Below are 119434 nucleotides of genomic sequence, written 5' to 3'. Positions count from 1 at the left end.
CCTTTGGCTTCCTTCTCTTCTCCGACCTCGTTCCCCTCCTTGCCGTCACTGCCTTCATGAAGAGCCGTTTTCAGAAATCGAAATTACATTGCAGCCGGTTTCTGAGTCTTAAAACCAACTCAGAACCCAGTTCAAATGACAATTCTAAAAGATAGCATTTGCAGCACTGCGATCCTAGGCCAAAAGTCAGCACATTCCTTCCAAATAGGTCCAGTAATGGCAGATCCTTTCATTTCACCCTTAGGATTCACAATGACACCAGCATTATCTTCGAAATACATAAAAACGCCATCCTTTCGGCGCCATGGCTTGCGTTGACAGAGACCATGTCTTCTACGCAAGCATCATGAACTTGTTCCCGGCGGAACCTCCGCGTCCTCGCTTCGACATCGTGAATCCTCTGCTCTCCAAAAACTAAAGATTAAAAATTATTACATTTTCTCCCTAAACCAAATACTCACTCTCCGATATTCTCTGCAAAGATTAACCACCCCATTCTCTGCAAAACCAAATACTCACTCTCCGATATTCCCGACTTCCGCCCAACGGCGAAGCTCACCAAGAACTGACGTCCACGCGCATCATCATAACCATTGTCGCCTCCTCCAAGCTCCCGTTCAAACACGATGACCACATGTCAGCTCCTCCGCTTGATACGCAGGTCCAAGCTCACCCCACTCTGCCATTATGTTCTCCGATCTCGTGCCAAGCTTCAGCTACGTCGTTCACTGTGACTCCACAAACGGAATCGACTTTCAGGTGTCGAGGTCCAATGAAGCCGTGACTCCAATGATCCAATATCGAAAGTGCAGATGACTGTACCTGCGTTTCCGGAAGAAGAAGCAAAGAAGGAGAAAGAAAATGGCGATTTCTTCTCCGAGCTTCTCTCAATTTCCTGAATCTGCCCCTGCGGCCCAGTATTATTTTCGTTGAGAGATAGAGGTCTAATGTGTTTTGGCAGTGATACCAAATGTTTCAAATTTGAAGCAACTAATTGCAACCAGATTATTGACCTTCACCGTATGCATGAGATTCGAATTTTAAAGCGAGTTTGGAAGCACGCGATTCAAATTTTAAAGCTAGTTTGTGTAAAGAGTGAAAGCCGTCGATGAGTATTGACGTACCTGCGAAGAAGAAATCCTGAAATTTCCTTTGGAAGTCGCGAAACACAAGCTTCAAATGGCGACGCAGGCCGCCATAGACGGTGCGATGAAGCACCGGTGAAGAAATCGTCAAGCTGAAAGAGAAAATGGAGTGAAATGACTAAACTACCCTTATTATTTGACCAATTTAATTTTTCCGGTGAGATTTGGCCGGTAATTTGGCCGGCATGACCAAAATTGATAGAAATTACATAGTCAAGGTACTAAATTATCATTTTTGAAAGTCAAGTGTTGCAATTAAAACAACCCTAATAGTCAGTGGACCAAAATTGAAATTTTCTCTATTCAAAAATTAAGAGTTGAAACGAATTCAAAGATAAAATTCAAATATAAATTTATTACTTAAAAATGAATGCAACATATTGTCAAGTGTCAACTATATATTAATCCAAAATTATATAAATTTTGGGGTTTTTTCTATCACCAGTTCACCACTCATTTAGAATGAGAACTAGGATGTTATAACATTACATAATAATTGGTAAACACTTTTTTTTTTTTTTAATTTAAGCTAAGAAAATAAAAATGTTAAATATTGTAAAGAACAAATTCAAAGTTTAAAAAGATATGTGCCAGACTGCCAGTATAGAAAGGTTCTGTATGTTCCATTCCTGCCTGAAATTCTTCCACTTTAATTTATTACTTATTAAATCTTCTATACACACTCCATTAGTTGATAATTAAATTCCTAATAGCATCCCCTATAGAAAGAAACACACACGCACGTGTTTAATTTCTTAAGACATAAAATTCCATTTTACTTCTTCAAATTTATAATTTATTATGAGTGCGTATCACAATTCAATTACAATTTCGATCTCAAATTAATAAATTTATCAATATATAGTTATAATAGCTCGTTTACTAACCTATACTATACTATATATAGTGAGCTAATAAAATTAGGTCTATAATGTGAACTAAAATATGTTCGTTCAATTATTTGATGAAATGAAGGATTCAGATTATTTTAATTTTAGTATTTTATTTATTTATTTTTCTACTTTCCCCTCTGTTATATAATTTATTTTTCCTAAATACACTTGCACTCCGCTAGCGTAAATTTTAGTAAGGGAATATTCCGTTAACTATTTATTATTCTTAACTTACTCATTGATTTTCATAAGGAATGTCCTAGCTAGGTTTGAACCACATCTCAATCAAAGTTGGCATAATTGTTGAACATATAATATATGAATATGTTAAGAGTGTATTAAAATAACTAGTTACCACGCGCGCATTGCGCGAATAGTCTAATGCCCAACGTGTATTTTTAAATTAGTGTTTCAGAATTTATCAACGTATCATTCCCTATTCTGACATATATCAATGCAAGATTATCAATTTTTTCATAAAAAAAATATTTCAAGAATGCATAAATATGACATGTGGCAAAAATGTTGGATTAACTGGTGCAATAGCAATTTTAGAATGAAGCACACTCACCGGATAATACCCTAAGCATAATTTTTGCAACACAAAACCCTATTAATTGGTGATCCATACTTTCTCTTGTTGCCATTTTCGCCAGAAATGAATTCTTGATTTGATCTAGTCCCTTGATGTGCTTCACTATAATTTTAGTGCCTTAACGCAATGCATCTTCAAAAACATAACCAAATCCTCATTCCCCAAAAAGACAATGATAATATGCATAGTTTTTCATATGTGTTGAATATATACTTTAAATTAGGTGTACCGTATCATCAATGCCCAATGCGTGATTCTAATTAATTGACCAAAGTTCATGTTAAATTTTATATTGTATTTTTTAATACACTCTAACATATTCATAGTATATGTTTAACAATTATGTCAATTTTGATTGGGACTAGGTTCGAACCTAAAACATTCGTTATGAAAATAAATTAGTAAGTTAAGAATAATAAATAGTTAACGCAATATTGCGTTACTAAAATTTACACTGACGGAATACAAGAGTATTTAAGAAAAAGTAAATGATATAATAGAAGGTAATTAAAATAGGAAAAATAATAAAAATATTAAAATCAAAATAATATGAACCATTCATTTCAACAAACAATTATGCCAATATTTTTAGTTTCCGTTAGGGGTATAACTTTATTGGCTCTTATTATTATGTTTGTAGATACAATATAAAATTTAGGAAAAATTACACTTTTTGTCCCTAAGTTATAGAATAATTGTAGAATTCGTCCTTAAGTGTTGGTCTTGTTCACTCGTTTCGAGGCTATCATTGTTGTGGCATTTCTCATCCATTTACTAACAAAACGTTATGGATGAAAAGTAAGCACGAGAAGTTAACTTACGGATGAAAAGTGAGCACGAGAAGTTAGCTTAGGTAGGAAAAGTGCAACGCCAATGATAGCTTAGAGACAAAAAGTGAACAAGACCAACACTTAGGGACGAATTCTACAATTATCCTTCCTATAATTTACAAAAATGCATTTTTCTCTAAAATTTAACATGAACTTTGGTCAATTAATTAGCCAGACTATATACATAAAATTCAAAGTTGAGCATCAAAGATTACAAATAAACCATGAAAATTATTTTCTTGCATTTAAAAAAAAAAAAAACAAATCTATGTTAAGTTTTTTTTTTTTTTTTTTTTTTTTTTTTTTTTTTTTTTTTCGTTTAATTAATCTTCTTTTGATTATTTAGAACAAGACTCAATATTTAATTATGTTTTTGCATTATTGGGATTGATTTAGGTCATTATTATGTTATTAATACTTTTTTTTTGTATTTCTATAATTGTACAATTATAAATTACTTTACAAATATTGTACTGTTAATTTTTTATCGGATAAAATTGTTGTTAGTGGGGCGGGTTGGGGAGGGATTTTTAGGGTAACAAAGCATATATATATATATATATATATATATATATATATATATATATATATATATATATATATATATATATATATATATATATATATATATATATATATATATATATACATACATATATATATATAAATGATATATTTGAATAGTGTTTGATCACGACATTAGAATATATGACATCACTCTACAAACCAACTCATGATATACTATTTCAAATGCTATTGTCAAACCTGCACGACCTAATTACAAAGTTGTTGATAAGAAATATATAGTCTATACTCTATACACCACACTTATAAACACTCTCAATAAAACAAGAACATTTTAAGACTCTCTATGTTAGTATTAAATGCTTATCACTATACCAAAAGTTAAAGTCAGTAGCAAAAATACAATTTCATTTCAATAGATCATGTTAGACTCGTTCATTCAAATCTCCGTCCCAAATGTCCATACTTTACAATTATTATATGATTAAAATAATTTTTTTGAGTACTACTACCACCCTCTGCTGCTTTTGGGCTCAAACTCATGACCTTCTATTTGGAAAAAGTACTTCATGCTACTAGACCACAATCTTGATTAAAATAGCTTTAACGAACAATAATACAATATAATTAGAATGCATTGCACCTGATCGATGGGTGTATGACCACTTTTAATTAGGTGCTTATTCTGGGGATTGATTCATGCCTGTTTCGGTGATTAATTAAAAAACTACTTAACTTTTCTACTTTAACAAAAAATAATAATCACCTTTTTTTTTTTTAAATTTTTTTTAATACTTTTTTGAAATGGTTTTTCAACTAATTAAGGCACACTAACATTCTTTGTCATATAGCACATGTTAAAAAGGTGGCCACTTAAAACATTATTTTATTTCTCAAACCACGACCCATATATCTTTGGTTTTTTTTTTTTTTTTTTTAAAAAAACAATAAATATATGTACTATTAAAATATTGTAATTGTGTATCTTTTTAGGGGTGGTGGACTTGGTTTGACCGTGTTTGAAAGAATAACTTTGTAAAGTAATTTTAACTTTTTTCACACCCAAAAAATAAAAAATAAAAATCGAGCTTTATGAATATACCTTCATAATTCTCTACAAACATATAATATAATTCATTAATTTCGCTCTGCCTATCTTCTAAGTTGGGGTTATATAACTTTAATTTTCCCCATCACTTTAAACAACTAATTAAGTACAATCATGAAGTGAACTTCATTTAATATTAGGACGGTATATATGTAGTAGGACTTAGACCTGATTCAGTGACTTTGATATCTTAAGTTTAACTCTCACGATTAGTCAAACTTTGCTAGTTTATTTCATCGAGATTTAATGAGTTGAGTGCCTGCGTTTTAAATCAAATCTTATAAAGTCTTTGTTGGAGCATGATTTGTTTATATATAATACAATTATATGGGAAAGGAGTCTTGTTCTCTCTAATCAAGCTAAATTAGGGGTTGGATAGATTTATTTTTATTATGGATTGGAAAGAGATGAAGCTAGCTTCTAGCATGTAATATATGTTAACACACATATTTTAACACACAAGGTTAAGACACAAGATCATATATTCATATACCTATTAATTATTTACATATATTAAATCTCAAAAATAACACGTAACAGATATTATATTCTGCTTACAAATATACTTTAATTAAGTAAAATAAAATACTAACATATAAGATAATATATATTTTTTTAAATTTATATTCATAAAATCTCAATGATCATACATAATAAATATTATTTTGCTTATAAACTAATATATATACAGAACCTCTTACCAAAGACCTCTAGTTTTTGCATATCCTTTTTGTTGTTTCTGCTGTTGCTAATCTCATTCGACTTAGCTTTTAAAAAAAAAAAAAACACGAAAAATATATAGTCTTTAACTTGCAGAAAATTGGTTTAATTTATATTAATTTAATCTTAGCTACAACATTGCTTTATTCCGCAGGAATATAATGTTGCAGTGTACGTTCCAAAGGATTATGTTAATCACAACAATTATAATGTGCACATGTGAAAATTTGAAGACTACTATATATACGGAATATAATACTTTTAAAAAATGAATAAATTATATAAACCATAGATTGTTTAATAATATTTCTGGGAGTTTTACGTGTCTGGAGAACCACAACTTGACTGAATGGACACACGTGCTGAAATTGCTTCACTTTTCTGTGCTTAATGCTCTTGTATGTATATATTATATGCATACATGATCCTTAATCTAGGAAACGTGTTTGGTGTAAACCTAAACCACTTATCGCAATTAGCAATAAAATATATTGTTTTCACATTATTAGTACTCTGATCTCTGTGTGTGTGTGTGTGTATATATATACACTGCCTTAGCTTAATTAATTTGCTTCTTCCAATAAGTCCGATGATTCTTACATACATTTGATCGAGAGTGAGTTCGAGGTTGTGTTCGTTCTGTTGAATTGAAGCTTAGATTCAACTTCGACAAGTCTGTAGTGAGTTCTCTGAATCTTCTTAATCACTTAACTTAATTGTTTGGTTATATATATATATACATTTTGTTTGTTATACTAATTACTTCTTGATCATATTTTTCGATCTGATTTCATATTTCTTTTGTTTGAGATATTGAAATATTTAATTATGCTTTGAACTTTACTTAGATATGTCCACAATTACATTCGAGAGTAAATATACTGAGGGTGTTTGGTAAATATATAGATGTTAGCTGATTGGGTTAATTAATGAGTTTGACTAGTTAATAGCATTAGCTGATTGTATAAAAGTGTTTGGTAAATTAGCGGTTAGCTGATAGCTGATTGTATGCAAAATTACGTTCTTAAAAAGTTTATCAAAAAGCTACTTTGAGCAGCTTTTTGAATTTTAGCATTTTGGATTAATAAGTTATTACAAAATGTTAATTAACTAAGCTACATAAGTTGTAATATATTTGTAAGTTCTTGTTAATCGGTAGAGTACAAGTAATAGAAAAATTAAGTGAACTCTTTATTTTACGGGAAAGTTCATAATAATAGCAATTCAAAAATTTACACAAGAATCTTGAGAGGGTAAACCGACTTAACTGAGAAGTTAATAGGCAATTCCAAATTAGAAATTGAAAATTTACTATTCGACCAACTTTAACATGACATCAGTTGAAACACTAAAAAAGAAATTCAACAGTAAAATCTATACAACTAGGTAGTGGTAGTAGTAAAAGTATAGCCTCACTTAATTGAATGACAGAAAAGGCAAAGTACAGTAATCTGAGCTCTAAAGTTGAAACTAATCAATATTATTAGGATCTACTTTTTTCTTTTTTTTTTTCTTTTTTTTTTTTTTTTTTTTTTTTGCTTACCTTTCATAATTAACCTATAAATAAAATATACTGAACAAAATGATTGGTTTGATCCTTTCTTTAATCTGTTTTTTGATCTTCTTTGCATTAATATTAATCAATAGAAAAGCTAGCTAGTGTGAAGACATATAATGGGCGTTAACTTTTTATCAATTGGATAAATATATTAATCTAGCTAATTATAATTTTTATTGACACCTAAATAGTATTAGTTTTCCTTAAACAGTAATATTGAGGTACATACATGCTGATTTTTTAATGTGAAAATAGATTATTATTATTATTATTATTATTATTATTATTATTATTATTATTATTATTATTATTATTATTATTATTATTATTATTATTATTATTATTATTATTATTATTATTTGTGGGAGAGATATATGGCTTAAAAATTAACCACCAAATCTTCACTATGGATTGAAGCCAATATAAATATATTTGTACCTCTAATTAAATTAATAATTATATGTCAATATAATATTTTTTTGAACATATTTAATAAATATTAAAGAGTAGGTATGTACCAAATAAGATTAGTTTTTGTATTTGCATGTATATATAATGTAATCGCAATCATATCTAAGAGATTATATTCATCTCTTTAGAACCAAATTGCATAATATGGTGAGATTACATTGTCACCCATACCAAGCCCATGCTCTTCACCCGACAAATTATGTTGTGTACTATGGTCCACTTTACATAATGGACCTTAATCCTGCAAAATAATATTTAAATTATATATTTGTAAATAATGTCACATAACATATTAACTATAATAGGTACATAACATTTAAATTATATACTTTAATTAAAGTTCTTACTCCAATCGTCCGTTCATAAATAAATGACATCATTTATCCTTTCAATTAATTTTTTTTTTGTTTATTAACAAAAACTTTTTATAAATTAAATATATCTCATATATTTAATAATATAAAAACAATATATTAATCACATCATTTAAATTTTATAAAAATGTTCTTTTTAGTCATTTTACATTTTTCATCTTATCAAAAAAACTAATTTTACCAAACACTTTTAAGCATAATCAGCTAGTTAACAACTATTCAGTTTAATTTTCAGCTTTTAACTTATAACTTTTTAACTAGGTTTGTCAAACATAGCCATGTGAGAACTAGTAGTTTCGGTGAGAAAGCGTTGGCTAATCTCGTTTGTCCATTTAAAATAATAAAGGATTGAAAATTAATAATTAAAAAAAACACGATAATATTTTTATAATTACGACAATTCGTTTGGAAACACTTGTCGTGGATAACTGATGACGATGTACTTAATATCTATTATAGTGCATTCATGTGTGTGCACTATTTGGTATCTATCTGCATATATATACCATCAAACATTTTCAAATACACTATTATAATTACAAAAATGTCATTACGCTTCTTGTCATTTTTTCTTAATGTTAAGTCATTAATCATCTTAGATAGACATTTGAAGTTAGTATGCACATTCTCAAGGCGCTAGTAGTTATCATTTTAACTTGATTCTATATATATATATATATATATATATATATATATATATATATATATATATATATATATATATATATATATATATAATTAATTAATTAATTAATTAATTAATTAATTAATTAATTAATTAATCAATAATATATTTTAACACTCCATGTGTGATCATTGCAATCCATAGCTAGATATGAAGATGCTAATCAAGAAAAACATTCTTTAACCGAAATTTAAGGGATTTTAAGGATCGTAAAATAATTGATCGGAAAGTGATGAGTATGTGCATATAATTTAATAATTGCATTGACATTGACCACTTTGTTTATACATATGATCGTCACTAAAATTTTATTTTCCTATCTCTGGCTGCTAACACTTTTTTTTTTTTTTTTTTTTCTTTCTAAAATTTATAAATACTGCAATATATTAAATTTTTAGTAGATAGTGAGAATGTATATAATGGTGTTATTGTTGCATTATTTGAAGTTTTGAACTAAACATATTTCAATGCAATATATATAGTTAATCTATTAATTAATTAATTTCTTGTTAAGCATCAAGATTTCACATGATTTGTTACGATTTAGTAATAATAACTGCAACATAAACTATATAATTAAATCATAAGTTTATAAAATATAAATTTAACAGAATCTAGTAGCATCTTATTGCTTATGCTCCAGATTTCACCCCAGCTCATCACATGCATGAGCAGCTACTAGAATCAAGGTTTTGTAATACATTATATATATATTTATATTTATTGGACGGCCAACTTGAAAAGCATAATATATATAAAATAATAAATGTAATTTAAAATTTTAGCTAGTTTGCTGAGATGAAACTAACTGTATTTTAGAAATTTTAAAATAAATATTTTTTTTAAAATATGTAAACAATTAATATTAATCATATTTAAAGAACATATTTAGAAGATCAGATGTAGTAATCAGTGTCTCATTCTCTAAAAGTTATATTTTGAGCTAAAAACTTGGACTTTCTAGTTTGTTCTCTAAGTTATATTAGATTTTTAGTTAAAATGAAACATATTTAAGTCTATATTGATGGATAAACTACACATTTTATTTATATTTTATATATAGATTAGGTGCTCAACAACACAACAGCTAGCGAAGTTAATTATTTTTATTTAAAAAAAAATCACTTAATCATGCATTAAAAGAACTGGTAAATTAAAAGATTTAAAGAAAGGTCTGGGAAATAGGGTCGCATTTAAGAGAGGGTATTGGGTGCCCCAACAAGCAAAGCCAACTTATTGTTGAAGAGGATCACAAATGGATCTTACCTCAACAAAAGGAATAAAAGTTGTTTTGCCAATATTGTATCGAATCATATCATCATTATAAAAAATACAATAAAAAACTTATATAAATTGATATAAAATAAAATAAAGTTTAAGGTGATTTTGTGTTTTGGGTTGAGTATGAATAAAATTTTAACACACGATATCATATTCAAACTGAATTTATATTAAGATATATCAAAATTTTAAATATATATCCGAACCGATAACTATTCGGGTTCATCTAAAATTTAAAATTCGATTCGAGTTTCGCGTGTTTGTTCGGATGATCCGAATTACACTCACCCTAGTGATAAGGATGTTATAAGGACAAAAAAAATGCAGAAGTGCAACTTACAAATTCCAACTTGAATCCAAGAAAAACAATTCCTTAAAAAAGAAACTTTATGATTTGGGATGCTTGTCTTTAAGCCAGTCCAAAATCATATTTAGCATAGCTGTGTAAGTACCAAAAATAAAAGGTATTTAGTGCAAGTTTTCTTTTGTCCTTTATGAAAATGATATGTTTTTTTTTTTTTTTTTTTTTTTTTTTTTTTTTTTTTTTTTTTTTTGTGGGGTGAAAATTCATTGGCATTATTTCATGATATCTTGTTGCATCATTATTAGAAAAGGGTTGAAAAGACTCCTCACTTGAACACTTTATTGTGAATTGAGATGCAATATTAATATTTGTGTAATAAACATAAATGTTTATAGTATATTTCAGGTGATAGTGCAGAATATATTGACTATCAGTTTCTAGAATATAATTTTCTTTAGGGGACAAATAAATCAGCTGGCTAGTACTACAAATTGCTTTAATTTAATTTATAAAAAATTTCAAATCATATATAATTTTTTTGAGTACTACTAACTCTGTTACAATGTATTATATGTTCATAGCTACTACTTTCTCAACTTACTGAAACTGAGGCTCAAACCCATGACCTCCCATTTGAGAGAGACACTTCATACCACTAGACCACGTAGGCACAAATCATATATATAATCAATCAAAAAAAAAAAAAAAAACAAGAAAAAGAGATTTGGGAAAAGAAGAAAAGAAAGAGCACTAGAAAGGGGGCCATAGGACAATAATATAATATATGGGTCATTGTCATGTATATGCAATTCCTTGAAAATCTCATATATAAAGTGTTATCATGGATTGGTCATACTGAAAGCAGCAATCACCAAAAACCTAAAAACATACCCCACAAAATGATACAAACACTTCTATTTAAGAACCCAATTTTTCCCTTTGGTTTCATTCCAAGCTAATTAAGTAACTTCCTCTCTTGTGCAGTTGTTTAGAGTGGCAAAAACTAAGTGTTTTCTTGGCTAGCTGGGAATATAATGAGTTCTTCATTATCCCAGAACAAAATGGAAGGAGAAGAAGGGAAAAAGGGGAAGAGTTCGATAATTGTTATCTTTAGATATGCAGATTGGATCGACATTTTTCTAATGTGTTTAGGCACTTTGGGGGCCATTGGAGATGGAATGTCTACAAACTGTTTGCTGCTCTATGTTAGCCATCTTTTTAACACCTTGGGTTATGGCAGTAATAACTCTCAGTCTCAGATAAGCAATGGCAATTTGATGAGGGAAGTAGAGAAGGTTAGTATTTATTTATTTTTCTCCAAATTTTACTTTAAAACTCTATGTATATAAATTTCCCCTATTTCTCCAAATCAAATTAGTTTTTTCTGACTTTTCTTTTTTTGGGTTTCAGTGTAGTCTATACTTTGTGCTACTGGGATTGGCAGTCATGGTTATGGGATTCATGGGTATATTTCTTCCTTCCTTCCTTCAACATTTTTAACTTTCTTTAATGGGAAAATCATCTTCTTTAATTAATTTCTTGAATTTCTTCCTAATAAATGGCTGGAAGAGAGAGAGAATAGTGGATTAATTGCTTCATGTTATGTCATTACAAAACCCTAGAAGTAGTGTATCTCCTAGTGTATGGGCATGTGAGACAAGCAGGAAACATAGTATATGTATATATATATGTACAATGTACTAATTAACTATATCTTTGCTTTTAGTATTTTAAAATAATGATTCTAAAGAATAGTATATTTTTTGCATAAATGATTTTAAATTTGCAGAAGGGTATTGCTGGAGTAAAACCAGTGAAAGACAAGTGTTGAAAATTAGATACAAATATTTGGAGGCAATATTGAGGCAAGAAGTTGGCTTCTTTGATTCTCAAGAAGCAACTACTTCTGAAATCACCAACAGCATTTCCAAAGACACTTCTCTCATCCAAGAAGTCCTTAGTGAAAAGGTGCTCAGCTCTCCTATTCATTTATATATATATATATACACACACACACATATAGCATCTAGTATCGCACTACAATAAAACTAATCTGGAATTGATCCAGTGGGACCTATAAAATTTGACTCATGCTCGAAAAAAAAAAAAGTTAGGTCAGAAGTCTGATCTTTAACATGATGTATCCCTTATGGTTACGTTAAAACGAAGATAAAATGCATGTCATCCCAAGAAAAAGAAATTCAGGCATGCATATATACTGATCGTCTCAACTAAAACTTTAACATGATAGTTGGGTTGTACGTTCAACACGCCCCTTCACGTTACCTGGACCATAGTCCGGGGTTAAATTAGTTCTGATACTCAATTGAAGTATGTGCTCCATTATATTTCTACTAAAAGTCTAAGCTGATAGTTGGATTGGACATTTATGTTTATATATTATATATATATGCTCAACTTTAACAATGATTATATTGCAGGTACCCATATTTTTGATGCACACATCAGTGTTCCTCTCAGGGCTTGGATTTTCAACATATTTCTCATGGAGGCTATCTCTAGTAGCATATCCCACAATAGTTATCTTGATAATCCCTGGCTTAATCTATGGAAAATACCTTCTGTACCTATCCAAGAAGTCATTCAAGGAGTACAGCAAAGCAAATGGCATTGTAGGCCAGGCTCTCAGCTCCATCAAGACCATATACTCATTCACTGCTGAAAGGAGCATTCTTGAGAGGTATTCTTCCATTCTTGACCGCACCATTAAGCTCGGGATGAAGATCGGGATCGCGAAAGGCCTCGCTGTTGGAAGCACCGGCCTTTCGTTCGCTATTTGGGCTTTTCTTGCTTGGTATGGCAGCCGTTTGATCATGCATAAGGGAGAGAGTGGAGGAAGGATTTATGCAGCTGGAATTTCCTATGTCTTGGGTGGACTGTAAGTCTAGCTTCCTTTTTTCGTTCGTTTTGATCATTCTTTGCATTCCAGAATTGAATTCTGTGATCTAATAATCCCAGAACTGGTGTATGTTGTGTGCAGATCATTAGGAATGGCACTGCCTGAGGTGAAATACTTCACAGAAGCCTCAGTTGCAGCCTCGAGAATATTCTCGAGGATAGACCGTGTTCCAAAGATAGACGGTGAGGACAAAAGTGGGATGGTACTGGACACGATTCGCGGGGAGCTGGAGTTCAAGAATGTGAAATTTGCATACCCTTCTCGCCCCGAGAGCCTAGTCCTTAAGGACTTGAATCTAAAGGTTGAAGCTGGGAAGACGGTGGCGCTTGTTGGAGCCAGTGGGAGTGGGAAATCCACCGCCATTGCGTTGCTGCAGAGGTTCTATGATGCAAACAGCGGGAGCATATGCATTGATGGGGTGGAGATAAACGCGTTGCAGGTGAAATGGCTGAGAGGGCAGATGGGATTGGTGAGCCAAGAACACGCGCTTTTTGGGACATCCATAAGGGAGAATATCATGTTGGGAAAGCTGGGAGGCTCCATGGAGGAAGTGGTGGCTGCTGCCATGACAGCAAATGCTCATGATTTCATTAGGCAACTCCCTCAAGGATATGAAACTAAGGTCACCACCATTTTCTTCATCTCATCGATTCTGTTTCTTCGATCTGATCTGATCGAAAAATTTCATGTGATTTTGGCACTGCAGGTTGGGGAAAGAGGAGCACTGTTATCTGGAGGGCAAAAGCAACGGATCGCGATTGCTAGAGCAATAATCAAGAACCCTGTCATTCTTCTTCTTGATGAAGCCACTAGTGCCCTTGATTCTGAATCAGAAAAGCTGGTCCAAGATGCACTAGACCAAGCCTCAGCTGGAAGAACAACACTGGTACTGCAAAAGATTGAATCCAACCAATTAGCTAGTGTAACCCATGGCCTTATGAACCCATATGTTCTCTCTTATTTGATGACTTTAACACTCCCCTCAAGTGGACAACCGGGCCATTCTTAACAACTTCAAATGATCCAATTAGTTGGTACTAGATCATATATATATATTACCCATTTTCTTGAATTTGATCAGGTGGTGGCACACAAGCTCTCAACGATACGAAACGCGGATTTGATTGCTGTTGTGAGTGGTGGGTGCATAATTGAGCAAGGCTCCCACAGTGAGCTAATGGAGAAGAATGGGCATTATGCACAAATGGCAAAGCTCCAGAGGCAATTCAGCTGTGCTGATCAAGATCAGAGTTTCGCCCCGTCTTCGAATGCAGGTAGACAAAGCACAGAAAAATCAAGCCCTGCAGTTTTAGCATCATCCCCTTTGCTCATCGAGACCGCCCAGAAAGTGCCAACTGATCATCATCATCAACCATCCCCCTCCTTTTCGAGGCTCCTCGGGCTAAACCTAACCGAGTGGAAACAAGGCCTGATAGGCAGCATTTCAGCTATTGCATTCGGGGCAGTGCAGCCTACATATGCATTAACCATAGGAGGGATGATTTCGGCCTTTTTCTCCCCGAGCCACGAGGAAATGCAAGCCAGGATCCAGAAATTCTGCCTCGTTTTCGCCCTTCTCTGCCTTCTCTCCATCACTCTCAACCTCTGCCAGCACTACTGCTTTGCCTACATGGGGGAGCACCTCACGAGACGGATCCGTTTGAGAATGCTGGAGAAAATCTTGACATTCGAAACAGCATGGTTCGACGAGGAACACAACTCGAGTGGAGCCTTGTGTGCCCGGCTCAGCAACGAGGCAGCCATGGTTAAATCCCTGGTAGCGGACAGACTCTCCCTGCTAGTCCAGGCTGCATCATCGGTCACAATCGCCATGGTAATGGGGCTAGTCGTAGCATGGAAGCTAGCACTCGTCATGATAGCCGTGCAGCCCCTCACAATCCTTTGCTTCTACACCCGAAAAGTCCTGCTCTCCACCATCACAACCAAGTTTGTGAAGGCTCAAAACAGCAGCACACAGATCGCAGTGGAGGCGGTGTATAACCACAGGATTGTGACGTCGTTCGGGAGCATAAACAAGGTGCTTGACATCTTCGATAATGCTCAGGATGAGCCGAGGAAAGAGGCACAGAAGAAATCTTGGTTGGCTGGAATTGGGATTGGATCAGCTCAAGGTCTGACCTTTATGTGTTGGGCATTGGATTTCTGGTATGGTGGGAAGCTAGTGAGCAATGGAGAGATTTCATCTGGAGATGTTTTCAAGACCTTCTTTATATTGGTCAGCACAGGGAAAGTCATAGCTGATGCTGGAAGTATGACTTCTGATTTAGCTAAAGGATCAGCCGCTGTGGCCTCCATTTTCGCCATTCTTGACAGACCATCCATAATTACTAGCCCCTACAATGTAAGTACACTATCATCAACATCCAAGTTTTAATTTCTCATTTCTTTTCTGGGTGACTGCCACTATCCGAGGGTGTGTTCCTTGCCGACTAGCACTATCCGAGGGTGTGTTCCTTGTGGACCTAGTCGGCAATGGATCATAAGTAAGGATTTAGTAGTCTAGGTTACACATAGTTGGTCGGCTCAAACTAAAGTGATCAATAGACCGTTCCTATTGGGAATCAAATTTGTAATTTTATAGTTACCAAGTCAACAGCTTTACCATTACGACTCTAGCCGGCAAAGGACCAACTTAGGTTACACATAGCCGGCTCAAATCAAGACTTGTAATCTTGTGATTACCAAGTCAATAATCTGACCGCTATCCGGAGTGGCCCTAACTACAAGGAGGTATATAAACTAGCCTAAATTGTACATAGTTGACCAGTTCAGATCAAGGAGACGAATAGACCCCTCGTATTGATTACTAAACTAATAGCTTGACCAACTTGTCCCTATAATTTCTCATTTCTTCCTCGTTTTGGCTCATCAGGGAAAGGTTGACAATGGTGGAACAAACCTGGAAAAGCTATCAGGGAAGATAGAGATCAAGAAAGTGAATTTCGCATATCCAAGCCGGCCTGAGACGCCAATACTGCGAGAGTTTTGTCTGGAAGTGAAAGCAGGTTCGAGCATTGGCCTGGTGGGGAAAAGTGGGAGCGGAAAGTCCACCATTGTTGCTTTGATCGAGAGATTTTACGACGTGGATGGAGGGTCTATCAGAGTAGATGGGGTGGACGTCAGGTCCTTCGATATTGGGTGGTATAGACGACAAATGGCACTGGTCAGCCAGGAGCCGGTCATATATTCCGGCACAATCAGGGACAACATATTGTTCGGAAAGCTTGATGCTTCAGAAAATGAGATTATTGAAGCTGCCAAGGCTGCAAATGCACACCAATTCATCTCGTAAGTATTTCTATATTCACACTAAATTAGTTACTAATGCAACTAACATATAACTCAATAAACAAGTTACTAATGTAACTGATATTATAAAAATCAGTATCGTAAAAATCGGCTTAGGCGGCCGCCTAGGCGCTAGGCGTCCTTAGGCTGAGCCGATTTCAACCCTGGGCAATTTTTAGTTGGCTGGCCGACTAGGCGCTGAGTTGGGCACCTAACTTTGCTTAGTTGGCATCCAACTAGGTTGAGTCGGCGCCCAACTCAACCGAGTGGTATTTTTTGCTTGCTCGGTTGCTCCTCTTCTATATTTCTCCAGGCTCCATGTATTCAACTAACCATCTAACATATGTAGTGACCAATTTGTGGGATTATAATAGTCTAACAACTCACAACCCTGAGTGAAAAAAGTAGAGGCGATATACTCAAATTACTCGACCGCCTAGGAGGTGCCTAGGCTCTCTAAGCGCCCCTGATGCTTGACTAGCACCTAGCACCTTCTGCAACATTGATAGGCAGACATCATATAACTCAGTAAATGATCGAGTTACTAATGCAACACATGTAGTACAGACTATAGAGCATATTATAACTCAATAAACGAGTTACTAATGCAATTGATGTAATACAGATCGTTGAAAAAGGGATACGACACCGAATGCGGTGAAAGAGGGGTTCAACTCTCGGGCGGGCAAAAGCAAAGAATTGCCATTGCTAGAGCAATCATCAGGAACCCAACCATATTGCTCTTGGACGAAGCCACAAGTGCACTAGACGTGGAATCAGAGCAAGTAGTGCAAGAAGCTTTAGACGGGATAATGATCGGGCGGACGACAATGGTGGTGGCGCACAGGCTTAACACCATCAAGAACCTGGACTCCATCGCCCTGGTTTCAGAGGGAAAGGTTGTGGAACATGGAACTTATTCCCAGCTCAAGAACAAGCGTGGCCAGTTTTTCAACCTTGTCAACCTTCAAAATAATTAGGATTTTTGCACCAATTCAAGTTCCATGCCTACCTCTACAATAATGTCGTCTTATAATGTAAAATTTCTTAACCTTATATTATTACTATTATATAATGTAGGAAATCAATCTTATAAATATGAAAAAATGTCAAATGCCAGTGCATGCTATAAAACACAAACTTCCTCTCTTCTGCTACAGAAATATAAGGTACACAAACTTCCTCTTCTTTCTGCTGGAGGAATATCGGGCAAGTATTTATAACATAAAAGTTCTAAATTCAAAAGGGAATGTATTCCCGGTTAGGGTCACAATGCGGAGTTTACAAGCCATTTCTTTTACTCCTCGCTGCTGCTATCGTCGCCAAAGTCTAGGCAGTCATCGATCACAGTAGGAGGGCCTTGCCTCCTCAACTGAAAAAGAATAAACGTGTTGAAAAAAGGTTAAAACACAACCATAAAATGGATATATAGTTATGAACAAACAATAGATGTTGTTCGGTGAAAACCCTGAAGTAATTCTTGAGTTGGCGCTTCAGGTACTTCATCTCTGAATTCGCCTCCTCCAAACAGGCCAAGCATCTAATCCATTGATGAATGTAACACAGTCAATTTCACAGTGAGTGGATAAATCCATCTAAGCATATAAGTATATTTATTTCAATTCAGCATATATGACAACCCCATTCCCATCCAAAGAAAAAGGAACAAAAGACTTGAATTTTACCCAGCAAAGTCCAATGCAGAGCTACATTCAATGCAGCGGCCTATCTGTGTCAGCACTTTAACAGCACTAGCACTGCACGGTACATGAACGAGGCCCGTGGCATAAAATTGGCAGTATAATATACCGAACAATTGTTAATGGGTAGAATGGAAATGAAAATACCTTTTAGTGTTGGATCTGAACTCATGAAGGTACAGTTCAATTGATTCAACATCAAAAGGAGGGCCATGCATGAGTAGCACATATAAGCATCTCAAACATTAAGAAAATGAGAAACCATGACAGAAAATTGGCAGTGTCTAAAGTAGTAATCTTACCGCTCTAGTTTAAGAATCCCCACAAGCCTCTCTGCCTCAAGGAAATAAGTGCAGTAAAAGTCCTCCAGAAAGCCAGGGAGCCCTACATCTATTTCCTCAGTTCGGATGAATTTCTCATTAAGCAGTTGCTGCACGGAGACCAATCATCATTAGACGAAAAATAGCTGCATTGCTTTAAGAGTCCCACGTTGAAAATATAAGAGATAACATATGCTTTAGACTAACTAATTGATAGGATTTAAAATTTGTAGTGTGATTTGACCCATATACAATGTAGCCCAATTAAATGACCTTGGTCCACTCTTAGAATTCCTTTCAGGGGAAAGGAATTTCAGGTACAATCGTTATACCCTACACCACGGCGCACATAGCACTGTGCGCCGCGCGCATCTCAAAACGACGTCGTTTTGGGAGGCGCGGTAGGAAGTTGCTGGGATTATGTGTATTTGTTCACACAGTTATGTGTATTGGTTCATACAGTTATGTACATTTTTTATACAATTATGTACATTCTTTTTATACAATTATGTACATCCGAATCAGAAAATTTGTGTGTATTATGTTAATAGTTGATGTGTATTATGTTAAAAGTTTATGTTTATTATGTATTATGTTAGATTATGTGTATTATCTTTTAAAAAGAGTATGTATATTTTGTTATATAATTATGTACATTCATGTATACAGTTATGTGTATTCTAGTATAACATTATGTACATTCTTGAACAACGGGTTTTTTCTTAAAGAAAAAACTACTGCCATTCAGTGGGGCGGAAAATTTCAAAAAAAAAAAAAAATTAAAACGACGTCGTTTTGCATCTGGGCGCATAGTGTAACGCGCGCCGTGGTGTAGGATATAAATTGCCTTTCAGGTATGGTTTGACCCATTTTATAGCCCAGTTGAGTGAACTTCTCAAATTATGCTGTGCAACCGAATGCACCATGCGCATGGTGCATACGATGCAAAACGACGTCGTTTTGGTTAAAAAACGCGCGTCCCACTTAAAAAAGAAATCAAGTTCGATTCCCGGCAATAGCATTTTTATATATCCATAAATTCATAACTATATATCCACAGTGAATGAATGAAGTAAAAATCCACAATGAATGAACTAAATATCCCCAATGAATGAACTAAATATCCACAATGATTGAACTAAATATCCACAATGAATAAACTAAATATCCATAAATTCATAACTATATATCCATAAATTCATAACTATATATCCACAGTGAATGAATGAAGTAAATATCTACAATGAATGAACTAAATATCCACAATGAATGAATTAAATATCCAGAAATTCATAACTATATATCCAGAAATTTATAACTATATATCCAGAAATTCATAACTATATATCCACAATAATGCTATTGCCGAGAATCGAACCTGATTTTTTTTTCTTTAAGTGGGACGCGCGTTTTTAGTCAAAACGACGTCGTTTTGCATCGTATGCACCATGCGCATGGTGCATTCGGTTGCACAGCATAACTATTGAACTTGAGTGAACTTGATCCCATCTTAGAATATAATACATTGGAACAAAGTTAACCATGGACAAAAAATAAATTAGTGAATGACTTGTGCACTTTGCGTGAAAATATAACTGCAACAGGAAACAAAGTGCTGCAAACAAGGAAATTTTGTAACAAAAATTACACATAATAAAATCTCTCAATGAATAAATATTTAAAACAAACCTGGTCGAATAAGGATTGTCGCAGGTTAGCTATCTCCTGAGCATGCTCGTCTGCCATCCTAGTAAGAAAATGAATTGTGCCTTAGCATTGCACTTAAGGTGTGTTTGGAATCCTGGAAAATGAGTTCTGGAAATCATTTTCCAAGTTTCCAGTGTTTGGATGTGCCTGGAAAATCAAGTCAACGGAAATCGTTTTCCATTGACTTTGGAAAATAGGCTTGTTTTGGAGGAAAATGACTTCCCCTTTTTTTGGGGGAAGTCATTTTCCAACTTTTACACCAACATCACACCACCACCAACATCATCAACACCATACCACCATCACCACCACTATACCCCCGCCACCATCACACCACCACCACAACCACCACCAACACAGCAACCACTACCACCACCACCACCACCACCCTACCACCGCCACCATCGCCGCCGCCACCGCCACCACACCACCACCTTCACACCACCGCCGCCGCCACCACCACCACTATACCACCGTCGCCGCCACCACTACCACCATACCACCGCCACCGCCATCACCACCATACCACCACAACCACCGCCACCATATCACCGCAACCACCACCACCACCACACCACCGCCATCACACCGCCACCGTCGTCACCGCCACCACCACCACCATACCACCGCAACCACCGCCACCGCCACCACCACCATACCACCGCAACCACCGTCGCCGCCACCACCACCACCACCGCAACCACACGACCACTGCCACCACCGTCATACTACCACCACCATCACACCAACACCACTAACGCCGTCGCCGCCACCACCAGCATACTACCGCAACCACCGTCGCCCCTGCCACCACCATACCACCGCAACCACCACCGTCGCCACCACCACCATACCACCGCCACCACACCACCACCGTCATACCACCACCAATTATTATTATTATTATTATTATTATTATTATTATTATATAACGAATAACACCACTACCACTACACCACCACCACCACCATAATATTTTGATATATTATTAGTTTTTTTTTTTTTTTTGAAAAACTTAGCTATTTTTTATTATATTTAAAATTAATATTATATTATTATATATTATTATACATGTTGTAATATTCTAAATAAAATAATTAAAATGTTTAATTATACAATTCTACTCATTTTCCAGAAAATGAACCAAACACAGAAAAACAGTTTTCCATAATGCAACCAAACACTAGAAAGGAAAATGTTTTCCGGAAAATGACTCATTTTCCAGAAAACATTTTCCAGAAGTCATTTTCCTGCTTTCCAAACGGACCCTTAGAGAAAACAAGAAATGAGGACTGTATGAAATAATATTGCATTATTTAGACTAGAGTTATGACACAATCTGGATTAGATTTGGCCAAAAAATGACAAACCAATCACCGCAGATTTGTGAAATAAATGAGGGAAACCTAAAAATGAGAAATTTCATATGCATTTTTTTGGATCGACAGGGAGGGGGATACCCCGAAGGGAAGCTAGTTCCGTTCACTACGATGCCAGGTCGCACGCAGGCGATCATTGCCAATGATTTCCTCCATACCAGATGGATTTCTCGTTAGCTCACGCCATTCCACGTCCATGTTGGCGCCCATGCTGGCGAGAGCATCTGCACACTTGTTCTGTTCGCGTACGATCTTTCGGATTGAAACCTTCCAGTTTTCTTTAAGCCAATGTCGAATGTTCTCAACATGATCACATATAGGTCCTCTTAGCTCTGAATCACCCAAAATCCAATTAATGACTTTCTCAGCATCTGATTGGATTTCAATGTCTCTAATGCCAGACCTCCAAGCCCAGCTAAGGCCTTTCGATATGGCTCAAAATTTCATATGCATTGACTGTCACAGAACATGTGATAACTAAATGTGAAATAGTACGTACTGAACAAAACACCACTTTATATAGACTAAGAGTGATTACTCAATCCAATTGAGATAAGTCAAACATTAAGAAACCAGCTGTGAGTTACAGCCCATCTCAACATATAGCAAATTTGTAAAATAAATGAGTTACTGAGCAGAACATAGAACATAGAGTGATGACTTGATGCAACATAGTATTGCTTCATACAGATTACAGACTTGAGTGATGACTCAATCCAGTTCAAATTTAGTAAAAAAAAATAAAAATAAAAGAGAAATGAATGAGTCACCAACAACGTCAACACATGGCAGATATGCAAAATTAATGAAGAAAATCTGGAAATGCAAAAAAATTTATAACATTTTGAATGTCACATATTTTGTAACACCCGTACCCATGCACGCAAGAGATTAGGGATATAACAAAACAGGAAGAAATGGAAATAGAAATACATGCCGACTATCAAGAGGCGGAAAATGGCTGCCAATTTAGGGAACTCAACAAAGTTTCCTACTATTGTGAAATAATATTCAAGAAGATCAGTTTATATAGGCGGGGATAACTCAATCCAATTCAAGTCCTTCCCAAATTAAGAAATATGTGGGCCAACGTACAATATCGACGCAGCAGATTACAAAATTAAAGTGGAAGATCCGAAAATAAACTGTAATAATTTATCGATTGAAATGAAGAAAAATCTAAATTGAGAAATATGTGGGCCAACTATATCGACATAGCAGATTACAAAATTAATGCGGAAATAAATTTTAATAATTTATCGATTAAAATAAAGAAAATCTAAATTGAAAAATATGTGGACCAACTATATCGACGTAGATTACAAAATTAATGTGGAAGATCCGAAAATAAATTTTAATAATTTATCGAGTAAAATGAAGAAAATCTGGAAATGCAAAAGATTTTTAAAATTTTGAATGTCACATTATTTGTAACACACGGACCCTGCACGCAAGGCTCACGCACAGAATGCAAAACTTTGTTGTATTGAACATAAAATCATTCTACAACAAGTCAGGGGATGGCTCGATCAAGTTCACATCTGAATAAAAAGTGAGAAATAAAAGTCTAGTCACCTGATTTGTAAAACAAAAGTGGAAGAAATAGAAATAAAAATACGTGTTGACTATCAAGAGGCGAAAAATGACTGCCAATTTAGGGAACGCAACAAAGTTAGCTGCTATTGTGAAATAATATTCAAGAAGAAAGATCAGTTTATATAGACAGGGGATGACTCAATACAATTCAAGTCATTTCCAAATTGAGAAATACGTGGGCCAACTATATCGATGCAGCAGATTACAAAATTAATGTGGAAGATCTGAAAATAAACTTTAATAATATATCAATTAAAATAAGGAAAATCTAAATTGAGAAATATGTGGGCCAACTATATCGACGTAAGAGATCAAAATATTAATTTGGAAGATCCGAAACTAAATTTTAATAATTTATCGATTAAAATAAAGAAAATCTAAATTGAGAATTATTTGAGCCAACTATATCGACGCAGCAGATTACAAAATTAATGTGGAAGATCATAAAATAAATTTTAATAATTTATCGATTAAAATGAAGAAAATCTAAATTGAGAAATATGTGGACCAACTATATCGACGTAGCAGATTACAAAATTAATGTGGAAGATCCGAAAATAAATTTTAATAATTTATTGATTCAAATGAAGAAAATCAAAATTGAGAAATATGTGGACCAACTATATCGACGTAGCAGATTACAAAATTAATGTGGAAGATCCGAAAATAAATTTTAATAATTTATCGATTAAAATAAATAAAATCTAAATTGAGAAATATGTGGACCAACTATATCGACGTAGCAGATTACAAAATTAATGTGGAAGATCCAAAAATAAATTTTAATAATTTATCGATTAAAATAAATAAAAAATCTAAATTGAAAAACATGTGGACCAACTATATCGACGTAGATTACAAAATTAATGTGGGAGATCCGAAAAGAAATTTTAATAATTTATCGATTAAAATGAAAAAAATGTGAAAATGCAGAAGATTTTTAATTTTGAATTTCACATAGTTTGTAACACAAGACCTTGCACGCAAGGCCGTCGCACATAATGCAAAACTTTGTTGTATTGAACAGAAAATCATTTTATAACAAGTGAGGGGATGGCTCGATCAAGTTCAGGTCTGATAAAAAAAATGAGAAATAAAAGTCTAGTCACCTGATTTATAAAACAAAAGAGAAAGAAATGGAAATAGAAATACGTGTTGACGATGAAAAGGCGGAAAATGACTGCCAATTTTGGAAACTCAACCAAGTTTGCTACTATTGTGAAATAATATTCAAGAAGAAAATCTGTTTATAAAGACGGGGGATGACTCAATCCAATTCAAGTCCTTTCCAAATTGAGATATACGTAGGCCAACTATATCGACGTAGCAGATTACAAAATTAGTGTGAAAGATCTGAAAATAAATTTTAATAATTTATTGATTCAAATGAAGAAAATCTAAATTGAGAAATATGTGGACCAACTATATCCACGTAGCAGATTACAAAATTAATGTGGAAGATCAGAAAATAAATTTTAATAATTTATTGATTCAAATGAAGAAAATCTAAATTGAGAAATATGTGGACCAACTATATCGACGCAGCAGATTACAAAATTAATGTCGAAGATCAGAAAATAAATTTTAATAATTTATCGATTAAAATGAAGAAAATCTAAATTGAGAAATATGTGGACCAACTATATCGACGTAGCAGATTACAAAATTAATGTGGAAGATCCGAAAATAAATTTTAATAATTTATTGATTCAAATGAAGAAAATCTAATATGAGAAATATGTGGACCAACTGTATCGACGTAGCAGATTACAAAATTAATGTGGAAGATCCGAAAATAAATTTTAACAATTTATCGAATAAAATTAAAAAAAAATCTGGAAATACAAAAGATTTATAACGTTTTGAATGTCACAGAGTTTGTAACACACGGACCTTGCACGCAAGGCCCACGCACAGAATGCAAAACTTTGTTGTAATGAACAGAAAATCAATTTATAACAAGTGAGAGGGATGGCTCGATCCAGTTCAACTCCGATAAAAAAAATTGAGAATTAAATTTCTAGTCACCTTATTTGTAAAACAAAAGATGAAGAAATGAAAATAGAAATACGTGTTGACTATCAAGTGGTGGAAAATAGCTTCCAATTTAGGGAATTCTACAAAGTTTGTTGCGATTGTAAAATAATATTAAAAAAGGAGATCAGTTTATATAGACCGGAGATGACTCAATTCAATTCAAGTCCTTTCCACATTGAGAAATATGTGGACCAACTATATCGAAACAACAGATTAGAAAATTAATGTGGAAGATCCGAATATAAATTTTAATAATTTATCGATTAAAATGAAGAAAATCTAAATTGAGAAATATGTGGACCAACTATATCGACGTAGGAGATTATAAAATTAATGTGGAAGATCCGAAAATAAATTTTATTAATTTATCGATTAAAATGAAAAAAAAATCTAGAAATGCAAAAGATTTATAACGTTTTCAATGTCATATAGTTTGTATTTTGTAATACCCGGACCCTGCACGCAAGGCCCACGCACAGAATTTAAAACTTTGTTGTATTGAACCGAAAATCATTTTAAAACAACTGAGTGGGATGTCTCGATCCAGTTCATGTCTGATAAAAAAATGAGAAATAAAGGTCTTTTCACCCGATTTGTAAAACAAAAGAGGAAGAAATGGAAATAGAAATACTTGTTGACTATCAAGCAAGAGGCGAAAAATGATAGCCAATTTAGGGAACTCAACAAAGTTTGCTGCTATTGAGAAATAATATTCAAGAAGAGGATAAGTTTATATAGACTGGGGATGACTCAATCAAATTCAAGTCCTTTCCAAATTGAGAAATATGTGGGCCAACTATATCGACGCAGCAGATTACAAAATTATTGTGCAATTACCAAAAATAAACTTTAATAATTTATCGATTAAAATGAAGAAAATCTAAATTGAGAAATATGTGGGCCAACGATATCGACGTAGCAGAATACAAAATTAATGTAGAAGATCCGAAAATAAATTTTAATAATTTATCGATTAAAATGAAGAAAATCTAAATTTAGAAATATGTGGACCATCTATATTGACTTAGCAGATTACAAAATTAAAGTGGGAGATTCGAAAATAAATTTTAATAATTTATCGATTAAAATGAAGAAAATCTAAATTGAAAAATATGTGGACCAACTATATCGGCGTATATTACAAAATTAATTTGGAAGATCCGAAAATAAATTTTAATAATTTATCGATCAAAATGAAGAAAATGAGGGAATGCAAAAGATTTTTAACATTTTGAATGTCACATAGATTGTAACATACGGACTATGCACGCAAGGCCCACGCACATAATGCAAAACTTTGTTGTATTGAACAGAAAATCATTTTATAACAAGTGAGGGGATGGCTCGATCAAGTTCAGGTCTAATAAAAAAAAGAGAAATAAAAGTCTAGTCACCTGATTTGTAAAACAAAAGAGGAAGAAATGGAAATAGAAATACGTGTTGACTATCAAAAGGCGGAAAATGACTGGCAATTTAGGAAACTCAACAAAGTTTGCTGCTATACTGTGAAATAATATTCAAGAAGAAGAACAGTTTATATAGACGGGGGATGACTCAATCCAATTCAAGTCCTTTCGAAATTGAAAAATACGTGGGCCAAAAATATCGACGCATCAGATTACAAAATTAATGTGGAAGATCCAAAACTAAATTTTAATAATTTATTGATTCAAATGAAGAAAATCTAAATTGAGAAATATGTGGACCAACTATATCGACGTAGCAGATTACAAAATTAATGTGGAAGATCCAAAAATAAATTTTAATAATTTATCGATTAAAACAAAGAAAATCTAAATTGAGAAATATGTGGACCAACTATATCGACGTAGCAGATTACAAAATTAATGTGGAAGATCCGAAAATAAATTTTAATAATTTATCGATTAAAATGAAGAAAATGTGGAAATGCAAAAGATTTTTAACATTTTGAATTTCACATAGTTTGTAACACACGGACCTTGCACGCAAGGCCCACGCACATAATGCAAAACTTTGTTTTATTGAACAGAAAATCATTTTATAACAAGTGAGGGGATGGCTCGATCAAGTTCACGTCTGATAAAAAAAAATGAGAAATAAAAGTCTAGTCACCAGATTTGTAAAACAAATGAGGAAGAAATGGAAATAGAAATACGTGTTGACTATCAAAAGGCGGAAAATGACTGTCAATTCAGGAAACTCAACCAAGTTTGCTGCTATTGTGTAATAATATTCAAGAAGAAGATCAGTTTTTAAAGACGGGGATGAATCAATCCAATTCAAGTCCTCTCCAAATTGAGATATACGTGGGCCATCTATATCGACGCTGCAGATTACAAAATTAATGTGGAATATATGAAAATAAACTTTAATAATATATCGATAAAATAAAGAAAATCTTAATTGAGAAATATGTGGGCCAACTATATTGACATAGCAGATTACAAAATTAATGTGAAAGATTCGAAATTAAATTTTAATAACTTATCGATTAAAATGAAGAAAATCTAAATTGAGAAATATGTGGGCCAACTATATCGACACAGTAGATTACAAAATTAATGTGGAAGATCAGAAAATAAATTTTTATAATTTATCGATTAAAATGAAGAAAATCTTTGTTGAGAAATATGTGGACCAACTATATCGACGTAGTAAATTACAAAATTAATGTGGAAGATCCTAAAATAAATTTTAATAATTTATTGATTCAAATGAAGAAAATCTAATTTTAGAAATATGTGGACCAACTATATCAACGTAGCAGATTACAAAATTAATGTTCAAGATCCGAAAATAAATTTTAATAATATATTGATTCAAATGAAGAAAATCTAAATTGAGAAATATGTGGACCAACTATATCAACGTAGCAGATTACAAAATAAATGTGGAAGATCCGAAAATAAGTTTTAATAATTAATCGATTAAAATGAAGAAAATCTAAATTGAGAAATATGTGGGCCAACTATATAGACGCAGCAGATTACAAAATTAATGTGGAAGATCCGAAAATAAATTTTAATAATTTATCGATTAAAAAGAAGAAAATCTAAATTGAGAAATATGTGGACCAACTATATCAACGTAGCAGATTATAAAATTAATGTGGAAGATCCGAAAATAAATTTTAATAATTTATTGATTCTAATGAAGAAAGTCAAATTTGAGAAATATGTGGACCAACTATATCGACGTAGCAGATTACAAAATTCATGTGGAAGATCCGAAAATAAATTTTAATAATTTATTGATTCAAATGAAGAAAATCTAAATTGAGAAATATGTGGACAAACTATATCGACGCAGCAGATTACAAAATTAATGTCGAAGATCAGAAAATAAATTTTAATAATTTATCGATTAAAATGAAGAAAATCTAAATTGAGAAATATGTGGACCAACTATATCAACGTAGCAGATTACAAAATTAATGTGGAAGATCCGAAAATAAATTTTAATAATTTATCGATTAAAATGAAGAAAATGTGGAAATGCAAAAGATTTTTAACATTTTGAATTTCGCATATAGTTTGTAACACATGGACCTTGCACGCAAGGCTCACGCACATAATGCAAAACTTTGTTTTATTGAACAGAAAATCATTTTATAACAAGTGAGGGGATGGCTCGATCAAGTTCACGTCTGATAAAAAAAAATGAGAAATAAAAGTCTAGTCACCAGATTTGTAAAACAAATGAGGAAGAAATGGAAATAGAAATACGTTTTGACTATCAAAAGGCGGAAAAAGACTGCCAATTCAGGAAACTCAACCAAGTTTGCTGCTATTGTGTAATAATATTCAAGAAGAAGATCAGTTTTTAAAGACGGGGATGAATTAATCCAATTCAAGTCCTCTCCAAATTGAGATATACGTGGGCCAACTATATCGACGCTGCAGATTACAAAATTAATGTGGAATATATGAAAATAAACTTTAATAATATATCGATAAAATAAAGAAAATCTTAATTGAGAAATATGTGGGCCAACTATATTGACATAGCAGATTACAAAATTAATGTGAAACATCCGAAATTAAATTTTAATAACTTATCGATTAAAATGAAGAAAATCTAAATTGAGAAATATGTGGGCCAACTATATCGACACAGTAGATTACAAAATTAATGTGGAAGATTAGAAAATAAATTTTTATAATTTATCGATTTAAATGAAGAAAATCTTTGTTGAGAAATATGTGGACCAACTATATCGACATAGTAAATTACAAAATTAATGTGGAAGATCCTAAAATAAATTTTAATAATTTATTGATTCAAATGAAGAAAATCTAATTTGAGAAATATGTGGATCATCTATATCGACGTAGGAAATTACAAAATTAAGGTTGAAGATCCGAAAATTAATTTTAATAATTTATTGATTCAAATGAAGAAAATCTAAATTGAGAAATATGTGGACAAACTATATCAACGTAGCAGATTACAAAATTAATGTGGAAGATCCGAAAATAAGTTTTAATAATTTATCGATTAAAACAAAGAAAATCTAAATTGAGAAATATGTGGACCAACTATATCGACGTAGCAGATTACAAAATTAATGTGGAAGATCCGAAAATAAATTTTAATAATTTATCGATTAAAATGAAGAAAATGTGGAAATGCAAAAGATTTTTAACATTTTGAATTTCACATAGTTTGTAACACACGGACCTTGCACGCAAGGCCCACGCACATAATGCAAAACTTTGTTTTATTGAACAGAAAATCATTTTATAACAAGTGAGGGGATGGCTCGATCAAGTTCACGTCTGATAAAAAAAAATGAGAAATAAAAGTCTAGTCACCAGATTTGTAAAACAAATGAGGAAGAAATGGAAATAGAAATACGTGTTGACTATCAAAAGGCGGAAAATGACTGTCAATTCAGGAAACTCAACCAAGTTTGCTGCTATTGTGTAATAATATTCAAGAAGAAGATCAGTTTTTAAAGACGGGGATGAATCAATCCAATTCAAGTCCTCTCCAAATTGAGATATACGTGGGCCAACTATATCGACGCTGCAGATTACAAAATTAATATGGAATATATGAAAATAAACTTTAATAATATATCGATAAAATAAAGAAAATCTTAATTCAGAAATATGTGGGCCAACTATATTGACATAGCAGATTACAAAATTAATGTGAAAGATCCGAAATTAAATTTTAATAACTTATCGATTAAAATGAAGAAAATCTAAATTGAGAAATATGTGGGCCAACTATATCGACACAGTAGATTACAAAATTAATGTGGAAGATCAGAAAATAAATTTTTATAATTTATCGATTAAAATGAAGAAAATCTTTGTTGAGAAATATGTGGACCAACTATATCGACGTAGCAGATTACAAAATTAATGTGGAAGATCCTAAAATAAATTTTAATAATTTATTGATTCAAATGAAGAAAATCTAATTTGAGAAATATGTGGACAAACTATATCAACGTAGCAGATTACAAAATTAATGTTGAAGATTCGAAAATAAATTTTAATAATTTATTGATTCAAATCAAGAAAATCTAAATTGATAAATATGTGGACCAACTATATCAACGTATCAGATTACAAAATTAATGTGGAAGATCCGAAAATAAGTTTTAATAATTAATCGATTAAAATGAAGAAAATCTAAATTGAGATATACGTTGGCCAACTATATCAACTCAGTAGATTACAAAATTAATGTGGAAGATATGAAAACAAACTTTAATAATATATCGATTAAAATAAAGAAAATCTAAATTGAGAAATATGTGGTCCAAATATATCAACGTAGCGGATTACAAAAATTAATGTGGAAGATCCGAAACTAAATTTTAATAATATAATTAATCGATTAAAATGAATAAAATCTAAATTGAAAAATATGTGGACCAACTATATCGACGTAGCAGATTACAAAATTAATGTGGAAGATCTGAAAATAAATTTTAATAATTTATCGATTAAAATGAAGAAAATCTAAATTGTGAAATACGTGGACCAACAATATCGACGTAGCAGATTACAAAATTAGTGTTAAAGATCTGAAAATAAATTTTAATAATTTATTGATTAAAGTGAAGAAAATCTAAATTGAGAAATATGTGGACCAACTATATCGACGTAGCAGATTACAAAATTAGTGTGAAAGATCTGAAAATACATTTTAATAATATAATGATTCAAATGATGAAAATCTAAATTGAGAAATACGTGGACCAACAATATCGACGTTGCAGATTACAAAATTAATGTGGAAGATGAGAAAATAAATTTTAATAATTTATCGATTAAAATGAAGAAAATCTAAATTGACAAATACGTGGACCAACTATATGGACGTAGCATATTACAAAATTAGTGTGAATGATCTGAAAATAAATTTTAATAATTTATTGTTTCAAATGAAGAAAATCTAAATTGAGAAATATTTTTGACCAACTATATCGACGTAACAGATTACAAAATTAATGTGGAAGATGAGAAAATAAATTTTAATAATTTATCGATTAAAATGAAGAAAATCTAAATTGAGAAATCTGTGGACGAACTATATCGACGTAGCAGATTACAAAATTAGTGTGAAAGATCTGAAAATAAATTTTAATAATTTATTGATTCAAATGAAGAAAATCTAAATTGAGAAATATGTGGACCAACTATATCGACGTAGCAGATTACCAAATTAATGTTGAAGATCAAAAAATAAATTTTAATAATTTATTGATTCAAATGAAGAAAATCTTAATTGTGAAATATAGGACCAACTATATCAATGTAGCAGATTACAAAATTAATGTGGAAGATCCGAAAATAAGTTTTAATAATTTATCGATTAAAATAAAGAAAATCTAAATTGAAAAATATGTGGACCAACTATATCGACGTATATTACAAAATTAATGTGAAAGATCCGAAAAATAAATTTTAATAATTTATCGATCAAAATGAAGAAGATGAGGAAATGCAAAAGATTTTTAACATTTTTAATGTCACATAGTTTGTAACACACGGACCCTGCACGCAAGGACCACGCACTTAATGCAAAACTTCGTTGTATTGAACAGAAAATCATTTTATAACAAGTGAGGGGATGGCTCGATCAAGTTCAGGTCTGATAAAAAAATGAGAAATAAAAGTCTAGTCACCAGATTTGTAAAACAAAAGAGGAAGAAATGGAAATAGAAATACGTGTTGACTATCAAAAGGCGGAAAATGACTGCCAATTTAGGAAACTCAACAAAGTTTGCTGCTATTGTGAAATAATATTCAAGAAGAAGATTAGTTTATATAGACGGGGAATGACTCAATCCAATTCAAGTCCTTTCCAAATTGAGATATACGTGCGCCAACTATATCGACGCAGTAGATTACAAAATTAATGTGGAAGATATGAAAACAAAATTGAATAATATATCGATTAAAATAAAGAAAATCTAAATTGAGAAATATGTGGGCCAACTATATCAACATAGCAGATTATAAAATTAATTTGGAAGATCAGAAACTAAATTTTAATAATTAATCGATTCAAATGAATAAAATCTAAATTGAAAAATATGTGGACTCGGAGCACAGGCATGGGGGAGGTGGATATTGAGACCGATTCGCAGCTTTGTTATCATGCTATGGATTCAGCACCTTTTAGTTCTGCGTTTGGTCTGCTAATACAAGATGTAAAACAGGTAGCTTCTTCAATAGGGGGGATTACCTTTTGTTATGCTACGAGATCTGCGAACCGTGCAGCCCATGCTTTAGCAAGGGAGGCCGTTTCAGAGTCAGGTCCCGGTGAGTGGTTAGATGTACCGCCACATTATCTTGTTGATGTTCTTGCTTCAGATTTAATAAATTGAGTTCTGTTCTTCAAAAAATATGTGGACCAACTATATCGACGTAGCAGATTACAAAATTAATGTGGAAGATTAGAAAATAAATTTTAATAATTTATCGATTAAAAGGAAGAAAATCTAAATTGATAAATATGTGGACCAACTATATCGACGTAGCAGATTACAAAATTAATGTGGAAGATGAGAAAATAAATTTTAATAATTTATCGATTAAAATGAAGAAAATCTAAATTGAGAAATATGTGGACCAACTATATCGACGTAGCATATTACAAAATTATTGTGAAAGATCTGAAAATAAATTTTAATAATTTATTTATTCAAATGAAGAAAATCTAAATTGAGAAATATGTGGACCAACTATATCGACGTAGCAGATTACAAAATTAATGTGGAAGATGAGAAAATAAATTTTAATAATTTATCGATTAAAATGAAGAAAATCTAAATTGGGAAATATGTGGACCAACTATATCGACGTAGCAAATTACAAAATTAGTGTGAAAGATCTGAAAATAAATTTTAATAATTTATTGATTCAAATGAAGAAAATCTAAATTGAGAAATATGTTGACCAACTATATCGACGTAGCAGATTACAAAATTAATGTGGAAGATCAGAAAATAAATTTAAATAATTTATTGATTCAAATGAAGAAAATCTAAATTGAGAAATATGTGGACCAACTATATCGACGTAGCAAATTACAAAATTAATGTGGATGATCAGAAAATAAATTTTAATAATTTATCGATTAAAATGAAGAAAATCTAAATTGAGAAATATGTGGACCAACTGTATCGACGTAGCTGATTACAAAATTAATGTGGAAGATCCGAAAATAAATTTTAACAATTTATCGAATAAAATTAAAAAAATCTAGAAATACAAAAGATTTATAACGTTTTGAATATCACATAGTTTGTAACACCCGGACCCTGCACGTAAGGCCCACACACAGAATGCAAAACTTTGTTGTGATGAACAGAAAATCAATTTATAACAAGTGTGAGGGATAACTCGATCTAGTTCAGGTCTGATAAAAAAAAATGAGAAATAAATTTCTAGTCACCGGATTTGTAAAACAAAAGAGGAAGAAATAAAAAGAGAAAACGTGATGACTATCAAGAGGTTCAACAAAGTTTGCTGCTATTGTAAAATAATATTCAAGAAGATGATAAGTTTATATAGAAGGGGGATGATTCAATCCAATCCGGGTCATTTTCAAATTGAGAAATATGTTGGCCAACTATATGGACACAACATATTACAAAATTAATGTGGAAGATCCGAATGTAAATTTTTATAATTTCTCGATAAAAATGAAGAAAATCTAAATTGAGAAATATGTGGACCAACTATATCGACGTAGGAGATTATAAAATTAATGTGGAAGATCCGAAAATAAATTTTATTAATTTATCGATTAAAATGAAAAAAAAAATCTGGAAATGCAAAAGATTTATAACGTTTTCAATGTCATATAGTTTGTAATACCCGGACCCTGCACGCAAGGCCCACGCACAGAATGCAAAACTTTGTTGTTTTGAACCGAAAATCATTTTATAACAAGTGAGTGGGATGTCTCGATCCAGTTCAGGTCTGATAAAAAAAATGAGAAATAAAGGTCTTTTCACCCGATTTGTAAAACAAAAGAGGAAGAAATGGAAATAGAAGTACTTGTTGACTATCAAGCAAGAGGCGAAAAATGACAGCCAATTTAGGGAACTCAACAAAGTTCGCTGCTATTGAGAAATAATATTCAAGAGGATAAGTTTATATAGACTGGGGATGACTCAATCCAATTCAAGTCCTTTCCAAATTGAGAAATATGTGGGCCAACTATATCGACACAGCGGATTACAAAATTATTGGGCAAGTACCAAAAATAAACTTTAATAATTTATCGATTAAAATGAAGAAAATCTAAATTGAGAAATATGTGGGCCAACTATATCGACGTAGCAGATTACAAAATTAATGTGGAAGATCCGAAAATAAATTTTAATAATTTATCAATTAAAATGAAGAAAATCTAAATTTAGAAATATGTGGACCATCTATATCGACGTAGCAGATTACAAAATTAATGTGGAAGATCCGAAAATAATTTTTAATAATTTATCGATTAAAATGAAGAAAATTTTGAAATGCAAAAGATTTATAACATTTTGAATGTCACATAGTTTGTAACACACGGACCCTGCATGCAAGACCCACGCACAGAATGCAAAACTTTGTTGTATTGAACAGAAAATAATTTTATAACAAGTGAGAGGGATGGCTCGATCCAGTTCAACTCTGATAAAAAAAATTGAGAATTAAATGTCTAGTCACCTGATTTGTAAAACAAAAGAGGATGAAATGAAAATAGAAATACGTGTTGACTATCAAGTGGTGGAAAATAGCTTCCAATTTAGGCAACTCAACAAAGTTTGCTGCTATTGTGAAATAATATTCAAAAAGGACATCAGTTTATATAGACCGGAGATGACTCAATTCAATTCAAGTCCTTTCCAAATTGAGAAATATGTGGGCCAACTATATCTACGTAACATATTACAAAATTAATGTAGAAGATCCGAAAATAAATTTTAATAATTTATCGATTAAAATGAGAAAATCTGGAAATGCTAAAGATTTATTACGTTTTGAATGTCACATAGTTTGTAACACCGGACCCTGCACGCAAGACCCATGCACAGAATGCAAAACTTTTTTGGCTGCTGATATTCGAACCGACCAAAGCTAAGAAAACAATAACAAATAAATACTAAGTTTTATCAAATAATATGGTCAATCAATTTGGGTATAAATGTGTATCATTTGTACACTTACAATCTCCCCATTTGACAATTATTTGGCAAAACTAAGGACAAATATTCTTATGGCAGAGATTATATAATCAACCAATTTATTAATAAAGCCTTTACACATAATACAGGAAAAGAAAATAGACCAATCAAGACGAAGAGCTGCAATGGAAATACCATTTCTCCACACCCAAGATAAATAGAGGTAATCCAACCAACGCAGAATAGATATGTCATAACAAAATAGATAATCCGTAATATAATAGAAACTATCCAAACATATGCGAGAATATCCAGTAGACCGTATCAAGATAATATCCAGACCAAAAATCAGAGATTATTACTACAAAAACTAGAAGCTCCCCCTTAATTTATTCTCCCCCTTGTTGCCAAAAAATTGACAACGGTGAACATCAGTGGGCTGACGAAGCGTCAAAAGAGATGGTAGCATCATTAGAGGCAATGGAGTCTTCATCAGAAGCTTCAGTAGCATTAGCTGGATCAGAATCGGCAGTATCTGAGGCAGAGACTTAGGGGTGTAAATGAGTCGAGCAGCTCGCGAGCTGCTTGCGAGCGGCTCGGTCAAAGCTCGGCTCGAGCTCGGTCAAAATCGAGCTCGAGCCGAGCTCGAACAGCTTGTTTAGTAATCGAGCTCGAGTCGAGCCTAGATATTCTAGGCTCGTGACTCGTCGAGCCGCTCACGAGCCATATAATATATATATATATATATATATATATATATATATATATATATATATATATATATATATATATATATATATATATAATACATAATACTCCGTGTAATATAATATAATATAATATAATATAATTATAATATATAAAAATACAAATTAGAAATTAAAATTTTAAACTCAAAATCCCTAAAAGATTTCTATTAATTATGTATGGGTAAAACAAAGTAGTTTGAATTTTAAATCAAAAGTATTAAATAGGTCAAATTCAATGTCAAAATCGAGCTCGAGCAGCCCGAAAATTACCAAGCTCGAGCATCAGTTTTCGAGCTCGAGCCGAGCCTCCATTAACGCGCACGAGCTCGAGCCTACCTAGGTTCGAGCTCGGCTCGGCTCGTTTACACCCCTACAGAGGCTGGGTTTGTACGGGAAGCTATAATCTCAGCGTGCAATTTCTCCAAGTGAGCTATTTCACGACGACATTGAAGAAGAATCTTCTGAAGACCAGCATCTGATTCTTGTTGAGCAGCAATAGATTTGTGCATTTGATATAACGAGGATTGAACAGAATCAGCAAACTGCCAGTGAGAAATGAGAGATGGAGGCTCGACAGGAACTCGAGCAGACGTAGCTGGATGGACATTGGAATCAGAGGAAGCAGGAGATACAAGAGTTGTGGCAGACGACACCGTGTCAGCAAAGGTAAGGAGAAGTTCAGCTCTATCATCGTAATGAAAACTCTGGGACAGTCTAGGATCAAAATGATAGACACCATTATTTGCAAAGACCTTCTCAGAATCATACGGCTTAAAGCCTTGTTTCTTTTACACACCAGCCTTGGAAACGGAATATGCACCTTAGCTTCCTTCTTCTTTGTAAATGACATAATATGAGATAAGATAATTGATCCTAAGTCAACATCAATTCGATTTTGAACCATGTAAAGAAGTAGTGTCATTTTGTTCGAAACAAGATTTTTATTGACAACTGGAAGCCAATTTGTGGCAGCAATACAGAGCAAAACAGAGTATACTGTAGTTAACTTCTGAGATTGAGCACATCCTTTTGGCCACTTAACAATGTGATTGTGAGTTAAAGTAAGCAAATTGAGATCCAGATCAGAGGCATCATCAATATCAGATCGGCCCAAGTATGCATTGATTTCTTTGGGGCCAAAATCACACCACTTGTGACGAATGAGGACTTGATGGTAATGAGAAGAATCCCTGGTAGAAGATTCGGTTGACAGATTCGTGTAAAATTCAACAGTTAATTTATGAGAAATTTAATTGTTGTCGGTATTGACATGTAGAACAGGACTCTATCTTTATTCTCGTCCGATTAATCAGTTCGTCAAAAGATCTATCAGACTATACTATGGAGTGAATGATTTAATCAATTCAATGATTATTCAATTCTTTCTTCAACACAGTGAACTCCATTTGTTAGAACAGCTTCCATTGAGTCTCTGCACCTATCCTTTTTTTCTGAACTTTTGTTTGTTTTCGGAAAACAGGATTTGGCTCAGGATTGCCCATTTTTTTAATTCCAGGGTTTCTCTGAATTTGAAAGTTATCACTTAGTAAGTTTCCATACCAAGGCTCAATCCAATTAAGTCCGTAGCGTCTACCGATTTCGCCATATCCCCCTTTCTTTTTGTTTTGAGATGAAGATCTCATTGCGATGTTTCATTCCTTCTTTTCTTTCGAAGGACCAATTTTCTGAATAGACTGGAGAAGATTTTGGTCATGTAGAAGGGACAAAATATTGCAATTCGAAAGAAGATCATCCTCATCAATTGATTTTTCAAGCAACAGCTCTCTTTTAGAATGCACTTTCCATAGATTCATAAGGTCATCATTCAGAAGAATAGGCTTGAAGGACTTAGATTTTGAGCCCTTAGAGCTTTTCTGGGCGGAAGCTAGAACAGACGGAGGAACAGAGGAAGCCCAGGACCGAGTTATTCTGGCAGGAACAGAAAAGCCACTCTTTTTGTGATGTTTGGTTTTAGACACAAAAATCACATCATCAGATTCATCAAGTTTGCGCTTAGTCGAAGCAGCTTTAGAACCAGAAACCTTTTCTTTCCCTTTACGGGAAGATTTCTCCACTGGAACCTGTATGATAGGTACAGAAACAGCAGAAGCAAGGCATGCAACAGGTTGAGGGGAAACCAGATCAGATGGAGGAATAGGAACAGACACTTCTGGACTAGAGACATTCAGAGTGGGTACATTGATATACTGAGCTACATTGCGAGTTGAAAACTCAGTAGGAACAGCTTTTGTGACCTCAGATCAGACACAGAAACTAAATTTTGTATATCAGAAACTCGCACACCTGAGACAGGTTCATTCACAATCTGTTGAGACTCAGGAATAGATTGACCGGACGGAATTGCTACTGGAACAAGGTCAGACTCGCAAACAATGACAGATGCAGAGGTTTTATGAGTAGATGATGTAAACGTGGGAATTTGGCCAGTATAGATGATGGTGGACAGGGGAGAAACATGCATACCTTCAGACATATTAGGCAAATTCAAAGGAACAGATAAAGGCGCAGAAGACACATTAGAACTACCAAATTGAGCAGGCATATGAACTGAGAAATTTAATTTCCTAGACGCGGGTACGGAGGTAGTACCCTCTAAAGATTCAGAGAAAGAAGATACCAATGCCTGAGATTGATGTTTTGCCCTATGGAGAGATGCAGGAACTTTGGCTTCATGAACATCCTCCTTCCTTAACAAATAAATACTAAGTTTTGTCAAATAATATGGCCAATATGTTTGGGTATAAATGTGTATCATTTGTACACTTACAGTGACCTACAAGTTTTTTTATTTTTATTTGTATGCTAGGCTTGCGAGCCCCTTTGTTTATTTTAACCTGTGTGCCTTTCATCATATGTTTGGCCTGCGTACCTTTATTTGTGATAACATATTTGACAATTTTACTTAGTGATAGCTTGCTTGGCCTGTGCACCTCTTGTGCTAGAGACTGTGTGCTTTCGTTTTTTAGGAATTGTTCCATAAATAGTCATTATGTTATTGATTTTTTGGTTGATTTGGAGAGTTTTATGGGATTTGGCACCTTTTAGCATGTTTGGAGTGGACCTGTGGGCGTCTTTATTGTGTTGGGTTTTTCAACAGGGTTGCATTTTGGGACATTTCATATGATACTTTTGGGTTGTTTATCAAAGGCATTTTGGGAAAAGTAGGAGTGGAAAGTCCACCATTGTTGCTCTGATCGAGAGACTTTACGGTGTGGATGAAGGGTTAATTAGAGTGGACAGAGTGGACGTCAGGTCATTCGATATCGGGTGGTATAGACGAGAAATGACACCGATAAGCCAAGAGCCGGTGATATATTTCGGCACAATCAAAGACAACATATTGTTCGGAAATCTTTATGCTTCGGAAAATGAGATTGTTGAAGCTACTAAGGCTGCAAATGTACACGAATTCATCTCGTAAGTATTTCAATATTCACACAAAACCAGTTACTAATGCAACTCATGTTATACCGAGCATATAACTCAGTAAACGAGTTATTACTAATGTAGTACATACTACAGAGCATAATATAACCCAATAAACAAGTTACTAATGCAACTGATGTTATACGAACACAACATATAACTCAGTAAACGAGTTACTAATGCAACTCATGTAGTACAGACTACAGAGCATATTATAACTCAGTAAATGAGTTACTAATACAACGTAACTGATGTAGTACAGACTAAAAAGCATGCAATGTTATAATCCAGTAAACGACGAGTTACTAATGCAATTGATGTAATACTACAAATCGTTGAAAAAGGGATACGACACCAAATGTGGTGAAAGCGGGGTTCAACTCTCGGGCGGGCAAAAGCAAAGAATTACCATTGCTAGAGCAATAATCAGGAATCCAACCATATTGCTCTTGGACGAAGCCACAAGTGCACTAGACGTGGAATCAGAGCAAGTAGTGCAAGAGGCATTAGACGGGATAATGATCAGGCGAACGACAGTGGTGGTGGCGCAAATGCTTAATTCCATCAAGAACTTGGATTCCATTGCCCTAGTTTCAGAGGGAAAGGTTGTGGAACATGGAACTTATTCCCAGCTCAAGAACAAGCGTGGCCAATTTTTCAACCTTGTCAACCTTCAAAATAATACGGATTTTTGCACAAATTCAAGTTCCATGCATTCAAAAAAAAAGTTCCATGCCTACCTGTACAAGTACAATAATGTCTTATAATGTAAAATTTCTTTAACGCCCAGTAAAATGTGGATTAAAAACCTTATATTAGTACTATTATATAATGCAGGAAATCTTATAAATAGGAAAAAATGCCAAATGCCAAATGCCAGTGCATGCTATATAAAACACAAACTTTCCCTTCTCTTGCTAGAGAAATATAAGTAAGGTAAGTATTTAAAACATATCAATTCCAAATTCGAAAGGAGATGTATTGAATTTTTGAAACAGGAACATAACAGTCATAACAGAGTTTCAGAGTGCATCAACAAACAACAAACAACAAACAACAAACAAAAGGGGCAACACTCCCCTTTTGTTTTTTCTTCCTAAAGAAAACACAAACTAAACACAGTCCCCATGCACTTTCTGACTTTCACAAGCAAGCCACTTCTTTTACTCCTCGCTGCTGCTTTCGTCACCAAAGTCTGGGCAGTCGTCGATCACAGTAGGAGGGCCTTGCCTTATCAACTGAAAAAGAATAAATGTGTTGAAAAAAGGTTAAACACAACCAAAAAATGGATATATAGTTATGAGTAATGCTAGAGGTCCCTAATATTTTCCCCCTCCAATCAATCTCTCATGACGTGGCAGCATATAATTGGTAGCTAAATGAATGGATGCCACATCAGGATGGAAAATATTGGAGGTGAAATCTAGGAGGGGAAGAAAGCATTTTCCTATAGTTATGCACAAACAAGAGATGTTGTTTAGTGAGAACCCTGAAGTAATTCTTGAGTTGGCGCTTCAGGTACTTCATCTCTGTACTCGCCTCCTCCAAACAAGCCAAGCATCTAATCCATTGATGAATGTAACACAGTCAATTTCACAGTGAGTGGATAAATCCATCTAAGCATACGAGTATATTTATTTCAATTCACCATATATGACAACCCCACTCCCATCCAAAGAAAAAGGAACAAAAGACTTGAAATATTACCCAGCAAAGTCCAATGCAGAGCTACATTCAATGCAGCGGCCTATCTGTGTCAGCACTTTAACAGCACCAGCACTGCACAGTACATGCACGAGGCCCGTGGCATAAAATTGGCAATATAATATACCGAGCAATCAATCATGAAGTAATTGTTAACGGGTAGAATGGAAATGAAAATACCTTTTAGTGTTGGATCTGAACTCATGAAGGTACAGTTCAATTGATTCAACATCGAACGGAGGGCCATGCCTGAGTAGCACATATAAGCATCTCAAACATTAAGAAAATGAGAAACCATGACAGAAAATTGGCAGCGTCTAAAGTAGTAATCTTACAGCTCTAGTTTAAGAGTCACCACAAGCCTCTCTGCCTCCCGGAAATAAGTGCAGTAAAAATCCTCCAGAAAGCCAGGGAGCCCTATATCTATTTCCTCAGTTCGGAAGAATTTCTCATTAAGCAGTTGCTGCAGAGACCAATCATCATTAGACCAAAAATAGCTGCATTGCGTTAAGAGTCCCACATTGAAAATATAAGAGATAACATATCGGTTTATAAGGTCATGGTTAGACTAACTAATTGATAGCATTCAATTTTTTAGTGTGATTTGGTCCATGTACATTGTAGACCAATAGAGTGACCTTGGTCCACTCTTAGAATTCCTTTTAGGGGGAAGGAATTTCAAGTGTGGTTTGACCCATTTGTATTATAGCCCAGTTGAGTGAACTTGATCCAATCTTAGAATATAATACATTGCAACAAAGTTAACCATGGAAAAAAAATAAATTAGTAAATGACTTGTGCACTTTGCGTGAAAATATAACTGCAACAGGAAACAAAGTGCTGCAAACAAGGAAATTTTGTAACAAAAATTACACATAATAAAATCTCTCCATGAATAAATGTTTAAAACAAACCTGGTCGAAGAAGGATTGTCGCAGGTTAGCTATCTGCTGAGCATGCTCGTCTGCCATCCTAGTAAGAAAATGAATTGTGCCTTAGCATTGCACTTAGAGAAAACAAGAAATGAGGACGGTATGAAATAGTATTTGCATTATTTAGACTAGAGTTATGACACAATCTAGATTAGATTTGGCCAAAAAATGACAAACCAATCACCGCAGATTTGTGAAATAAATGAGGGAAACCTCAAAATGAGAAATTTAGTATGCATTGAATGACACAGAACTTGTGATAACTGAATGTGAAATAGTATTGAACAAAACACCACTTTATATAGACTGAGAGTGATTACTCAATCCAATTGAGATAAGTCAAAAATTAAGAAACCAGTGAGTTGCAGCCCATCTCAACATGTAGCAAATTTGTAAAATAAATGAGTTACTGAACAGAACATAGAGCATAGAGTGATGACATGATGCAACATAGTATTGCTTCATACAGATTACAGACTTGAGTGATGACTCAATCCAGTTCAAATTTGGTAATAAAAAAAAAAAACAAAAAAAAAGACAAATGAATGAGTCACCAACTGTTAGATATATTAAATATAATGTATTTAATATAATATATATTAAATATAATATAATATATCTATAATATATATTAAATATAATATATCTATATATTATATTTATATATTGAGAAGAGAGAGAGAGAGGAATAGAAGTAAATGTTTATTACTTCACTTGATGATTATGAATAAACAAAAGCCACATATTTATAGTGAAAGAGAAAAGCAACAATGCTAAAGTTTAGGAAGTAATTAGAGGCCATGATTCCATGTACTCCATTTCACGTAGTGCTATGCATGCATCCACGTTCACACACCTCTTTTTATTTTTTAACAAATTAATTGCTAACTACTTGGTTTAATATATTACTAATAATAATAATAGCATTATTATTATTATAACACCAACAACCTCAACACATGGCAGATATGCAAAATTAATGAAGAAAATCTGAAAATGCAAAAGATTTATAACATTTTGAATGTCACAAAATTTGTAACACCCGGACCCTGCACGCAAGACCCACGCACGGAATGCAAAACTTTGTTGTATTGAAAGCAATGTCTAGTCACCTGATTTGTAAAACAAAAGAAGAAGAAATGGAAATAGAAATATGTGTTGACTATCAAGAGGCGGAAAATGGCTGCCAATTTAGGGAACTCAACAAAGTTTTGTGAAATAATATTCAAGAAGATCAGTTTATATAGACGGGGATGACTCAATCGAATTCAAGTCCTTTCCAAATTGAGAAATATGTGGGCCAACTATATCAACGCAGCAGATTACAAAATTAATGTGGAAGATCCAAAAAAAATCTTAATAATTTATTGATTAAAATGAAGAAAATCTAAATTGAGAAATATGTGAGCCAACTATATCGATGCAGCATATTACAAAATTAATGTGGAAGATCCGTAAACAAATTTAAATTTATCGATTAAAATGAAGAAAATCTGGAAATCCAAAAGATTTATAACGTTTTGAACGTCACATAGTTTGTAACCCTGCACGCAAGGCCCACGCACAGGATGCAAAACTTTGTTGTACTGAACAGAAAATCATTTATTTCAAGTGAGGGGGATGACTCCATCCAGTTAAGGTCTGATAAAAATTTAAAAAAAAAAAAAAAAAAAAAAAAAAAAAAAAAGAGAAATAAATGTCTAGTCACCTGATTTGTAAAACAAACGAGGAAGAAATGGAAATAGAAATACGCGTTGACTATCAACAGGCGGAAAATGGCTGCTAATTTAGGAAACTAAACAAAGTTTGCTGCTATTGTGAAATAATATTCAAGAAGATCAGTTTATATAGACCAGGGATGACTCAATCCAATACAAGTCCTTTCCAAATTGAGAAATATGTGGGCCAACTATATCAACGCAGCAGATTACAAAATTAATGTGGAAGATCCGAAAATAAATCTTAATGATTTATTGATTAAAATGAAGAAAATCTAAAAAAATAAATTTTAATGATTTATTGATTAAAATGAAGAAAATCTAAATTGAGAAACATGTGGGGCCACTATATCGACGCAGCAGATTACAAAATTAATGTGGAAGATCCGAAAATAAATTTTAATAATTTATCAATTAAAATAAAGAAAATCTGGAAATGCAAACGATTTATAACGTTTTGAATGTCACATAGTTTGTAACTACCGGACCCTGCACGCAAGGCCCATGCACAGAATGAAAAAACTTTGTTGTATTGAACAAAAAATCATTTTATATCAAGTGAGAGGGATGACTCGATCTAGTTCAGGTCTGATAAAAAAAAATGAGAAATCAATGTCCAGTCACCTTATTTGTAAAACAAAAGAGGAAAAAATGGAAATAGAAATACGTGTTGACTATCAAGAGGCAGGAAATGGCTGCCAATTTAGGGATTAGGGAACTCAAAAAAAGTTTGCTACTATTGTGAAATAATATTCAAAAAGAAGATCAATTTATATAGACCGGAGATGACACAATTCAATTCAGGTCCTTTCCAAATTGAGAAATATGTGGGCCAACTATATCTCGTAGCAGATTACAAAATTAATGTGGAAGATCCAAAAATAAATTTTAATAATTTATCAATTAATGAAGAAAATCTAGAAATGCAAAGATTTATAACATTTTGAATGTCACATAGTTTTTAACACCCAGATCCTGCACGCAAGGCCCATGCACAGAATGCAAAACTTTGTTGTATTGAACGGAAAATAATTTTATATCAAGTGAGAGGGATGACTCGATCTAGTTCAGGTCTGGTAAAAAAAAAAAAAAAAAAAGAAACCAATGTCTAGTCATCTGATTTGTAAAACAAAAGAGGAAGAAATGGAAATAGAAATACGTGTTGACTATCAAGAGGCGGAGAATGACTACCAATTTAGGGAACTCAACAAAGCTTGCTGCTATTGTGAAATAATATTCGAGAAAAAGATCAGTTTATATAGACCGGGGATGACTCAATCCAATTCAAGTCCTTTCCAAATTGAGAAATATGTGGGTCAATTATATCAACGCAGCAGATTACAAAATTAATGTGGAAGATCCGAAAATAAATTTTAATAATAATCGATTAAACTGAAGAAAATCTGGAAATGCAAAAGATTTATAACATTTTGAATGTCACATAGTTTGTAACACCCGGACCCTGCACGCAAGGCCCACGCACAGAATGCAAGACTTTGTTGTATTGAACAGAAAATCATTTTATATCAAGTGAGAGGGATGACTCGATCTAGTTCAGGTCTGATAAAACAAAAAGTGAAATCAATATCTAGTCACCTGACTTGTAAAACAAAAGAGGAAGAAATGGGAATAGAAATACGTGTTGACTATCAAGAGATGGAAAATGGCTGCCAATTTAGGGAACTCAACAAAGTTTGCTGCTATTGTGAAATAATATTCAAGAAGAAGATCAGTTTATATAGACGGGGGATGACTCAATCCAATTCAAGTCCTGTCCAAATTGAGAAATATGTGGGCCACCTATATCGAAGCACGGCAGATTACAAAATCGATGCGGAATATCCGAAAATAAATTTTAATGATTTATCGATTTAAGAACATTGTTGAAATTGAGGGATTGATAGGTCTGGCGGGTGGAGAATAACCACCACTCGCCAGTTAGGCGGAAGCAAAATATGTGAGAACCAAAGACAAAGATAATGGAGAGAATATATTATAGTGAAAGATTACAATAGATTGTCTCTCTTAATGTCTATATTCTATACTCCAATGGACCTCTATATATACTAAACAAGATACTAAATTAGTCTAGGAAACTACTAATAAGAATAGGAAACTAAGACAACTTTCCTAATATTCAACACTCCCCCTCAAGCTGGAACTTCTGGAAGTTCCAAGCTTGGATTAAAACAAGCACTCTACCTTAGGGGTGTAAACAAATCAAATATAAAAAATTCGATTCGTGATTCGAATTCGAATATGTTGATTCGAATTCGAATATTTCGAATACGAATCCGAATTCGAATACTTTTTTCGATTCGAATACGAATACGAATTAGAGTGTATTCGATTCGAATATTATTAGAATATATTCGAATATTTTATGCTATTTAAATATAAATTTTTATTACATTTTATCTTAATTTATTAGAGAATTTTGTAAAAATTTAAGTTAGGCATTTCAAATTCGAATATTCGAGTCGAATCGAATATATTCGAATAAACTGGTCGAACCGAATACGAATCAAAGTTGATATTCGAATATTAAACGAATACGAATACAAATATTCGAATATATAGTCGAATTCGAATCGAATACTGAGATATTTGACTCGATTCGATTCGTTTACACCCCTACTCTACCTCACTCAAAATTACAAATGAAAATTAAATGCAACTAGAGGATAACAATGCGAGATGGCTTCGGAGGGACAATGCAACCCTTGGAAATGAACAGGCCAGGGGCAAAGCTTGTCACGAACATCCTTGGGAATGGAGGCACCAAGGGAAAACACGAACACCATCACAACAACATAAACACTCTAAGATGGATGACTTCAAAAGAGATTGCACTATGTCTGACCCTTCCTTGGGAATGAAGACGAAGGCACCAAGAACGGAGTTGAACACAATCCTTGGGAATAAAGACGAAGACACCAAGGACCCTTGGGAATAAAGACACCAAGGACGAAGCTAAACACGATCTTGGGAATGAACACACCGAGGACGGAATTGAACACGAATCTCGGGAATGAAGATGAACACACCAAGGATAGAGTTAAACATGAACAACCTCCCGATAACACAAGAGAGCGGTAGAGACAAAAAGGGAGCAAATAATAGCAAAGGATGCAATAGAGCCCATAGTAATGAAGACAAAATAGCAAAGGATAAAACACCGATTGTAGATAGTTACACTCCCCTTTACTTGAAACATGGAAATAATCAAAGGTCTTTATAACAGTGCTGAAACTGAAGTCCCATGGGATAAGGCATACCAGAGATAAGGAAACAAACACGGTTATACCAAAACACAAACACCATGGGGAGAAGTTCGGCAACAAATCCAAAAAAACAGAACCTTGAAATTTCACCAAAAAGCCCAAAAATGGCAAGAGATTCTGCCTCAAGGGAGGTTTGACTGACGTTGACCATTGACCGGTGAAGTTGACCGGCGACCGACGGAAGATCGGGAAACACAGGTAGATGCGTCTCCTCGAGACGAATCCAATGGTGGCAACGACGTCTCAAACGGAGATCGGAGCAGAGAGATTTGGCCGGAAAACGATAGCAGATCTCGGCGGCGGTGGTGGCGCGTGGAGGCGCGTGCGGCGGCAGACAGCGACCAAATTTCACTCTGAAGCTCACAACGAGGTTCCTAGTCGGCCTGTGGAGTTGGTTAGGGAGAAAAACCAATAGGCAAGCGACGGAACAAAGAAAACAGTCGCGGCAGTGGTGACCCTCCGATGGTGGCGAACTCCAGTGGTGACAACGGCGGCGGAAGGCTAAGGTTTATATTAGGGTTTTAATATTTGAAGAAAAATAGCCTAGGTAAGTAGGCTCTGATACCACGTTGAAATTGAGGGATTGATAGGTCTGGCCGGTGGAGAATAACCACCACCCGCCAGTTAGGCGGAAGCAAAATATGTGAGAACCAAAGACAAAGATAATGGAGAGAATATATTATAGTGAAAGATTACAATAGATTGTCTCTCTTAATGTCTATATTCTATACTCCAATGGACCTCTATATATACTAAACAAGATACTAAATTAGTCTAGGAAACTACTGCAGGGCGAGTGATTGTTAGATACTGCAGGGCCCCTGCAATGCGGCGGTATTGTGTTGGATTATCAAACGGGTCAAGAGATGGTGTGGCTGGCTGTGTGACTGCTACGGGTGTTGCCAAGGCTTTGCAGTCGCTCATGCCAGCTCGTGCTAAAATATCCTTCATATACGTGCGTTGAGTCAGTATGAGCCCATTGTCGACGGATAAAGTTTCGATTCCCAAAAAGAAGTTCGGCGAGCCGAGGTCCCTAATCTTGAACGTAGTTGATAGCCGTTGTAGCAGAGTGTCAATTAAGGCTGAGTCGTTGACTCGTTGCCCATCATGATGATGTCATCAACATACACCAGTAAGAAAACATGAGAGTCACCGGTTGTGTAGTAGAAGAGAGAGACATCAGTTTTAGACGCCAAGAAGCCAGTTGAGGTTAAAAAGTCGTGCAGTCGCCTGAACCAGGCACGTGGTGCCTGTTTTAGCCCATAGAGACTGTGTTGAAGGTGACAGACATGATCCGGATGTACAGGATCCTCGTAGCCAGGTGGCTGCTTCATATAAACAGTCTCAGCTAGATGGCCATTGAGAAACGCATTGTGTACATCTAGTTGGCGTAGAGTCCACTTTCTAGATACTGCAAGAGAAAACAGGATACGTACCGTAGTCGGTTTGACTACAGGACTGAATGTGTCAAAGAAATTCTTACCAGCTACCTGGTTGAACTCCTTAGCGACTAGACACACTTTATAGCGTTCAACGGAGTCATCGGCTTTGCGTTTGGTGCGAAACACCCATTTACAGCCGATAATATTCATGTGTGGTGTAACCGGTATTAGCTGCCACGTGTTGTTATGCAGCAGAGCGTTGAACTCTTGGTCCATGGCATCCCGCCATTGCGGGTGTCCCACAGCTTGAGAGTAACAGGTGGGGTCCACCGTTGTGTTAAGAGCAAATAATTGCTCGCCGGTACCGCGAGTTTTGCACCGAGTACGCATTATGTGACCTCCGTCTTGATTTGGAGTCGTGTTTGTAGGTGGTGCAGTAGCCGCTGGAGGAGCCTCATGTAGGGCCGATGCATCTGGAGGGTGAACTGCCACTGGACTGGATCCCCAGGGTAACGTAGCAGCAGTATTGCCGTCAACCTGCAAGGATGACTGCGCAGTAAATGGGAACTCGGTCTCATCAAATCGAACATGACGACAGATGAAGAGTTTCCCAGTGTTTAGGTCCATGCAACGATATCCCATAAAATAAACAGGGTAACCTAAGAAGACGCAGGGTGCTGAGCGATACTCCATCTTATGCCGATTATATGGCCTAAGATAAGGGTAACACCTGCACCCGAAGACACGAAAAAAGGTATAATTTGGCTAAGTTTTATGTAGACGATAATATGGACTTTGAAACTGTAGAGCGGAAGATGGTAGGCAATTGATTAGGTGGGTGGCCGTTTCAAAGGCATAATCCCAATATTTTAGAGGAGTTGAGCTCCCAGCCAGTAGGGCTAAGCCGGTTTAGACGATATGTCTATTCCGGCGCTCAACGCGCCCATTTTGTTCGTGTGTATACGCGCACGATTGTCTGTGCGTTATGCCAAGGGATTCAAAAATTTTGTGTAGGCGACGATACTCACCCCCTAAGTCAGACTAGATGGCGTTGATAGAACGCGAAAACCGCCGTTCTACCATTGCCCGAAACAACTCAAACACTTTATAGATGTCTGATTTTAACCTTAAAGGGTAAAACCAGCAAAAACGGGTACAATCATCTACAAATAACACGAAATAACGGAAACCAGAAATTGAAATAACATATGACGGACCCCAAATGTCCGTATAAACCAAGTCTAACATATTTAAACTAGAATTCGAAACCCTATCTAATGGAAATCGGGTCGATTTGCCTAATTGACATGCCGAGCACAACCGCGACGAACTGGCTTTATTGTGAGTGACTGGACACTGTTTGAGAATATTCTGGAGGATTTGACTATGTGGGTGACCCAACCGTTGATGCCAAACCTCTAGCGACGCTTTGGCGGTAAGAAATGCACGATGTGACTGGGGGTCTAACATCTTGTACAAACCGTCCGAAGTGGATCCCTTAAGAAGCACCGCCTGAGTGTTGCAGTCCTTCACAAAAAATAAGTTTTTATGAAATTCAAAAAACACATTATTTTCGTTAGTGAAACGATGAACCGACAGGAGTGGTAACGAAAGTTTTGGCACATGTAAGATTTTAGACATTTTTAACGACTGTGACACGGATGGGATAATAGCATACCCGACACGGGTAACACTCAAACCTGTGTCTTTGCCCACTTTGAGGACATCACCACCAGTATAGACGTCGGAGTGCTGCATCATATGTTCGTCCGGAGTTGCATGAGATGTCGCGCCGGTATCTGAATACCATGCCTCCACCGCCGATCCAGCCGAAGTATCTCCGGGAACCGCCATATTAGCGTGACCGGCCGGACGCTCCTCGTAGCGCTTGAAGCAGTAGTAGATGGCCGTATGGCCATGTGACCGGCAGATTTGGCATCTCGGATTGCCACGGCCTCGCCATCCACCGTTGCCAAAATTTCTGCCACGTCCTTGCCTGCCCCGTCCGCCGTTGCCGGAGTTTCTGCCACCATTGGAGTCGCCTGTGTTGCGGCCTCGACCAGCGAAAAAAGCAGCCGCTGAACCCAATGATCCGGATGACTCGCCGATGGTGAAGTCATCGAAGTATATAAACTCCTGGGCCTGCAGATGATCGAAGAGCTGCAAGATCGTCACCTGTGCGCCGGAGGCCGTGAGAGAGCTAGCCATGGCTCAGAACTCTGGTCGGAGTCCTCTCAGAACGTACAGGATTTGTTCATCGGTGGAAAGGGGTCTGTCAACTTGGAAGAGCGCTTCGACTATGAGTTGAGCTTTGCCGAGATACTCGGTTGGTGAACCAGCTCCTTGTCGCAGCGTTTGGAACTACCCCAGCAAGCTCAGGCATCGGCTGCACGTCGTCGAGGCTAGCGTGGAGGTGATGGATTCCCATACTTCACGGGCGGAATCCCGGTCAACCGCAAGGTGCATCACTTCGTCGGAGAAGGACGAAATGAGCAGAGAAAGGATCGATTGATCCTGTTGAATCCACGCCGTGTACGCCGGGTTCGTGGAGGTGGTGGAGTCGGACGCCGTCGCCGGACTGGGGAGGAGCTGTGACGGTCGCCGGTGGGCATGGGAGTTCAAAGTGGTGGGCTGAGGTGAGAGAGTTGGTGGTCACCGGAGCGGAAACGGTGGTGGTGGTAACCGTACGCTCGGAAGAGTTTGTCGACATCGGAAAGTTTTTCGGGAAAAAGATAAACAGAGAACGACCTATCGCTAACTAATACCAGATGAGAGATAGAATTCAAAATGTTTGATCAGTTACAGAGAGAATACACTTAGGAGTCCTATAGGGAAGCTACCACCTCTCTCCTAAAGTATAGAAAGATAACTGACTAACAATAATAACCACAAATATAAACTATATGCTATAATATTATTATTGCTAACAAACTCAATGGGGAATGCTACTAGCATGGAATAGTTTAGAATAGTACATCTCTTTATATAGACTTAGAGAGTTATGACTATATTGAAATGTAGCAGATTTGCAAAATAGATGAGAAGATCTAGAAATAGAGAAGATTTCTTATGCGATTACTATGAAGAGGTTAAAATGGTTAACAATTTATTGTACTCATGAGGCTTATTATTAGTGTAAAATAGTATTGAACTAAACATGTCACTTCACATTAGAGTTGTCTTGATCTAGTTCACACCTAGTCAAAAACTGCGATATCAACATGTGGATGATTTGCAAAATAATGAGAAAAATCTGGAAATAAAGGTGTGCACCAACTATCTCCAATCCAACTCCCCCACCCGGTCCTCCTCAAAACAATAGAGGTCCGATAAATAGAGTAGTAGGTAGCATGAAAATGAGAAACAGAGATACGAGACATATGGAAATAACAATTTTAAAAAACATAGGCCACAAAGCGTGGGGGAAACGTGCAAATAAAAAAGATATAGCCATATAGGAATATATTTGTAAATATTATTTCCTTTGTTAAGAGAGAACATATGGATTTATAAGGCTATAGGTTAGACTAGCTAATTGGTTGGATTCAACCTTTTAGTGTGGTTTGGCTCATGTGCATATAGCCCAATTGAGTGACCCTAGCCCAATCTTAGTTTATCAGATGCAATCAGAGCCTGTTCATGTTAGACTAGCTAATTAGTTGGATTCAATCTTTTAATGTGGTTTGTCCCATATGCATTATAACCCAGTTAAGTGACCCTAGCTCAATCTTAGTTTATAACATCCTTAAATATGCATAAATATTACTACGTAATTATCTACAACTTCCATAATTTAAAGTAATACACTAATAGATATAGTTGGGCATGCTTGATATCTATGCTCCAACTTGAGGGAGAGTGTTAGGAGGTTGTTAGCAGGTTACTCTCAGCTACTCATTTTGAAATTCAAATGAGTGGCTGAGTCCTACTGGTAGCTTGTATATATAGGAGCCTGTACAGTTTATTCATTTGCAGAGTTTAATACATAGACACTTCACTATAAGTTCTACAATATACACCAAGAAAAAAAATATAGGGGTATAGGGCTCGGAGCAAAGAACAAGAACTAATGTTTCTTTTGAAGTCCTGAATCATATGGAAGACTTTATAAATTGACTTCTGTACAAGCTTGCTTTGAGCAATGTTTACTAGTTTTTTTAGTACAATTTTTTTTTTAGTACAATTTGTTTGATCAAATGTATGTTTTCATTTAAAATATTCCACTATTAACTAAACAAAAAATAAAAAATAATTTTTAAAAAAAAAACATTTTTACATAAGAATAAAAACAAACAAAAATAACATAAATTCACAATTTGGGAGAAATAATTTACATCAAAATTCCTATAACAGAAACAATTTGAGAGAAATATCACTCCACAAATATGCTATATGCCTATAACAGAAATTTGAGACTGCGCATTTTTACTTTCTATAATATATTAGATTGATTTTAGTAGTTGACAGATAAATCTAAATGTATAATTTGCAAAATGAAAGCATTTTGTTGAAGAGCTTTCCATGAAGCACTCCCAATGTGCACCAATAATATGAAAAAGAAATACTAGGACTTATTGAGTTGAGGATGTGAGGATTGAGGAACAAATTAGAGTTTAAAATTTCTTTCCTATTAGATAATTAGACTTTTGCTCTTTATATATTGAGCCCTATATTTTAATTTCAGTGAGGTCAATCCCTAAATTTATATGTATATAATTGACCCCTATAAATGGACCCATCCTTATCTTCCGTTATTATGCTAAACTCAATCCAGTGTGTCATCTACTCCCACAAATCAGACCATGTTGTTATGCTAACTTGTCTGCAAGATTGTTTCATTCCCTTAAAGCTTTAATGGTTTTATCACAAATCAGAACCCTATTGTTATACTAACTAGTGTGCAAATCTAGCTTGTTTCTTTCAGACTTCTTTCTGATATACATAGACTACAAAGGGATTGAACTAATATGAAGTGAAGTTGGGAACTCAGCTAGAGAAGTCTGACCTCTGGAGATGGCAAGAATTCTGAACACCTTTGCTCGCATTGTTCCAGTTAATTGTTCTTTTCTAATCCCTGGCTGTCAAATCTTCAAACTTCATATTCTCTGACAAGTTGTAACATCTATAAAACCTGTAAATGAAATCATAAATTAATTGTACAGATATCTACCTCACATTAACCTTCTAAATATTTGTAGAAAATTACTTGCACCAGTCAGTAAAATGAATCAAAATCAGACACATCTGATAACTGAAATTCAAATTGATGACCTTAATCATACATCAAAGTTTAGCGGCATATCTGAGAGAATGAATGAGGAAGTGATTGTTGAAACATAAAGAAATTAACTACACATCCAATTTGCTTGATACTCTACACCTTTGTGGGGTAAATTTGCAAATTAATGAATTGAAATATAATTTCTAAAGCACAGTTGGGAAAATTATATCAAAATTGACAACAATCCTAGAAGTCATCTTGGTCAATTTTTTAAGTCAATTAACCTGGAAATCATCTTCAACCAGTGCATTGGAGTCTAGTTACAACTTTCTTAATCATTTTCTTCATCTTTTTCATCATCTTCTTCTTCCTTGGCTATTGTTGATGCTTACCTTCTTCATCATCTTCCTTTTTTTACTATGATTTGCTCTTTCTCTCTCTCACCTTGTTCGCCAGCTTTTTCCTTTTTCATCTTTGAATGTAAATTTTTTTTCTTCCTCTTTGTGTTGCGAATGGTATAAATTAGTGGTAGAGCCCATAAAGAGTATAGCACAGTAACATTATAACTCTCCATCAGAGAGACAGAGTTATAATCTCTGTCCACTACTCCACTGGACAGAGAGTTAGTGGATAGAGACTAGAGAGTTATACTCTATCCACTACTAGTCTACTACATTGTACAAAGTTAGTGAACAGAGAAATAGTTCAACTCTCTATGAATTACTCCAAGTTTGTATCCTTCTCTAAAAATCCCAATGATTTTATCACACCAAATAACACACTTAAGGCTCTTGCAACTTCTTGCTTCTTTTTAATGTTGCACAAAAGGTGCTTAGATTGCATTAGCAAAGGGAACTAATATAGTAATATGAAGTATGGAACTCAGATAAATGAAACTGACCTATGGTCATGGCAAAGGCTCCATAATCCATATACCCTAGTATCCTTTCAATTTATGATGTTTTTAACTTGTCTCAGAATTCTTTGACTTTGATCTCTTTTGAAAAAAAATAAAAAATAAAATAAAAAAAGTTAATTGTACGGACCTCTATCCCGCACTAACCGTCTAAAAATTTGTAAGCAATGACTTGTAGTGGGAAATCATATGCACCTGATAAAAGAAACTTTAACTATTTAGTGTTGACCTTTGTTCATGTACCAAAATATAGGCATATTGAGGGGCAACCTCATCTAAGTTGGTCAGTCTATTAACTTGGTGACCACAATGTTACAAGTTCGACTCCTAATAGGAGCAGCCTATTGGCCTTCTTGGTTTGAATCAGTCGGGTAACTTAGACTGGTTTACCTCCTTGAGTTTCTTTGCCGGCTAGGGTCACAAAGTGGGATTCATCTAGTGCACACCCTCGGATAATGGTTGTGGGTTTCTCTCTTCACTCAAAAAAAAAAAAAAAAAAAAAAAAAAAAAAAAAAAAAAAAAAATCTTATTTCAGGGAAAGAAAGTGGAAGATATTGTTGAGAGTTCAAGAAGGAGAACAAGGAATATACTACCAATCCAATTTTCTTGACGCTATACATCTTTTGAGGGCCAATTGGGGAATTCTCCAATTGAAATTTAATTTCTACAGACGCCATTATCAAACCATCTGAGCCAATGATTCTAGTTAATGTGCCTGGATCAACACCTAATTATCTGCTGTCTCAATACTTCTCTACTTACATCTGTCAATAGCTTTATCAGCATACACTTCTGCTACTGCTATTGCATCTGCCTCTCCAAAAAAAAAAAACAATAAAAAAATCCTTCTAAGAGCACTTGAAAGCAACACAACCGTGCAGACGAGCCAAAACTGTCAGGTGAAACCCCCTTTTATTTAAAACTGATTCAGCTAAAACAATAAGAAATTCATTCATTCATTTGAACCATCTCAAATTAATCTTAACTTCTAATAAAGACAAAATTTTGCCATTATTACACCTACACAAGTACACATTTTAACACTGTATATCATTTTGAAACTTTCCAACACTACAAACATCTTCAATAATCATAGCATTTTGATAGAATCTAATTAATTTCGCTCAAGAATTTTTTTCAATTTAAAACCAAACCAAGAGCTTAGAGCTTAGAGCTTAGGACAGATCAGAATATGATAAAATATTGAACACAAATAATATTTTGGAGTCCATATTTTCAACAGCCACGAGCATTATAGAAGTACCTGAGACCTAAGTGCAGCCGTGCGCATTATAGAAGTAAGCACTAAGCAGCATGAATACCAGAAGCACATTTCAACCCTGCAATCATGAACGAGTCAGAACGAAAACTACCGCCGCCATAACTCCACGCTCCAGCACCACCGCTTCCGGAGATTTAACTTGTGGAAGTTAGCTAGAGATCGAGTCAACTCAGTTCACCCCTTGCTCCTCCATTTTTTATTTAAATTAAAAGGGTTATATATATTGGACCTGTTTGGTAAAATAGTTCGCCTATAAGTTAATTTTAGCTTATTTAATCACTATTAACTGTTTGATTTGGTTAAATATCAATATAAATATTTAATTAATTAGCTTTTTATAACTTTAAAAAAGCTAAAATTTAAAAAACTGTTCAAAACAAATTTTTCAATAGTTTTTTAAAAAGAAAAAAGAAATTATACCAAATAGCTATCACCAGTTAATTTATCAAACACTTTTCTACAATAATCTAATGTTATCATCTAGTTATATCCTCTAATTAACCCAATCAACTAACAATTAATAGTTGGGCCATAGAGTATATATAAAAGTTAAAACTGGTTTTTTTTTCTTTTTCTAAATTTTCAAATAATAATAGACAAGTTAGTCCCTTAATTATTATGTAACTTCAATCAAATCATGAATTCATTATATATATATATATATATATATATATATATATATATATATATATATATGTTAAAACCTTCATTAGTTAGCAGTAACTAGTAAGTAATACATTAAAAGAGTAGGGCCAAATGACTGTAGGCACAAGAGATCTATCTACTTTTGAGTATAATCTCAATATTATTGTTGTCGAGTTTTGAATATTGATCTCTTCTATCAAGTATTGTCTACTAAACCACTGAGCTAAGCTCATGCGAACAAAAAAATTTGTTCACTGATTTTATATTGGATGCCTTCCCACATTAAATACAGACATACATAACTATAGGAATATTGCATAGAGTTTAAGAATAGTGATAAGATATACTTCATATGAGTTATATTCTACAACCCATTAAATAATTAAACCTAGAAAAAAAAATGTAAAGATATAGAAAAAAAAAAAACTTTAGTAAATTCAAATTAAACAAAAAAAAAATGTAGAGATCCGTGTAAAAATTCAAAATTTTTGATGGAAATAAAAATTAAGGAAGCAAATTTTGAAATATGCATACATAGATAGAACTAAGGAGATATAAAGAGAGACACAAGAACGGAATAGGGAGGAGGAATACTCTAGTCAAGTTACACAGAAAAATACTTCATTGAAGATTATAACCACAATCACCCAATTTGATTTCTAAAGTTCATCTTCAATTTTGAGGTTAAAAGAAAAACGAATATTACTTACAAGTTGGAGCAGCTTTGATCTCTATCAACCTTCTACTTCTTCCCATTATCGTCGATCTCCAATTACAAAGACAGTAGAATTGATTTGTAGACAAAAGAATTAGGGGTTTTTTTTTTTTTTTATAGAAAATTGGAAAAGTTATCAATTTGGACGCTTAATGACTCGTATAATCAACTTGACTTGTGCTTTGGAGTGAAAAGGCAAAAGAATTTCTAAACTTGCCCTTGAAAAATTTAAGGTATTAAACACACCAATGTTAGGTTTTAAGTGATATATGACATGAGGGATGAAAGTGGCAATCACACAAACAATTTAGGGACTAAATGAGGCTATGATTATAATTAAGGGACCGCGTTGTCAAAATTTATGGACTAAAAATATCATTTTCTCTATATAAAATTAAGATTGATTTTTCAAATATTTTAATTTGTAAACATAATATTAAATTATTAAAACTAATTTTATACGGAATTTAAAAGTGTAAACTAAGTGCATAAAACATTTAAATTTTATAAATTTGACCTCAAATTACTCAATTGTTAATAATTGATGGGGGTGGGGGGGGGGGGGAGTGGACTCTAGCTCTAAGGTCGATTGGGTCAAGGAAGTTAAGGACCGGGTTAATAAATTAGGTCTAATGAATAATCAAAATTCATAAGCATGGTTTGTGGGGTCTAGAGAGGAAGATGAGAAAGTTAAGGGGCAAATTGAGATGAGAAGTAGAGTTAAGGTGTTGAACTACAAATGTCGAAGGGATGGGGTTCGAAGTGGGACAAGGATAGAAGTTTGGGGCTAGCTAAGATGCAATATTGAGGAGATGAGGTATGAAGTGAGATATGGGCTGAAACATAAGGGGTTAGGGTGCAATTATTTTGGAGTCAATGTAGGATTGGACTGGAATTAAGGGGGTAAGGGTGCAAAAAGGCCGGATGGGGTGGTGCATTGGAGCCACACAAGGACACACTATGTGCCCTATAACATACTGTTAAATATGGCGCAATTGGGCTTGGCTAAGAGAGTGATACAGTGGAGGTGTTTATTTCATTGTGACCTACGATTTTTTTTTAATGCTAGGCTTGCGTTCCCCTTTGTTTATTTTAGCATGTGTGCATTTCATATGTTTGAACTGGCATGTGTACCTTTATTTGTGATAGCCTATTTGTCAATTTTACTTGTGTCAACTTGTTTGGCCTATCCACCTTTTGTGCTAGAGATTGTGCGCTTTCGTTTTCTCTGAATTGTCCCATAAAGAGCCATTATGCTAATGATTTTTTGGTTGATTTGGAGAGGTTTATGGGATTTGGTACCTTTTAGCGTGTATTGGAGTGGACATGTGGGCGTCTTCGTTGCGTTGGGTCTTCCAACAGGGTTGCGTTTTGGGACATTTCATATGATAGGTTTAGGTTGTTTATCTGGATCATTTTTTATTTGTTGCTTAAGTATTAATTGACTTTTGTCACACTTAGGTTATTTGTTAAAAAGGGGTTTGTCCCTTTAATTAGTTTTGCAAAACTAGGGGTATTTCCTCCTTGCTTTCTTGTATTCTTTCTTTTGAGGTATTAATAAATGGGGGGAATAAAAAAAACCCTAAACACTAAACCCCTATGTGAACGTTCATGAAATGCCTTCTTAATTCATGAGAGCGTGTAGAAAAAAAAAAAAAATGAGAATTTGACAACAATTGACCTTGTCACATTCATGAGTAATGGGATAATGTATGTTGTAGCTCAGGATGATACATGTACTCAAACTTAAGACGCTTTCATTCAGATGTCACTTTGAACTTGTGAACAATCCTTTAATGACACAAATATAAATGACGACACCAATATTGTAGGTAAAACAATAAAACGCAAGAAATTAATGAAAACTCAAAGACAATAAATTAACAAAACACAGATAATGAGTAACACAATTTGGATCCATTTTATGAACCATTTTCATTGCAGCATTCATCTCCTTGTTGATCATAGTAACTTTAAAATGGATAATTCTCATACCTCATCAAACAATCAACATATGAAAGTTGAGCTCCAATCGAATCATCACAAGTCTCGCTCAAGTAAATTTTTGCACTGCTAAGACAAAGTGCACAATCATTGGCTGATATTGCAATGTTACAAGTGGCGTAGCCATAAGCAATAGCGTTGTTGGAATACGGAGAAACTGTATAGTAGTTGTACTCTGCTTGCGTAGGAGTCACGTTTTGCATGTCTTCGAAAACATAAGCTAGGCTAAGCGCAAAAGGACCATCTTTTGCATAGTGGTTACCATTACAAATCTTATTTATAATGTCGAGATTTGGCTCACCTATCACCAAACAACAAAAATAACTCAAAAAACCTATAACTAACACCAGTGTAACTAAACTATCTCTCATACTGGAAAAAAATGGCATTGCTAATTTTTCTTCTCAATCTAGGTCTCTAATCCTTACTCTTATTCTTGCAATCTTGCCTACTCACTCTTGGATGCATTTGATATTCACCAGTCCATGATTTATATAGGCTACACTTCATTGATTTTCTCACTAAATCATTTTTTAATTATAATTGTATTACACTTTTTAAACTAAGATTCTAAGACTAGTTACATCTTTTGAACTATTTCTTACCTGTCTGTTTGCAACGACATTAGTGTAAGATTTCTTCTTGTACTTTACTATCTTTAATTAACGCAATTTATAATATGGGTTACTATACGTTGGGATGCCGGCCAAAGCTAGGTTACTTTGGAGAACCCAATCCAACTAGAAATATTCTAGAATAAATGGATTTGTGAGTAATCAATGTTTTGGATTTAATTTATAGCTAGATAAATAATGTTCATTAATTAAATATTGTAAACTTGGCACTGTTTTCAAAATTATTCCTTCCGTTCCATTTTATGTGTCTAATTCGGTTAACGAGGTTTGACTGAAATTATTTTTAATAATATTAAATTTAGTATTAGTATAAAAAATTTATATATTTAAAAACTACACAAAAAGTACTACTATTAAATACAAAAAATTAAATTTAAAAATAAGTAGAAAATAATAAATAAATAAATATTAAAAACAAAGAAGAAAGAGTTGATTTGACCAATGAATAGTAAATAGAAGAGATAAAATGCGACAGAGGGAGTATATGCTTTAGCATATACCTATTAAACTAGTTAACAATGTACTTCGTAGTTCGTATTTAACAATGTGTTGAGATTAAATTAAAAAAAAAAAAAACAATTTCAAGAAAATATAGTTTGTATTTTAGTTAATACATTTTGAGTAAGAAGTGTTATTTTTTTCGGAAAAAGAAAAAGAAGTTATTCTACAAGGATATTACTTGTATATGTGTTTTTTTTTATTAAAATTATAAATATCATCTAGCAATATATATATATATATATATATATATATATATATATATATATATATATATATATATATATATATATATATATACACACTACTGGAAATTATTGAATTTCCGACCACCTGAAAGTGATCTTAAATGAAGTTGAAAGCAAAAAGTGGTCGGAAATAGCAACAAGGGTTTTTCCGGATACGAAAAGTGGTCAGAACAAGGCTTTCGACTTGATTTAAGATAACTTTAAGGTGGTCGGAAATTTCAGTATTTCTAGTAGTGATATATATATATATATATATATATATATATATATATATATATATATATATATATATATATATATATATATATATATATATATATATATATATATATATATATATATATATATATATATATATAGAATCGCACTCAGGTGCGAATGCTTCGCCCAGGCGCGAAATAGGAATGAATTCTGTTCATCCACGTGTCCAGATCTAATGGATAAGAAACACTGATTTTTTTAAAAAACGCGGTGGCATTTTTGTAAATAATTGAACATCGAAGTGCAAGTAAAATGTATTACAAGTGCATGTAAAATGTATTATAGGTGCAAGTAAAAATTTACACTGAGCATCAATACTTAGTTGCACCTATAGTTCTAAGTAGTTGCACCTATAGCTCTAAGTAGTTGCACACATAGTTATAAGTAGTTGCACCTAGGTGTATGAATGTTTGCGAGTGGTTTTCAGGGGTATTACTACCCGCTGAACTCAGATCAATGAATGTTAACAAGGCAAAATTACATGCACTTATAGGTGAAAGTAGGTGCACCTATAGTTATAAGTAGTTGCACCTATAGTTATAAATAGTTGCACATATAGTTATAAGCACACCTAGGTGCATGAATGTTTGCGGAAAGTGAATGCTAACAAGGCAAAATTACATGCACTTATAGGTGAAAGTAGGTGCACCAATAGTTATAAGTAGTTGCACCTATAGTTATAAATAGTTGCACATATAGTTATAAGCACACTCAGGTGCATGAATGTTTGCGGAAAGTGAATGCTAACAAGGCAAAATTACATGCACTTATAGGTGAAAGTAGGTGCACTTGTAAGTAATTTTACTTGCACTTCGATGTTCAATTATTTATGAAAATGCCACCGCGTTTTTTTAAGTTATTAGATCTGGACACGTGTCGCGCGCTGATTCGTTCGCATTTCCCTCCTGAGCACTTATTCGCACCTGAGTGCATCTCTCTCTATATATATATATATATATATATATATATATATATATATATATATATATATATATATATATATATTGAAAGGTTCCCGTGCGGTTGAATGCTTCCCGTGCGGTTGATTAATGTGCGTGAGATTTATACTCAATGTGCGTGAGTGTTGTGCTTAATGTGCCTGAGATTTGTACTATGTGCGTGAATGTGTAAAATGCAGCAGAAAATATGGATGTCAGCTTCTTCCCTATCCCCAGTAGCCATTGCCCCCTCCCTGATGATGATGATGCGGAGGCGGGCTATGGTGGTTAAGAATTATGGGAATAATACAACAGAAATCCGCACTTAGCTGGTGTGCAAATTTTGTTGTGCGTGCGTCATCTATATAAACATTCAACTGCACTGAAGGTAGCTGATAATCTAAAATCCATGGCCAAATTGAAGGAAGAAGTAACAAGAAGCTTGGGCGTAATGTGCGTGAGTTTTCTGTTCTGCTTCCTTCTGAGCTCGTAATTCTAAACTACTCACGCACATTAAGCACAAATCTCACGCATATTAAGTACAATACTCAGGCACATTAAGTACAAAACTCACGCATATTAACATTACGCACATTAAGTTCAAATCTCATGCACATTAAACACAACACTCACGCACATTAAGTATAAACCTCACGCACATTAATCCACCGCACAACCGCACGAGAAGCCACAAATGCACCTGATTCCTTCCCTATATATATATATATATATATATATATATATATATATATATATATATATATATATATATATATATATATATATATAATTGTGTTTGCATGTTGTAGGCCTTCTCAGGTGCAGTTATGCGGTAGCTTTAGGTGCGTGGCTTTCCTTCTTAAAGTGCGTGTTTGTGTGCTTAAGGTGCGTCAGTGTTGAAACTTAATGTGCGTGATTTTCCTTCTTAAGGTGAGTTGTTTTCCTTCTTAAGGTGCGTGATTTGTATGCTTAAAGTGCGTCAATTGTTGAAACCTAAGGTGCATGGTTTGTGTTCTAAGGTGTTTTGTTTGTGTGTTTAAGGTGCGTTGTTTGTGTACTTAAAGTGCGTTGGCCTAAAGTTTTAGGTGCGCGCAATTTGTGTTCTTAAGGTGCTTTGTTTGTGTGCTTAAGGTGCGTGGTTTATGTGCTTAAGGTGTTTTGTTCGTGTGCTTAAGGTGCGTGGTTTGTGTACTTAAAGTGCGTCGGCCTAAAGCTTTAGGTGCGCGTGGTTTGTGTTCTTAAGGTGCTTTGTTTGTGTGCTTAAGGTGCATGATTTGTGTGTCTAAAGTGTTTTGTTTGTGTGCTTAAGGTGCCTTAAAAACACAAACCACGCGCACCTAAAGCTTTAGACCGACGCACCTTAAATACACAAACCACACACCTTAAGTACACAAATCACGCACCTTAAGAACACAAACCACACACCTAAGGTTTTAAAATAGCGCAACTTAAGTTTTAACAAAACCCACGCACCTTAAGCATACAAACCACGCACCTTAAGAAGGAAAATCACACATTAAAAAGAAAAACCACGCACCTAAATAACTGCACTACCGCACTTGAGAAGGTCAACCGCACGGGAACCCATTTATATATATATATATATATATATATATATATATATATATATATATATATATATATATATATATATATATAGTTCGACTCCCATGAGAACCACTCCCCACTGATCTAATCTGGACCATTGAAATTAGACAATCCACAGTTATACGTAGGACCAGTTGTACAAAATATTTTATGAACATATATCTATAAATTAAACCCAAAACCTTGATTACTCTCTAATCCATTATTTATTCTAGATTTCTAGTTGGATTGGTTATAGACTTATAGTTCCTCACTCCTTGCCGGCATCCTTATAAATTGCAATCGATTAAATATTCTAAACTGAAAGAAGAAATCTTACACTGCATTCATACATAGCAAACAGACAAGGAAAAGCAGTTCAAAAGATGTAACTATACCTAGTTTGTACTACTCTTTAGATTCTTAGTTCAAAAAAGTTTACAATAACTATAGTTCAATAATTATTTAGTGAGAAAACCAATGAAGTGTAGCCTATATAAATTATGAATGGGCGAAGTTCAAAAACATCTCAGAGTGATTATAAAATATTGCAAGAACAAGAGTGAGAATTATTTTAGAGTGTAGATTGAGAAGAGAAATTAGTTATAAATTAGTTGACATATCTTCTCAACATGAGAGCTTTAGCCACACTAGTACTAGTTATAGGGTTCATGAGTTGTTTTTGTTGTTTGGTAATGGGTCTCCCAAATTTTGAAATTACAAATAAGATTTGTAATGGCAAGCACTATGCACTTGGTAGCCCTTTTGCAAATAGTCTTAGTTATGTGTTTGATGACATGGAGAGAATGACTCCCACACAAGCAGGATACAACTACTATTCAATTTCTCCGTACTCTAATGACGCTATAGTTTATGGCCATGCCACTTGCAATACTGCTTTATCATATGATGATTGTAAACTTTGTCTTAGCAGTGCTAAAGTTTACTTAGGCCAAACTTGTTTTGGTTCGACTGGAGCTCAACTTTCATATGTTGATTGTTTTATGAGGTACGAGGGTTATTCATTTTCAAGATAGATTTAAATTTAATGGTGTTATGAAGAAGACGGATAATGCAATGCCAATGGTTTTCAATATGGATCCAAATCTTGTTCTTCGTGATTTAAGTTTTCGTTAATTTCTTGTCACATTCCATTTTGTTGTTTTGTTTCCTTTGTTATTTGTATCATCATTCATGTTTAGGTAGGGGTGTTAGCGAACAGAGCTTTCGACAAACTACTCGTGTTCGTGTTCGGTAAGCGTTCGTTTATGTTCGTTTGTTAAGGTAAACGAACATTAACAAACAAAATTTAGAGCTCGGTTAATAAACGAACAGAGCTTGAACAGTTTTAAGCTCGTTTGCTAAGAGATCGTGAACAAGCTCGTTTGTGTTCGTTTACTAATGTTCGTGAACAAGCTCGTTTATGTTTGTTTAATAATGTTCGTGAACAAGTTCGTTTGTGTTCGTTTAATAATGTTCGTGAACATGTTCACAAACATATATATTATATTATATTATATTATATTATATTATATTATATTATATTATATTAGTTTTGTAGTTGTGTTGTTTATTTGATTATTGTTCGTGAACGTAGATTATTTATTGTTCACGAACGAATTGTGATCATGAACATGTGCAGATGTTTGTTTATTAAGTGTTCATGAACGTAAATGAATATGTTCGTGAACGTGCTTGTTAATGAACATGTTTGTGAACGTGTTTGTTAATGTTAACGAACACGTTTGCGAACGTGTTCACGAACGTTAACAAACACGTTCGCGAACGTTAACGAACACTAACAAACGCTTAACAAACGAACACGAACAGGATTTTCAAAAACCTTAACAAACGAACACGAACACTCCAAATTCCTTAACAAACGAACACGAACAACCTTCGTTCGTTTATGTTCGGTTCGTTAACAGCCCTATGTTTAGGTCATGGAAGAATTGTTCACAAGTTCAGAGTGATATTTGAATGAAATTGTACTCCGTATTAAGTTATTATATAGTTGATTACTCCATATCTTGAAAAAATGACATTTTTTGTCCTTCAATTATTACCACAGTGTACTTTTACTATTTCAATTATTTGAACCATAGATTTGTCTCTCAATTATTGTCAAAGTGGCGAATTTGATCCCTCAAGAACTATTTTCCCACCAATATATTACTTAATAAAGTGGTTGATTTGGTCCCTTAAGAATTAAATCCACCATTTTGTTAGCAAATGAATCTATAAACACTACTACAGAAAATAGATACTACGTCGTTTTTTTTTTTTTTACACATATAAGATGAGAGATTCATACTAAATCATAAACTAACACACCATATTTAATTCAAACAAAGATGAGTCGGTTTATTATGATTTAACTTTATGTTAAATTGTCTATTTCTAGTGATTATATCCAAATTGGAATTTTGATCAGCCTCCCCAATGTCCCCATCCTACTCCTATCTAATATTACAGGGAACAAGAAAAGAGAGAGAGGGGGGGAACAAGAAACTGTATTAAATTAGGCTTTTCCCTGACTAAAAACTCATTTGTCATTTTGGCCAAAGTACAGTACGTGAAAAATCCTGGGAATGAGAAATGTACACGCAAGTCAAAGCAAAAGAACACAACACTTTATATGGCCGTAAATTAAAAATCAACGTATATTAGATGACGTAGTTTTACATTTTTATAGTAGTGAAACTTGTATCGTAAATAATTGAATGACTAAATTTATACTTTATATTGATAGACTAAAAGTGTCATTTTTTATATCTTTTTAGTATAATGTCTTCGCTCAAATCCAAAGAAAAATATATTAATTGTATCATCACCATGACCTACAATGTAACATTATCTCATTGCTCATGCATCAATATGACACGGTAAATAATTGTCAAATCCTTCATTTCTACTGTCTCTTAAGAATTAAGAGGGCATTTCATTAATGTAATCCTATCAATTCAATTCCTACATATATGATGAGAAGGCATTAATATTGACATGACATGATAATATGGATGACATAGTTGGGTTAAAAACATATAAATATAAACTATTATATAAAGAATATTTTATTTGATTGGTGTATATGTGAGACTCTATATAAGAGGTTTTCAAATCAATAATTTTCATTATATGTAAAATAAACTATTATAATTTTAAATTTCAATATTAAAAAAAGGAATAAGGGTCAAATTAGCCATTAAACTTAACGTGAAAATGCAATTGGGTCACTCAACTAAAAAAAAAAATGTAATTAGACCCTTCAACATTGTAAAATCATGCAATTTGTCCCAAGTGACCTGCAATGGCAGGTTACCAACAAGTAATTAATTAAAAATTTTAAAAAGAAATTAAAAATTATTTTAAAACAAAAGCAAAAAAAAAAAAGAAAAAAGAAAAAAGAAAAAGAAACAGGGTCTCCGACCAGCAACAGCTCTGGTGATGGCAGGTCGTCAACGGCAGCCTTCTCCAACCTCTCTTCCCCCGATGTGTACAGATCGACAGCCTCCTCTCGTCTCTCTTTCTCTCTCAACCAACGGCGGCAAACGGCGAAAGTCAACAGCAGCAGGTGGCGGGCTATGGCTGTCTACGGCTATGGCTCTCTTATGAAGGGATTTTGAAGGGATGAAGGCAGCGATTATGGCTGTCTTCATCCCTTCAAAGCTTAAAAAAAATATGAAGGGATGAAGGCAGCGGCCATGGCTGCCTTCATCCCTTAAAAGCTTTAAAAAAAAAATATGAAGGGACATTGCTGCCTTCATCACTCTAAAGCTTAAAAAAATATATATATATGAAGCAGTGGCCATGGCTGTTTTTCGTCTCCAGATCCATGAAGACGATTAGAGACCTTATTATTATTATTTTTTAATAATTTTTAATTTTTAAATTTTTAACTAATTATCTGTTGATAACCTGTCATTGCAGGTCACTTGGGAGTTGAGACAAATTGCATGATTTTACAATGTTGAACGGTCTAATTGTACTTTTTTAATTGAGTGACCTAATTGCATTTTTAAAGAAAACAAAAAGTAAACCGAGCATGGGCTAGCCTGCCGAGTTAAATATTTAGTGGCCCAACACAACCACATATATGGATTGTGCATGGGCCATGCCTATATCGAGTCGTTATATCATAGATCGCGGTGCATGTGCACCGCGGTAAAAAACGACGTCGTTTCTTTAAGTAAAGAAACGGTCCGCCGTTATAGTTAACGGAGTCCGCTTGTTTAGTGTATTAAACACCAACTAACACTACAGTATATCTAAACCGACACTGCAGTTATATCAAAATGATACTGTAGTTATAGTGAAATGAAACTACAGTGTACATAAAATGAAACTGAATAACATTTCACATATTTGAGTGTATATTGTACAATGAAGCTGTAATTATATCAAAATGATCATGTAGTTGTGTTTTAATGAAACTATAATGTATATAAAATAAAATTAAATAACATTTTCACATATTTGAGTCTATAAATATCGAATGAAACTATAGTTATATCGAAATGAAATTGTAGTTGTGTTGAACTGAAACTGCAGTGTATACAAAATGATACTGAATAACAGAGTTACTTTTTGCAAAAGGGTGTGAAACGGCGGAAAACAAACACCGTTTCTTTTCATTTAAAAAAAGGACGCGCGGTGCATGATATAATTTGCCGCCTATATCAACTCAGGCAATTTATATCGTGCACCAGGGCGCACATTGCACGGTGCGCCCTGATGCAAAACGACGTCGTTTCAGATTTATTTTTGTTTTGTTTTTTTTTTTTTTGAAATTTCGCTACCCAGTGTTTGGCGGTTAATTTTTCTTTAAAAAAAAATCCCATGTTAAAAAATATACATAATTTTATACTAGAATACACATAATTGTACACATGAATGCACATAACTGTACAAACAAATACACATAATTGTATGAACAAATACACATAATGATATAAATAAATATACATAATCACGTCAACTCCCTTCCACGCCTCCCAAAACGAAGTCGTTTTGGGAGGCGCGGAGCGTACAGTGCTGCGCGCACCGTGGTGGAGGGTATAACGATTGTATCAACTCATGTAAGTTTAACTTATTATTATATTTGTTTCTCTAAAAACGTGAGAACGAAACAGATCAGAAGCTAGCATTCAAGACTGAAATAATGGGCAATATCTCTTGAATTGCTTCAAGCAAGGTGGAGCGATTGTAATTAGCATATATAATATATAAATAATAAATCTCAATTCAATAATTAGTTGAAATTTATCTTCAAAAAAAAATAATAATTAGTTGAAATTTCTAGTTGAAACAGTGTTAAGCATATATATATATATATATATATATATATATATATATATATATATCATGGTTGCAGTAGGCGCTAGGCGCTAGTCGGGCGGTCGGGTAGCGCCTAGCGCCTAGGCGGATTCTAGGCGGCGTTAGGCGGGCACCCAAAAAAATTTTAAAAATAGTAACAGACTTGTAGTTCGACAATTTTAATGAGGTTGTTTTCAACGTTCACTCAAATAACACATCTAAATAAATGAAATAATGATAATTTATAAGTCATAATGTCATAATAATATTAAAATCAATAATTAATGAAAGACGACATCGGTCAAAATCGAACAAAATCGGTCGACTCGGCCGAGTTGGCTGAGTTTGGCCGCCCAGGCCGCCTAGGCGGCCGGCCGAGTTTTGGCCGCCTTTAGGCCAAAACTCTAAGGCTCGGTGCCGCCTAGCGCCTAGGCGGCTAGGCGGCCGAGTTTTGCAACCTTTATATATATATATATATATATATATATATATATATATATATATATATATATATATATATATAGGATTATTTTCAAATACAAACCCCCCTTAAAATATAAAATCCTCTTAAAATACAAACTGAGTGCATGTAAGTATATTAATGTGTGCACGAGCTAATCCCAGATATTGTTGGCAGTGTGCCTAGTGTGCATGTAAGTATGTTAATGTGTGCACGAGCTTTGATGGATGGTTGTGATTTTTCGTCCTACGCGCTGTGTGCATGTAAATATGTTAAAGTGTGCACGTGCTAATCCTAGAATTTGTTAGCAGTGCGCCCTTTGTGCATGTAAGTATGTTAATGTGTGCGCGATCTCAAGTTTGTATTTTAAGGGGGGTTTGTATTTTAAGGCAGTTTGTATTTGAATGCAACCCTCTCTCTCTCTCTCTCTCTCTCTCTCTCTCTCTATATATATATATATATATATATATATATATATATATATATATATATATATATATATATATATATATAGACTTGCACTCGGGTGCGAACGGCTCGTCCAGGCGCGAAATAGTAATGGATTCTGTTCGTCCACGTGTCCAGATCTAATGGATAAGAAACACTGATTTTTTTAAAAAACGCGGTGGCATTTTCGTAAATAATTGAACATCGAAGTTCAAGTAAAATGTATTACAAGTGCATGTAAAATGTATTATAGGTGCAAGTAAAAATTTACACTGAGCATCAATACTTAGTTGCACCTATAGTTCTAAGTAGTTGCACACATAGGTATAAGTAGTTGCATCTAGGTGTATGAATGTTTGCGAGTGGTTTTCAGGAGTATTACTACCCGCTGAACTCAGATCAATGAATGTTAACAAGGCAAAATTACATGCACTCATAGGTGAAAGTAGTTGCACCTATAGTTATAAGTAGTTGCACCTATAGTTATAAATAGTTGAACATATAGTTATAAGCACACCCAGGTGCATGAATGGTTGCGGAAAGTGAATGCTAACAAGGCAAAATTACATGCACTTATAGGTGAAAATAGGTGCACTTATAAGAGATTTTACTTGCACTTCGATGTTCAATTATTTACAAAAATGCCACCGTATTTTTTTTAAGTTATTAGATCTGGACACGTGTCGCGCGCTGATTCGTTCGCATTTCCTTCCTGGGCACTTATTCGCACCTGAGTGCGTCCCTATATATATATATATATATATATATATATATATATATATATATATATATATATATATATATATATATATATATATATATATAGAGAGAGAGAGAGAGAGAGAGGGGCAAAACACATTCATCATATTAAAACAAGTCTTCCACATGTGTTCCTACACTTTTTAATTTTTATTTTGAAATTTTTATTTATAGTTGTTTTTCATTCTCTAATGAATAATAATTTCCTGCCAAGGACCTTGTGGTATAAGCACCAAGTTGCTTCCTAAATGGGAGGTTGTGAATTTGAGCCAGGGGGATATTGACTCTTTGTGCTTCGATAGATTGAGAAAGTAATTATGAACAAATATTACATTGTAACAGAATCATTAACATTCAAAAAAAAATTCCTAAATTTGCATTTCTTTTTAGTACTAGTTTTTTTACGCGCATTGAGATAATGCGCAATGTTTTTTTAATTTTTAAATAAGTACTTTAAAGTATATCAAGGCAATATTATATTGGAATTGTTAATGCATAGATAATTGAATGTTGAATTTGTGTATTTAAATAGGTAATTCTAAATTTATAAATGCAAAATAATATAGTCAAGATTGATTATAACTGTCAATAAAATAATTGTATAGATATGGTTGAAACCAAATACGAGACATAAGGGAGAGCAAATAAATTAGGGTATAAAATATTAAATATATACTAATATTGAAGAGCTAACTGCTGATTGTCAAACAAAAACATTGCGATGTAGTTTCTCACTTAAATTTGTTGTGTGATTTGAATAATCTTTTTGTCAATAAATCCTCCAAGTAGTTAAAATGATTGGCTTAATTATATTTTTATATTTTTTATTTTTATTTTATTTTATTAAAACAATTATTATTATTATTATTATTATTATTATTATTATTATTATTATTATTATTATTATTATTATTATTATTATTATTATTATTATTATTATTATTATTATTATTATTATGTATACCCTTAGGTCATTTTACATATTAATCTAAACAGCTAATTCTTTCAAATATTCTTTTACCAACCGTTGATATAATTCGCTAGTCAAATCCGCTAACGCTAACCGCTAACTGCTAATTGTCAAACAAGTACATTGCGAGGTAGTTCTCACTTCAATTTGTTGTGTGATTTGAATACTCTCTTTGTCAACAAATCCCTCAAGTAGTTAATATGATTGGCTTTATTAATTATATATTTTTTTAATTTTTTCATGGTATTAATAAAATAATTGGTAAATAAATATATAGCATTATTTTGTATTATAACTTTGATATTTAATTAAAAAATAGTGCACAAAAAAATAATAGACAATGTAGTGAATATAATCAATTGATGAATTTGAATGTAAAGAATTTTTACATTGGAGAAACATAAAGACAATATAACTAATAAAATTATTTCTTTTAATTAATTTATTGATAATGAATATTTTTTTTTAATAAAGACATTGTAGGGACAATGTAGCGAATATAATCAATTGATGAATTTGAATGTAAAGAATTTTTATATTGGGGGAAAATAAAGACAATGTAACTAATGAAATTATTTCTCTTATTTAATTTATTGATAATGAATAATTTTTTTTTGAATAAAGACATTGTAGACATATAATTCTAAATTAAAGAAATGCATATGTATTATTTTTTGTTGTAGCTACTAAATTATTATTTAATTTAATAAGAGTAAAATATAGTACTAATTATGCCAACTTTGATTGGGATGAGGTTCGAACCTAAGACCTTTCTTATTGAAATCAATGAGTAAGTTAACAGTGAACTAACAGAAATTAACCGAAAAGATAATATTTAACGGAAAAGTTAACGGATAATCATATTCATTAAGAATAAATTAGGAAATCTTAAGTAAAAATTAAAATCTGATCAATCTGAGCCATTCATTTGATTAAAAATTTAACCGTCATTTTTTCTACCCATTATATGCCTAATTCTCTTGGGCTCTTATTAGTATAGTACAGTAGATATACAACTTTATGTACTCAATGAATTTTGATAATTCATTCTCTGAGTTTTACACTTTTCTTATTTCCTTCTACAAATCCATCGCACTTTTGGTCTCACGACTATGGCGTCACTAACAACTTTGATCTACGACTTTCAAAACTTGTAGAATTGATCCATGACTATTACTTTTTAGCGAATTTGGTCCTTTCGGTGCATTCTCCATTCAATTTTAGTCGGAAATTTTATTCACCTTTTTAACGTGGGTAATATTGTCTTTTTCACGCTAAGGACAATATTATCCACGCTAAAAAGGGGAAAAATTCCGGCTACAATTGAACGGAGAATGCATCGGAATGACCAAATTCGCTAAGAAAGTAATAGTCGTGGACCAATTCTACAAATTTTAAAAATCGTAGATCAAAGTTGTTAGTGACATTATAGTCGTGGGATCAAAAGTGTGAAAAATTCAATCTATCTCATATAACACATAATTAAATTGAATCATTGATAGTATAATTCAATTGGTTGACCAATAATTCTGCTTTGTTAACAATCATAGAGTGTAGGGTTCGATTAAAAAAAAAAATTAGTTTCCAATTTCTTTAACCCATTTTAATAGCATGTCCAAGAATTGTCAAAATACCAATTTATCACCAATATAATTGACATGCACTCAATGACTTTGCCAATGAGTGAGTGCTTAATTTCTATATATAATGCGCTAGTGGACTATTTGGTAACATAGTTAACTTATTAGTCAATTTTAGCTTATTTGATCACTATTAACTGTTTGATTTAGTTAAACAATTAATATAAATATTTGATTAATTAGTTTTTTGTAAGAGCTTATTGCTCCAAAATGCTAAAATTCAAAAAGCTGCTCAAAGCAACTTTTTCAAATAGCTTTTGGAGAAAATCAACTTGTATGTAATAAGCTAACAGCTAATTTACCAAACACCTTTCTACAATCACTAATGCTATCATCTAATCAAATTTACTAACCCAATCCTCTAACAACTATTCAACTAATAGCTATTTACCAAACGCTCCTTAAATCTAATCCTTAATGTTGCTTCTATTGAAAGGGTAAATACATATATATGGTAAACTCTATTATATTACAAAGACAATTATTTCATAACATGACATTTGACATGATTGGAAATCCAACTAACACTAAGAAGAAGCATGAAAGTTAGACATGCCAACTCAAAAGAGGGAAGACAAATAACTAAAGGCATAAAAGAGCATAGAAACAGCAAAATATAATATAATATAATGTCCTATGCAAAGACATTATATTCTTTTCTTGCCACCTAGCTAGCAAAGTAAAGCAAATGGCCCTCTCTGCATTGTCTATACTACTACACTAATCCAATTAAGCAACCAACTAACACATCTTTCTAGAGCCCATACCTCTTGGTATGAATTGGAATCTTTATTGAATTGATTCACCAAAAGATTTAGCATTTAGTTTGTATGATATGATGTAGCTTCCTAACCAATTAATAATGGGGGAGCCATTGGACTCACTGAAAATCAGATCTGACCACAAATTCTCCCCTCTAAAGTGTAAGCACTTGTGAAAGTAGCTGGTGTACCAAAAAGCATTATTATATATGCAGTGCTCGACTTTTGTAAATCAAGTTTGGAGTTGATTGGGGTGTCCATGTACACTTGACCTTTTGTGCCCATCTATGTTGTGTCCATTATATTTGGGGGTAAAGTTTAGATAATCATTAATCTTATATATATTATAGATTTGATAAAATTGGTGCGGTGGTGATTTGATAGATCTTGGCTTGGTTACCTAGAAGAGAAAAGAGAGGTGAGTAATGACATTATTATTATTATTCCTAATTAGTAATAAAGCTAATAATAGTGGATTCAGTTTCTATATATAATACACGTATCACCACTTTTAGTCTCTGAGTTGTTTGTAAAGTGACACTTTTAATCATTCGTTAACAACTATATATGTTGAAATTTATCGTTATTCTTTAGAAACCCTAAGTAGCTTAGTCAACCAATAGCACTTCAACTGATCTACAACTTATGCATATTGACCTTCATTGGCGCTGATAAAAAAAAATATAAAAATTAGTGTAATGAAGGTTAGTACTAAGTAGTCTATGTTTCTTGCCATTAAGCTAAGCCATGGAGTTAGGGCGCAATTTAAGAAAACAAAAAAAAAAGAATATGATGTGAAACTGCATTATTAGTTATGGTTAATTAAGGTTTCTAAAGAGTACCGCTAAATTTTGACAAATTCATTAATGAAAAGGATTAAAGCCACACTTCACTAACAACTTAAAATTTTAAAAATGATGCAGGACACTTATACCACCTAAGGAGGTGTTTGGTTGTATGGAAAATGTTTTCCTTGAATTTGAGTGAAACTAGATTTTTCTTTGTTTGGTTGGATTGAAAACATTTTTCTCAAGTTTGTTTGGTTGGTTGGATGAATTATACCCCTGGACATATTAGGAATGAGTTTGAAGTAAACTGATTTGAGGAAGCGCCAAAATAAACTCGACCGATTCAGGCCAAGTCGATCACATAATTGGCCCCCGGGGCCCCAAGGTCGACCATTAATCTAAGAGGTCAGGTCGACAGGTCGTCCTCCTTGAACTCGGTCGAGGCAGGTGAAGACGTGGTCAAGCAGGGGCTGTAACCCTTCGCCCCAAGCAAGTGGTGCCCGATTCGCACAAAGTAGTTATGAGGGGAGGCTGAGTATAAAAACATGTCATTTGTCCTCATTTTAGACACGATTTGTGTTCTATCACAACATCCTTTGTACGCTCAGCTCATTAAACAATTAATACAATATCAATACACTTTGTTTCTCTCACGCTTTATATTAACTTTACATTCCTTTATCTTTTAATTAATCAGATTTAATTAATTCGGACCATCCGGATTAATTCCATCAATACCACTCTTAAATGTTGTGACACAAACTCTTGTTTAATCATGGAGGATCCTATCTACAAATTATATATTCTTACGAACTTTTTTTAAAAAATTTGATCAACTAGTTACTTATAAATTAGTCGATATCATAATTAATAATTCAAATGAAGTTACGTAAAATTAATGAATTTTATATATGCATAGTATATCTAATATTATGAGTACGTTTGAAACTGGTCCCGACAACTAGGATGTTTGTTCAATCATGATTGTATATTCAATGTAGGCAAAGGTTGATAGCAGTAAATATATAATTGTAATGTAGACGTACGGCCAGACAACTGCGTTTGGACTTCCCCCTTGTGGCCTTGTCTTTCACTTTAATTTCTACATGCATCTTCTAAAAGTATTTCATTTTACCATAAGTAATAAACATTTTATTTTTGTCAAATCACAGAGTGCCTTGAGCAAGTTCTAATTGTATAAGACACCTTTAAGCCCGTATCATATTAATATTAAGACTAATTTCTATTCGCATCGGTCCGACCAAATTAAAGGGCAAAGTGCTAGCCAGATTAGTTTTTTCATACGAGAGGGAATTCGAACTCCCTACCTCTATTAAGGGACAATAGTGCACGACCACTCACACCAACCAAGCTGGTTTATTTTTGATTTAGTATTACATTTGTTAGTATAAATATTACATTTCATCTTGACCCGATGCGTCTCACGAACAAAAATCCGTGAGATAGTTCCACATAAATTTTTGCCAAAAATAATTGGGCTTCTTTGTTATTATCTAGTTGTCTTTAAAATCCCAACATGCTTAGGCTGGCATATCATCATCTTCGGGATTAATTAATGGCGATTATGCATGAGATAATCATGCATGCTCTCTTCCTAAGCTAATTAAGCCAAACACATATCTTCCAAAGCTAATAAATATCTTTACGAATAATTAACAATGATTAAAGAAACAATCAACCATGCTCTTTCCCCACGTACTATTACATCTACACCAGATGTGTGAACTTCCAACAACTATAATTGACGGATAACAAAAAAAATAATTGACCCTGTTTGGTAAAATAGTTAGCTTATAGGTTAATTTTAGCTTATTTGATCACTATTAGTTGTTTGACTTGATTTAAAAATCAATACAAATGTTTGGTTAATTAGCTTTTTGTACTTCAAAATGCTAAAATTCAAAAAGCTACTCAAAACAACTTTTTTAATTAGCTTTTTGAGAAAAGAAATTACACCAAACAGCTATCAGCTAACAACTAATTTGCCAGACACCTTTCTACAATCAGCTAATGTTATCAACTAGTTATACTCTCTAATTAACCCAATCAGCTAACAGTCATTTACCAAACATGGCTAAAATTTTAAAAGGATAAGGGTAAAATAGGCCTTCAATTTTGCTTACATAGCATATTACTACGTAGAATCCTATTTACATTTTTTTTATTAAAAAAAAAAAACTATTCTTAAAAAAATGGACTTTCTAGCAGGCTTCTCCCAGATCTGACGGAGAAGCCGGCTACCGGTTTCTCTATCAAGCTTCTTCGTCCATGGCAGTCCGCGGGCTTTTCTGTCTAGATTTGACCGAGAAGCCCACCAAGCTTCTTTGTCCTTGGCAGGTCGCAGCCAAGCTGCCATGGATTGTTGTGTATTTTTTAATTAATATAATTATTTTATTTTTTATAAAAATATAATTTCTAATAATTATTAATTTACGGGACATCTTACGTGGCACTATGGCAGTTGACTTAGGAATAACAAGCTATTATAGATCAAATAGGTTAATTGTACAATTTTAACAAGTTTATGAATCTAACTGAAAGAATTTTTTGTTCGAGAGTTTAATTATACATTAATATATTATTGGAGTGTCTATTTGACCCTTATCCCAATTTTAAATGTATAATATGCTTTGTAAATGAAGAAAAGTGTAATAGATATTTATTTATTTTTCAACCATGCATTAAGGCAAGCAAATAAGGTGATAAATACATTTATTAAAAAAAAATCCCCAAAAAGGAGAGGAAAAAAGGAAGATTATCTATGGGAGTTTGTTTGTTTTTTTTTTTTTTTTTTTTTTTTTTTGGATCAGTCCAGCAAAGGAAAATTAAAAACTCCACCCTCAACTGTCTCAGTGGGGGGAAAAGAAAAGAAAAAAAAAAGTGGAAATTGCTCGAAATTAAGGGCATGTGGGAGGCACGTGACTTTGTTGAAGATGATGGTTTGTTTGAGGTGATCTTGATCTTCCATGGAAAAACAGTGTGACATGTTTGCAAATGTTGCAAGAGAACCATGGAAAACCTCGTCGTAATTCACATCATCATCTTCACCGGAGATTCTTGATCAGAGTTTCAGTTTTCTGTTCATCGAGCTCTGATGTGATATGGGGATGGAGATTCAAGAGCGGCTTTCTTGCTTTGTAGATTCAATTGTGTATAGAACTTCCTGATGAACTCCTCGGCGTCCATATCCACCTGGGAGTTGATCTCCTCGGAATCCTTCAACGGGAAGGGCGAATCCGTCACTCGCAGCTGCCTCACCGTGGGGGTCCGCCCGAACCCCGGCAGCGCCGTGAAAGGAGACCCATCAACCGCCGCCTCGGGACGGTCGTTCAGCATCTCGAAAACCCTCTGGAAAACATCGGCGTCGATCTTGTTTTCGCGGCGGTGGTTCCTGCTCCGCTTGCTGGCGTGGTGGTGGAACAAGGCGGCGGGGGTGTTGCTGCAGCTGAACTCGTAGTCGTGCGGGGCGTGGCCGGTGAAGACTCTGACGGAGTGGTGGGAGCGGCAGGTGATGAGGGCGGAGTAGTGGTGGCTCAGCGCCTTGCCGGCGGCGAGTTTGCCTCGCTTTAGCATGAGTTGAAGGGCGAGTTGGAGGTTAAGGTGAATTAGCTTGCTCTTCGAAACGCCTTTCCTCACCATGTAGAAAACTATCCTCACAATGTTCCATAGTTTCTTGCCAACTATTTGTGGGGTTATTTGTTCTATCTCCATTTTTTCTTGTTTTTAGCTCTGTGTGTGTGAGAGAGAGATGTTGTGTTGTGTTTTCTTTTTTTGGTTTATTTTGGAATGAATTGAAGAGGATAAATGGATAATAGATGCATGATGTATTTATAGGTCCATGTAATGAAGAAGATGCCACAAGGCTAATTATTTATTTATTATTAATTTTTTCCTTTTTAATTTCCAGGAATAAAATATTTAGACTTTCTCTCTCTCTGTCTCTCTCAATGAAAGTGAGGTGATATTTCTCTAGAGATTTTTTATAAAGTCGGAAATTGCTGTATAATTTAATAGCAGCTCATCACCATGAGCTAGACATCATTTTTTTTAAAAAAAAATCAAAATTGATCGAGAATAACCAAAACTGTCAAATTAAATTACCACCTCATAATTTTCAAAAAAAAAAAAAAAAATTAAGGAGGTGTTTGGTAATTAGCTTATAGCAGTTAGTTGATTGAGTTACTGGGTCTGACTAATTGATAACATTAATTAATTGTAGTAAGATATTTGATAAATTAATTAAATATTGAATGTTGCATACCCTATATATGTATTTTTCCTCCCCATCTTTCCCTCATGATAATATAACATTATCTAATTGGTAATTAATAATGTTTTTTTGATTAATTGTGGGGCCAAGTATTTATGCATGGACACTCAATGAATGGAAGCTACCCATCAAGAAGAGAAATTAGGAAAGGCACAACCAGCAGTCAATGGCAAAAGTATGCATTGCGGCTGGGTAAAGATCGTCTTATGACCCTAGTTAGCTGACAAAGATCACAAGAAGGTAAATTGACATAATTCAATTTTTTTTTTTTTTTTCATTCTACGAAAGAAAGGGTTCCACTTAGATTGTTGGAAAACTTTTTCATCATAGCTGACTAACTTTACCCACCTTGTTACTTCACAGCCGGTAAAGAATCACAAGGATGTTAACCATCTTAGGTTGTCCATAACTGACTATGACTCAAACTAAGAAAGTCATCCAATAAACAACTTTCATAAGAAGTCAAACTTAAAATATTGTAGTTATGAAATTAATTAATTGTGTAATCAATTTGGCTAAGATTGCCAATCATTTAGTGAATTGTGAAATTATTATTGGAAGGCAGCAGACTCTAGCTAGCTAGCAGTGGTTGGTCACCTAACATTACTCAAAAGATGTAACCATCTCATTAAAGGGTTAAAACCCCCATGGTCAAAACAAGTTGTGGACTAACTGCAAATTTCCAAAATAATAGATTATTGAATTGAGGTCGTTGTTATTGTAAATTTTGGATTTGATTTAAAAATTATTAGTCTAATCTGCAGTGCTGGGTTAATTAATAATTGGAAGCTTCCTTGGAGGGAAATGTTAATGATTGATGCATACTTTTTGTTTGATCTGAGCATATTGGAGGTTAATTATATCTTTGAAGATTATTAGAAGTTGCTTTATTGTTTTGTTTTTCTTTTGTCAGAGAACATGTTTCCTCAATTAGAAGAAATTTGACAACTTTGATTAAATGAAAGAAATATGTGTCATCTTATTCATATCTTATAGGTAAATTTATTGTATTATTAGATAAAAAAAACTCACATAGAATTAAATAAATATTTAATGAGAAAAAATAGTAAAATCATAAAGGAAAATAATAATAATATAAATTAATAATCAATACATCATAAACAAAAAATTTAAGATAAAGAAAAAATTTATAAATATATAAAAAGTAAACACAATACGTCAGGATTAAATGTTTATCACTATACTAAATATTATAACTAGTTAGTAATGAAATTGTAACTTTATTTCTTTTTATTTGCTCAACAACTTATGTACATTTTAACAACAAGATGTTAGACTTGGTTTTTCAAACCTCCATACAACTTCATGCACAAATTATTATATTTAACGATGTTATAAAATAACTCGCAATCACTACCGAAAGGTGCATTTTAGATGCAGCTCGTCTTGTGACAATAGCCCGTAAAATACTATAATGAGGTAAATTAGCTTAGGTTGTTTATAGTTGGCTACTTCAAACCAACAAGTTAAATAGACAACTTTCATTAAAAGTCAAACTTGAAATTTTGTAGTTATTAAACCAATTATTTGACCAACTTAACTATGAGTTGCACCTATAAGAGCAACCCTAAGATGAATTTTTGAGAGTTTTTTTTTTTTTTTTTTTAATCTTTTTAGCATAGGTGAAGGAAAGAGATGAGAGGAGAGAGAATAAAAAATTATTGCAAATGAAAGTTTTTTTGTGAGACTCACTATCAAGGAGAAAAGTATAGTAAGACAACTAATTTTTTTGTTTTTCAATTTCGTTTTGATTGTTGTTTTCTCCTACCTAGGGGTATGCAATCAATTAATTAAAGTTTTTAAAGCTTTAACTGTTTATTGAACCGAACTTTGTATTACTAAATTAATCGAACTGAAATTTTTTTGAACGGATAATTGATCACCGAACGCACGGAGTATTACGGACGAGTACCGTACAATATAGGATTGTCAATAATTGAAGATATTATTTGAGGCTGTCCGAAATGTCAAAGACGCCACTTGACTTCAAGTTTAAGGCAATGATTGATGTGAAAAGTACAATGCTTGCGCGAATTATCTTTGTTTTTTTTTTTTTTTTTAAACTTAAGTGATTACGGAGTAATTTTAACTTAAGTGATTACAGTCTTATCAAATAAATTATAAATTTACAGGACTCCACTTTTAGATCAGAGTTACTACAAAAGTATATTAGATGTGACGCAATCAATTTACCGATCATTTTCTAGTTTACATTTTATTTTGTTATTCTGTATCAATAATCATTCTTGTATGATTTATCTTCTTAGTAGACTAAGGAATACATTTATGATAACTGCACAAGACGTGGAGACCTACAACATTCTTATACTAAAATAACTCATTAATATTTATTATTATTATTATTATTATTATTATTATTATTATTATTATTATTGTTGTTGTTGTTGTTGTTGTTGTTGTTGTTGTTGATATTGTTGTTGTTGTTGTTATTGTTGTTATTATTATTATTATTATTATTATTATTATTATTAATTGTATGTGTTTGCATGTTTTTGAAAGCTGTCATGTAACGTTCGGTTTGACTGTTGTTTTCGCTCAAAACAAGGAGAAAAGATGGATTCTTGATGCATTTACAAACGAAGACATGAAAATATTTTATATTTTTGAACGACAACATGTTACTTTGGTAAAAAGTTAAAAAGGATTGAAATTCATCTATGGTTAAAGATTTTAGTAAAAATAAAAAATAAAGATTAAATTGGCCACTGAACAAAATATGAAAATGTAATTAAACGATTGAACAAAAAAATAATGCAATTGTGCCACTAAAAAAGCAAAATATATATAATTTCACTAACTAGCAGGTTAACAGGCTAGTAGGTGAAATTACACACATTTTGCTTTTTCAATGGCCAAATTACATTATTATTTTTATTTTGTGGTCTAATTACATTTTCAGGTTTGTTCAGTGTCCAAATTGACGCTTATTCCAAAAAAAGAAAAAAATTAATTTTATAAATATTACTGAAACTTTTAACTTTATAATATTTATAAAACCAACCACATCGATCTCTTTTACTATTATTTTACTGCAACCATCAACCAATTTTTTTGTTTTGCAATATCCCAATGTTACCAATATAATTATATTGTGAAAACTGTCAATTAGTTGGTCCAATAGCAAAATTTTTCTTTTTAATTAATTTTTTTAGATCTATTACTCACAATAGAATATAGTCTTCATGTAAGTATGTAACTAAGAAGCAATTACATCTTACACCATAAACAATATTAATTTTATTTTTGGAGAAATTGATTTTTTCCCTCCGTCCCTTATTCCCTTATAGTTATTTTAATCCATAATTTTTTTTTGGGAAAAGGGTCAAATACACCCTCCAACTTTAAGTAAGAAGTCAATTAGGCCCTCAAACATTTGAAAGTTGCAATTAAACACATTAACATATTAATTTAGTGCATTAAGATCCCAAACCCTAAATGTAACCTGTAATAGCAGGTAAATAATTTACTGGCAAAACTCCGACGACATTCCGGCGAAGGCGTGCCCATCAAGTCGCCGGAAAAGGCGATCAAACCGGTCACCTCCTTCTCCGTTGTTGGAGATGGCGACCAACCATCTCCGTTGACTGGAGATGGCAGCAACCAAACTAGTTGCCATCTCCAACGACGGAAAAAGCGACAGGTTCAACGGTGCAGCGTTCGGCGGGCAGAAATGTTGTTCGACAGTGAAATTCATTGGCGGTGTAGAATTCCGTTTGGCATTAAATTCATTCACAGCAAATTATTTTCATAATCTTAGTAGCTTTTTCATCTACGACATCGATTCTGGGATGAGGCGCGATTTTCTGGATTAGGCAGCAAATTCTCCGGTCGACAGCTTCGTAACTCCAGTAAGGCTGCAACAATCTCTCCAACTGGGCAGCACATTAAATCTGGTGCTCCTTTTACATAGTGTTTTCTCCTTTATTCAATTGGTGTGGATTTACCTAATAGGTTGCTATTCAATTAGCAATTTTTGAATTGCTAACTTGCTGTGATGATTACGAACAGAGCTTTCAATTTCATTTGGTGCTGTTGAGTAATTAGCTTAGTTTAAATTGGTAATTGTTTAAATGGTTTGTATCTTTGCTGTACTTGGAATCATCATGTTTGGCTAAGCATGGTTGCCATGCCGGAGTGTCGCCGGAAAGTTGCCGGAGTTCCACCGGTGAATTATTTACCTACTATTGTAGGTTACAATTAGGGTTTCGAGCTTTAATGCACTAAATTAATATGTTAATGTGTCTAATTGCACATTTCAAAAGTTCGAGGGCCTAATTGACTTCTTACATAAAGTTGGAGGGTGTATTTGACCCTTTTTCCTTTTTTTTTTTTCTTTCATTGCTATATACCCCATTAACTTTTGAAGTAAGTTGCAACCTTAGTCCATAAAGAAACAATGTCATTAAATTACTTTAGAGTTTTACCTAATACATATCTATTTTAGTGATTTTTTCTAACCATTTTTTTTTTTTTTAGTTTCAGTATTTCATATGCAAATAGAACAAAGAATTAGCAACTTCATTCTCTAATTTTTTTCTCTTTGATTGTGATACTATACATTGTCTCTATTATTTCTCCTCATACACGAACCTATTAAAGACAAGTTCACTATTTTACATATGAAATACCAAAATTGGAGAGGGTTATAAAGAAAAAAATATAAAAAATTACTAAAATACACATGTACTAACCAAAATCATAACAAAATTTAACAATTCTATTGTTCTACAGACAAACTGCAACTTATTCAAAAAGCTAAGTTAAGATATATATTCCAATGGGAAGAAAGTAAGGTTAAAATTACTAATAAAAAATAATTGATAGACTAGAAACACTTTTTTTTTTCCTTTATTAAATTTGAACCCCAATTTTGAAGGCTTCTCATTACCCGTGCCTTAAAAACTTGTGGAAGATGTAAGTTGCAAAATGAGTCTGAACTTTCGAGCCTATAAATGTTTGTACACTAATACTCACAATAAAGTTAAATCAACACATCTACAGACACACACACATATTTGATTATGTGAGAACTACATGTCCAGGAGAGAACTGAGAACTAATCGCAGTCGTTCACATGTCCAGATCTAACGGATCATAAACACTGTTTTTTTTTTTTTTTTTAAATCGCAGTGACATTTTTATAAATAATTGAATTTTGAAGTGAAAATAAATTGTTTTAAAAGTGCAAGTAACAATTTTATATAGTGCACCTAAGTGCAAGTAACAATTTTATATAGTGCACCTAAGTGCAAGTAAGATGTATTAAAAGTGCAAGTAAAATGTATTAAAAGTGAAACAAATAATGTACACTAAACATCAATATTAAGTGCACCAAACGTTATTATTAAGTGCACCAATGTGAAAGACATTATAATTCGGTGCATCAATGTTAAAAAAAGGTAAATTATTTGTAGTATTAAGTGAAAATTGTTGCACTTTTAAATGATTTTACTTGCACATTTGTACTAGTTACTTGCACTTTGAACACATGTTACTTGCAACAAAGTTTAAGTTATTTATGAAAATGTCACCGCATCTTTTTTTACGGATTCTTTTTCGTGAGACGGGTCGAGTTAGGTCAGGTCAATATGCAAATGTAATACTTATACTAGAAAATGTAATACTACATCAGAAATAAAATATTTGTTACTTGTAAGGGAAAATATAATACTTTAAGGACAAATATAATACTTTTATATTTTGATGTAAAAGTGTTACTTTTCTCATGAAAAGTATTATATTTTTTCTTATAAGTAATGTTGCATTTATAAAGGTAGCAAATAGGAACGGTGTTGCAGTGTAAGGTAGGTAGGTGGCAAGAAATGGGACAAGCCAGCAATTCAAGTTTTGTACTGCCAAGAACTCCAGCCCCAATTTGGCATCATTATGTCCTGGCGATACCAAAAATATACATTAGATTAGGTCACCAGAAAATTAAAATATACACTAAATTATAATTTATGTTTTTAAACTATCTTCGTAATCCAGCTTGAAATTTAATAAAGGGAAAATGGCACTTTTTCCCCCTATGTTATATACTTATAGCACTTTTTCCCCCTCAATTATTTAAGTGACTCTTTTTCCCCCTGAAATGTTAAATGGACATATTTACCCTTAAAATAAATATTTCATTTATTTTTATTCTCCAATAAATTATTACTATAATTTGGTTCAAACTAGATACTATAGTAACCAAACCAAAATATTCCAATTACAATTTATAATCAAAACGCGATATTTAGAGTTTATTAAAATCGCGAACTGGAATGGCCGGTTCATGTTCCGAACTAAAAAAATAAAATACATTTATTGTTGAATTTAAACTATTTTAAAATAAAAAATAAAATTTTAAAATAAAGACGGTTCAAAATCGCGAACGGGATCCGAAACCGCCGGTTCATGATCTAGTTTTTTTTTATTCTTAAATTTAATAAATTGAAATTCAAATATTGGGTTCTAGATCTGAATCATAACTGAAAACTTTTAATTCGATTGCTATAGTGTCTGGTTCAGTTCGAACCGAATCGTGGTAATCGCTACATATACGCAATAATTTGTTGGAGAAGTAAAATAAATAAAATGTTTACTTTAAGGGTAGAAATGTCAATTTAATATATTAGGGGGGAAAACCACCACTTTTAAAATAATTGAGGGGGCTAATGTGCTTACATAAATAATTGAGGGGAAAAAAGTGCTATAAGTATATAACATAGGGGGAAAAAGTGTCATTTCCCCTTTAATAAATTGTATCAATCCCAATAATCTCCACCCCTCGCTTTTTTGAATTTTGGTCCGTCCGTATACATCACATCGTATCATTGTCGACCTGGGAGCATTAAAAATGCAAGAGAAATTGAATTCCAAATAACATATTAGTAAGTTGTGTATACAATTCACAATTTAATCCTCACAAAACCAAATAAAAATAAATGATTACTTGTAGGCAAAAATTTATGTAAGAAATTCTAATGGATTCTTGTCTGTGAGATTGATAAGTCGGGTTAAAATAAAAATGTACGGAGTAATATTTGTATTGAAAAATGTAATACTAATATTACACAGATCAATCATTTAGTAATAAAATATGAATTAATATTTGATGCACCGTCGGTGTATAGATGCAATACACCGGCGGTGAATGAGGTGATGACACATCATTAAAAACTAAATCAATACTAATTGAGTCTTTTTATGCAAAATAACTTAGATTTGTATTTTTTAAGAAACTTCTTTTATTTCTGGTGAGAGGCATACCTGTGAAAGAATTTGGTATTGGCGTCAGCTTCCTTGAGCCAGTGCTGCTTGGCTCTCTGCCTCCAGTATGCATCCTCCTGGGCCTCAGTGCGACTCAGAAGTTGCTCTATTCGCTGAAACTCGACAAGAGAGGCCGAGTCAGTGCATCCTCTCAAACGTTGTTGATCCCGTTTCAGCTGCACAATCTGTTTCCCATACTTATGGAACCGATCCCCACCCCATCGTGTTAACCGGTTTCCACAGTATTGAACACAACCCTGTAAACCCTGCCCTCTCCCTTCCTGCCACGCCTGCTCCACCACACCCCTACATCCCTCATCATATAACCATGCCATCTCAAACCTAAAACCCCTTCTTCTAACCCCATCCCTCCCTACCTCCTCCTGAACTGTGAAAAAAATGGCTGAATGATCTGACTTCCTGGTTCTCAAATTCATAACCTTTACATGGGGAATTATATTGCGCCACTCGTTCGTTACTAGGACCTTATCAAGTCTCTCCTCAATCCAGTTTGCAGTCCCTTTCCCCTTCTCCCAGGTATATGGGTATCCAATCATTGGCAACTGGGCCAATCCACAATCCTCAATCGTCTCCCCAAAACCTCGAAGAAGGCTATTCGGATGTGGATTTCCCCATCTCTTCTCATACTGGTATAGCAAATCATTAAAATCCCCCACCACCACCCACGGGAGATTCGATTTTGCCGCCAACATTCTCAACAAATCCCATGATTCAGCACGCCTATTACGGTCCGAATAACCATAGTAACACGTCATTCTCCAGGCCGGATTACCTGTCATAGTTACCTCAATATCAACGTAGTTTCTTGAGTAACTAAGGAGTCTCGCCGTATTATTCTTCTTCCACAATAACGCTAATCCACCACTCAAACCATCATTGTCAACATAAAATAAGCCTTCGAAACCGATCGTAACACGAAGACGCTCAGCATGATCTCGCGCTACCTTAGTTTCTATTAGAAATACAAAGTCGGGTTGCTTTTTGGACACCATGTCCACCACCTCTCGAACTGTCCGTGGATTACCCAAGCCACGGCAGTTCCAACTCAGCGTACTCATTAGCGTCGCCAAACAGTGATGATCACCGGAAAAAACGTAGGAAACCGTCGGAAACCTAACAAACCCTAGGGGAGGAGAAAACTCTAGCAAACCCTAGAGAGAAATTGAGAGCACCAAGAAGTTTCCTCTAGCAAACCCTAAATATTCTATAGAGCTAAATATAACTTCTTTTATTTCTAATTAACCAAATATATATATTTTCCTAAACATATTTCTTATTACTTAATTATTATATATATCTAATTATTTAATTATTATTAATGAAAGATTAATAACTTGCACGTTAATTAACATAATGCATCACATATTAATTCATTGGTTAATTACTAGATTAATCCATTATTTAATTACAGGATTAATCCATTAATGTTAATTAACCTGTACAAGAATTCTAATTAACAATAATAATCTATACTATATATAAAAACAAAATCCTGAAATTTTAACTTCCCGCCCAATTCCTAAAAAATCTCTCTTCCTAATAAAATATATTGATTTCTACTTTCTCATTCGTACAATAATTCTGCGTTAAAATTCTATTATAATATTATAAAATAGTGTAATACAATCTATCTACTATCTACTATCTACTATCTACTATACTAATAAGAGCCCAAGAGAGTTAGGCCTATAATGGGTAGAAAAAATGGCGGTCAAATTTTTTAATCAAATGAATGGCTCAGATTGATTAGATTTTAATTTTTTCTTTAGATTTCCTAATTTATCCTTAATGAATATGATTTTCCGTTAAGTTTTCCGTTAAATATTATCTTTTCCGTTAATTTCTGTTAGTTCACTGTTAACTTACTCATTAATTTAAAAAAAAAAAAGGTCTTAGGTTCGAACCTCATCCCAATTAAAGTTGGCATAATTAGTACTCTATTTTACTCTTATTAAATTAAATAATAATTTAGTAGTTACAACAAAAAATAATACATATGCATTTCTTTAATTTAGAATTATCTGTCTACAATGTCTTTATTCAAAAAAAAAATTATTCATTATCAATAAATTAAATAAGAGAAATAATTTCATTAGTTGTATTATCTTTATTTTTCTCCAATATAAAAATTCTTTACATTCAAATTCATCAATTGATTGTATTCGCTACATTGTCCCTAAAATGTCTTTATTAAAAAAAAATTTATTCATTATCAATAAGTTAATTAAGAGAAATAATTTTATTAGTTATATTGTTTTTATTTTTCTCCAATGTAAAAACTCTTTACATTCAAATTCATCAATTGATTATATTCACTACATTGTCTATTATCTTTTTTGTGCACTATTTTTTTAATTAAATATAAAAGTTATAATACAAAATAATGCTATATAATTATTATCAAGTATTTTATTAATACCATGAAAAAATTAAAAAAATATATATATAATTAATAAAATCAATCATATTAACTACTTGAGGGATTTGTTGACAAAGAGAGTATTCAAATCACACAATAAATTGAGTGAGAAAATACCTCGCAATGTCCTTCTTTGACAATCACCAGTTAGCGATTAGCATTAGCGGATTTGAATAGTGAATTATATCAACGGTTGATAAAAAGATATTTTAAAAAATTAGCTGTTTAAATTAACATGTAAAATGACCTAAGGGTATACATATGTTTAATAGTAATAATAATAATAATAATAATAATAATAATAATAATTATTATTATTATTATTATTATTATTATTATTATTATTATTTAATAAAAGAAATAAAATAAAACAAATAAAACATAATAGTTTTGTCACTTTTCCTACATCGGTGACGAAACTAGCATGGGAGCCTTGAGGCTCCTATAAAAGGAGCCTTATGGCTCCAATTTAAAAATTAAGCTTGCCCATCCGTTGATGGGCAAGCAGTGAGCCAGCGAAACTCGCTCTTGTTATTCGATGAGTCAAAATGACTCTACAGTAATTTTTTATTTTTATTTTTTTTAAAATATATAGAGGTGTTTTGGGGAAAATTATTCTCAAACAAGCTAAGTGAAAATATTGTAAATTGTAATTTTTGTATTTTTCAGTGGTTTGGAACAAATTGTTGCTTCAAACTGTTGAATTACCAAACACTCTCTTTAGCATTTTGGTATTTGAGTTATATCATATTTACCAATCGTTCAATATCTTTGGGTGACATTATAATTAAAAATTTTAAATTTTTACTACATTTAAATTCCTTAAATTAGGAATTTCTTTATCCATAATAATTTATTCAACAATAATGGCTGAACTAAATGAACACTGAGCAAAACACCTAATGGACAGGTACCGTTGATTCATTCATTGATCTTGTATATATGTGCATTCATTAAATATATTAGAACCCTTTGCAACAAAAATACTTTGTTACTATATATTTAAAAAAAAAGTTTAGTAACAATTATAATGAATCTCCTATATTACATTATATTTTATTCATATACTGTGAGTTACATATTTAAATAAACAAATTCGACATTAAATTACTTATGTATGAACTTCTCATATATAATCATGCATTGATATACTTTCAAATATTTATTTAATTATAAACATTGGATAGAAAAAACGAATGTCAAATTATTAAATCAAATGAATGGTTAGAATTGTTCATATTTTAATTTTTCCTTGAGATTTCCTAATTTTTCCTTAATTATATGATTATCCGTTAACTTTTCCGTCAAATACCCTTAATTCACTGTAAGTCTAATTTTAATATTAAAGTCTAATATAGAATTATAACAACATCATTAATCTAATTCTAATATTAAACTCTTAATAGAACTCTAACCACAAATCTACTGTCGGAATCTCCTCAAACAATATTAGTATATATTTAATATTTTATGCCATAATTTTTATTTGCTCTCCCTTATGTCCCATATTTGGTTCCAACCATACTCATACAATTATTTTATTGACAATTATAATTAATCTTGACTATATTATCTTGCATTTGTAAACTTAGAATTACCTATTTAAATACACAAATTCAACATTCAATTATCTATGCATGAACAATTACAATCTAATCTTGCCTTGATATACTTTAAAGTACTTATTAAAAAAAAAAAACATTGGACATTATCCCAATCGCGCAATGCGCGTAAAAACTAGTACTATATATAAAAACAAAATCCTGAAATTTTAACTTCCCGCACAATTCCTAAAAAATCTATCTTCCTAATAAAATATTTTGATTTCTACTTTCCCATTCGTACAATAATTTTGCGCTAAAATTCTATTCTAATATTCTAAAATAGTGTAATACAATCTATACTATATATATATATATATATATATATATATATATATATATATATATATATATATATATATATATATATATATATATATATATATATATATATATATATATATATATATATATAAAATCCTGAAATTTTAACTTCCCGCCCAATTCCTAAAAAATCTCTCTTCCTAATAAAATATATTGATTTCTACTTTCCCATTCGTAGAATAATATAATTTTGCGTTAAAATTCTATTCTAATATTATAAAACAGTGTAATACAATCTATACTATATATAAAAATAAAATCCTGAAATTTTAACTTCCCGCCCAATTCCTAAAAAATCTCTCTTCCTAATAAAATATATTGATTTTTACTTTCTCATTCGTACAATAATTCTGCGTTAAAATTCTATTCTAATATTATAAAATAGTGTAATACAATCTATACTATATATAAAAACAAAATCCTGAAATTTTAACTTCCCGCCCAATTCCTAAAAAATCTCTCTTCCTAATAAAATATATTGATTTCTACTTTCCTATTCGTACAATAATTATGCGTTAAAATTCCGTTCTAATATTATAAAATAGTGTAATACAAATATACAATCTATTCTATATATAAAAACAAAATCCTGAAATTTTAACTTCCCGCCCAATTCCTAAAAAATCTCTCTTCCTAATAAATCTCTCTTCCTCGCCGGCTGAACCGGCCTTTATTTATTTATTTATTTTTTAAGTTGTAAAGTGTCCAAAGTTCGGCAAGGCATAACTTTTGACTCAGTTGTCCGTTTTGGACAAATGTTTTTTTGAAATCGCGTAATTTTTCGAGATCTATCCACCGCAAACTACCGTAGGCGGTTTGGCCCACCAATTTCTAAAAAAATACTTTATTAAAGAGTTTCTAAGAAAAAAATATGAGAACCTTATGTTTTATTAATGAATTTTTAAAATTTTTAATTAAACAATTGTCCCGTGCATTATTTAATAATCTTTCTTTATAATTGGTCAAATTATTTAATTATTGTAAATTTGGGAATAATTAATGATGGTAATAGAAATCCTAGAAGAATATAGAATTGAACAATATTTAATTATTGTTATATTATTATTGTGACTCACGGAGTACAAGAGTTAATGTCATTTTTGGTCCTAGACTTATTGGGGCATTGACACTTTTCATCTTCCATAATAAAAATTGCCACTTAGTAGCCACTGTTATTGATCGTTGGACAGTTTTGATCCTCCGTCAATGACGCCGTTTGTTGACCGTGAATTAGAAGGGTTTTTCTGTCTTTTTATGTTCTAACCCTTGTATTTCTCCATCCATTGGTCACTGCTACATCCATTTCTTCAAACTGAGGTTATCCGCTTCAGTCCTTTCTAACATTAAGAAACCATCTTCACCCAACTAACAATCACGAATTTTACATTTGGCATCAATCTCAAGATAATGGAAACAAGTGCAGTTGGAATAGAACCTTGTATTTCTCCATCCATTGGTCACTGCTACATCCATTTCTTCAAACTGAGGTTATCCGCTTCAGTCCTTTCTAACATTAAGAAACCATCTTCACCCAACTAACAATCACGAATTTTACATTTGGCATCAATCTCAAGATAATGAAAACAAGTGCAGTTGGAATAGAAAGGGCGTTAGTCCATGCCTGTGGAAATTTTGTCGAGCATACAACATAACTAGCAAAGTCAGGAAAATTGAAACATGTGCTCCATCTCAACTAAAAGCCTAAGCTAATAGTTTAGGATATATGCTCACACGCCCCCTCACGTGTACGGTGGATTCCAACCAACACGCCGTAGTCGCTTATGAGTGGCGCTGAGATTCGAACCCATGACCTTTGGTCTGGCTCTGATACCAAATTGAAACATGTGCTCCATCTCAACTAAAAGCCTAAGCTAATAGTTAGATACACATTAATGGATATATGCTCACAAGGAATATCACCCAGCCCCTCCCTTAACCTTTCTGCATCAACTATAATAGGCATGCCCCTACTCTTTGCCTCCTGCACTACAATCAAAGCAGTCTCATGCAGCCTTCCATCTAAGTAGACAATATTTACTCCAAGCGCTGAAGACAATTTTGATTTGGGTATGTAGACCCTCAGATATCATGGGTGGATATCCTGGAGTGAAAATGCACGTGTGAGTTTTTTTTTTTTTTTTTTTTTTGGTTGTCAACAATGACATATGTGAATTGTGAGTTTCCTCCTTTGGACACCACCATAAAAGATGTATCAACAACATCCCTTTCAAGTTCATCAAGTATTCTTTCGCCATGCGAGTCATCAGCAACCTTAGATATGATCCTTGGATTAAGATCAAGATGAATTTTATCATCCAGGTTTTATCAAAGCATTGCCAGTGTTACCACCTCCTTGAACCTCAAAGCTGGTGCTCCGAATTTTATCATCCGGGTTGGGGAATGAAGCTACAGCAGCGAGGAAGTCAACACCGGCCATTCCAACACCTCAGACAATGCAATTTTTGGGGAGCGGTGGATTCCACATTTTCAGCTTGAAACTTCAATGAATTTCAGGTAGAATAACAGAGTTTTTGAGGTTGTGCTTTGTGGTCAATATGGAAGGGAGGACTTACAGGTGCAAATTCTACATCACGCCATCTACAACTACAACTGCTATTTACCATAGGAGGGTTCGCCGACCTGCTGCCCTCTCTGCTTCGCCGGAACCAAAAACCACCGGTGAAGGCCCCAACCTCGCCGGATCTGTTGTTGCACCGCCAAATCTGCCTTACTGGTCCGTCGCCGGAAGGAGTTACTGCCTCGTATGCTTGCCGCCGTACCCACAACTTGCCGGAGAAGAACCTCACTCCTACTCACTACCGACGGTTACTACTTATCCGCCAAGTCTCGCCATCTCGCCTCACAGGAGTCACGGCAGCGTTGGTATAAACAAGATTAGAAGAATAAGACAGAAAACCCCTTCTAATTCACGGTCAACAAACGACTTCATTGACGGGGGATCAAAACTGTCCAACGACCAATAACAGTGTCTACTAAGTGGCAATTTTTATTATGGAGGATGAAAAGTGTCGATGCCTCAATAAGTCTAGGACAAAAAATGGCATTAACTCCGGAATACAATACAAGAATATTTAATTATGGTTATATTATTATTGTGTCTCACGACCATTATATACTAACAATACTTGAAAAGAAACTAATAATAATAATAATATAATAATAATAATAATATAAGTGGTAATAATAATATCTAAAAGTAATTAAGTGTTAATAATAAATAGTAAGAATATTAACGTAAGAGTTGTAACATAGAATAAATTGTAATAATTAATAACTATAGTCTAGGATTAAATTTGGAATTGTCAGGAAAGATAAACGACCTCTGGTGAAATTAACTCTTAAATAATTATATATTAATTTAAATATTCTTAATATATTACAACAATTCCATTCCGTGATTGCACGGGTGAAAATACTAGTGTTAATTAAAAGCTTCTTTACTCAAACTAATATAATTAAGAATTCTAATTGATATCTAAAAATAAATTTCTAAATTATTATATTTATAATTAGGAATTCTTTAATTTTAATTAATAAAAACCATCTAATTTCCTATATCTATATTAATAACTCCTAAATCTATTTAAACCCCTAAACTCCTAAATTTAAATTACAACCTTAATTAACAATTGCAATATCTTGTAAAAAATTGCAATATATATTCAATAATGTAAAAAATTAACACTTAATCAAATATTATGTAATAGTCAAATTATTGGATATTGGTGTGTGGAGTGTATTACATTGTAACTTTTTAGGAGCGTTATGATGTGCAACCGTGTGCACCATGCATGGTGCACATGGTTGCAAAAACGATGTCGTTTTGACATTCGACTTGAACAAAAAAAATCAGTTTCGATTGCCGTTAACGACGTTATGTTGTGCATAATTTGAACTATATAGTTCATTCATTCTGGATATATAGTTCAAAAAAATTCAGTTTCGATTGCCGTTAACTTGTGCATAATTTGAACTATATAGTTCATTCATTCTGAATATATAGTTCATTCATTATGGATATATAGCTCATTCATTCTGGATATATAGTTCATTAATTCTAGATATATAGTTTAAATTATGGACAACATAACACCGTTAACGGTAATTGAAACTGATTTTTTTTTTTAAATCGGACGCATCGTTTTTAATCAAAATCACGCCGTCTTTGCAATCGATTGCTCGGCATAATTTGCAAACTTTTTAATAATGGATTAATTCAATAATTAACTAATGAATTAATATGTGATGCATTATGTTAATTAACGTACATGTTATTAATCTTTCATCTATATATATATATATATATATAAGTAAAATCCTCCTACCAAGTTTTCCCCCCAAAACTTAGTGGCATTTTTGTAATAATAATAATAATAATAATAATAATAATAATAATAATAATAATAATAATAATAATAATAATAATAATTTATAATAATAATAATAATAATGTTATTACCTCAACATTACCTTAAATAAATAAATTATTATTCTTTCCTTTTGAATTAGTATTTTCTACCTATAAATACAAACTTATAATTCTTCTAATCTCTAGCCCCCCCCATCAATCAAAGAATCTCACACTTATTTTTCTGCTTTCTTTTCGTATGATTTTTTTTTATTATATTTTTCTAACTATATTCTCCAGTACTTCAATAGGTTTTGCAGGTTATATCGTCTGGTATGAGCTTGAAGATACGTAAGGATGCTCTGCTTCAACAAAAGAAAATTGAGGAGGAAGAGCCTTGGTAATAGAACCCTAATGGTTTAGTTTTTATGAAAGATTGTAGAGATACGATCGAGAATAATAACGACGGTAAAATCAGATCTTCAACTTCACAATGATATATATATTTTAAGAGTCTACATTAAAAATATATAAGAGAGAACATACATGTTTATTAGATGTGTGAAAACTCTAATATTGTGAGTTGATATAATGATTGTAGGTATTTGGAGTGGTGATGAAGCAAAGAAGAAGAATGATTTGCCATGCAAGACAAATAAGGATTGTGTAGCTCCCTATCCTTTGAGTGCTTGCTATTGTGACCATCTTGATATTTTCTTTTTCTTTTTTAATTTAGTACACGACTGATGTATGATGTCATGCTATAGTTTGTTAAATACAAAGAATGCAGTCATCTCAAATCTATTTCGTTTCCCCCACATTGTACTATGTCGTATATCATGGTTGGATGATTAGAGTAAAATTATTGGTACAAGTTTTTTTTTTTTTTTTTTTTTTTTTTTTTTTTTTTTTTTTAAGGTTTCCTAGAATAAATAAAAAATAAAAAATAAAAGCAAGGTGATTGACAGTTAGCAGCCACCCAATGCTTTCAGAGTTGTCCTTTTTAACTTTTAAGAAAGGAGTTGTACTATATAGACTCACTGCTTTTAGTACAATATTATTAGTAATTAATGTATAATATTATTAGTACAAAATCAATTTTACCTGCCTTAATAATTAATTATTAATATTATTGCCTAATAATTATGTATTGTCACCTTTTCTGGTGTAATTATTATGGTAATTTACATACATATATATTTTTATACTTAATATATAATATGATTGGCACAAAATAGATTATACTTACCATAATATATTAATTATTTTTTAATATAATTTCCTAATTTTTATTAAGGGTAATTATTCTCATAATTTTTCTTTCATTATTTTGTGTAATTATTATGGTAACTTTATGGTAATCTATTTAAATATATAAGGTGATTTAATTTAAATAATTTAATTTAAAATACTATACTATAATAACGAATTATTATTACTATAATAATTACTATAATAATAATAATAATAATAATAATAATAATAATAATAATAATAATATTACCAGTAGAAAAAAAAAAAGAAATGAAAACGGGATTCAGTTAATAATAATAATAATAATAATAATAATAATAATAATAAGGTTAATTAGCAGTAAAAAATGAAAATATAAAAGGAGAGTAATACTAATAATTTGTTAGGAGTAAAAGTAGGAAAAATAGAAAAGGAAATGAAACTAAAATAAATGTACAATAATTTTGGATATAAATTATTAGCTTAAAAAGGAAAATATAAAAGGAGATTAATACTAATAATTTGTTAACAGTAAAAAACATAGAAAAGGAAACCAAATTAACTAAAAAGGAAAATGATACCAAAAATTCACTAATTAATAATAATTTAAATTTCTATAATTTTTATAATCAATACGGAACTAATTATATGGAGAGGATAAATAATTATTGAGTAAGTAATTATTTAGATAAGTGCTGACATATTTTATTTTATGGAAATATATTTTTTTTCATTATTTAGCCAGCATAATATAAGTTAAATATAAATAGTAATTATATGGAAAGGATTGCCACTAATTATGGAGAAGATTACCAGTCAGAATAATATGAGTCAAATAAAAATTGGAGCGTAATCAATAGGTAAATAATGACATATTAATTGGATTGCCAGCCACCACAATAGGGTAATGAATAATAATAATAATAATAATAATAATAATAATAATAATAATAATAATAATAATAATAATAATAATAATAATAATAATAATAATAATAATAATAATAATAATAATAATAATAATAATAATAATAATAATAATAATAATAATAATAATAATAATAAATGATATTACAAAAATGTCCCTACGTTTTGGGGAAAAAATTTTTGTGTCAACCATTTTGCTTTAATATATATAGAGATAGAGATAGAGATATAGAGATAATGATATGCCTCTGATTAGAGTTTATATTTATTCATACAAAATTTAGAATTTACATTTTTATTGATTTTTAAGTACAATTCTCTTAATTATTATTATTCATATTTTTTAGAATTATAATATATATGAAATACAATTTGGAATAAATCAATTTAATTTTATAAATTTTTTCTATAAATTTATCTAAATATGTACATGATTAGAGATTATATTAACCATACAATATTTAAAATTTAATTTTGTATGTTATGAAAATAGGTACTTGACCAAATATATAAAAATCCAACTATATTATTATATTGTACATTTTAATATCTTTTTATTTTTTTATATTTTAATTTTAAATTCATAACAACAAAAAATTTTCCCGGTAAAACGCTATATTTTACAAAATACAATTTGATAAATATCATAAATTAATTAGTACAATATTATTTATGTTTATAATAATTAAGGAAAAAAATAATTCAAATATGGGAACCAATGATTTGAAAATGAAATTAATATATAGTTACAAATAAATATAGCATGATTACAATTACTTTAATTAGTTTTAATTACCTTAATGATATGACTTTTCTTTATCAATTTTTTTATGGAGACTAAGGGAGTGTTTGAGTTGGTGATTTTTTTTTAAATAATTACTAATAAAAAATAATTTTAAAATATTTTTTTAATCCCTCATAACATGTGTAAATCTTATATTTTTTTAAAAAATACAATTTGATAAATATCATAAATTAATTAGTACAATATTATTTCTGTTTATAAATTATAATAATTAAAAACATATTGAAATATGTGAACCAATGATTTCAAAATGAAATTAATATACAGTTCCAAATAAATATAGCATGATTAGATTTACTTTAATTAGTTTTAATTTCCTTAATGAAATGACTTTTCTTTATCAATTTTTTATGGGAGGCTAAGGAAGTGTTTGGATTAGTGCAAAATATTTTAAAATAAAATGCATACTAATAAAAATAATTTAAAATATTTTTTAACCCCTCATAACATGTGTAAATGTTATATTTTTTTAAAAAATACAATTTGATAAATATCATAATTTTTGTTTATAATAGTTAAAGAAAAAAAAATAATTCAAATATGTGAACCAAATATTTCAAAATAAACTTAATATAGAGTTACAAATAAATGTAGCATGATTAGATTTATTTTAATTAGTTTTAATTTTCTTAATGAAATGACTTTTCTTTATCCGTTCTTGATGAGACGCTAAGGGAGTGTTTGGATTGCTGGAAAATATTTTAAAATAAAAATTCACACTAATAAAAAATAATTTAAAATATTTTTTAATCCCTCATAACATGTGTAAATGTTTTTTTTTTTTTAAAATACAATTTGATAAGTATCATAATTTTTGTTTATAATAGTTGAAAAAAAAAATAATTCAAAGATATTAACCACTGATTTCAAAATGAAATTAATATACAGTTACAAATAAATATAGCATGATTAGATTTACTTTAATTGCATTCAAAAAAAAAAAGATTTACTTTAATTAGTTTTAATTTTCTTAATGAAATAACTTTTATTTTTCATTTTTTTTTTTATTATAGACTAATGGAGTGTTTGGGTTGCTGAAAAATATTTTAAAAATAAAATTACTTACTAATAAAAATAATTCTAAAATATTTTTTAATCCCTAAACATGAGAAAATTTTATATTTAAAAAAAAAATACAACTTGCTAAATATCATAAATTAATTATTGCAATATCATTTATGTTTACAACGAGAATAATTAAAGAAAAAATAAATAAATCAAATATGTGAACCAATGATCATAAATAAATTAATTATTGCAATATCATTTATGCTTTGGCCTGGAGATTTAAAGTTGCTCACCTTTGTTTAATAAGGATGGATGTGTCCCTTCCACTCAACCACAAACTCCAGGTTCTTAGTGAAATGACTTTAATAAAAGTAAAATCCTCATTTACAACATTTCAGCCCAAATTAACATGAATATTAATTAATTAGTAAAAAAATAATAAAGCTTAATTGGTAACAAAATTTTATATAAAAATTAACTAATATCTAATGAATTGTTACCACAGATTAAAGTCAATATGTACATAAAAATAGAAAATGGTTACCAAATTATGAGAATAATTAAATTATTATAATTGTGAAAATAATGGATACAAATTCTGCGTAACAAATGAGAAAATTCGTTCGAAATTTGCGTAATTTTATAAAAAAATAATAATTTATTAATTATTATTTACTTTATACTATTAATAAAAGTAAAATTCACATCTTCAACATTTCCGCCCACATTAATGTGAATATTAATTAATTGATAAAAAAAAATTAATAAAGCTTAATTGGTAACAAAATTTTAAATGAAAATTAACCAATATCTAATGAATTTTTATCACAAATTAAAGTCAACTTAAAAAAGAAAAATGTTTATCAAATTTTGAGAATAATTAAACCATTATAATTGTAAGAATAACAGAAACAAATTCTGCGTAATAAATGAGAAAATCCATTTGAAATTTTATGTAATTTTATAAGGAAATAATAATTTATTAATTATTATTGACACCAATCTATATTTATACTATTAATAAAAGTAAAATCTTCAATTAAAATGTCTTTCACCCTTCTGATACGAGATTGCCCTTCAAGTTCTAACGAAAACAACTCATGTTGATGCTCGCATATGTCACGACTATCAACAAAAGTCAGGGTCAAACACTAACTCACGTTGAGTTATTACTGAAAAAATCAGTCTTTAATCACGGTTAATTGTATGTGACTTTTTCCCGAGTCACCCATCCTGATGGTTTGGTGATTTTACTCTAGACGAGGATGGATAAAATTGTGTTACTACTACCAATGTTGTCTACAAAGAGATTTTCAATAATGTATAATTCAAGTCATTGATATTATGGTTTTTTATATATAAAGATGCCAAAATTGCTATATATCTACATAGAAAATATATCTTCTGTATAAATAATTTCTATAACTGAATTGCTAGACAACGAGCTAATTAGCCCAATTAATACAAATTCTAAACACTGATATATAAAATCTCTAAAGTTGCAGCACCGAATGCGTATATCTACACGTTAGCTATTAATTGGGCAATTATTTACTCAAATTCAAGCATTGATAACATCAGAAAACATAATCGGTGCAACTCAATTCTTCAATTATATTATATAATATTCGATGTTATAATTTATACAATTGTATATCGATCTAAATATTTATAAAATATTATAACAAATTCATTCCGTGCAACGCACGGGCGCAAATACTAGTTAATAATAATTACATATTATATATATATATATATATATATAAAATTAAGTAATAAATATGTTTAGGAAAGTATATATATTTTGTTAATTAGAAATAAATGAAGTTTCCTAAAAATACAAATCTTAGTTATTTTGCATAAAATTAAGGACTCAATTAGTATTGATTTTAGTTTTTAATGATGTGTCATCACCTCATTCACCGTCGGTGTGCATCTATACACCGACGGTGCATCAAATATTATTCCATAAAATATTACCAACAATTTGTTATAACTGCCGCAAAATAAGTGTTTAGCGGCGGTTATATAAACCGTCACTATTTAAACAGGGTTAACAATTTAAAAATAAGTGGCTAACATCCCCTTCTTGTGAAACTCTCCTTGTATGATATGTCCCCCATTCCTCCTCGGCTAAATCACTAAAAATTAGTCGATCTCTTAACCCCTTGTCACTCCTTCTTCCCTCTCTGCGAATTCCTAATTTAAAAACCTCTTCTCCAGCTCCTCTATCTCATTATTCCCTCTGTCTCCATGTGAATGCCTAATTTGAAATACTTCTCTCCCTCTTTCCTTCTCTTCGCCTAAATTTTTGAGACATAGATAACCAATACAAAGTAACCACTGTTGAATTTTGAAGAAATTTTGAGTATTAGAAATAAGAGCTGCGATCCCATATTCCTTAATGTCATCTAAATTTTGGTTTAATTTTAGATGACATTAAGGAAATTGCATCCCATATTCCAGGTGTAATTTTTTGTTTCGCTAGGCGATCTGCGAATCGCGCTGCCCACACTATTGCTCGGGAAGCCGTTTCTATGCCAGATTGCGGGGAGTGGTTTGACTCCCCTCCTGTTTTTCTTGTTGATGTACTTTCTTCTGATTCAATGAATTAAGCATTTTTCTTTCAAAAAAGAAATAAGAGCACCGAATGACCAGGTTCTTCTCCGATTTTGACTAAAAAAAACAGAGATAAGCAAATATCTACAATATTATTTTCTCAAGAATTCATTAAGTACATCTAAAATATACTTATATTATGTGTATGTGTAGATTTGTTTTGGTATGTTGATATTTAAGTGTTGAGATGAGTGATGAAGGGAAGATTTTAATACTATATTTTTTTCTTCCATGTTTCAACTTAGAAAAGAAGGGAAGCTTTTTAATTCTCAACTGGATTTGTGGCAGCAAAGTACTAAGAGCAACCATATTTGTAATTTTTTCTCAGATTTTTCAGAACTCAAAAAATTAATATTTGGCGTTTTGCCAGATGTGGATGTTGGTTTTTTTTTTTTTTTTTTTTTTTTTTTTTTTTCAAAATTTTACTCCTGCAAAAATTTTGTTTTTGCAGGAGAATAATAATAAAAAAAGTTCGAAGTGTGCAAGTGGAGCGCACTTCGCGCCCATTAGGGTTCGTTAGAGTGGTTGTCAGCTGGCGACCACTCTGACTAAAAGACCTATTATTATTATTATTATTATTATTATTATTATTATTAGTATTATTATGATTATTATTATTATTATTTTTAAAATTGTCAGATTCTATTTTTTTCTCCATCATCTCACTTTTATGTGGCACCCAAAAAATACAAAAATGTTAGACTATTGTAGATGCTCTAATAATATATATCTTTACTATGCAGAGTGCCAACTTCTTAGTTTGAATTAAAGGTAAGCATGATTATTACACTTTTCATTATAAGTAACAAACATTTTATTCATGATTAGTATTACATTTTTCAGTACAAGTATTACACTTCTATATTGTTCTGACCCGACTTACGGATCCACATGAGAGTCACTTTTACTTGTTATATATTTCAAGCGCATTGCAAATTCCATAAAAAATTATATTATTAAAAGTTATAAGTAAAATTTGTGGCTTAAAAAAACAATTTAGGATTGATTTAGAGTTTCAAAATTAAATCTCTTCATTGCTCTTTCCTTTGATTGAAAGCAACTTTCTCCATCACTACTAAGTTTGTTAGCAATTTACTATCACACCGACACCTCTAATCTATCCTCAACCATTTTCATGACTAGTAATTAAAAATCGTAAAATTTATCTAAGAAGCTTCTACCAATACCATCCTATCTAAAGTCTACACTCTTAATACGTACTTAGTGTAATAGAAAATTAAATTCAATCACTTTTTAAGAATTTTACAATAAAACACAAAATAGAATGAAAAATTAGAGAAATTACAAATGCACCCGATCATCATATCTTAATACCCAAGAAACAAAAAACATGAAATCTACTGATTTTCTAATTGTCAAACATGACAATGATAATGCAAATGATTTGCTTAATTTATATTTAAAAAAAAAAAAAAAAAAAAAAAAAAAAAAGAAGGAGACGGGGGCAAGTTGGTCAACAAGAGTGTCCAAAAACCCAGAGACAATGCGTCTACATTGTGGGGTTATGTCATTGATGGTGGTCTTATTGGATAATTATTACATAATTAATTAAACTACTTGCAGTACTAAAATAATAATAAAATTATATTAAAACTTTGATTTGTTTAAAGATTGTTGGAGTCACTTTTGCAATTAAAGTGATGGAGCAACAGTGGGATGAAAAAGAAAGGCAATTAACATAAGATGGAGCTCTGATCTTGATGTTACATCCTCCCAATAATTCATGTTACATTTTTCACTTTTTCAGCTTTTGCTTTTATTTAGTATCATAAAAGTTTATTAATTGTATATTCCATTTGCCTTTTTTAAACTAAAAAAAAATTGTAACTTCAACTCTATATTGTAGACTAATTACTTCCATTCATTATTATAGGAAAAAAAAACATAACCCATTAAAAATGAAGTGACTCAACCTTATAGTCACTATTAGGTCATTTTTACTTCTAGTAGTGTTTAATATTGATATATTCATAAATATGTATGTATTAATGGTATGGAATTGAAGGATTATATTTTTAATTGGCAAAATACTAAGAGTATCGTATACAATCAAAATATATTATTTTGTTGTATTAGATATTGTCGACACTAATACTCAATAATATTTAGTACAATTAGGTATATCTTTTTTATTGCATTAATTATATTGAGTCATTGACTATCAATTGATATTGTAAAAAAAAATCATAATTAAATTCTAATGGGGTGGTATTAACTTTTATACTTCAGTAAATTGAGAAATTAATTATGAACAAATAATACATTTAACATAGTAAATACTAGTTAAAAAAAGTAACATATGATTATGGGTGCATTGATAAAGGTTTGACCATCCTTCATTACACCAATTAGAAATGGTAATGTGGAAGAAAATATATATGGATTTTCATCCCACGACCATGTGAGTAATGAAATTTCTTGTGGATTCCCACTCTGCAATAGGTGAGACCCTAACCCGACAGAACATTTGGGAGGATGTAAATCATGATGACTCAATCGAACATGAACCATAGAGGCTAGATCAATGCTCACTACGCACAAGGAGACCCCCTCACTTTGAGAGGTTGCTCCCACACTGCCACTGGTGAGACTTGATCCCTGGTTATTATTTCAAAGTTTCACCTCTATGACCAGTTGAGCTACCCATGCGGGCATTTATTATACATTTATTATATTTATTATATTTAGGAAATATAAATTTATAATTACAAACTTCATGAGTAACGCATTAAAGTTATCGCCTAGTAATTATTAGTTCCAAAATTAGTGCACCAAATCTTTGTTATTGGTGCCAAAAACTAAGATCATCTATAATAGTAGAGATATTTTGTTTTTAATTTTCTTAATGAAATAACTTTTATTTTTCATTTTTTTTTATTATAGACTAATGGATGTTTGGGTTGCTGAAAAATATTTAAAAATAAAATTACTAATAAAATAATTCTAAAATATTTTTTAATCCCTAAACATGAGAAAATTTATATTTAAAAAAAAAATACAACTTGCTAAATATCATAAATTAATTATTGCAATATCATTTATGTTACAACGAGAATAATAAAAAGAAAAAATAAATAAATCAAATATGTGAACCAATGATCATAAATAAATTAATTATTGCAATATCATTTATGCTTTGGCCTGGAGATTTAAAGTTGCTCACCTTTTTAATAAGGATGGATGTGTCCCTTCCACTCAACCACAAACTCCAGGTTCTTAGTGAAATGACTTTAATAAAAGTAAAATCCTCATTTACAACATTTCAGCCCAAATTAACATGAATATTAATTAATTAGTAAAAAAATAATAAGCTTAATTGGTAACAAAATTTTATATAAAAATTAACTAATATCTAATGAATTGTTACCACAGATTAAAGTCAATATGTACATAAAAATAGAAAATGGTTACCAATTATGAGAATAATTAAATTATTATAATTGTGAAAATAATGGATACAAATTCTGCGTAACAAATGAGAAATTCGTTCGAAATTTGCGTAATTTTATAAAAAAATAATATTTATTAATTATTATTTACTTTATACTATTAATAAAAGTAAAATTCACATCTTCAACATTTCCGCCCACATTAATGTGAATATTAATTAATTGATAAAAAAAATTAATAAAGCTTAATTGGTAACAAAATTTTAAATGAAAATTAACCAATATCTAATGAATTTTATCACAAATTAAAGTCAACTTAAAAAAGAAAAATGTTTATCAAATTTTGAGAATAATTAAACCATTATAATTGTAAGAATAACAGAAACAAATTCTGCGTAATAAATGAGAAAATCCATTTGAAATTTTATGTAATTTTATAAGGAAATAATAATTTATTAATTATTATTGACACCAATCTATATTTATAACTATTAATAAAAGTAAAATCTTCAATTAAAATGTCTTTCACCCTTCTGATACGAGATTGCCCTTCAAGTTCTAACGAAAACAACTCATGTTGATGCTCGCATATGTCACGACCTATCAACAAAAGTCAGCGGTCAAACACTAACTCACGTTGAGTTATTACTGAAAAAATCAGTCTTAATCACGGTTAATTGTATGTGACTTTTTCCCGAGTCACCCATCCTGATGGTTGTGATTTTACTCTAGACGAGGATGGATAAAATTGTGTTACTACTACCAATGTTGTCTACAAAGAGATTTCAATAATGTATAATTCAAGTCATTGATATTATGGTTTTTTATATATAAAGATGCCAAAATTGCTATATATCTACATAGAAAATATATCTTCTGTATAAATAATTTCTATAACTGAATTGCTAGACAACGAGCTAATTAGCCCAATTAATACAAATTCTAAACACTGATATATAAAATCTCTAAAGTTGCAGCACCGAATGCGTATATCTACACGTTAGCTATTAATTGGCAATTATTTACTCAAATTCAAGCATTGATAACATCAGAAAACATAATCGGTGCAACTCAATTCTTCAATTATATTATATAATATTCGATGTTATAATTTATACAATTGTATATCGATCTAAATATTTATAAAATATTATAACAAATTCATTCCGTGCAACGCACGGGCGCAAATACTAGTAATAATAATTACATATTATATATATATATATATATATATAAAATTAAGTAATAAATATGTTTAGGAAAGTATATATATTTTGTTAATTAGAAATAAATGAAGTTTCCTAAAAATACAAATCTTAGTTATTTTGCATAAAATTAAGGACTCAATTAGTATTGATTTTAGTTTTTAATGATGTGTCATCACCTCATTCACCGTCGGTGTGCATCTATACACCGACGGTGCATCAAATATTATTCCATAAAATATTACCAACAATTTGTTATAACTGCCGCAAAATAAGTGTTAGCGGCGGTTATATAAACCGTCACTATTTAAACAGGGTTAACAATTTAAAAATAAGTGCTAACATCCCCTTCTTGTGAAACTCTCCTTGTATGATATGTCCCCCATTCCTCCTCGGCTAAATCACTAAAAATTAGTCGATCTCTTAACCCCTTGTCACTCCTTCTTCCCTCTCTGCGAATTCCTAATTTAAAAACCTCTTCTCCAGCTCCTCTATCTCATTATTCCCTCTGTCTCCATGTGAATGCCTAATTTGAAATACTTCTCTCCCTCTTTCCTTCTCTTCGCCTAAATTTTTGAGACATAGATAACCAATACAAAGTAACCACTGTTGAATTTTGAAGAAATTTGAGTATTAGAAATAAGAGCTGCGATCCCATATTCCTTAATGTCATCTAAATTTGGTTTAATTTTAGATGACATTAAGGAAATTGCATCCCATATTCCAGGTGTAATTTTTTGTTTCGCTAGCGATCTCGAATCGCGCTGCCCACACTATTGCCGGAAGCCGTTCTATGCCAGATTGCGGGGAGTGGTTTGACTCCCCTCCTGTTTTTCTTGTTGATGTACTTTCTTCTGATTCAATGAATTAAGCATTTTTCTTTCAAAAAAGAAATAAGAGCACCGAATGACCAGTTCTTCTCCGATTTTGACTAAAAAAAACAGAGATAAGCAAATATCTACAATATTATTTTCTCAGAATTCATTAAGTACATCTAAAATATACTTATATTATGTGTATGTGTAGATTTGTTTTTGTATGTGATATTTAAGTGTTGAGATGAGTGATGAAGGGAAGATTTTAATACTATATTTTTTTCTTCCATGTTTCAACTTAGAAAAGAAGGGAAGCTTTTTAATTCTCAACTGGATTTGTGGCAGCAAAGTACTAAGAGCAACCATATTTGTAATTTTTTCTCAGATTTTTCAGAACTCAAAAAATTAATATTTGGCGTTTTGCCAGATGTGGATGTTGGTTTTTTTTTTTTTTTTTTTTTTTTTTTTTTTCAAAATTTTACTCCTGCAAAAATTTTGTTTTTGCAGGAGAATAATAATAAAAAAAGTTCGAAGTGTGCAAGTGGAGCGCACTTCGCGCCCATTAGGGTTCGTTAGAGTGGTTGTCAGCTGGCGACCACTCTGACTAAAAGACCTATTATTATTATTATTATTATTATTATTATTATTATTAGTATTATTATGATTATTATTATTATTATTTTTAAAATTGTCAGATTCTATTTTTTTCTCCATCATCTCACTTTTATGTGGCACCCAAAAAATACAAAAATGTTAGACTATTGTAGATGCTCTAATAATATATATCTTTACTATGCAGAGTGCCAACTTCTTAGTTTGAATTAAAGGTAAGCATGATTATTACACTTTTCATTATAAGTAACAAACATTTTATTCATGATTAGTATTACATTTTTCAGTACAAGTATTACACTTCTATATTGTTCTGACCCGACTTACGGATCCACATGAGAGTCACTTTTACTTGTTATATATTTCAAGCGCATTGCAAATTCCATAAAAAATTATATTATTAAAAGTTATAAGTAAAATTTGTGGCTTAAAAAAACAATTTAGGATTGATTTAGAGTTTCAAAATTAAATCTCTTCATTGCTCTTTCCTTTGATTGAAAGCAACTTTCTCCATCACTACTAAGTTTGTTAGCAATTTACTATCACACCGACACCTCTAATCTATCCTCAACCATTTTCATGACTAGTAATTAAAAATCGTAAAATTTATCTAAGAAGCTTCTACCAATACCATCCTATCTAAAGTCTACACTCTTAATACGTACTTAGTGTAATAGAAAATTAAATTCAATCACTTTTAAGAATTTTACAATAAAACACAAAATAGAATGAAAAATTAGAGAAATTACAAATGCACCCGATCATCATATCTTAATACCCAAGAAACAAAAAACATGAAATCTACTGATTTTCTAATTGTCAAACATGACAATGATAATGCAAATGATTTGCTTAATTTATATTTAAAAAAAAAAAAAAAAAAAAAAAAAAAAAAAAGAAGGAGACGGGGGCAAGTTGGTCAACAAGAGTGTCCAAAAACCCAGAGACAATGCGTCTACATTGTGGGGTTATGTCATTGATGGTGGTCTTATTGGATAATTATTACATAATTAATTAAACTACTTGCCAGTACTAAAATAATAATAAAATTATATTAAAACTTTGATTTGTTTAAAGATTGTTGGAGTCACTTTTGCAATTAAAGTGATGGAGCAACAGTGGGATGAAAAAGAAAGGCAATTAACATAAGATGGAGCTCTGATCTTGATGTTACATCCTCCCAATAATTCATGTTACATTTTTCACTTTTTCAGCTTTTGCTTTTATTTAGTATCATAAAAGTTTATTAATTGTATATTCCATTTGCCTTTTTTAAACTAAAAAAAAAATTGTAACTTCAACTCTATATTGTAGACTAATTACTTCCATTCATTATTATAGGAAAAAAAAACATAACCCATTAAAAATGAAGTGACTCAACCTTATAGTCACTATTAGGTCATTTTTACTTCTAGTAGTGTTTAATATTGATATATTCATAAATATGTATGTATTAATGGTATGGAATTGAAGGATTATATTTTTAATTGGCAAAATACTAAGAGTATCGTATACAATCAAAATATATTATTTTGTTGTATTAGATATTGTCGACACTAATACTCAATAATATTTAGTACAATTAGGTATATCTTTTTTATTGCATTAATTATATTGAGTCATTGACTATCAATTGATATTGTAAAAAAAAATCATAATTAAATTCTAATGGGGTGGTATTAACTTTTATACTTCAGTAAATTGAGAAATTAATTATGAACAAATAATACATTTAACATAGTAAATACTAGTTAAAAAAAGTAACATATGATTATGGGTGCATTGATAAAGGTTTGACCATCCTTCATTACACCAATTAGAAATGGTAATGTGGAAGAAAATATATATGGATTTTCATCCCACGACCATGTGAGTAATGAAATTTCTTGTGGATTCCCACTCTGCAATAGGTGAGACCCTAACCCGACAGAACATTTGGGAGGATGTAAATCATGATGACTCAATCGAACATGAACCATAGAGGCTAGATCAATGCTCACTACGCACAAGGAGACCCCCTCACTTTGAGAGGTTGCTCCCACACTGCCACTGGTGAGACTTGATCCCTGGTTATTATTTCAAAGTTTCACCTCTATGACCAGTTGAGCTACCCATGCGGGCATTTATTATACATTTATTATATTTATTATATTTAGGAAATATAAATTTATAATTACAAACTTCATGAGTAACGCATTAAAGTTATCGCCTAGTAATTATTAGTTCCAAAATTAGTGCACCAAATCTTTGTTATTGGTGCCAAAAACTAAGATCATCTATAATAGTAGAGATATTTTGTGGTTTTTGAGAAATTTTTATAAGTGTGATTAGGAAAGCGAATATGGGAAGATAGAGAAAAAAAAGAAAAAAATCATATATATATATATATATATATATATATATATATATATATATATATATATATATATATATATATATATATATATATATATATATAAACAAAGGCTGTCACGCGCGCTGCCTGACGCGCCACCAAGCGCGTGCATTGTATGCGCCCGAGTGGCCTTTTGTTGTGCACGAAACGCGCACAGTCTCAGCCTTTTCATCAATTCCATTACTGTTCCAAGAATCGTGTGTTGCAAAGAGGTCTATTTTTTCTCTTTCTTGCGTTCTCTCTCTCTCCATGTCATCAGTTACTGTACCAAAAATCAAGTATTATCCTTTGGTATGGATGCTCTAACTACAAACTTCAACACTAAGGAAAATGTTTTCCTTGAATTTGAGGAAAACTAGATTTTCCTTTGTTTGGTTCATGGAAAACATTTTCCTCAAAAATAAGGAAATGTTTTCCATGGAAAACAAGTAGGACCATTATGTCCTCACCAACTTTTCCATGTACGCTTATCTTCGACTGCAAATCCCTCATGGAGCAGTTCCAAGAAATCAAACTCACTCACGTTTTCAGGGAAGACAATCAATGCGCATATTTTCTTGCCAACCTCGACCAATCTAGTGCGAGGTGCACATCTTTTCTGGCTCACCCTCCTGATGACCTGCGAATCTTGCTGGAACGGGACTCCCACAACATCGCCACGAGTAGGCTACGTTAACCTTCGGGATCCTTAGGATCCCTCCCTTTCACAAAAAAAAATTATTATGTAGGGGTATAATTGTCTTTATAATCTTTATTCCTTACAATTCCAAACTTAACCAAACAATGAAATTGATATTTCTAGTAATTTATTTTCTACCAACCAAACAATGTAATTAATCTTTCTGGTAATTTCTTTTCCATAGAATTTCAATTCAATTTCCCCTCAAATATTTTCCGCGAATCAAACGAGGCCAATGAGTTAATCATTACCTTAATACCAAAAAGTAACTACATACCTCAACATTAGTGCTTCAAATCTTCAATGATGAACAACATATTAGTAGTTACTCCGTAAATCATTGACTTAGTATCAAAAGAATGACTACAAACTTCAACATTATTTTTTTTGAATCTTTGTGAATTGTTTATTTGTGGCCGGTCCGCTAGTTCTCGTAGATTACTCATAGTAATAAGGAATAAAGAATGATTTGGTCTAAATACGTATAACACAAGTCCGCTTTGCCCATATATTTGTGTGGGTATTAAAAACGTTCTTCTCCCGCATCCATTATCCGAATCATATGAGTGTTATACTACTCATTTATAGGTCATAAATAGGGTGAATGTTTCCATTTTTAGTTAAATTTTTGTTCAATTCAATATGAAAGAGTTCAGTTTAATCACACACACTACTCATTTATAGGTCATAAATAGTGTGAACGTTTCGATTTGTAGTTAAATTTTTGTTCAATTCAATCTGAAAGAGTTTAGTTTATCTCTCACACATACACACACATTTATTTATAGGTAAATAGAATTGATATCCCTAACACCTCACTGGTTTATTTCATAATCATGTTAAGGTGAGTTAATACTCAATTTGTTTCCTCAACTGTTAGGATTTCACCACTTTAGTTATTGACTTCCAAATTTGCTCAATTTCATTCATGATTATATAATTTTTCCCTAAAATAGTTCATTGTCTAAACCAAAATACTCTTGATTATAATAATTTTAATTAACAATTACATAGTTGGAGATAAAATTGAATAAATTTATAAGTTGATAACTAAAATAGTAAAATTTTAATAGTCGATGGACCAAATCGGGTATTAACTCATGTTAAGGTTGTTTAAAAAAAAAAAAAAAAAAACTCATGTTAAGGTTAACAGTCAACTGCTTTGGTGCCTTTTGGAAGCCTAATTTGCTTTGAAATGGTGATTGTTTCAGCCCCAATGAAACTGGTCTCGTGCCCTTGGGCCTATCCTCAAACAGGCCAATCGTTATGCCATGGAACCGTGTGACTTTTCTTCTTCATTTTCACATTTCGCGGTTTCACTTTAATTTGAGGTGAGCAATGATTTCGGATATTCATAAATTATGAATTCATGCCTGCACATTCACTTCGGAACCATGCCTACACATTCCCGTCCGAAATCACGGACATTCATAAATTATGAATCCATGCCTGCACAATCACTTTGGAACCATGCCTACACATTCACTTTGGAACCATGAGATTATGAATTTTCTGTTATAAGATTATGAATTTTCTGTTATAAGATTATGAATTTTCAGTTATGAGATTATGAATTTTCTGTTATGAGATTATGAATTTTCTGTTATGAAATTATGAATTTTCTGTTATGAGATTATGAATCTACATTACATTCATAATCTCATAACAGAAAATTCATAATTTAATAAATATTTTACTTTTATGCGATTATGAATTTTCTGTTATGAGATTATGAATTTATATTACATTCATAATCTCATAACAGAAAATTCATAATTTGATCAAACGCGCGTCGTTAACTCCACATCCGCAAATTTTTATTATTATTTTTTTGGCGTAAAAACGACGTCGTTTGGACTTGTGTTCACCATTCACGATGAACACGTTTCCAGGGCATAATTTGCGCAAATAGGCTGTCCAAATTCCAAACAATGAATAACTTTATCACAATTTACTAACCTGGCAAGTACTAACCTCATCGTTCATTGAGATGACACTCAGACAGGACTCTTGAGTGTTAAAGATTAAAATATCTAAAAGAAAAAACTCTAAAAAAGATTTTTGAATAAGTGAAATATAATTTTTATATTTAAATAGTGACATTTCTAATAGTGTGAAAATTTTGAGAAGATTTTACAGGTGTAATTAGGAAAGAGAAAATGGAATGAGAGGAAAAAAATAAAACTAAAATCTAAAAAAAAAAAATAATTTAATTATGCGTGCACGCGCCCGCCCCTCGTGAGAGTTGGCATGTGAGGCGCAACTCTCTCCTCAAACGCTGGTCCCCACAAGTCTGCAAAATCCCCATGTCTTGCAGGAAGTACGAACTTACTCTCTCTCTCTTTCAACAAAGCATCATTATCTTAAAAAACGTGAAAGAACTCCTTAATGGGGATACCCTAATTCTATTTTTGTCAATATATTTTAAGCACAAAGTCTTTATAGTGATGTTTACATTTTCTGTATAGTGACTCATTCCAAAAAAACAACCTTAATATAATAATATAAATTATAATCACATCAAACAATTTTTGCTGATGAGTTAAGTCTGAACCCGTTGTATAAAATTTTCATATTATTATTTATTACGAATTAATTTTTAAAAATTATAAATTATTATACAATAACAAAATTTACTCCATACACGTCTCGATAAAAAAAAAATACAATATTTTTACATTAAAATTTCTCCATTTTGATCAGTAATAAAAAGGAAATACTCAATAAATAAGGTTAGGAAAAGTATTTGTCGTTACCAAGGTGAGGTGTTGACAATTAACCCAACGTAACAAACGCAAACTTTCCTTTGCGATTCTGAGTTTTCGTTGCAGTTGCAAAAACGGCCTTCACTCTCCGATGGACCCATCTCCGGGAACCTCCACTCACGGCCATCCCTCCGATTCAACGCCCGATAACGGCGAAACATCATCGTCTTCGCCAACCGTTCTGGATCTCACCAGCTTCCAGCTCCATGATCTCGATTCCGTGGACCTCCCCTCGTCTCTCTCCGAGCTCGACTTGACGGCCAACCGTTTGTCGGCGTTAGACCCCCGTATTTCCCACCTCTCCAATCTCAACAAATTCTCTCTTCGCCAGAACCTCATTACCGACGCCGCGCTCGAGCCTCTTTCGTCGTGGCACACCATTTCCCAACTCGAGGTACTCAAAACCTAGCATATTATTTGATTTTCTGGTGTTTTTAGTTAAAATCTTATAAATTTATCCCCTTGCTGTGCTTTGTTATAATTGGTTAAATTGTTACGAGTATAAATTTAACTCTGAAGGATCTTTAAGTTTTAATAATTTTAAGATAAAAGAAATTGGGATTATAGTGTTTAGTTACATATAACAGCGAATCAGCAATGAGGAAGCTCTAAGTAAAGCCATAGTTATCCTGTTAATGCATATCTATTTAAGGTATGGGGCATGGAATGGATAATCTGATGCAATGTCCTTTGAATTTGCCAGGGCTTTCTAACATTATCTTTAGTAATGTAGTTGGGATTGTCTCTTCCAGGAACTAGTGCTCAGGGATAATCAGCTGAAGAAAATTCCGGATGTTAGCATATTTAAGAAACTTCTGGTATTTGATGTTTCGTTCAACGAAATTACATCACCTAGCGGATTGTCCAAGGTCTCCAGTACATTGAAGGAGCTCTATGTCTCTAATAATCAAATTGCAAAGATAGAAGAGATCGAACACTTTCACGAGCTGCAGATTCTTGAACTTGGGTCAAACAAACTACGGGTTTGTTTCATGCTTTATGTTATAATTACAAAGTCAATTGTGGCAATGGCCACGAGCAATTTATTTATTCAATATGTGTGATGAACCAAAACACCCAACCCCTTCATGAAGATGTGTTTCTGTATGGTTTAGATTGTACAGTATGGTTTACTGGGGGAAAAAAGACATAATTTTAAGTATTCTTTTGATTAGGTAATGGAGAATCTGCAAACTTTAACAAATCTACAAGAGCTTTGGCTTGGACGCAATCGTATTCGAGCTATCAATTTATGTGGATTGAAATGCATTAAGAAGATTAGCATCCAGAGCAACCGTTTGACTTCAATGAAAGGACTGGAGGTATTAGCCATTAGTAATTTTGAGTATGGGGGGAAAGCTTTTCATAATTTGTCAATGCAGTTTATTCAGCTGTTTCCTTATTTTGCAGGAATGTGTTGCTCTTGAAGAACTATATCTGAGCCATAATGGTATTGAGAAAATGGAAGGCTTATCAACCCTGGTAAACCTTCGAGTCCTGGATGTATCAGCAAACAAGCTTACCGCAATTAGTAACATTGCAAACTTGACAAAGTATGATAACTACTTCAGCCATCCAAGTTTATGCATGTTTAGATAGTTTCATTCTGATCATCTTCTGTCTTCTCTTTCATTACAGATTAGAAGATCTTTGGCTTAATGATAACAATATATCATCAGTGGAAGATATAGCCGAGGCTGTTGCTGGTTCACTACAGAAACTGACTACCCTATATCTTGAGCGTAACCCATGTGTATGTATACATATAACACCTATTTCTACTCTTACCCATTTTCTGAACTGCATTGTGATTTCTGAGTGAGATCTTTATGTGCTGTTCTTCTTTGTCCATTCTTTTACCTATGTTTACTTGTTCGTTTTTCTGGTGTGTAAGATTCTCGAACTTTTTTGCTTCATGATAGATCACACGCATTCTTGTTAGTTTAGACCTTTTTAATGATCTTCACTTTCTGAAGAACTACAACTTCACACCATAATCTTGTAAGTAGCATGATTTTAGCAACAATGCTATTGACCCATTATTATCAGTGCAATAGAAATATTACATTCCATGTATTTGGAACTTAAAGAATGGATGCACATCTTTGTAATTTAGAGGTATATCATAGCAATCGTAATTTTGGAAATCACCTAACATGTCATAGCTAGAAAACATTTTGAAGTCTTGAATGTTTAAATTACTCATTTCCCCACGTAATTCGCTTTTTCTTCTTTATATTTCCCCTGTAAGTGGTGTGCAATTTGTGATAGTATGTTATTCTGCAGGCAAATTCTCCAAACTACATCAGTACTTTGAGACAAATTTTCCCCAATATTCAACAAGTGGATTCAGAACTATTTGCATAGTGAGTCATCTTGTCTCAAAAGCCTTTAATTCTGTAGCGATTCCAAACCCAAAGAAACATTATCGATTCTCTTTTATTGATACAATCTGCAGCAGATGAAATGCTCAACTCCCATTAATGGTGTGTGATCCAGCTGCCTCATCGGTTTCAGGTCTCTGTGCAAGAGAGTTTTTATTTGGAGCCATTGCTCATAATTTTTCATTTTGCACACTCAAAAACTAACTAGCATTCACATTTCCCTTTGCATAAATTGTCAAGTCACTTATTAAAGGAAGGTTCTTATTCTTTAACTTGTGCTATACTCTTCCAAATTGTGATTGTGAACTATCAACAGCTTGGAGTAACTAATAAAAGATAAAAGATATCTTCAAAAAAATACGCAAGAATGTAGACTAGTAAGAATGGCTCAAATAGGTTTACTGGTTTTTATAATGATTGAAAACAGTCCCTATTAGGCAATTTAAATATGATAATCGTATCAAATAGGTTTGAGTCTAACAACACTGTAAAACCACACAAGGAACATAAAAAAAATTTTGGAGTTTGGAGTGTGTTGAATTCTTCATGACCTGGGCGAGCATAGACTCTTTCCCAAAGATACATCTTAACGCCCTCTCTCAAAGTTAATCCTTGTTCTACTAGATCCTCCTTAATAGCCATATCGAGTGGAGCCGGCACTGGCCTTCATAGTACCTCGACTGCCTACTTTGTCCATGGCTATTTTACCCTTCTTGACCTCAGTTAAGAACTGGTCTAACCCAAATGGATCTGGGTCCTCAGCCTCCTTCTCAAACTCTACAGGCCTATCTCTAGCACCAGTCCTCTCAGAGGCTCCAGCAAATCCCTTGTCGGGTTTAAAACGGTCTGTTTTCGTAATTTTATCCAGTTGTTTATCTGCACCACCATACATCTCAGCATCATCATCTTTCTTTGGTCTATAGAGAGTAGAGAGTGTAGGTTGGGCAGAAAAGAGACCCTTGTCATAAATATTATATGCAAGGTCAGTGACAAATCCAGAATCCATCCCCTTCTCCTGGTTAAATAATCTCTGATCATACATGACCTCTCCTCGTGTGCCACTAGTTGAGGCCATACCAAGGGCCATTTTCTCACTAACATTGCGGTCCCTGTCCCTTGTAATCTTACTCCTCTTGCCCATTGCAGCATCTATAGCCTCCAACCTTCGCTCCCTCTCCCTTTCCCGACGCCTATCTTCACGAATCTTGTCTCTTTGTCTGTTCTCTTTTGGTACATCTCGGAAATGGACATGGTCATAATCCACATTCATGTCATCATTCTTCACAGTGCCCCTTTCAGAAGGACCTGCTCTTTCAGATCTGGCCTTTCGGGCCAATTCACGAAGTTCCATCTCCTTTCTTTCTTTCTCCTTCATCATCATCTCCTTCTGCACCTTTGACCGCATCGCAACTGCTTCTCTAGCCTTCTGTTCAGCTACATATAAAGCCTCTGACAATTTTGCAAAAATGTCATTGATCTGGACCTCCTGAAGTCCCCTACCATCAGCAGCAAGACGCTTGTCAAGTGGAATTGTATAACCTTTTGTATTCTTCCAGTTGGAAATACAAGGAGGAATCTTCCAGTCTTGTTGGTCCTTCACAGTAACGGGACGAGGAGGAGAATGCATAACAGGCACAGGGGGAGAGCCAGAAGCCTTTGGTACCCTTTTGTGTTTGAACTTTGGTGGCTCCAAAGGCTCCACATGCATTTCCACCATCCTAATGATCCTCTCCTTTGCACCTGAGTTAAAAGCTGCTGATTGTTGTGATGGCTTGTATTTAATAAACTTAGAGTCTGAAGATTGTGTGGGAACATTTTTGGGCTGTGCAGCACTCAACCTCACATTCACAATCTTCTCAAGGGCTGCTTTCGTCTCCATGGTGGTGTCCTCAATTATCTTCTGCAACTCATCAATGTCCATCTCTTCATCGTTTTCATCATCTTTCACAACCTTGGGAATAAGCTCTTTATGCTGAGAATACACAATTTTCTTTGAATTTTCATTCTGCTTCACAATTGCATCATATCTCACATCACCATGCTCATCAACAGTAACAGGTAATGTCTTGTCCGCAGGTTTCCAGTCCTTTCTCCCTATATCAAGAGGATACTGTGCATAATGAATTTCAGGGAATGCACCTCCATCCCCAAAATCCTCAAGCTTAGATGGCCTAAATCCAGCCCTTTTCATATAAGGGGGCACTGGGTTTGCCTTGATAACAGCAGTTTTCTCTTCCTCAGCACCACTATACCTGTTCTTAAACCATAGATCATTTGTGTGGTCATAATGCGCAGCACTACTTGACTTTACTTGGGGTAGAAGGTATCTCAAAGTAGCCATGTTGGAGGCAAAAACTTTAACCTGCACCAAATGTTACCTAGAAATTCAAGAGCAAAACGCAGGATTGATATGACAAGTAATCTTTAATGAATATATACCCGAGGAATCATAGACAGACTAGGATATGGAGTAGATATCATAGGGAGACTAGGATAGGGAATAGAAATTATAGAGAGACTATGATAGAGGGTCATTATGTGACTCAAATACATAAAATCGTAATATTAGTCCTAATACTCCCTCTTAAGTACATGGTATACTAGTAAATTGTAGCTTGCCTCTAAGAAAATAAAATCTAGGACTAGGCAAAGCTTTTGTGAATATATGTCTACAAGTTGGTCTTTTGTTGATATCAAATTGACTTGAATATCTCCGGTAGCAACTTTATCTCGAACAAAGTGATAATCTCTTTCAACGTGCTTGGTACGAGCATGGAAGATGAGATTTGCACACATATAAGTAGCACAAAGATTATCGCACCATAGTTTAATTAGAGACAGAGATACTTGGAACTTTGATCTCAC

General features: G+C 32.6%; 6 protein-coding genes across 10 annotated transcripts; 2 read left to right on the top strand and 4 right to left on the bottom strand.

Moving 5' to 3' along the window:
* The first annotated feature begins 11458 nt into the window (after positions 1-11458).
* LOC109192988 (putative ABC transporter B family member 8) lies at positions 11459-17846 on the top strand. Its single transcript, XM_019343733.1, has 9 exons — positions 11459-11784; positions 11900-11954; positions 12279-12457; positions 12931-13388; positions 13491-14031; positions 14116-14295; positions 14491-15771; positions 16303-16718; positions 17344-17846. Exons 1-9 carry the CDS (start codon positions 11524-11526, stop codon positions 17696-17698), a joined length of 3726 nt encoding a protein of 1241 aa, XP_019199278.1. The 5' UTR covers positions 11459-11523; the 3' UTR covers positions 17699-17846.
* On the bottom strand, positions 17655-56821 carry LOC109192995 (histidine-containing phosphotransfer protein 2-like). Of its 4 annotated transcripts, XM_019343754.1 has the most exons (10): positions 56709-56821; positions 56200-56247; positions 55423-55518; positions 54306-54431; positions 42899-42956; positions 42320-42447; positions 42165-42233; positions 41988-42059; positions 41769-41841; positions 41203-41518 (listed from the first exon to the last, which is right to left on the bottom strand). In XM_019343754.1, the coding sequence occupies exons 5-10, from the start codon at positions 42953-42955 to the stop codon at positions 41444-41446; spliced, it is 474 nt and encodes a 157-aa protein (XP_019199299.1). In that variant the 5' UTR covers position 42956; positions 54306-54431; positions 55423-55518; positions 56200-56247; positions 56709-56821; the 3' UTR covers positions 41203-41443. The 4 variants fall into 4 exon arrangements, 2 of the variants coding, with proteins under 2 accessions (XP_019199299.1, XP_019199290.1); XM_019343745.1 differs by lacking the exons at positions 55423-55518; positions 56200-56247 and having other exon boundaries at positions 56702-56821; XR_002056184.1 differs by lacking the exons at positions 41203-41518; positions 41769-41841; positions 41988-42059; ... (4 more) ...; positions 56200-56247; positions 56709-56821 and adding exons at positions 17655-17726; positions 54806-54924.
* A 21672-nt stretch (positions 56822-78493) lies between these two features.
* Positions 78494-79123, bottom strand: LOC109193649. Its single transcript, XM_019344506.1, has one exon. The coding sequence runs from the start codon at positions 79121-79123 to the stop codon at positions 78494-78496; it is 630 nt and encodes a 209-aa protein (XP_019200051.1).
* A 7406-nt stretch (positions 79124-86529) lies between these two features.
* On the bottom strand, positions 86530-87754 carry LOC109193638. Its single transcript, XM_019344495.1, has 2 exons — positions 87062-87754; positions 86530-86550 (listed from the first exon to the last, which is right to left on the bottom strand). The coding sequence occupies exons 1-2, from the start codon at positions 87752-87754 to the stop codon at positions 86530-86532; spliced, it is 714 nt and encodes a 237-aa protein (XP_019200040.1).
* Positions 87755-114180: 26426 nt separating this feature from the next.
* On the top strand, positions 114181-116825 carry LOC109192969 (protein phosphatase 1 regulatory subunit pprA). 2 transcript variants are annotated; one of them, XM_019343701.1, is made up of 7 exons: positions 114181-114579; positions 114938-115168; positions 115361-115507; positions 115596-115738; positions 115824-115938; positions 116472-116551; positions 116644-116825. In XM_019343701.1, the coding sequence occupies exons 1-7, from the start codon at positions 114277-114279 to the stop codon at positions 116648-116650; spliced, it is 1026 nt and encodes a 341-aa protein (XP_019199246.1). In that variant the 5' UTR covers positions 114181-114276; the 3' UTR covers positions 116651-116825. The 2 variants fall into 2 exon arrangements, with proteins under 2 accessions (XP_019199246.1, XP_019199253.1); XM_019343708.1 differs by having other exon boundaries at positions 116472-116825.
* Positions 116826-117083: 258 nt separating this feature from the next.
* Positions 117084-118936, bottom strand: LOC109192938 (SNW/SKI-interacting protein-like). The gene has a single exon (XM_019343655.1). It carries the CDS (start codon positions 118908-118910, stop codon positions 117201-117203), a length of 1710 nt encoding a protein of 569 aa, XP_019199200.1. The 5' UTR covers positions 118911-118936; the 3' UTR covers positions 117084-117200.
* Positions 118937-119434: the final 498 nt, after the last annotated feature.

The sequence above is a fragment of the Ipomoea nil genome, unplaced genomic scaffold (genome assembly GCF_001879475.1).
Source record: "Ipomoea nil cultivar Tokyo-kokei standard unplaced genomic scaffold, Asagao_1.1 scaffold0222, whole genome shotgun sequence".
Lineage (NCBI taxonomy): Eukaryota > Viridiplantae > Streptophyta > Magnoliopsida > Solanales > Convolvulaceae > Ipomoea > Ipomoea nil.
Note: the sequence above shows the minus strand (reverse complement) of the source record. Positions and strands in the feature narration are given on the sequence as shown.

Excerpts from the sequence above, each read along its gene's own strand:
- LOC109192938 (XM_019343655.1), bottom strand. The coding sequence starts at position 118,910 with ATGGCTACTTTGAGATACCTTCTACCCCAAGTAAAGTCAAGTAGTGCT.
- LOC109192988 (XM_019343733.1), top strand. The coding sequence starts at position 11,524 with ATGAGTTCTTCATTATCCCAGAACAAAATGGAAGGAGAAGAAGGGAAA. Across the intron at positions 11,785-11,899 it reads TGATGAGGGAAGTAGAGAAG|TGTAGTCTATACTTTGTGCT; the intron begins GTTAGTATTTAT and ends TTTGGGTTTCAG. Across the intron at positions 14,296-14,490 it reads CAGCTGGAAGAACAACACTG|GTGGTGGCACACAAGCTCTC; the intron begins GTACTGCAAAAG and ends GAATTTGATCAG.
- LOC109193649 (XM_019344506.1), bottom strand. The coding sequence starts at position 79,123 with ATGGAGATAGAACAAATAACCCCACAAATAGTTGGCAAGAAACTATGG.
- LOC109193638 (XM_019344495.1), bottom strand. The coding sequence starts at position 87,754 with ATGACGTGTTACTATGGTTATTCGGACCGTAATAGGCGTGCTGAATCA. Across the intron at positions 86,551-87,061 it reads AACTTCTGAGTCGCACTGAG|GTCGACAATGATACGATGTG; the intron begins GCCCAGGAGGAT and ends TAATGCTCCCAG.
- LOC109192995 (XM_019343745.1), bottom strand. The coding sequence starts at position 42,955 with ATGGCAGACGAGCATGCTCAGCAGATAGCTAACCTGCGACAATCCTTC. Across the intron at positions 42,448-42,898 it reads GACAATCCTTCTTCGACCAG|CAACTGCTTAATGAGAAATT; the intron begins GTTTGTTTTAAA and ends TGGTCTCTGCAG. Across the intron at positions 42,060-42,164 it reads TTCAGATCCAACACTAAAAG|TGCTGGTGCTGTTAAAGTGC; the intron begins GTATTTTCATTT and ends TGTACTGTGCAG.
- LOC109192969 (XM_019343701.1), top strand. The coding sequence starts at position 114,277 with ATGGACCCATCTCCGGGAACCTCCACTCACGGCCATCCCTCCGATTCA. Across the intron at positions 114,580-114,937 it reads ACACCATTTCCCAACTCGAG|GAACTAGTGCTCAGGGATAA; the intron begins GTACTCAAAACC and ends TGTCTCTTCCAG. Across the intron at positions 115,169-115,360 it reads TTGGGTCAAACAAACTACGG|GTAATGGAGAATCTGCAAAC; the intron begins GTTTGTTTCATG and ends TCTTTTGATTAG.